At 44.9% G+C, this 144,179-nt stretch overlaps 1 protein-coding gene across 1 annotated transcript; it reads right to left on the reverse strand.

The window, feature by feature from the left end:
- Positions 1 to 21,155: 21,155 nt before the first annotated feature.
- OTOP1 (otopetrin 1) lies at positions 21,156 to 108,305 on the reverse strand. The gene is given in 6 exon segments (XM_040419946.1): positions 21,156 to 21,335; positions 23,012 to 23,853; positions 27,266 to 27,411; positions 63,108 to 63,166; positions 80,634 to 80,770; positions 107,918 to 108,305. Coding segments are annotated over 6 exon segments (1,752 nt in total).
- Positions 108,306 to 144,179: the final 35,874 nt, after the last annotated feature.

The raw sequence follows: 144,179 nt of genomic DNA on the forward strand, positions 1-144,179 counted from the left end.
GGGCGGTGGGATCAAAAGTCCGCACCACTGACACTAAAAGGAAAACACCAAGGAGAGGACAGACAATACAGACAAACATATAATCCCAGGTGGGCGACAACAGCAGACCACCAAGGCCCAACAGGGATCCGGAGGGTAACGTTCTGGAACAACAACCAGGGAACACAGCTACAGAGCTCCAGTGGGTCAGTATAGAAGTCCAGGCAGGAAGCTCTATATCTAGCAACCAGAGAAGTGAGACATGGGAATATAAGGAGGTTGGGATTGCTGGACAAGAAACAGCTGAGGAGGAGAAGCTACGGATCCCTGAGTGAGCCAAAAAGGATTGCAAGGTAAACCCAGAAAGCTACCTTTAATAAACAGCACTGTCTTCAGACATAGAGCGCGCAGCCACCCGCTGCGACTTCCTGACCCCGGGTATAACGGAGTCAGGCGTGGCTCTTGACACCCTCGTGACAGGTTATTGGCAGGTCTAGCTGTATAAACATATAAGCTATATTAGCAACCTAGGACAGGTCTTAACTGGCCAGCTACACAGCCCTATAAATAGCCTCAGTCATCTTGGATTCAGCCATTTTCCAGTGTACTTAGTGCAGGGAGAGACGTTAGCAGGCGCTAGGGAAAGTGCTAGGAAAGACTTTTTTGGCGTGTATTAGCGGAAAACAGAAAGTATTATTTGCCGTTCAACAGTGCTGCTATATGTTTTCAAGTCTTTTTTGGCCTTTATAAGTGGAAGCAAATGAGAGCTTATTTACCGTTCAATGGTGCAGTTATGTTCTAAAGCCTTTTTGGGGTGTATTAGTGGAAAAAAATAAGGGCTTATTTGCCGTTCAGCTGTGCAGTTATATATTCTAAAGCCTTTTTGGGGGTGTATTACTGGGAAAAAAAAGGGCTTATCAGCCGTTCTGTGGTGAAGTGAGAAAATTACAGCCTTTTTTTGGCGTGTATTAGTGGAAAACAAAAAGTATTAATTGCCGTTCAGCGGTGCAGTTATATGTTCTAAAGGTTTTTTTGGCATGTATTAGTGGAAAAAAATAAGGGCTTATTTGCCATTCAGCAGTGCAGTTATATGTTCTGAAGACTTTTTTGGGATATATTAGTGGAATAAAAATACGGGCTTATTTGTCGTTCAGCGGTGCAGTTATATGTTCTAAAGCCTTTTTTGGAGTGTATTAGTGGGGGGAAAAAAGGGGAAAATTAGCCATTGTGTGGTGTATTAATTTCCATTTATTTATTTGATCAAACAGTATGTCAGACAATACTGTTTTTTTTTTTGTAAATTCTTTATTTAAGATTTTTCAATTTTTAACAACCCAAAGCATGATGGACAATGGGACTGATAATGAATACAACTCAGTAATAAAGCATGAGTACAATAAATGACAAATGACAAGTCATAAAATTATAAAGCCCTACTCGGGATACCACAATAACATATGGATCAATAAAAAGCAAATTGAATCCAAAAACAATGTCGTGAAATAAAGTAGACAAGGAAAGGAGGGGACAGAGAAGGGAAGAAAAAAAGGGGGAGGGAAGGGAAAAGGGAAGAGGGACATCAGACACGAACCTGCACTCTCATTTAGATGCTAGGAGCGCTTTACCTTCAACGGAGTCAAAGAAGTTCAACCAGTGACTCCAGGTCTTGGTGAAACTTTTTTCAGTATGTCTCATTGATGAAGTGGGATCTTCTATTCTCATAATCTCCTGAACTCTATTGATCCACATTGATATGGAGGGAGCAGATGATTGCCTCCATAGGCATGGGATGCAAGCTCTTGCCGCATTTACCAAGTGCCTTACCACAGACTTGTTGTAGGATGACAGAGGAATCTCGCACTGATGGAGCAGGAAAAACGCAGGTGTCTTAGGGAGGGTATATGTAGTGAACTTAGACGTAATCCCCCATACAGAGTTCCAAAATGCCGATAGAAGGGGACAGGACCAGAATATATGTAGTAATGTACCCCTCTCAGAGCCGCATCGCCAGCATAGGGGTGAGGTAGATGGGAATATGGAGTTAAGTCTAGTTAGGACCCTATACCAGCGGGACATGAGTTTGAAACCCGATTCTTGAATATTGCTGGCCATAGATGTTTTGTGAATGCACGTGTATAGTCTTAACCGTTGGTCCGAGGAAAGTGTGATATCCAAGTCAGCTTCCCATTGAGAGACAAAGTTGGGAGGAGGTTGGTCTGGGGGAGATATTAGTAAGCCATATGTGCGGGAGAGGGTACGTTTAGTCACTCCAGACTGCTCACAGATGAACTCAAAGTCCGTCTTGTCACGAACATACGTAGTCGCAGGAGGGAGTGTAGACATGAAATGTGTGAGTTGTCTAGACTGCCATGGATTGAGAGTAGACGTTCCAGACGACTCTGAGATCTGTTGAGGGGTAAGCAATTGATTTGAGGTGGGCCCTAAATTTGTTACACCTTATTAATTCCCTAAAGGGACCGCGCTCTAGTCCTGGAGGGAATTGAGGATTGCCCAGAATAGGAAACATAGGAGAGGGGATGGAGAGATACCCGGGTGATTTTGAATGCTGGCAAAGGCTTTCACGGAGGGGCCTTTAGTCGGGTGTAGGCGTGCTTCCAATGGGATCTGGGTGGACAACCAAGGAATGGCTGACAATGGAGCAATCAGGAAGGATTGCTCAATTGAAACCCATTGTTTATAGGCTTGGTGGCGACACCAATCTACTATCCTAAGAAGATATGAAGCCCTATGGTATGAGAGGAAGTCCGGGAGCCCAAGACCGCCCTCAAGTTTGGGACGGAAGAGTATTGACCTAGCTATCCTGGATGGTTTACCTGCCCATATGAAATGGGTCAACATTTTCAGAAGAGTATGGAAAAAGAGTCTAGGGATGTGGATCGGTAGGGCTTGGAAGAAAAATAGAATTTTTGGCAAAACATTCATTTTAAAAATAGATATCCTTCCAAACCAAGAGAACGTACCAATATTCCACCTGTCTAGATCTGTTTTTATAGTCCGGAGAAGAGGCGGGTAGTTGACCTGATAGAGTTCCGAGAGTGTGGGGGTCAGTAAAATCCATAGATATTTTAGAGATGAACGAGCCCATTTAAATGGAAAGTTCTCTGAAATAGATTGGACCGTGGAAGGGGGAAGAGTTATGTTTAAAGCTTCGGATTTTTGATAATTAATCTTAAAGTTCGAGAGGTAAGCATATATTTTTAGTTCCTGAAAGAGGTTTGGGAGGGTAACCCTGGGGTTGGTGAGGAAGAACAGAAGATCATCAGCGTAAGCTGCAACCTTGTGCGATGTCTCATGAATCCGTAGCCCTGAAATATCGGGGTTCCCCCTTATATGACACAGAAGCGGCTCTAGACAAATCACGAATATTAAAGGGGAAAGGGGACAGCCCTGCCTCGTTCCATTGCGGATGGACAGAGGCATGGAAAACTGGCCATTCACCTTAACCACTGCCGTGGGGTTGGAGTAAAGATTAGTAATCCGGGCCATCATTTTGTCCCCCATTCCCACGCATCGTAGGGTTTCAAACATAAATTCCCAATTAACCCTATCGAACGACTTTTCGGCATCAGTAGATAGGAATAAAGTTGGGGTCTTAGAAGTGATGGCTTGGTAGATCATGTTAATTGCTCTTGTAGTACTATCACGGGCTTCTCTAAGGGGTAAAAAACCTGTTTGGTCTAGATGGATTAGTTTTTGGAAATGTGGTAGAAGGCGAGTGGAAAGAATTTTAGAAAATAACTTTAGATCTACGTTGATCAGGGAAATGGGACGGTAGTTTTGGCAATGAGAGGGATCTTTCCCTTCCTTTGGGACTACTGTGATGTGAGCTCTAAGAGTGTCATTTGGAAGAGTACGGGCCCTATCTAATGAGTTAAAGGCAGCAATAAAATGAGCAGGCAAAATGTCCTTAAACTGCTTATAGTAGGAGAGCGTGAGTCCGTCCGGACCAGGAGCCTTCCCAGTTAGGGAGTTTTTAATAGCTGCCTGTAACTCAGATAATGATGTGGGTGACTCCAAATCAGAAACCGCTTCTGAGGAGAGAGATGGTAAGCCCGCAGATTCAAGATAAGCTTTCACTGAGGGCTTGGATTCAGGGCTAACGGATTGATGAGAGTCGTCTAGATTGTACAGGGTGTGATAATATGATCTGAATGCTTCTGTTATTTCCTTCGGGAGAGAGGTCTTTCTACCAGAGGTGAGTGACACATGGGGGACAAAGGAGCGTAATTTGGTCTTTTGCAAAGCCCGTGCAAGGGTTCTACCTGGTTTGTTACCATGCTCGTAGTAATGTCTACGGAACTTAGTTAACCCCTTAAGGACACAGCCTTTTTACACCTTAGGACCAGGCCATTTTTTGAAAATCTGACCAGAGTCCCTTTAAGTGCTGATAACTTTAAAACGGTTTGACTTATCCAGGCCGTTCTGAGATTGTTTTTTCGTCACATATTGTACTTCATGACACTGGTAAAATGGAGTAAAAAAAAAAATTTTTTTTGCACCAAAAAATACCTAATTTAACAAAAATTTGAAAAAAATTAGCAAATTTCAAAGTTTCAGTTTCTCTACTTCTGTAATACATAGTAATACCCCCAAAAATTGTGATGACTTTACATTCCCCATATGTCTACTTCATGTTTGAATTGTTTTGGGAATGATATTTTATTTTTTGGGGATGTTATAAGGCTTAGAAGTTTAGAAGCAAATCTTGAAATTTTTCCGAAATTTACAAAAACTCAATTTCTAGGGACCAGTTCAGGTCTCAAGTCACTTTGCGAGGCTTACATTATAGAAACCACCCAAAAATGACCCCATCTAAGAAACTACACCCCTCAAGGTATTCAAAACTGATTTTGCATACGTTGTTAACCCTTTAGGTGTTGCACAAGAGTTATTGGCAAATAGGGAGGAAATTTGAGAATTTCATTTTTTTGTCTAATTTTTCATTTTAACCCATTTTTTCCACTAACAAACCAAGGGTTAACAGCCAAACAAGACTGTATCTTTATTGCCCTGACTCTGCCATTTACAGAAACACCCAATATGTGGCCGTAAACTACTGTACGGCCACACAGCGGGGCGTAGAGTGAAAGGTGCGCCGTTTGGTTTTTGGAAGGCTGATTTTTATGGACTGGTTTATTTACACCATGTCCCATTTGAAGCCCCCTGATGCACCCCTAGAGGAGAAACTCCCTAAAAGTGACCCCATCTAAGAAACTACACCCCTCAAGGTATTCAAAACTGATTTTACATACGTCGCTAACCCTTTAGGTGTTGCACAAGAGTTATTGGCAAATGGCGATGAAATTTGAGAATTTCATTTTTTTGCCTAATTTTCCATTTTAACCCATTTTTTCCACTAACAAAGCAAGGGTTAACAGCCAAACAAGACTGTATCTTTATTGCCCTGACTCTGCTGTTTACAGAAACACCCCATATGTGGCCGTAAACTACTGTACGGGCACACAGCGGGGCGTAGAGTGAAAGGTGCGCCGTTTGGTTTTTGGAGGGCTGATTTTGCTGGACTGTTTTTTTGGCACCATGTCCCATTTGAAGCCCCCCTGATGCACCCCTAGATTATAAACTCCATAAAAGTGACCCCATCTAAGAAACTACACCCCTCAAGGTATTCAAAACTGATTTTACAAACTTTGTTAACCCTTTAGGTGTTGCACAAGATTTAATGGAAAATAGAGATACAATTTCAAAATTTCACTTTTTTGGCAGATTTTCCATTTTAATATTTTTTTTCCAGTTACAAAGCAAGAGTTAACAGCCAAACAAAACTCATTATTTATGGCCCTAATTCTGTAGTTTACAGAAACACCCCATATGTGGTCGTAAACAGCTGTACGGGCACATGGCAGGGCGCAGAAGGAAAGGAACACCATATGGTTTCTGGAAGGCATATTTTGCTGGACTGGTTTTTTTGACACCATGTCCCATTTGAAGCCCCCCTGATGCACCCCTAGAGTAGAAACTCCAAAAAAGTGACCCCATTTTAGAAACTACGGGATAGGGTGGCAGTTTTGTTGGTACTAGTTTAGGGTACATATGATTTTTGGTTGCTCTATATTACACTTTTTGTGCGGCAAGGTAACAAGAAATAGCTTTTTTGGCACCGTTTTTTTTTTGTTATTTACAACATTCATCTGACAGGTTAGATCATGTGGTAATTTTATAGAGCAGGTTGTCACGGACGCGGAGATACCTAATATGTATACAATTTTTTTTATTTATGTACGTTTTACACAATGATTTCATTTTTAAAACCAAAAAAATGTTTTAGTGTCTCCATAGTCTAAGAGCCATAGTTTTTTCAGTTTTTGGGCGATTATCTTAAGTAGGGTCTCATTTTTTGCGGGATGAGATGACGGTTTGATTGGCATCTATTTTGGGGTGCATATGACTTTTTGATTGCTTGCTATTACACTTTTTGTGACGTAAGATGACAAAAAATGGCTTTTTTTACACCGTTTTTATTTTTATTTTTTTACGGTGGTCATCTGAGGGGTTAGATCATGTGATATTTTTATAGAGCCGGGCGATACGGACGCGGCGATACCTAATATGTATACTTTTTTTTTATTTATGTAAGTTTTACACAATGATTTCATTTTTGAAACAAAAAAAATCATGTTTTAGTGTTTCCATAGTCTAAGAGCCATAGTTTTTTCAGTTTTTGGGCGATTATCTTGGGTAGGGTATGATTTTTGCGGGATGAGATGACGGTTTGATTGTTACAATTTTGGCGTACATGCGACTTTTTTGATCACTTTTATTACCTTTTTTGGGAAGTAAGGTGGGCAAAATTTCAATTTCATCATAGTTTTTTATTTTTTATTTTTATGGTGTTCACCGTTCGGGTAAAGTAACATGACCGTTTTATAGATCAGGTCGTTACGGACGCGGCGATACCAAACATGTGTAGGGAATTTTATTTTTTTCATTTTTTATCAGTGATAAATGTGTTTTTTGATTTTTACTTTTTTTTCACTTTTATTCACTTTTTTTTGACCCAGACCCACTTGGTTCTTGAAGATCCAGTGGGTCTGATGTCTGAATAATACAGTACAGTACAATATATATTGTTCTGTACTGTATTTTACTTACACTGAACAGATCTATGCCATTCAGCACAGATCTGTTCAGCACCATGGACAGCAGGACGCCTGAGAGGCGTCCTGTTGCCATGGGAACCTTCCCCGTCTGCTCAGTACTGCTCAGAACTTCGCAGACGGGGAAGGGTAAGGAGGGGATCTCTCGGGGGGCTCTCTGGGGGCTCTCTCCCTCCCCATCGGGGGGCTGCAAAGGCACAGCAGCCCCCCGATGGGAGAGGGAGGGAGCTCCCTGCGCTGTTAACCTTTTCCATACAGCGGTCCGTACGGACCGCTGTATGGAAAGGGTTAAACGGCTGACATCGCATCGCAGATGTCAGCCGTTTATACCAGGGTGCCAGCAATGTGCTGGCACCCTGGTATCCCCACTAGACACCAACGATTATACAAGGGGAGGCGGGCGGGGGATCGCGATCCCGCCTGCCACACCGCCCGCCTCCCGCACCGCCCACACCGCCCGCAACCCTCCCCCTGCACCTCCCGCCACCATAAAAATCATTCGGGGGTGCAGGGGGGGGTAAATAAAACTTTTTTTATGGCATATAAAGTTTCTGATCCCTGCGGTCAGGGACTGCGGGGACCAGAAACTTCAGAAATCGCAGCAAACCGCAGGTCTGAATTGACCTGCGGTTTGCCGCGATCGCCGACATGGGGGGGTCACGGGACCCCCCGCGCATTTAGCCTAGGTGCCTGCTCGATGATTTGAGCAGGCACCGGGTTCCGATCACTGCCAGCCGCACGGCAGTGATCGAAAATACACAGGGCGTACATGTACGCCCTGTGTCCTTAAGTACCAGGGCACAAGGGCGTACCTGTACGCCCTATGTCCTTAAGAGGTTAAGGTCGCTTTGGCTTTTGAAAGGCATAAAGAGCGAACCTGATCTCTCAGCTGGGTGAGTTCCGCTCCCAGCTGCAAGTCCAGTGTCCGTTTATGCTGCTGTTCTATCTCGTGAATGCTCGATAGAAGATTAGATATCTTTGCTGCTCTTTCCTTTTTCAAACGGGACCCTAGTTTAATAAAAGAGCCTCTGATAAAACATTTATGGGCTTCCCAAATGGTAAGGGGGTCGCTATCGGGAGTCACATCATTCACAAAATACTCGGCCAGGTCTCTCCGGACTTCAGAGGTGACCTGGAGGTCTTGGAGAAGTGAGTCATTTAACTGCCAGTGCCAGGCTCTGGGTTGGTGGGTCGGGAAGGAGAGGGATATGGAGACTAGGGCGTGGTCAGAGAAGGTAATAGGGTCAATCTCTGCTTTGGAGAGAAGGTCTAGTCTAACATGGTTCAGGAGGAAGTAATCTAATCTGGAGTAGGAGTTGTGGGGGTGGGAAAAGAATGTGTAGTCTCGGGATGTTGGATAGAGGATACGCCAGGCATCAGCAAGTTGGTGGGAAAACAAGAGCTCCTTGAGTTTGGTAATGGCGGAGAGAGGGAAGGAAACTTGGCCCTTGGAGGAGTCCACGCGAGGATTCAGGACAATATTAAAATCTCCTCCCAGAATCAAAAGACCCTCCGTGAACTCCTCCAAGGCCCTGAGGGTCTTAGATAAAAAACCCACTTGACCATTGTTGGGGGCATAGACTGATGCCAATGTAACCTTAGAACCGGCTAAGTTACCCTTTAAGAATAGATACCTGCCTGCCCCATCAGTGCGAGAGTCGATCAGGTTCCACGAGATAGCGTTGGAAACGAGAATAGAGACACCTTTCGTCTTTGTATCAGGATCAGTGCTATGGTAGGCATGTGGAAAACGCCTGTCCGAGAGCTTCGGAGTAGAAGAGGAACGGAAATGCGTTTCCTGGATGAACGCTACATGTGCACGTTTCTTCCAGAGGAGACGCAGAAGGGACAATCTCTTTTCCGGTAAGTTCAACCCCTGTACATTAAGGGAGACCAATAAAACATCAGACATGTTTCAATAATCAGAGAACCAATATGAACAAAATATCTCAGTGAGAGTGAGGGGTGCTGACAGCCCGGATAGGGGGAGGCGAGGGTAGGGGAAAAGGAAAGTGGGAGGGAGGGAAGGTGGAAATCTAGCCCTCAGTCGAGGGACAAACACCTATCAAGGTATAAGTAACTGCGAGTATCCTGTCTAGTAGGGTTTACAAAGACAGGAACTCACAGTGCCCTAGTGGGGGAGGAGGAACAGATGGCGTCTTCTAAAGAAAAATGAAAATATATCACACGGAAAGCAATCCGTGACCAGAAACAAAAAAGTATGAACAAGATTGCATCTCAAAGACCCCTTCCCCTGAGATTGTGGCATTTTGACTGGGGAGGATAGAGGAGGGTAGTGATAGGAGTAGGAACTCCCAAAAGAGAGGGAAAGGAGTTAGCACAGGGGAAAGACAAAAAGCACTTGAGAGGAGATATTAAGACTATCTTAAGACCATAGGAGTCCATGACAAATGAAGAGACATGGAGAACGACTCAGCCGAGCCACCTTCAATAATACAAACAAAGAGTCTCAGCAGTAGAGGCCAAAAACGGAGGATCAGCGAGGAGGTGGAGGAAGGCGTCGTGGAGGTTGGTATTGTGATCTGGAAAGGTGGTCGCGGTGAGAGCTGGAACGGCCTGGAGATGCCCGCCTCGGGGAGGTGGATGACGTTCTTTGCGGAGAATCCGGATCTTGTGGCAGACCTTGTAGAAAAGGAGGCAATGTCCAGTCAGGAACTGTGAAGGGACGGACGTCAAGGAATCTGAACAGTTCCTGTAGGTCAGCCGGAGAACGGACCTGCATTGATTGGCCGTTAGGGTACCGGACAATAATATGAAATGGATGACCCCAGCGGTAGGATGCTCCTGCGTCTTTAATTGCTTCTAACAGGGGCCTGACCATTCTTCGCATCGATAAGGTTAGGCGGGAAACATCAGGCAGGATAGTAATCGGTGTGTCTTCAAAGTAGAGCTCCTTCTTTTCCCAAGCTTTGCGTAGGATACGTTCTTTGACTGTGTAAAAATGAACCCGACATATGACATCTCGTGGTCTCTCCACATCACGGTTTCTGGGTCCTGCGGTTCTGTGAACTCTGTCAAGCTCAATCTTGGTTTGAGGAGGATTGTCCAAGACAGAATTAAAAATGCCGACCACGGTGGAGTATAGCTGGTCGTTGGGAATAGATTCTGGGATGTTACGGAGCTTAATATTACTCCGGCGGCCTCTATTTTCCACGTCTTCGAGGTGTAGAGAGAAGTCCTGCATTTGAGAAGTATGTGCAGATAGTATCTCTGAGTGGGAATGAACCATAGAGGCAGTAGTTGCATTGCGATTTTCTAGCGAGGATAAGCGGTCATCTAGTTGATGGACGTCATCTCGGACAGCTTGTATGGCCTGAGCCTGTTTGTTCTCAATACGGGCCACCTGTGCCTCCAGGTCAGATTTCATGCCCTTATCATTTCCCAAAGTTCTGCCAGCGTGCGGTCGATGGAGGGTGGGGGTAAGGGGGACCCCTGTGGCTCTTCTGAGTGCTGCGTCAGCATAGAGAAGATGACCGGTATACTCTGACTGGGGGATTGGGAAGCTGGAACGGGCCCCATGTGACCCTGAGTGTGGGTAGCGGATACCAAGGGTGGCACCTTATCCCCCATAAAACCCCTTGGGGAGCTGGTAGCAGGGGAGTTCATAAAAACAGAGTCCCTTTCCAGAGGCTGCCTAGGCTCAGTAGTATTTCAGCCTGCCGCACAAGGAGAGGCGGCATCAGCCCGCAGGCCTTCATTTTCAGTAGGCCCCAAACTGGCCTGAGTGGCGGTACCTGTGAGATCCGGCTGGAGCGATGCAGCTTGGCGCCATGGAGGATTCGGACAGGCATCCGGATTCATCAAGGTAGGAGCCGTGTAGTAAGTGGTTGCATCGCCCGGGTGACGATCCTGTGTGCGGATAGGCTCCACTGCTGGCGCCATTGAGAACGGTTGCGCTGCTGGGCGCAGAGACGATGGAGCTGCGGCCATTGTGGGTGAGTCACCGCCACCTTGTTGGTTGGAGCGGAGGAAGCGGCAGATAGATTGTTCAGGAGGGACCGCGGGCTGACTCTTCGATCGTCTCCCTTTAGTCATGGCCAGGAAAGGCAGGTAGGGAAGCGGTCTTTGTAGGTTCTCCTGAGGCTGGTCACGGAGCTCTCCTAACTCACGTCTTCACGCCGCCATGCCGAAGCCACGCCCCCCCAGACATACTGTTTGATCAAATAAAGGGGAGGGGCAAAGGCCTAAATGTTTCTGGCGCAAGCACAGGTCACAGCAGAGTAAGGGGGCGTGGCAGCAGGGGTCACTTCGAGAGGCCTGATCTCCCGGTGTCATCTAGCGGTCGTGTCTTGACCAGCAACCCAGCTGTTCTTGAATGGTTGACTCCACTTCGTCCCAAGTGACATCAGACAACCCCAGCATAGAGTCGGTGGGTTCGTCAGACACAACCCTTAGTTGGCATGGCCCAGGAGCAGGCCCTGTGCCCTCACCTGTCCTCAACGTGCCTCTGTCCTTTTCTGTTCCCTTAGCCAGAGAAGTATTATATGCTGTGGGCTCAGCTCCACTATACAGCAAGGATGAGCTACTAGAGGTAAGTCAGCAGCTACTGCCCAGCCAAGATCTGGAGGAGACATCCGGTAGGTGGGCAAGCAGTGATGAGGAGAGTGGCGTGGGAGCTGGTGTTGCGAGCAGTCAGGCTCCTGGCTCAAAGACTGTTGAGGAGGACATCAGTGACGTGCAGACAGTACTCGATGATGATGTAGACGATCATAATTCGGAGCAGGGTGACAAAGGGGTTTCATCATCATCCAGAGAAGAGGGTGGCAGCTTGCGCATGAGGCAGCGGCGGAGCCAGCAAGTCGCTATTGTGGCCGAGAGTCAGCAGGGTGGCAGCAGTGGGAGGTCAGGAGCCAAACGTGCCCGAGGTAGACCACCTGCTTCGCAGGAGCCTACCTGCTCAGAAAGTAGTGGTGCAGGTGTTCACGGAGGCAGCAGCGGTAGCAGTCAGTCAGTAGTGATGGACGAACATCGGCCGGGACGATCAAATGTTCGCGAATCATGCATTCACAGTGGGCCCCATTCACTTTAATTGCAGGCTAACCAGAAAAACACTTACTAGAAGTACACAAATAGTCCCACAACATGGACAGTTATATACCAGAGGGGGATCATTGGCAAAAATTCCCACAAAAATTATGTATTTTAATCAGGGGCCATTTTTATGCGTCTTAAAAACTCTCAAAAATGTGCCCTGCTGGAGCCTAGAATTTTTTTTTTCCTATCAGTTTGATGTATACAAATGTGCAGCACTCCACATTTTTTGTATCCTGCAGAGTCCATTAAAAAAATGCATACATTAACGTACATTTTTTTTCTGCCATGAACCTTACCGCGACTTATGCGTTGACAGCACAGGCTGCAGATGGCAACACTATTATCACGTTAAAAAAAGCCCACACTGCGGAGCCATGTGCAGGCATCCTGGGAGCGCAAGATGTGACCGTGCATGGTGGATGGCTCGTTCCAGATACATTTGCAGTCTGCTTTTTGCCTCCTGTGCACTGTGAGTTCTGCCTGCTTCTCCTCCTTCTCCTCCCTCTCTGCTGCTCCGTTTCTCCCTCTGAACTTCCCTCCTCTTCCTCTCTTGTGGGCACCCACGTGACGTCCATCGACTTGTCATCATCGTCACCTTCACCACCACTGACATTAGAGATCTCAGAGTAGGCAGCAACAGCGGGGACCACCCTCCTTGGGCCAATCTGGGTACTGTCGTCAGACCGCTGGGTGGCGGCCGTTGCTACCTCCTCCTCCTCATCCGATGCCAAGAATGGCTGCGCATCGGTAAGGTCTGGGAATGGATGTGGAAAATAATTCCTCTGACTCGAGTGGAAGGGCTATGGTGGTTGTGGTGGTGCTGGTGTCTTTGGGGGTTCACACAGCAGAGAGTGAGGAGGGTGTAGATAGAGAGGATGAGGAGGGTGCAGAAGCAGAAGGCTGAATGAGTCACTCAACCAACTCTGGTGCGCTATTTGAAGTTATGGCACGCGCCTTCTCCAACTTTCCACTTAGGCTCCGGCCTGGTGCACCTGCCCGACCCCTACCATCCCTGAAGAACGGTCTGCCTCTTCCTCTGCCTGTCATTTTCTAAATGACCCTCTGCCTAAGTCCGTAGAGAAGAGCAGTATTTGTGGAAGAAGGTATATGGCACCCCTCAATCCGTATTTGGCGGATACAGGTATATGCACCTATCAATCAGTATTTTGTGGAAGCAGGTGTATCACAGCCCTCAATCAGTATTTGGTGGAAGAAGGTACATAGCAATAGCACCCCTCAATCAGTATTTAGTGGAAGAAGGTATATGGCACCCCTCAATCAGTATTTGGCGTAAACAGGTATATGGCACCCCTCAATCAGTATTTGGCGGAAACAGGTATATAGCACCCCTCAATCAGTATTTGGCGGAAACAGGTATATGGCACCCCTCAATCAGTGGAAGAAGGTATATGGCACCCCTCAATCAGTATTTGGCGGAAACAGGTATATAGCACCCCTCAATCAGTATTTGGCGGAAACAGGTATATGGCACCCCTCAATCAGTATTTTGTGGAAGCAGGTGTATCACAGCCCTCAATCAGTATTTGGTGGAAGAATGTATATAGCGATAGCACCCCTCAATCAGGATTTTGTGGAAGAAGATATATCGCAGCCCTCAAGCAGTTTTTTTCCGGGCTACAGGTATATCACACCCATTGCAATTAGTTACTCCAATAGCATTTGTCCCTCTATCTAGCTGCAGTATCGCAGCAGAACCGCACACAACTGCTGCACAATACAAATACACTATAATATAATTTATATGTTAGAAAGTATATTATAAGTATATCACACCCCTCTATATCACACCTATCGATAACACACCTATACCAGTCCTTAAAAGGACCCTTTGTGGCCCTATTAGCTAGCGTTTGGTGTCCCTAACTGTCCCTGCTCTAAAATGTAACCTCTCGCTGCACTGGCAAAACACATAATGTAAAATGGCTGCCAGATCGGGTTCTGTTATAGGGTTGGGGGTGTGTCCATGTGCTGAAACGTCTAAATCGGCTGTCCTGTTCCACCTGATGGATGTTTTCTGGGTCAAAGTTCGGCGCTATGCAAAAAAATATGGCGCATGCGAATATCGCCATATGTTTGCATGTTCGGTGAATCGCAAACGAGTAAAGTTCGCCGTGAACCGCAAGGCCATCTCTATCAGTCAGTGCGGAGTGTTGGGGATAAAATAACCTACCCGGCGGTGTGGCAGTTTTTCGTTAAGCCGCCGGAGGAGGTGAACATGGCCATTTGCCGAATCTGTGTGCAGAAGGTGAAGCGTGGCAAGGGTGCCAATGTTGGCACCACAGCTCTGCATCAACATATGCAGCGTCACCATAAAGTGGCCTGGGAGAACCATAGCTCCGATGTGGTAGTCCAGCCTACCGCAGCAACCGCTGCATCACCCAGTGGCACACACCTCAAGCAGTCAAGGCTCCACCACCTTAGCCAAAGGGAGCTGTCTGTCCTTCCTATCATCTACTGGTCTTGATGGTCCTGCTTCTCGCCCTCCTACTCCTCGTCAGTCATTCCGTCAGCAATCGATCACTGAAGCGATTTCCAAGAGACAACAGTATGCGTGCACTCATCCAACGGTGCAGAAGCTGAACGTGCTCCTGGCCAAGTTGCTAGTGTTGCAGTCCCTCTTTTTCCAAGTGGTGGACTCTGCACCTTTCAGAGAACTGATGGCTTGTGCCGAGCCGAGGTGGAGAGTCCCAAGCCCTCATTTCTTTGCCAAAAAGGCAGTACCAGCCCTGCACAAATATGTCGAACAGAAGATGGGCCAGTCCTTGAGCCTGTCGGTGTCTGCCAAAGTGCTCTGCAGCGCCGACGTGTGGAGCTGTAACTACGGTCAAGGACAATATATGTCCTTTACGGCCCACTGGGTAAATGTGGTTCCTGCCCAGCCACACCAGCAACTTGGCCAGGTGACGCCGCTTACGCCTCCACGTTCTCACGCCGTTAGTCCTGCGACAATGTCTGCCTCTGCCTCCTCATCCTCCACCATGTCCTCAATTTACACTGCAGGGACAATTCATAGTGCCCCACCAGCATACCATATGTGCAGGGCACAGCGGTGTCATGCTGTTCTGCACCTAGTTTGCCTGGGCGAACGGAGTCACACAGGGGAGGAACTGCTCCACGTCCTTCATCAAGAAATCAAATCCTGTATTTCTCCGTGACAACTCAAAATCGTAACCATGGTGACTGACAATGGGAAGAACATGGTGTCGGCGCTGCATCAAGGAGGGATGAGCCATGCGCCCTGCTGACAAACTTGTTCAATCTGGTTGTCAAGCGTTTCCTAAAGTCTTCCACCCATCTGCAAGACATCCTAAAAATGGCCAGGAAACTTTGCATGCACTTCAGTCACTTGAACACCACAAAGCACACCCTCCTTGAGCTGCAGCGGCAGAACGGCATCCCCCAACATAGGCTGATATGCAACATTTCCACCCGTTGGAATTCTACCCTACATATGTTGGACCGACTATACGAATAGAGAGGCCATAAACAATTTCTTGATCATCCAAGCGGACAGGAGTACTCCCCTGTCGGCCAGTGGCAGCTCATGCGTTACACCTGCCGTTTGCTCAGGCCCTTTGAGGATGCCACGTTATTTGTCAGTCGCCAGGACTACGGGATGAACAACATCATTCCACTGGAACAGATGCTGGTAAATCTGGCTAGTCTGCTGCCACCTCACCACTCAGGTCTCCTCATGCTACTGTTGCCACCTCCACACTATGACATTGTGCCACTCTATGGTCTCCTCATGCTGCTGCCAACAACTCACAACTCTGTCTCTGGGCCACTCTGTGGTCTCCTCATGCTGCTGCCAACTCACAACTCTGTCTCTGGGCCACTCTGTGGTCTCCTCATGCTGCTGCCAACTCACAACTCTGTCTCTGGGCCACTCTGTGGTCTCCTCATGCTGCTGCCAACTCACAACTCTGTCTCTGGGCCACTCTGTGGCCTCCTCGTGCTGCTGCCACCTCCACACTATGTCACCTTGCCAGTCTGTGGCCTCCTTATGTTGCTGCTGCCACCTCCACACTGTCATTATGTCACTCTGTTTTCCTCATGCTGCTGCCACTTCACCACTATGTGGTCTTCTCATGCTGCTGCCAAATCACCACTCTGTCTCTGGGCCACTCTGTGGTCTCCTCTTGCTGCTGCTACCTCAACACTATGTCACTGGGCCACTCTGTGGTCTCCTCATGCTGCTGCCAACTCACAACTCTGTCTCTGGGCCACCCTGTGGTCTCCTCAGGCTGCTGCTGCCACCTCCACACGATGTCACCTTGCCAGTCTGTGGCCTCCTCATGCTGCTGCTGCTGCCACCTCCACACTCTGTCATTGTGCCACTCTGTGGTCTCCTCATGCTGCTGCCACCTCCACACTATGTCACCTTGCCACTTTGTGGTCTCCTCATGCTGCTGCTAACTCAACACTATGTCACTGGGCCACTCTGTGGCCTCCTCATGCTGCTGCTGCTTCACCTCCACACTATGTCACCTTGCCAGTCTGTGGTCTAATATTTTGTAAATAAAGTCTTTCCTAATCACTGTCCCTAGCGCTTGTAACGTGTCTCCCTGCACTAAGTTCACAGTAAAATGGAAGAGACTGGGCAGGAAGGGCTGTGACATGGGGGCTCAGGGGCTGGCTATCTGCTGATTGGCTGCATGCATGGCATTGTGGGTGATCCCTCGTTCCCAGAGTTCTTACTTTCACTTTGTAAAATGTACAGCAGCCATGTTATAAAAAATTTGATTCGTTATCACAAAGCATTTTCCTGAAATTCAGATCGAATTCCACTTCGTCAATTCGCTAAACACTAGATATTAATATAAATAAAGTGGACAACTCCTTTGAAGATGTTCAAATAATAAACATTAGAATATATAAAGCAAATGTGACTCTTCCCAAAGTTCCCAGCACAGTCACACTGTGCAATTCTGGTGCAATAAAGTTCAACGGAAATAAAACTAGTTAAAAATGCTTATGAAAGTGGGAAAAGGGCTAAACAGAGACTCACAGTAAAATGCTAGAGCTTTCCTATTACCTTTATCTGCCCACAATAAGGTTAGTGAGGTTAGAACATTTCCTACAATAATATGAAATTCAAGCTCTCAGCTGTTCATAAACTCGCTCGACCCCATGTTCTTCAATAGTGAGTCCGCTAAAGTGACACCTGAGATGTAAAGAGTTGTCCGGTTTCAACAAAAAATGAGCAATTGTGTGGAATGCCATAAAACAAAATGAGTAGCTTTACTTACCTGTGAGATCCAGAGACACTGCTCCTGTTCTACCAGCCAGATCTCATTTACCATACTGCACCTGGTGCACCAGTAAGGCTAGTGACTGGCTGCAGTAGTCACGTGTGATGTTATCGCTGCAGCCCAGGTAAATAAAAGCCTTGCAGGGAGAGCTGGAGCAGCAACTCATAAGTAATGCTGTTTTTATTATTTTATGGCATTTCCCACCATTTCTATTTAAATTCGGTACACAACCCTCTTTAATATCTGTACCCATCGATTACAAATCATGCACACCAGTGTGAAATAATTTTAACAATAATCAAACGTATATCTTTATTCATAAACAGTCACCACATTCTACTGGAGGGTAGCTTTAAAAATACAAGAAAAATATTTTAAAAAAATGGATGAATAGAAATATAGATATGAGATAGATAGATAGATAGATAGATAGATAGATAGATAGAAACATAGAACATAGAAACATAGAATGTGTCGGCAGATAAGAACCATTTGGCCCATCTAGTCTGCCCAATATACTGAATACTATGGATAGCCCCCGGCCCTATCTTATATGAAGGATGGCCTTATGCCTATCCCATGCATGCTTAAACCCCTTTACTGTATTTGCAGCTACCACTTCTGCAGGAAGGCTATTCCATGCATCCACTACTCTCTCAGTAAAGTAATACTTCCTTATATTACTTTTAAACCTTTGCCCCTCTATTTTTATTTCCTGGATCACAAATTATAGGAGTTTTCTGAGCGTTTTATACTAATGACTAGAGATTACCGAAGTTCTCAAAAATTTGATTCGGCTGCTTTGTGATAAATTACTTTGTAATGAAGCGCATTTCTTTGTGAGTAGCGGGTGCAAAGATGGGGAACGGCAATAGTAGCCAGACCCAAGTGCAGCCCCCCGCCCCCAGGCATTGAATCCCTCAGATGCCGCGTTCATCTTTGATCGCGGCTTCTGAGATGACCATTGAGGGCTGTTAGGGGTTAATTTGTTTAAAAAAAATTAAAATACTCACCTTATCCATCCGCGGCCATCTTGATTAAAGATCGAGCATGAAATCTCGATGCCGTGCGTGATGACGTCATTAAGCTGGACGGCGTGGTGACATCATACATCACCGCGCACAAGATTTCGTACGGGATGTTGAATCAAGATGGCTGTGGTGGACTCTTCGTGAGGGGAGTATAATTTATTTATTTATTATCGCCATTTTAGGGAAAATTTATTTGTTACTACTAAGCAGGAGGAAAACCTGCTTCATGGCGAATCAAATTTTCCATGAAATTCTGAAAAAAGTCCACTTCGTGAACTTTGAGTCGCTCAACACTACTGATGACTTATCGTCTGATCATTGGGTATCCAACTCCCAGCACCTCCACCGATCATCTGCTTACCCTAGGTCAGTGACATCACGTTCATCGGTCACATAGCCTAGGCGCCGCTAATTCAAATGAATGGTGCTGAACGGCAATACCAAGCACAGTCACTATCCAATTAATTAGCTGTGCATGGTAAGCTGCGAGGAGGCCACCGTTCACTGGAGAGATGCTGCCTTCTCAAACATCCTGGGTGTCGGACACCCACCAATAAGATCCTGAGGACCTATATTCCTTGATATATTTCTTCCATTTGGTTTCAATTATTAGGGGAGTTAAGGCCATGAGTGTACAGGGAAGATAAAATGCCCCTTGGCACTTATGTTAAGAATATTCCTATTAAAGGGTATGCTGAGATGGCTCGTGTATCACCCAAAAACCGTGCATGTAGAGCGTGGCGCAGCTACAGATATCTGTAGAAATGCACAGCTCTCCAAATTTTTCCTGTAATTGCTTAAATGAAAACAAAATCCCATTTTCATATAGATCTTTCAAGGTAAGTATCCCATACCCCGCCCATATCTCCACACCCTCAAGTCCTTGTAAATGGGGAAACATTAGATCAATATTCCAATTATTCCAAGAAACCACTTTAATCAAATAAACCTTTCTCTACAATAAAAATATAATTATACCAGAGAAAGTGTAGACCACCAGCATCTGAGAATATTTCTAAGGTTATTTCTTTACAAATATAAGTGGGGGGGGGGGGTCATATCTAAAAAGAAGGTATTAGGATGCACGTATAGTTTTTAAAACATACATTCAAAAAATTTCAAGCACATTTTTTCAGTGTAAAACGGTTTCCCCATCTAATTTTTCATGACATATTCAGGGGAGTCTCACCTCTGAGCCCCATACCCTTTTGCTCACACACATAAAGTTAGTCAGCACTGAATTTTGGACATGGCACAGAATGGTGGGCATTCCAGGTGGTGGTGACTAGTTTAGAAAACCCAGGTAATAGAGCTGTGCCTCATTCATAACCTCAATCAATTATACAGAGCAGGGAACAGCTCCAGAACGTGTTTCCCACCACATCCATGGATTATATGGACAGCACAATGTTCTTAATGGGTGCCATGTAATGCTTCATATTTCCTGTGCTGGTGCTACACTGGCTTAGTGGAACACTAGGTGATCACTGGAGGTCTCAGCTTATTGGGAGATCCTTCTAAGGCTAAAAATTCACATCTGCACTCATTTTTCTGTTCATTCTAGGAATGATTGGTCATATGATGGAGATTAATGGCTCTGATGGATTCCCCTGATTATGATGGGGTTCATTGAGTTTTAATCATGTACTGTCCATTTTACTGGAGAAAACAGTGCTGTCCAGATATTTTTTTCTAAATAAGCTTCAACGGAGGTCCCTATGGAGCCTCCAACACAGATGTGAACACAGCCTTGCAGAAAAAGTACTGTATAAAAGTAAACAACCCTGTTATCCTCAGGATAGGTCATCAATATCTGATTGGTATGGTCTGACACCCGGCACCCCCCCGCCGATCAGCTCTTTTAAGAGGTTGCGGTTCTCCAGTGAGCTCCGCAGCCTCCTCACAGCTTACCAAGCAAATCACCATACATTGTATAGTGGCTGTGCTTGGCATTGAAGCCCAGGCCCATTCACTTGAATGGGACTGAGCTGCAAATAGGGCCATGTGACCGATAAACGTGGGCTAGGAAGAGGTGGGGCATTCACTGGAGCGCCACAACCTCTTCGAACAGCTGATCATTGGCGGTGGCGGGAGTCGGGCCCCCACCAATCAGATATTGATGACACATTCTGAGGATAAGCCATCAATATTGAACTCCCAGAGAACCCCTTTAATAAAGACATTCTATATTTAGCCAAATATGAGTTTATGTAGTGATGAGCGGCAGGGATAATATTCGAATTCGTGATATTTCGCGAATATTTGGGCGAATATTCGCCATATATACGCAAATTCGAGAATTCGTTATCTCCAGTTATTATTTTCTTGATTGCGGAAATCGGCAATTGAAAAATTCGCAATACGAAAATTGACATTTCGAAAATTCACAATCAACACTACTCCTAAAGTCAAAGATACTGCAGCCTTCTCATTGGCCCACAAGCTAGAAGCAGGGAGGTATCATGTGTACTGATTTAAAAAAAATCTTGAATATTCGAAATGACGAATATATATCACTATATTCTAAATATTCGCGAATTCTCGAAGTGCCGATATTCACGATAAAAATTCGCAATTCGAATATTCGTGATCAACACTATTTTTATGGTGCCCTATGATTTCTTTGTGTTCCCCTGATGACGATTTATAAAACAAAATCTCTAATACTTGATGACTTTTCAGGAAGACCCTATTTTACAGTACACATCAAATAAGGCATAAGTTGAGTGCATTCTGTAGAAGATAGAAAAGGGGACAGCTATATCAATAATAATGATCCAGGGCGTCAACCCGAACACTGTAGCTTCCAGTCCATTATCATATTGGGGGCGGCATCCAAAAGCTGGGGGTATCCAAAGCTGAAAAAAAGATTGCATGTATTAGTGATGTATACATAGTATAAGCTTGTAAGTACTACCCAATAGTATTAAATTACAAATGTAACAGTTCTCTTTCAGAGCTACTTTACATATTATTCCCATGGAGCATTGCAGGGATTTCCTATCAACTGCATCTCCACAAGAAGAATCAGTATTGTCCAAGAGGGACCAACATGCAAAATTTCAGAGACTGTTCTCATGTTAGGTGCAAATGCCAAATGGTCATAGAGGCAACATATGCAGCTGTAAGGGAGCTCCTGGAGACAGGGGCTGGCTCACAATTTTTATTTTTTATTTTTTAAAGGTCTGTGCTCATGTTAAGCACACAGAAAATATTCCAGGAAGTAGTGGCCTGGTGGTTCACCTACAGCGAAGTCCAGATCTCTGTGTAGGGGTTAAAGGGTGAACTCTTTTTCCTAATTTATCCTGTCCTGTTCACTGAGATGGAAGCACATGCTCAGTTCCATCCATCAACTCCCACCATCTGTAGCAGAAATGACAAACCCCAGAGAAGGCACCCCCACTAAACGACCTCCTTAAGTGTCTGAAAGCTTCGGCAATTTGTTCCTGTTCTCTGGAACCGCCATTGCTGGACACTGCCTGAATGCCTGCAGGCCCCTTTATGTACAATGGGAAATGACAGAGATCTTGCTGCAACCCGGCAAATATGCAGAGACTAAAACCGCTGTGCTTTAAGCTCTCAAATGGTATTGTGAAACTAGCCTAAACTGACCTTCTCACATGTATCTATGATGCTTCAGAAGATCCTTGTGATATCTTGGTTCCTCGCATCTCATTTGGCCTGAATAACGTGGTTGGCCACTTTATGTAAGCTCTGTTCTAAGAATGAGGGGGCAGGAAAATAATAAATTCTACAGTCTTTTTATTCATTCTAAGGCATGAAGGAAAATCACCAGGTGAGTTGGACAGGCATGTGATAAAACTCATCTATGAATGACAACTCTTGAACTGATGGTAAAGCTTATGCACATGCGCTAGCTCCTGCTCATGAAGGTCAGTGAAATATTCAGTATCTGCGCATGAGCACATGCTCTGACATAGGTTCACACGACATCATTAATAGATGAGTCTTGTCACATGCCCCACCAGCTCACGCGGTTTGCTGGATGAGAACAGCATGGTGTGGGAAAGATGTCCTCCTTCAACAGGACAATGCTTTTCAGAATGAAGAAAAGAGCACAAAATTTGTCCCCCAAAGTGGCCAACCCCTTTGAGCCATCCTAGACGCTTAGATATCTGTTGAAGGAGGTAGCATATCAATATTCAACAGTATTTTTCTGGAAAACAGTAGTGTTGAGCGTGAATTTTCGAATCGAGAATTTTAATCGCAAATATCGCCACTTCGAGAATTCGCGAATATTTAGAATATAGTGCCATATATTCGTGAATAGTGTTAAAAATTCTAATCGCAAATTTATTGCGAATATATTACATTGCTGATTTTCGCAATCAAGTAAACTATGACAAAATCACGAATTTGAAAATTTGCTAATTTATGGCCAATATTCGGCCAAAAATTCGCAAAATATCGCAAATTCGAATATTGCCTATGCCGCTCATCACTATAAAACAGTCCTACAAAAAAAAAGTAATAATCCAAATCCAGTCTGAATGTATTCCTTTGACATACTTACCGAAATATTGCACAGAAACAAGACAATAGTAATATTTTTGAGCACTGTTTTCTTCAACCTTGCATATGAATTTCGAGGTATATCATTAGGTGACATAGCGTGCAGTTGCAAGGCATTGTGGTGCTTGTGGTTATGAATCTTCATCTTGTCTCCTTTATCAGTCCTAAAATCTGTACTTTCAGTAGGAAAGCTGATATCGCCTGACGTCACAGATATTTCCATGGGTGGCATCTTGGTATGATGCTTGTCTTTTCGGTTTATGTGTGAAATGATGAAGAGGTTTTGAAAGTATTTCTCTAGTATCACTAGTATGCAGTAAGGTAGATTGTACCAGGTGAAGGTGGGGTGACTCTCAGCGAATATTGTTGCAATGATGGAACCCCATGACATGATCCAAGATCCAATGGCAGAACCGACCAGTAGGTCTTCATCCAGTTTTACAGCTGGGCTTTTCTCTTTCATTGTTAGGTTTTTATCCAGTTTATATAGCACTAGGCCAATCATTGATATTATGCACATGAAGCCCAGGACTATGATTGAGTAAAAGTAGAAAACACTCAGAGCAGATTCGCTTTTGTTCTTCGAGCGTCCGATATTTAATAGGTATATTGCCACTGTAGCAATTGTTGCAGCCAGCACGCTGAGTCCTAAAAGGGTGCCAGGGACCACCCCTCCAAAAGTAAGCTTTGATCTATGATGACTATGTCCAAGTTTGTTCCCTATATTCTTCCACAGTACATAGAGCATAGCTGAGGCTAAAATCTGATATTCAATGTAGAATGGGTATATGTAATAGATTCCTTTTTGAAAACTGTCACAAAGACTATTGGTGCAATTACAGTCTAGATGGCTTCCGTCTGTAAGATAAAACAAAAAACTGTTCATTCCTGATCATTGCCCACGATATTTGCTGATAACTGGCGAGATATTCTACCCAAGTAAATGGGACCCCAATGTGATGTAGGTCAGTTCTCCTTCAAAAGAAAGAAAATAAAATCTCTTACTTCTTCATCTATTTTTTTTTTTTAGGAGAGTTAATTTACATACCCCTTTTCCCATGGTGCATTGCCTCTAAGTAAGTCTCCATACACCAGCTGGAGCTCTTCAATGAGAACAAGTACCACCCCTGCCAGGGGCATAGCTATAGGGGAAGCAGCTGCTTTGGGGCCTGAACTCAGAAGGGGGCCCCAAAGCAACTGCTTCCCCCATTGTACAGGGGATCAGACCCCCAAAAGTGGAAGTCCCAGAGTGGGACAAAAAATAAAGTAAAAAAAAAGTTTAAAAAAAAAATTAAAAGTTTCAAGTGAAAAAAAAAAAGCATCCTTCTCCCCAAATAAAGTAAAATTGGGAAAAAAAGAATAAGTATACATATTAGGTATCACCGCGTCCGTATCGACCGGCTCTATGGAGATAATAAAACATGATATTTTTTTGTTTCAAAAATGCTGTTATTGTGTAAAACTTAAATACATTTGAAAAAATCATACATTTTGGGTATTTCCACATCCGTAAGAACCTGCTGTATAAAAATATCACATGACCTAACCACTCAGATGAACACCGTAAAAAATAAAATAAAAAGTGTGTCAAAAAGGCAATTTTTTGTCACCTTACATCACAAAAAGTGTAATACCAAGCGATCAAAAAGTCATATGCACACCCTAAAATAGTACCCAATCAAACCATCATCTCCTACCCAAAAAAATGAGCCCCTACAAAAGACAGTCACCCAAAAAGTAAAAAAAAACTATGGCTTTCAGAATATGAAGACACTAAAAAAATCATTTTTTTCAAAAATGCTTTATGATGTAAAACTGAAACAAACAACCCAAAAAAAAGTCCTATTTGGTATTGTCGCATCCATTTGTTATGGATGCGACAATACCTCTATAAAAATACCACATAATCTAATCTGTCAGATGAACATTGTAAATAACAGAAAATAAAAACGGTGCCAAAACAGCTATTTTTTATTACCTTGCCTCACAAAAAGTGTAATATAGAGCAACCAAAAATCATATGTACCCTAAAATAGTACCAACAAAACTGCCACCTTATCCCGTAGTTTCCAAAATGGGGTCACTTTTTTGGAGTTTCTACTCTAGGGGTGCATCAGGGGGGCTTCAAATGGGACATGGCAGCTTAAAATTATCCCAATGAAATCTGCTTTCCAAAAACCAAATGGCATTCCTATCCTTCAGCGCAATACCGTGTGCCTGTACAGCCGTTTACGACCACATATGGGGTGTTTCTGTAAGCTACAGAATCAGGGTAATAAATATTGCGTTTGTTTGGCTGTTAACCCTTGCTTTGTAACTGGAAAAAATGGATTCAAATGGAAAATCTGCCATAAAAGTGAAATTTTGAAATGTTATCTCTATTTTCCATTAATTCTTGTGGAACACCTAAAGGGTTAACAAAGTTTGTAAAATCTGTTTTGAATACCTTGAGGGTGTAGTTTCTAAAATGGGACCATTTATGGGTGGTTTCTATTATGTAAGCCTCACAAAGTGACTTCAGACCTGAACTGGTCCTTAAAAAGTGGGTTTTGGAAATTTTCTGAAAAATTTAAAGATTTCCTTCTAAAACCTATAAGCCTTCTAACGTCCCAAAAAAAGAAAATGTCATTTACAAAATGATCCACTATCACTATCTGTTTTAAAAGCAGAGAAATTGAAATTTAGAAAATTGTGAATGTTTCCAAATTTTGGGTAAATTAGGTATTTTTTATTATAAATAAAAATTTAATATTTTGACTCATTTAATACTGTCATTAAGTACAATATGTGACGAGAAAATAATCTCAGAATGGCTTGAATACGTAAAAGCGTTTTCAAGTTATTACAACATAAAATGACACGTCAGATTTGCAGAAAATGGCCTGGTCCGAAGATGAAAAATGGCAGGGTCCTGAAGGGGTTAAAAGTAGGATGGAGATTCCTGTTCACCACTGATTCACGTGCAACTTCCTTTTCATTTTCTTAAAAGAAAATCTGCAGCTCCTGGTGCACAATACAAAATAAAGCACACTGCTAGGGTACTAGCTAATAGGCACGTAAGGTTGAATACACTTCTTCAAAGTTTTTAAAGTAAAAAAATTAATTAATAAATTAAAGAAATAAACTTTGCTGACAAAAACATTTCATTAAAATTATTCAACTGTTTTGTGCATACAAAAACAGCACCTAAGTGTCTCTTTGGATACAGACTACAAGCAAACCCTTGTGTAGTCTGAAAATTCAGTCTTGTGCTTCCCCTTCCATCTGCTCCCCTTTATTGCCCACCTACACCCAGTAGAACAGGCTGAGGTGTGTTCCTGAACCCTAATGCAAAATTAATGGTAAACTCCTTTCCTACCATGTGACATTTTTTATCACCAGCATCTTTTTATGTGGTAGATGGAGCTTGGACCCCCTCGGACACCAGGGCCCAGATGGAACTGTTACCTTTACACTGTCTATAAATACACCTCTAAGTAGAGGGGCAGAGTAAAGGGTATCCATCACCTGATTTTGGATCATTACCTATAGTAATACATGCATAGTACTGCAGATATAGAGTCCTGGTCACTACTTTTTATTTTCCTACTGACCCTCATTCCCCTGCAGTCAGCTTTCAGAGCTGCATTGAAATGCCTTGTCAGGACTGCCATGCATATGCACAAGAGTCCTCTCCATTATGTTAAAACAGCGCAACAGTCCAGACTATGGGGGTTATTTACTTTTCTGAAATACGACTAAATTAGGCGCAATTCAGGTGCAGATGTAACCTTTGTGCCATTATCTGCGACTTCGCCCCGCTCATGCCGGGTCTAAAATTGTGGGTGGGGAAGGGGGACAGGCTGCCAGGCCCTGTTTTAGGCGTAGAAAATGGTGTAAATGTAAGACAGCTTCAGCACCCCTTCATAACTTCAGCGGATCCACCGCCAGTATTAAATTAAGAGGGGGTCTAAAATGCCGGTCTTAATAAATATACCCCTATGTATTTCAGTGCAGCTTTGAGTGCTGACAGCAGGGGAATCAGGGGCAGTAGGGAAATAATAATTGTGATCTGGGCTACATGTATTACTGTAGATAATGATCTAAAGTCGGGGTGAAAGATTCGCTTTAAAAGTATAGAGAGGAAAACTGATTTCTTTATTTCAGGGTGTGATAATCCTGCATAGGTGTCCATCACCAAACTAGGATACAACATGTAAGAACGATAGGAGATTCCTCTGGTTTAAAATCGAAGAGATAGTAATGTCAATCTGACAGAATTAGAACTTACGTAAGGTTATGTTTACAAAGCCAAGTGATGTCAGTCTACCCAAGTGCTCCTCCAGCTGGTGGTCAGATTCAGTCGCCACTGCACTGGCCCAGAGGAGCAAATTTGTATACACAGAATGGATTAAGCCAAACCTAAAATAGAACAAAAAGAGAACAATAACTATGGCTGCTCTACATCTGAAGACAAATATTCACACGCTATGTGGATTAACATTCCCTCTACTGTAAATAAGATTAGAGGTCACCAAGGAGTTCTATAGTCATATAAAAGCACAAGATGACATGTATACAGAGCTATGAAATCACTCAATATATGGTTATAATTTATAATAGTAGTATCATATTTTATAATGTACATATCTGTGTCCTGCTGTACTTCTTTTTGAAAAGAAATGGAGGGATTTCTGTCCGCAACTGAGTCATTCATATGACAATGAAAAAAAGATCTGCAGAAGCTGAGGCAGGGGCGTCCATAGATCTCACAGGGCTCCATAGCTAAACTTAGTTTACACACTCAATTTCCCAGTACACATGTGGCAATCACCCTCAGGCAATACATAATGCAGAGTGCAACACCCCAAATTTGTGATGAATTTATGTTGTTTTTTAATTTAAAAAAATTGTAATAAAAAAAAAGGCGCCCTTGGCTTCACCCGCTTTATCCAACTTTCACACCAGACAATTGGCATAAATACATAGATAAATCTCCCCCATAGAGCTCTTAATCATTTCTTTCCTTTAGATAATAATTACAATGCTTGGGGCCTGGCATGTACGGAGGCCTAAGAGGCCCAGCCCCCAGGCTGGGTCTCCTAGGCAACTGTTAGCGTCTTACAGTGTAAGACACTAACAGTTCAATACAGCACAATACAGATGTATCATGCTGCATTGAAACAGGGATCAGACTCTGTAATGTTGAAGTCCCAGAGTATGACAAATAATAAAGTGGGAAAAAAAAAAGTTAATAAAATTAAAGTTTTACAAAAAAAATGTAAAGTTTCAAGTAAAAAAAAAAAAAAGCGTCCTTTTCCAAAAATAAAGTAAAAAAAATTGTAAAAAATAGGGAAAAGACATATAGACATATTAGGTATCGTCGTGTCCGTATCGACCAGCTCTATAAACATATCACATGACCTAACCCCTCAGATGAACACCGTAAAAAATAAAAAATAAAAACTGTGCTAAATAAACCATTTTTTTGTCACCTTATATCACAAAAAGTACAACAGCAAGCGATCAAAAAGGCGTACTCCCACCAAAATAGTACCAATCTAACCGACACCTCATCCCGCAAAAAATGAGCCCCTACCTAAGAAAATCGCCCAAAAAATAAAAAAAAACTATGGCTCAAAATATGGAGACACTATAACATCATTATTTATTTTTTTTTTTTTTTAAAAAAGCTGTTATTGTGTAAAACTTACATAAATAAAAAAATTATACATATTAGGTATCACCGCGTCCGTATCGACCGGCTCTATAAAAATATCACATGACCTAACCCCTTAGGTGAACACCATAAAAAATAAAAATTGTGCTAAATAAACAATTTTTTGTCACCTTACATCACAAAAAGTGTAATAGCAAGCGATCGAAAAGTCATATGCACCCCAAAATAGTGCCAATCAAACCGTCATCTTATCCCACAAAAAATGAGCCCCTACCCAAGATAATCGCCCGAAAACTGAAAAAAATATGGCTCTCAGACTATGGAGACACTAAAACATGATTTTTTTGTTTCAAAAATGAAATCATTGTGTAAAACTTACATTAAAAAAAAAATTGTATACATATTAGGTATCGCCGCGTCCGTGACAACCTGCTCTATAAAAATACCATATGATCTAACCTGTCAGATGAATTTTGTAAAGAACAAAAAAAAGTGCAAAAAAGCTATTTCTTGTTACCTTGCCTCACAAAATGTGTAATATAGAGCAACCAAAAATCATATGTACCCTAAATTAGTTCCAACAAAACTTCCACCCTATCCCATAGTTTCTAAAATGGGGTCACTTTTTTGGAGTTTCTACTCTAGGGGTGCATCAGTTGGGCTTCAAATGGGACATGGTGTAAAAAAAAAACAGTCTAGTAAAATCTGCCTTCCAAAAACCGTATGGCATTCCTTTCCTTCTGTGCCCTGCCGTGTGCCCGTACAGCGGTTTACGACCACATATGGGGTGTTTCTGTAAACTACAGAATCAGGGCCATAAATATTGAGTTTTGTTTGGCTGTTAACCATTGCTTTGTAACTGGAAAAAAAATATTAAAATGGAAAATCTGCCAAATAAGTGACATTTTTAAATTGTATCTCTATTTTCCATTAATTCTTGTGGAACACCTAAAGGGTTAACGACGTTTGTAAAATCAGTTTTTTTAACACCTTGAGGGGTGTAGTTTCTTAGATGGGGGTCACTTTTAGGGAGTTTCTACTCTAGGGGTGCATCAGGGGGGCTTCAAATGGTACATGGTGTCAAAAAAACCAGTCCAGCAAAACCTGCCTTCCAAAAGCCGTATGGCATTCCTTTCCTTCTGCGCCCTGCCGTGTGCCCGTACAGCATTTTACGACCACATATGGGGTGTTTCTGTAAACTACAGAATCAGGGCCATAAATATTGAGTTTTGTTTGGCTGTTAACCTTTGCTTTGTAACTGGAAAGAAAATATTAAAATGGAAAATCTGCCAAAAAAGTGAAATTTTGAAATTGTATCTCTATTTTCCATTAATTCTTGTGGAACACTTAAAGGGTTAACGACGTTTGTAAAATCAGTATTGAATACCTTGAGGGGTGTAGTTTCTAGAATGGGGTCATTTTTGGGTGGTTTCTGTCATGGTTTGAATCTCTGTGACAATGGCCTCCCAGCCAAGCTCTTGAACTAAATCCCTGCGTACCTCATTTGCATAGCCAATCAGAGGGGGTTTTACAATTTACCAATTGAAAGAGGTGTTCCAACTGTCAATATAAATATATGTGATGCATTCAATAAAGAATTTTGTCAGTTTGAACTCACATACAGCCTGACTGGTGTTAGTTCTGTGAGAATTAAAATGACACGAGCGGTCGTTTGTGGCCGGATCATTAACGGCGGAACCAGCAGATATTGTGGTCACATCAGGGAGTGTCGTGAGAGCAGAATAGAGCGAGCAGGGGCTCGTCACTTTGGTGTCAGCGGTAGGATTGGCTCTCCAGTTACTGGGACACTCCAAATCACAACTAGGAAAGACCAGCTACGCAGCCTGCAAGAGAGACACGCTCAAAGATTTACTTGAGAGCCGAGGAGGGATTACTGGGACAAAGAACAAAGCCACCTTGATCAGTGAGTTAGCTGAGATGGATCAGAGGGATGGTGATGCTGGACCTCGGTCCGTGGAAGACTTGTTTCAGCAACGAGTTAGAGAGCGGTTGGCATTATATGGTGCCAACCCATCCAAGACCGCCATACAGAATGCCATCAGAGACATCCAGCTGCAGGATGAGCGGCAAGAGAGAGAATTGGAGCGACAACATGAGTGGAGAATGGCGGAAATACGGCAATCAGAGACAGCACCTAGAGATACAGCACCTGTCCGTAAGTTGCCCTTTTGCGCACTCATATTATTTAAGGAAGGAGAGGAGGAAATAGAAGAGTTCCTCCAGGACTTTGAGAGACTGTGCCAGATACATAAAGTGCCGTCCCAAGATCGGGTCACCTTACTGGCGAGTAACCTAACTGGCAAAGCCATGGAGGATAAGGACGCCATGGATTATAACCGGGTAAAAGAAGCCCTGCTAGCCCGATTTGCCCTAAAGCCAGGCGGATTAAGTTTTGAGAATCCCGGAAACAAGGCAACCTAACCTACGTGGAGTGGGCACATCGTCTGCAGCGGAACCTCAAGGGCTGGTTCCAGGGAAGCCATGCTCATACCATAGAGGACATCACCCAGCTAGTTCTCTTAGAGCAGTTCTTTGACCACACCCCTCCGATAGTACGGGATTGGTGCGAGATAAGCGGCCACAGACGGTACAGCAAGCAGCGACTTTGGCCGATGAATATCTGGACTCTCGGAGATCCATTGGAGACCAGCGCTATCCACTACCGCGGCCCAGTGTACCGACCTCGAGCCCAACTCCAGTATCTCAGTGGGCTGCCTCTAGACCCTTAGCCCGATCAAAACCTTCTACCGGGCCTAAGTGCTATAAATGTAATCAGACGGGTCATCTGCAGCGTTATTGCCCTAACCGATCCCCGAGGTACCAAGAGACTGCCCAGTTATCCAGGTCGGCGACTTATTGCCTCCAGAACGAGGCCAACCCTCTAGATGTTCAGGAAGAGTTTGGTGAGCTGTTCGAGGCTGATCCCGTCCAGGCCGCAGCTGAAGATAATCGGCAGCACCATCGTCAGGCGGTATGGGTTAATGGGCAGCCGGCCCAGGGACTTCGTGATTCCGGGGCTACGATTACCCTTATTCAGCCTCACATGGTTCCTCAGTGGCAGTCAGGGTAGCAGGGGGCAAGGTGCTGCGTTTATCCACCGCCAGAGTTCACCTGGATTGGGGCTCAGGGAAGCGACAAGTGCGAGTGCGAGTAGGGATACTCCGTGAGTTACCCGTGGAAGTACTTTTGGGGAACGACTTGGGGAATTTGACTTCATCATTTTCACCAGAGACCGCCATGGCTGTGACCACCCGACAACAAAGCCACCTACAAGGCAACTCCACTCCTATGGGGACCCAGGTAAGACCAAATCCTCCCACGTTACCCCGACTTGACAACCCCATGTCCTGGGATTCTCCTTCTGACGTTAGGCAAGAAACCTGGAGAGACCCTACTTTAGCGTGCTATCGGGACAGGGCGGGCAAGGATCCAGGGGGGTTAGGGGAAGACAGAATAAAGTGGGAGGGAGGGCTTCTTTATCGTTACACTGAAGGGGTGGGCAACGGGAAGCGCGAGGGCCCCCACAAACAGCTAGTCGTACCCCAGAAGTACACACAGGAGCTATTGAGGCTGGCTCACGTACAATCTGTGCACCACAGGGCAGTTGAAACCTACGGATCTACACTATTGTTTTTCTTTGTAAGTTGCAGGATAGCCATCAGTAGGAGATCTGCAGACCTTGGTTACTTTTTGAAGGGAGGAAGAAAAAAGAATCTGTTTTATACCGAATATTTATGATACGCGCGGTCCGAACCTTTATGTACATTCCTTAACAGTGTAATCTACCCCACAACACTTCTCGGACCTGCAGCAGTTTCTTGCGGACTGGTGATTTAGTATATCTATATATATTTTTTTTTTATTGAACTCACATACAGCCTGACTGGTGTTAGTTCTGTGAGAATTAAAATGACACGAGCGGTCGTTTAAGGCCGGATCATCAACGGCGGAACCAGCAGATATTGTGGTCACATCAGGGAGTGACGTGAGAGCAGAATAGTGAGCAGGGGCTCGTTACAGTTTCTATTATGTAAGCTTCGCAAAGTGACTTCAGACCTGAACTGGTCCTTAAAAAGTGGGTTTTTGAAAATTTCGGAGAAATTTCAAGATTTACTTCTAAACTTCTAAGCCTTGTAACGTCCCCCAAAAATAAAATGTAATTCCCAAAATGATCCAAACATGAAGTAGACATATGGGAAATGTAAAGTAACTATTTTTGTAGGTATTAATATGTATTATAGAAGTAGAGAAATTGAAACTTGGAAATTCGCTAATTTTTCCAAATTGTTGGCAAATTTGGTATTTTTTTTTATAAATAAAAAAGATTTTTTTTTACTCCATTTTACCAGTGTCATGAAGTACAATATGTGACGAAAAAACTATCTCAGAATGGCCTGGATAAGTCGAAGCATTTTAAAGTTATTACCACATAAAGTGACACTGGTCAGATTTGCAAAAAATGGCCTGGTCCTGAAGGTGAAAATGAGCCCGGGCCTTAAGGCCTCTTTCACGCGGGCGTTGCGGGAAAAGGTGCGGGTGCGTTGCGGGAACATGCACGATTTTTCCGCGCAAGTGCAAAACATTGTAATGCGTTTTACACTCGCGTGAGAAAAATCGCGCATGTTTGGTACCCAAACCCGAACTTCTTCACAGAAGTTCGGGCTTGGGATCGGTGTTCTGTAGATTGTATTATTTTCCCTTATAACATGGTTATAAGGGAAAATAATAGCATTCTGAATACAGAATGCATAGTAAAATAGGGCTGAAGGGAAAAAAAATAAAAAATTAACCCCTCCAGCCCTATTTTACTATGCATTCTGTATTCAGAATGCTATTATTTTCCCTTATAACCATGTTATAAGGGAAAATAATAATGATCGGGTCCCTATCCCGATCATCTCCTAGCAACCGTGTGTAAAAATCGCACCGCATCCGCACTTGCTTGCGGATGCTTGCGATTTTCACGCAACCCCATTCATTTCTATGGGGCCTGCGTTACGTGAAAAACGCACAAAGAGGAGCATGCTGCGATTTTCACGCAACTCACAAGTGATGTGTGAAAATCACCGCTCGTGTGCACACCCCCATAGAAATGAATAGGTCAGGATTCAGTGCGGGTGCAATGCGTTCAACTCACGCATCGCATCCGCGCGGAATACTCGCTCGTGTGTTAAATGTTACCATGTTTTTATTGAACACACCATATAAACATTCACAGTGCAGGTGGAAAAAGTATGTGAACCCCTAGACTAATGACATCTCCAAGAGCTAATTTTATAACTTAATAAATCAATTTCTACTGTAAAAAAAACATTTCCCAAACTCGTGTTTGGTTCCAAGGTAACTTTGTCTCATAGTAGCCCATGCATTCTAATATTGTATGAAGCGCTCGCTTCGTACAGTATTCAAACAAAGTATTATGCGAATCGACTTTGGATGTTTTATTGAAGTCGATTCGCTCATCCCTAATTAAAACTATAGCTTGTCCTGCAAAAAATAAGGCCTCATAAAGGTATATTGATGAAAAACAAAAAAGTTATAGCTGTTGGAATACCATTTTGAAAAAATGTGCGTGGTCACTAAGGGGTTAAGCTTTATCTCATTATTTCTGACATTTACAACAACTCTACCGCCCATGCACAGCATAGCTAAACCCCAAGGACTGCTATTCACTGAATTGCTTTATTTTTCATGTCCCTTCTCAATAAAGTATGTATAGCTTACAGCTCCTTATATCGAGTTACAATGACATTGTCTGGCTCTTTTCAGCAAACAGGTCCTGGATTATTATCTGAAAGACTCATGTTTCGTGTTTCTTTTCTATCCCTATTCTTGATTCATGGAACAAAGGATTACGCAAAGTATGCAACCATTCGAGGAACCTACAATTTAAGATTATACACACTGATTGCAATTAATTGGTAGCAACAGCATATGTAGACAATGGCTGCATTATGACATCCCGGAACATGAAAACAAGACAGACAGAGAATAGAAGTTCAAAGTAATGTAGAAAGGTTATGGACAAGGCGTGTCAAGATAGATATGGAATAGTTTATGGAATAGCTTGTGGTATACTGCAGTTGTAGCTTCCTCTTTCCCCTCTCTATGAGCATGAAAAAAAGGCCCCAATATTGGTATTTTTCACCTACTTTCCTGATATACATGACTATTTATTTTACTGCTGCAGGTGTGGCTCAGGCCCTTCTGGGATGTGTTGCAGCCAAACTGCACTGCTCAACCAGCCTGTCCGCCCATGCTGGTCTCCCTGACACTTTTTTAGTTACTAGTCCAAGACATTTCTGTTTCAGAAATCTTCCACGAATGGTAAAGCTTAAACCGATGGTTTGCAGTGCTCCTTCCACTGGGGTGCTTGTTGACAAGTATGACAAATCTCATACCTCCCAACTTTGCAAACGAACAAAGAGGGACACACCTCTAACTCCCCCCAAAACATAACTATACACCTAATCCCACCCAGTCGCCTTAATGCCCCCACATAGTAATTATTCCTCCTTTATGCCACCGCACAGTATTTATGCCCACATTGTGTCTTCACAGAATTATGCCCAGCTGTGCCCACAGTAATATACCCAGCTGTGCCCCCAGTAAATATGCCCACATTGTGCCCCCAGTAATATGCCCAGCTGTGCCCTAAGTAGTATGCCCAGCTGTACCCCCCAGTAATATGCCCTCATTGTGACCCCCAAGTAATATCCCCACATTGTGCCCCTCTTTCTAGCAGCAGCAGCAGGACATCAGCTGCTCTACAGGGAGTGCAGAATTATTAGGCAAGTTGTATTTTTGAGGATTAATTTTATTATTGAACAACAACCATGTTCTCAATGAACCCAAAAAACTCATTAATATCAAAGCTGAATATTTTTGGAAGTAGTTTTTAGTTTGTTTTTAGTTTTAGCTATTTTAGGGGGATATCTGTGTGTGCAGGTGACTATTACTGTGCATAATTATTAGGCAACTTAACAAAAAGCAAATATATACCCATTTCAATTATTTATTTTTACCAGTGAAACCAATATAACATCTCAACATTCACAAATATACATTTCTGACATTCAAAAACAAAACAAAAACAAATCAGTGACCAATATAGCCACCTTTCTTTGCAAGGACACTCAAAAGCCTGCCATCCATGGATTCTGTCAGTGTTTTGATCTGTTCACCATCAACATTGCGTGCAGCAGCAACCACAGCCTCCCAGACACTGTTCAGAGAGGTGTACTGTTTTCCCTCCTTGTAAATCTCACATTTGATGATGGACCACAGGTTCTCAATGGGGTTCAGATCAGGTGAACAAGGAGGCCATGTCATTAGATTTTCTTCTTTTATACCCTTTCTTGCCAGCCACGCTGTGGAGTACTTGGACGCGTGTGATGGAGCATTGTCCTGCATGAAAATCATGTTTTTCTTGAAGGATGCAGACTTCTTCCTGTACCACTGCTTGAAGAAGGTGTCTTCCAGAAACTGGCAGTAGGACTGGGAGTTGAGCTTGACTCCATCCTCAACCCGAAAAGGCCCCAAAAGCTCATCTTTGATGATACCAGCCCAAACCAGTACTCCACCTCCACCTTGCTGGCGTCTGAGTCGGACTGGAGCTCTCTGCCCTTTACCAATCCAGCCACGGGCCCATCCATCTGGCCCATCAAGACTCACTCTCATTTCATCAGTCCGTAAAACCTTAGAAAAATCAGTCTTGAGATATTTCTTGGCCCAGTCTTGACGTTTCAGCTTGTGTGTCTTGTTCAGTGGTGGTCGTCTTTCAGCCTTTTTTACCTTGGCCATGTCTCTGAGTATTGCACACCTTGTGCTTTTGGGCACTCCAGTGATGTTGCAGCTCTGAAATATGGCCAAACTGGTGGCAAGTGGCATCTTGGCAGCTGCACGCTTGACTTTTCTCAGTTCATGGGCAGTTATTTTGCGCCTTGATTTTTCCACACGCTTCTTGCGACCCTGTTGACTATTTTGAATGAAACGCTTGATTGTTCGATGATCACGCTTCAGAAGCTTTGCAATTTTAAGAGTGCTGCATCCCTCTGCAAGATATCTCACTATTTTTGACTTTTCTGAGCCTGTCAAGTCCTTCTTTTGACCCATTTTGCCAAAGGAAAGGAAGTTGCCTAATAATTATGCACACCTGATATAGGGTGTTGATGTCATTAGACCACACCCCTTCTCATTACAGAGATGCACATCACCTAATATGCTTAATTGGTAGTAGGCTTTCGAGCCTATACAGCTTGGAGTAAGACAACATGCATAAAGAGGATGATGTGGTCAAAATACTCATTTGCCTAATAATTCTGCACTCCCTGTAGTCTCTGAAGGAGTCAGAGCCAAGACTGACTGCCGGCCAGACCCGTCCCTCCGCACAGACCAGAGGTGTGAAGAGTCGGCAGGGGGGAGGGATGATGAAGCAGGGAGCCGATGCCGGCTCTCTACTTCCTCATAATACAGGCAACTGTCTCTGCTTCCTATAAAAGCAGAGACAGCTGCCAGAATGCGGGACATACCTCCCCCGCCCAGGACCGCGGGACAGCCACTGCAATGCGGGACTGTCCCGCCGGATTCGGGGCGGTTGCGAGGTATGAAATCTGTACTCTTTGGAAACCAGGTAGAAAGCTATGTGGAACAGTAAATGGCTAGAGGAGGACACTAGGGTTAAATGAACCCGAACTTTAAGATTTTTTGACCCCGGACCCGAAGCCGAACATTTCAGTAAAAGTTTGGGTTCGGTGTTCGGCGATTTAATGGCGCTTTTTGAAAGGCTGCAGGGCAGCCAATCAACAAGCGTTTAACTCGTGTGCCCTTAGAAGCCATCACAGCCATGCCTACTAAAGGCATGGCTGTGATTTGCCAGTGCAGCATGTGACCCAGCCTCTATATAAGCTGGACTCACGTAGCGCCGCACGTCACTCAGCTCTTACTAGTGTAGGGATAGGATGCTGCTGCTGTGAGGGAGAGAATAGGAAAGAAGAATCTATCTGTTATCAGAACTTGTTGTTAACTCTGCGATCTACAGCAATTTTTTTTTTTGTGGGTGTAATGCAACATTTTTGTACCCTGCCCTGAGCCCAGTAACACAGAAAATAAGTTTTATCCGTCTGTTAGTTATGTGGGCGTCGGCGGCCATTTTGTGCAAGTGCAGTGCACCAGCACTGCATATGTGCCAGGGGAAATCATTTAATCCTGTTCTTTTAGTTCAGTGGGCAACATATACACATTTTTTAAGTGCACCTGCACTGCATATGTGCCAGGGGAAGGGAAAATAATATAGGGAATCCGTCTGTGAGTTCAGGGACATATACACATTTTTTCTGTAAAGTACCCCTGTGCTGCATATGTGAGTGTAATCAATTCAGTAAATATATCTGTTAGATTCTGAGGGGACAAATTATTATTTTATGGGGTAAAAAGCATATTTGTGACCTGCACTGCATTTGTGATAGTGAAAGAAAATCTGTTAAATCCATCTGTTTCACTGTGGGTGAAAAAAATCATTATTATTTTTTTCCATAAAGTACCTTTGCAGCCTGCGCTGTAAACCTGATAGTGGAATTTAATCAGTAAAAACAATTGGGACATTGTGGGTAAAAAAAAAAACACTTTTTTTTTTTTAGCCATAAAGTACCTTTGCGGCCTGCACTGCATTTGTAATAGTGAAAGAAAGTCAGTTAAATCCATCTGTTTCACTGTGGGTAAAAAAATCATTTTTTTTTTTTGCCAGAAAGTACCTTTGCGGCCTGCACTGCGAATCTGATAGTGAAATATAATCAGTGAATACAACTGGGACATTGTGGTAGGGGTGGGTGATATAGGCGATATGCGATATGCACGATATGAATTTGTGCAACGATACAGATTTTGTCTATATCGCATATATCACCGAACCGTGATATGACCACAGAGCAGTAGTGAATTGAAGACGCTTCTCACTCCGCCTCCCGACTCCGCAGTCCGCACCGCGCCGTACTGGCCAGGGCCTGGCGTGCACACAGCGTCAGCCGACTGGCTGACGCTGTGTGTGATGTCAGGTCCCGCCCAATGCATGCTGGGAAGAAGACGCGACACCTGCGGACTCCATCAGCCAGCTGCTGCCGAGCACCCTGCAGAAAAGGTAAGTATAATAGCAGCGATTCTTCTGGGGGGGCTGGAGGATCGGGGGGGATCTATTTGCAAAGGATGGCCATGGGGCTGATCTGAAGGCACTGGCTCTGGGGGACATGTCTGATGATGGCAAATGTCATGGTGCTGATGGCACTGGCTCTGGGGGACATGAATGATGATGGCAATTGGCAAATGCCATGGGGCTGATGGCACTGGCTCTGAGGGAGATGTATGATGATGATGCAAATGCCATGGGGCTGATGGCACTGGCTCTGGGCACCTGGGGGACATGTATGATGATGATAGCAAATGCCATGGGGCTGATGGCACTGGCTCTGGGGGACATGTATGAAATTTGTGTTTTACTAACAGTTAGTCTTCATCTTTACATTGTTTGGAAAAAGATCTGTTACACAATACACATATTAAAAATTTCTTGAAAAGTTTTTTAATTTGTATTTTTTGTATACATACAGAAGAAATGTATATATCGCAATATATATCGCATATCATACATGCTTCAAATTATATCGCTATATAGATTTTAGGCCATATTGCCCACCCCTACATTGTGGGTCAAAAAAACACTTTTATTTTGGCCATAAAGTACCTTTGCGGCCTGCACTGCAAATCTGATCTAAATAAAATCAGGAAATCCACTTTTTTCACTGTGGGTGAAAAAATCTTTTTTTTTTCCATAAAGTACCTTTGCGGCCTGCGCTGAATTTCTAACAGTCTAATAAAACCGTTAAATACTGCTGTTATACTGTCGGTTGAAAAAAACTCACTTTTTGTGCTAGATAGTACATTTGCGGCCTGCGCTGCATTTCTGACAGTCCAATAAAACCAGTCAATACTGCTGTTACATTGTTGGTTGACAAATTAAAAAATTTTGTGACCGTGAAGTAATTGTATTAAATTCGCCTGTCACACTGTTGTGTGACCTCAAGAATTTTTTTCTCTTTATGACACCTACACAGCCTTCTTGTCAGTGAACTTAATTGTTAACTATTGGCGGTTACATTGTCGCCTGACATAAACCATCTGTTAGTTTGGTGGGTGAACGCAAAGAATGAGGAGAGCATCAAATAAGGGACGTGGCCCAGGTCGTGGTGCTGCTAGTGGAGCTCCTGTTGCAGGGAGAGGACGTGGTCGATCTGTGCCAGCTACATGCACAAGTGAAACAACTTTCTCAGGTGCGAGTAGGCGACAGAACCTTCAGCGTTATTTAGCAGGCCGCTCTGCGAATGGTGAGGCCAGAACAAGTACAGGCGATAGTAGATTGGGTTGCTGACAGTGCCTCCAGTTCCTTCACATTGTCTCCCACCCAGTCTCCTGCTGAAAGATCAGAGTTGGCACCTGCAGCCGATGTCCATCAGTCTTTCACCTCACCCCCTTGCAAATCAGCCAAGCAGTCTGAGCCCCAAGTCATGGAGCAGTCTCTTCTGCTTTTTGATGACTCTGCTAGCAGGGTTTCCCAGTGCCATCTACATAGCCCTGCCCCAGAAGTGGAAGAGATTTAGTGCACTGATGCCCAACCAGTTATGTTCCATTGGTGGGAGACATGAACCCAGTTTTGCCGTGAATAAACCCCTGCTCTGCATAGGTGACAGGGACCTAAATTCCTAAAAATCGTCTGTTACATTCTTGGGTGACATTTTACCATTTTTGTCGTATACAAACCCCTGCTCTGCATTGCTGACAGGGAACTAAATTTAGTAAAAACGTCTGTTACTGATCGGAAGATGGGCGAGTACAAGCGCACGCTGGTCAACGTGCTGCTGATGGCATTCCCACCTGACAGCGGGGGCTCAGTGGAAGCACAAGGCGAAGGCTGAGGAGGAGGAAGAGGTCACCAACACAGCTGGGGCACCGCCAGCACCTCAGAAGGCAGGGTTAGCATGGTCGAAATGTGGAAAAGTTTTGTCAGCATGCCACAACAACCAGCACCACCAGCTGATATGGAGCGTCTTAGCAGGAGGCAGCATTTCACCAACATGGTGGAGCAGTATGTGTGCACACACCTACACGTACTAAATGACGGGTCTGCCCCCTTCAACTTCTGGGTCTCCAAATTGGGCACATGGCCTGAGCTTGCCCTTTATGCCTTGGAGGTGCTGGCCTGCCCTGCATCCAGTGTATTATCTGAACGTGTGTTTAGCACTGCAGGGGGCGTCATCACAGACAAGCGCAGCGGCCTGTCCACAGCCAATGTGGACAAGCTCACGTTCATTAAAATGAACCAGGCAGGGATCCCACAGGACTTGTCCGTACCTTGTGCAGAATATACATGTATTCCGGCCTCACCCAGCCATTCTTGTACTCCAGCGCACTTTCTCTTTGTTTTATTTTTTATATTTCCCAATGTTTTTGGGTCTACTAAAATTTAACTCCTTAAGGAGCGGGCTCATTTTCACCTTAAGGACCAGGATATTTTTTGCAAATCTGACCAGTGTCACTTTATGTGGTGATAACTTTAAAACGCATTGACTTATCCAGGCCATTCTGAGATAGTTTTTTCGTCACATATTGTACTTCATGACACTAATAAAATGGAGTAAAAAAAAATAATTTTTATTTATAATTTTTTTTTAGGTCATGTGATATTTTTATAGAGCAGGTTATTACGGACGCGGCGATACCTAATATGTATACTTTTTTTAATTTATTTAAGTTTTTCACAATAACAGCTTTTTTAAAAGCAAAAAATGATGTCTTAGTGTCTCCATATTCTGAGCCATAGTTTTTTTATTTGTTGGGAGATTTTTTTAGGTAGGGGCTCATTTTTTGCGGGATGAGGTGAAGGTTAGATTGGTACTATTTTGGTAGGCATACGCCTTTTTGACCGCTTGCTGTTGTACTTGTTGTGATGTAAGGTGACAAAAAAATGGTTTATTTAGCACAGTTTTTATTTTTTATTTTTTACGGTGTTCATCTGAGGGGTTAGGTCATGTGATATGTTTATAGAGCCGGTCGATACGGATGCGGAGATACCTAATATGTCTATTTTGTTTTACTTTATTTGGGGAAAATGACATTTTTGCTTATTTTTACTTTAAACTTTAAAAAAAATTTGGGGAGGGGAAACAAAATTTTTGAAACTTTTTTTTTCACTTCATTTTTTGTCCCACTTTGGGATTTCAACTTTTGGGGGTCTAATCCCCTTTACAATGCATTCCAATACTGTATTGGACTGCATTGGCTGTATGAGCAATACAGTGTGTATTACTCATACAGCTTCCGGCCTGTGAGATCCAGGGGGCTGGATCTCACAGGCTTGTCACCGGAAGTCAGCGCCGATGCCTAAGGAAGGCATCGCGCGTCCTTCCATGCCATCGGGTCCACCCTACAGCCGCATGGGGACCCGATGGCACCGCCGCCTGCCGCCGCTGCAACATGTTAAAGCCGCAAACCGCAGGTCTGAATTGACCTGCGGTTTGTAGTGATCGCCGTCACGGGGGATCATGGGACCCTCTCTGCGCATTGACCCAAGGTGCCTGCTCAATGATTTGAGCAGGCACCTTGTTCCGATCACCGCCCGCTGGGCGGCGGTGATCGGAACTACCCAGGACGTACAGGTACGCCCTGTGTCCTTAAGTACCAGGACATCAGGGTGTACCTGTACGCCCTGTGTCCTTATGAGGTTAAACAAAAAATACAATAAAATAAATAAAAAACAAAAACCAGTGTTGGCTACCTCCTCCTCCTCAACCGCTGCTTCCACCTACACTGCCACATCCACTGCCTCCTCAGCTTCCTACTCCATATGGACCTCCTCCTCCTAGATCAAGATTATTATTTTTTATTTTTACGTATTTTATTGGAAGTTATTTCCCTATCCACATTTGCTTGTAAAGCACTTGCCATGCTCTTAACCACATTTTGCTGCCTTTTGCAGACCTCTAGCTCTTTCCATGACTTTTTTAGTGCGATTTTAGTGCTCCAAAGTTCAGGTCCCCATTGACTTCAATGGGGTTCGGGGTCAAGTTGGCGTCAAGTTCAAACTTTTTTGCGAAGTTCGGCCAAACCCGGCAAACCGAACATCCAGGTGTCCGCTTAAATGTAGAGGACACCACTGTAGCTAGCGCCCAACATTTAGACACCAGGGTTTCTACAGTGAAGCCCACAAGAATATGACAAGCAGAATCAAGAAGCCTCTCATAAACCTCACCTTACACACTTATACAGATTGATGAAAACCTAATTACCACTCTGAAGAATACAGTATTTTAAGTACTGCTCTTGGGAGGTCTATTTCAGATGAAATACAGTCTGGTCCATAAATATTGGGACATTGACACAATTCTAACATTTTTGGCTCTATACACCACCACAATGGATTGGAAATGAAACTAACAAGACGTGCTTTTACTGTCAGCTTTAATTTGAGGGTATTTACATCCAAATCAGGTGAACGGTGTAGGAATTACAACAGTTTGCATATGTGCCTCCCACTTGTTAAGGGACCAAAAGTAATAGGACAGAATAATAATCATAAATCAAACTTTCACTTTTTAATACTTGGTTGCAAATCCTTTGGAGTCAATTATAGCCTGAAGTCTGGAACGCATAGACATCACCAGACACTGGGTTTTATCCCTGGTGATGCTCTGCCAGGCCTCTACTGCAACTGTCTTCAGTTCCTGCTTGTTCTTGGGGCATTTTCCCTTCAGTTTTGTCTTCAGCAAGTGAAATGCATACTTAATCGGATTCAGGTCAGGTGATTGACTTGGCCATTGCATAACATTCCACTTCTTTCCCATAAAAAAACTCTTTGGTTGCTTTTGCCGTAAGCTTTGGGTCATTGTCCATCTGCACTGTGAAGCGCCGTCCATTGAGTCCTGAAGCATTTGGCTGAATATGAGCAGATAATATTGCCTGAAACACTTCAGAATTCATACTTCACTGATGAGGTGGTATGCTTAGGATCATGAGCAGTTCCTTTCCTTCTCCATACTCTTCTCTTCCCATCACTCTGGTACAAGTTGATCTTGGTCTAATCTGTCCATAGGCTGTTGTTCCAGAACTGAAGGCTGTTTTAGATGTTGTTTGGCAAACTCTAATCTAGGCCTTCTTGTTTTTGAGGCTCACCAATGGTTTACATCTTGTAGTGAACCCTCTATATTCACACTGGTGAAGACTTCTCTTGATTGTTGACTGACACACATACACCTACCTCCTGGAGAGTGTTCCTGATTTGGCTATATGTTGTGAAGGGTGTTTTCTTCACCAGGGAAAGAATTCTTCAGTCATCCACCACAGTTGTTTTCCGTGGTCTTCCGGGTCTTTTGGTGTTGCTGAGCTCACAGATGCATTCCTTCTTTTTAAGAATGTTCCAAACTGTTGTTTTGGCCACGCCAAATGTTTTTGCTATCTCTCTGATGTTTTTTTTTTTGTTTTTTTTCAGCCTAATGATGGCTTGCTTCACTGATAGTGACAGCTCTTTGGATCTCATCTTGAGAGTTGACAGCAACAGATTCCAAATGCAAATTGCACACTTGAAATGAACTCTGGACCTTTCATCTGCTCATTGTAATTGGGATAATGAGGGAATAACACTTACCTGGCCATGGAACAGCTGAGAAGCCAATTGTCCCATTACTTTTGGTCATTTAAGAAGTGGGAGGCAAATATGCAAACTGTTGTAATTCCTACACCGTTCACCTGATTTGGATGTAAATACCCTCAAATTAAAGCTGACAGTCTGCAGTTAAAGCGCATCTTGTTCATTTTATTTCAAATCCATTGTGGTGGTGTATAGAGCCAAAAAAGTTAGAATTGTGTCGATGTCCCAATATTTATGGACCTGACTGTAGCTGACACAGAACCCTGGCCCATGAAGAGCACTGATCCAAAGTTTTCGCTATATAATGTGTTAACTCCAAAACTACCACACCAAAGAGCAGATACTGGTGGAATATCAGAGGGACTGACCACCCACTTCCAGACCTTTTGAGATCCACTCTTTCCTAATTTATTAATTATTTATTAATGATCTCGTAGAAGGCTTGCATAGTAAAATATAAATTTTCGAAGATGACACTCAACTGTGTAAAGTAATTAACTCTGAAGAGGACAGTATACTACTACAGAGGCTTGGGCAGATAATTGGCAGATAAGGTTTAACACTGACAAATGTAAAGTTATGCACATGGGAAGGAATAATGCAAGTCACTCGTACATACTAAATGGTAAAACACTCGGTAACACTATATAGATATATAGGGGCACACTCAAATGGGAGTACTAAATCCACCAAGTGGATGTAATTTATTAAAACCCACACAAATAAATAAAATACTATAAAATGGCAACAATATACACTGCTCAAAAAAAATAAAGGGAACACAAAAATAACACATCCTAGATCTGAATTAATAAAATATTTTTCTGAAATACTTTGTTCTTTCAATAGTTGAATGTGCTGACAACAAAATCACACACAAATAAAAAAATGGAAATCTAATTTTTTAACCCATGGAGGTCTGGATTTGGAGTCACACTCAAAATTAAAGTGGAAAAACACACTACAGGCTGATCCAACTTTTATGTAATGTCCTTAAAACAAGTCAAAATGAGGCTCAGTAGTGTGTGTGGCCTCCACGTGCCTGTATGACCTCCCTACAACGCCTGTGCATGCTCCTGATGAGGTGGCGGACGGTCTCCTGAGGGATCTCCTCCCAGACCTGGACTAAAGCATCTGCCAACTCCTGGACAGTCTGTGGTGCAACGTGACGTTGGTGGATAGAGCGAGACATGATGTCCCAGATGTGCTCAATTGGATTCAGGTCTGGGGAACGGGCGGGCCAGTCCATAGCATCAATGCCTTTGTCTTGCAGGAACTGCTGACACACTCCAGCCACATGAGGTCTAGCATTGTCTTGCATTAGGAGGAACCCAGGGCCAACCGCACCAGCATATGCTCTCACAAGGGGTCTGAGGATCTCATTTCGGTACCTAATGGCAGTCAGGCTACCTTTGGAGAGCACATGGAGGGCTGTGCGGCCCTCCAAAGAAATGCCACCCCACACCATTACTGACCCAATGCCAAACCGGTCATGCTGGAGGATGTTGCAGGCAGCAGAACGTTCTCCACGGCATCTCCAGACTCTGTCACATCTGTCACATGTGCTCAGTGTGAACCTGCTTTCATCTGTGAAGAGCACAGGGCGCCAGTGGCAAATTTGCCAATCTTGGTGTTCTCTAGCAAATGCCAAACGTCCTGCACGGTGTTGGGCTGTAAGCACAACCCCCACCTGTGGACGTCGGGCCCTCATATCACCCTCATGGAGTCTGTTTCTGACCGTTTGAGCAGACACATGCACATTTGTTCCCTGCTGGAGGTCATTTTGCAGGGCTCTGGCAGTGCTCCTCCTGTTCCTCCTTGCACAAAGGCGGAGGTAGCGGTCCTACTGCTGGGTTGTTGCCCTCCTACGGCCTCCTCCACGTCTCCTGATGTACTGGCCTGTCTCCTGGTAGCGCCTCCATGCTCTGGACACTACGCTGACAGACACAGCAAACCTTCTTGCCACAGCTCGCATTGATGTGCCATCCTGGATAAGCTGCACTACCTGAGCCACTTGTGTGGGTTGTAGACTCCGTCTCATGCTACCACTAGAGTGAAAGCACCGCCAGCATTCAAAAGTGACCAAAACATCAGCCAGGAAGCATAGGAACTGAGAAGTGGTCTGTGGTTACCACCTGCAGAACCACTCCTTTATTGGGGGTGTCTTGCTAATTGCTTAGAATTTCCACCTGTTGTCTATCCCATTTGCACAACAGCATGTGAAATTGATTGTCACTCAGTGTTGCTTCCTAAGTGGACAGTTTGATTTCACAGAAGTGTGATTGACTTGGAGTTACATTGTGTGGTTTAAGTGTTCCCTTTATTTTTTTTGAGCAGTGTATATATATCATATGCACCCAACAGACAAAACCACTATATAACAAATACTGGCTATATTCTCCCTCTCTTTGGCCAGTATGAAACTGCTCCTAAAATCGTCCGCACTGAATCCGGACCCATTCATTTCTATGGGGCTGTGCACATGAGCGGTGATTTTACGCATCACTTGTGCGTTGCGTGAAAATCGCAGCATGCTCTACTTTGTGCATTTTTCACGCAACGCATGCCCTATAGAAGTGATTGGGGCTGCGTGAAAATCGCAAGCAAGTTCGGATGCGGTGCGATTTTCAGCCCAGCTTCTCTTCTGTCTTCATCTTTGCTGTGCAGTAGTAAAAGGACCTGTGGTGACGTCACTGCGCTCATCACATGGTCCGTCACATGATCCATCACCATGGTGATAGATCATGTGATGGACCATGTGATGAGCGCAGTGATGTCATCAGAGGTCCTTTACCCAGGTCCTGAAGAAAGAAGAGAAGCCGGGCTGCGCAAACAAGTGGATTAAGGTGAGTTTTATTATTATTATTTTTTTAACCCCTCCAGCCCTATTTTACTAAGCATTCTGTATTAAGAATGCTATTATTTCCCCTTATAACCATGTTATAAGGAAAAATAATACAATCTACACAACGCCTAACCCAAACTCGAACTTCTGTGAAGAAGTTCGGGTTTGGGTACCAAACATGCCGATTTTTCTCACACGCGTGAAAAACGCATTAAAATGTTTTGCACTCACGCGGAAAAATCGCACATTTTCCCGCGACGCACCCGCATCTTATCCGGCCCAAAACCATGACGCCCGTGTGAAAGAGGCCTTACAGGAACACAATAACCCTTACAACTGTTGTGCCCATTCTAGATTCATTTACAATATAGAGACATGATCATCAATTTGTACCATGTGTCTATGGTGTTCCATCAGATTTTTCTTAGGCTTTGGACTGTTCTCCCCAATATATGTAAGCCTCCTTGGTAATATAGCACCCATAACCTGCAAAATTTTTACATACAAGGTATTCAGATCCTTTTTGAATTTGATCAATGAATCAATTTGTTGTCCGTAACATTTGCCTAATATTGGCTTCCTGTATTGCGGCTGCTTTATTTTGCCTTGGATCACTGTCTTTTAGGGTATATTTAGCATATTGCTTAAAGAGATTGTCCGGGTTCAGAGCTGAAACTGGAAATATCCCCGTTTTCACCCAGGCAGCCCCTCTGCTATGAGCGTCAGAGCATTTCCTGTGCCGATGCTCTCCCTTGCCCTGGCTGTGTCGCCTGGGCAAGGGCTGTTTGTTTATATTTTTTAGGGTAGGGCAGCGCTAGTGCTGGTGATGTCATCAGGCTCACTGCTAGATGGAAACCTCCGCCTAGCTTACTCATGGAGAGCCGATACTTTGCCGGATCTCCAGAAAATGCCTTTGCCCTGCCAGATTCAGCACAAGGCAAGGAAGAACATTGGAGCATGGAATGCTCCAATGCTCATATCTGAGGGTCTGCCTGGGTGAAAATGGGTGAAAAAGCTCTGACTCATATATTGGGAACTTGGTTCCCCAACCACTCCCTAATTAGGGTCCATAAGTACTGTTCCATAAGGAGCATGAATAGCCCTTCCCAAGCTATGTCTTGTCTAGGGCATTGCATACAAAATGCGCCTCCTCTTACCTCCTTTATTTTTGTGCTTTCCAGTCATCTCCAATGATCAAATCAAAACTCTTTTTTTCAAGTAAAAAAACAATACTGAAATCTTGTACTTTTTACAAATGAGCTGACAAGGAGAGAGTGTGGGGGAGCGGGCCCACACTGGATACGGTTAAGAGGGATGGGGGGAAGAAGGAGGAGGAGGAAAAACGTCAGTATCGGCTGATACCGCGCACGTTTGGGAATTGGCTACAGGCGTTTGCTATTTTAGTGAGCATGATCGGGAAAAAAAATCGCCGGACTGCGTTAGAGCACCCAGAGGTGGTGAAGGATAAGTGGGCAAAAGAGGTGTTGTTGGGGAGGATGGATGGGCCTTTTTCGGAGCTACCACTAGCGAATTTACGGGTTTCCCCCATTGGGGGTGGTTCCCCAGAAGGAGGTGAATAAATTTTGGCTTATTCACCATTTATCGTTTCCTAAAGGTGCATCGGTCAATGAGGGTATAGATCCTGAGCTTTGTTCAGTGGTCTATACCTCCTTTGATGCGGCTGTTGAGTGGGTGCGAAAATTGGGTCCAGGAACCCAGTTGGCAAAGACTTCCATTGAGTCGGCATTTCGGCTTTTACCTGTTCATCCGGAGAGTTTGCATTTGTTGGGTTGTTTTTGGGATGGCGGGTATTTTGTTGATAGGTGTTTGCCGATGGGGTGCTCTGTATCATGCGCATATTTTGAAATGTTTAGTTCTTTCTTGGAATGGGTGGTGGAGGACATGTCTGGTTGTTCCTCTATTATTCATTACCTTGATAATTTTCTTTGTTTAGGTCCGGCGGATTCGCGTGTTTGTGCGTTGTTGTTGTCTACGTTGCAGTCGGTTTTTAAGTGATTCAGGGTGCCTTTGATGGAGGGTAAGACGGTGGGGCCTACGACAGAGTTGAGTTTTTTAGATATAGTTATAGACACAGTTAAGATGGAGTGTCGTTTGCCGGAAGACAAGGTACAGGATTTGAGGGCGGTGGTAGCAGAAGCGTTGCGGGCGAAGAAAATACGGTTGAGAGACTTACAGTCCCTTCTGGGGAAATTAGAATTTTGCTTGTCGCATTATTCCTATGGGCTGTATTTTTTGTACATCATTTTATCAGGCTGGGTCAGGAGTTGAAGGGGAATTTTGCAGTGTGGGACGGGCAATTTAACGGCAGGGTGTTGGTGATGGGAGCTGCGGTCAACAGTTTTGATTTTGAGTTGTTTACGGATGCAGCGAGGGGCTGATTTTGGGGCGTATTGTCAGGGGCAGTTGTGCGCGGGGAGATGGCCGGAGTCTTAGATTGTGAGGGGTTGGGTGCGGAATGTGGCACTGCTGGAACTATTTCCGATAGTGTTGGCGACGATGCTTTGGAGTAGTGAGTTCAGAAATAAAAGTTTGTTTTCATTGTGACAATCTGGGGGTGGTGCAGGCGATTAGTAGGTTAAGGCTGACATGTCAGCCTGCATTTGTGGGAGGGGCGTAGGCGCCCTTAAAAGGAGGCATGCCCTCTCCCCATTTGCGTGCGTTTCTGGTGCCTTTTCCCGCCTGACGTCACGCCCCGTCCTGCTGCTCTGCTGAGTAGGTAAGTTTTTGCTGAGGGTTCCCTCCATCGCTTCCCGGGCGGCTGTTGGGGTAAGTTTCAGGCTCCACCGCACCCCCCTCCGGCGTGTCCATCTTTCCCCCCCTCCCCCCGGTCCGGTCCGCTCCGCTCCGCTCCACTCACCACTCACCCAGCATCCCGGTTCGCACGCCAGGCCCGGCCTCGCTCGGGCGCCGCCTGGAAACCAGATCTCGCGGGACGCCGGCAACACTTCCGTTGCCATGGCTACGGATCTGGCGTCCCGGCCGGTCTCTGCTGTCGGGTTCCCGTCCTGGCTCCGGCCGCCACAGCAGCTCAAACCCCCTCGTCTGGCTGGTCCTGGCGCTCTCCCCACGGGCAGGTCCGTCGAGACCCAGGGGCACCGCTTCTCTCACACGCAGCCACCGGCCGGCGCCGGCTGCTGTTCGCCAAGCAATAAAGTTAAAAAAAAAAAAAAAAAAAAAAAAAAGGTTGTTATACACACTGGTTCGACTCCATAAACCCCATCATAGGCCCTCGCCGGCTCACACACAGCACAGCTGCTTGCCAGGGGCTGGCCCTCCGCTGGCTCCCACGGGCCCCCCCTCTGTCTGGCCAAAACTACAGGCCAGTCAACCCTCCACACCCCACGGCAGCGGTCCCGCTACCTCGCACCTCAGCTCCCACAAACAGTCTCATCAGTCGCAGGGTCACGCTTTTCCCTGGTCCAGGGTCGTACCATGGCATCAGGGGCCCCCCCCCCCCCCCCCGCCCCCCTTACGCTACTGATTATTGTTGCAGACTCTGGTTACTCTGCCGTGCTTGTCATCCATCGTCTGCCAAAAAGTTCTCTACGAATTCCACCCGCTGCGAACACCGCCTTTCCGCTCTGCTGCATCTACGAACATTGCTCGGTAATTACTTCTTGATTCCATGGCACAACATGCTCCGCCATGTTTGGGACCTATTTTATGTAAAGGTTACGTATTTCTTGTCATCTCATTGCCTTGGCGCTACGGGCTTACGTTTTTCTCTCACACCATACTGTTTCCCGGTCGCGGTTCAGGCTGACGTTCAGTTCGTCAGAGCCGGGGTCAGGAAAAAAAAAAAAAAAAAAAGGGGCTTATTCTCATGTTTGCTGTCTGTTTTCCGTTTGCAGGCTCACTTGTTGGGTTCTTTCTGTCGCCAGTTACGTTTCTGGCTCACGTTTCTGTCATAACATGTCTGCTGCCTGTTACGTTCCAGGCTTACGTTTTTCTCTGTCTAGCGTCAGTCACTTTCCTGGCTCACATTTCCCGTTATTTCATGTCTGTTGCCCGCCACGTCGGCGGGCTTACGTTTTTCCTTTTTTCTCTTGCCGGTTCCTCTCCGGTTCACGTTTCTTTACATGTCCTGCTGCCTGTCACGATTCAGGCTTACGTTTTTCCAATTGTTGCCTGTTACGCTTCAGGCTTACGTATCTACTGTACCCCGTCTGTTGCCTATCACGTCGTCAGGCGTACGTTTCCCCCATGTTTTTATTCCCCGTCACGCTGACGGTTTTACGTTGTCCATTACCGGTTACAGGTCAGGTTCATGCGGTTAATCACTATTTTTTGTCGCTATCATTGTTTTTCAGGTTCGATCGATATTATTTTCTACGGTACGACCCCAGGTTTGGTGTTTTTCCATGTGTTTACTCCTCTGTCAATGGCCACGTCCTCGTAGCGCTTACGTCTTGTTTTCACTTTCAGGTTGGTAAGGTCTTCCACAGTAGTTCCCCCCTTCATAGCTCTAGGCACTCGCCCGCCCCAAGTTCGCTCTTCATCACCATTCACGGCTCGGGTGTCGTCGTTCTGTCACTTGGGGTCTCCGGCTCAGATGTTAATTTTTGTTTATCACCTCACAGCCACGAAATGTCGCAGATTTCCAATTTCGAGGAAGCTCTGTCCGTCCCGGAGACACCCGCATCCGAACGGCCCTGCTCCTCATCCCTGAGGAGTTGGACGATCGCCAAGTTAATTGCGGAGCTTAATAGAAGAGGGATCCAACACCCCGCTTCCGCCCGGAAAGCCGAACTTTTCAGGCTACTCACAGCGGAGCCAGCAGCCCAGGACTTGGAGCAAGTCTCCATGTCCACTATGCAAGTGTCTCTGACACAACTGCACGCTATGATGAACACTATCGCCTCCTCAGTCTCGGACGTGCAGTCCAGACTCCAGGCAGTGGAGTCTCACCAGGGACTGTCATCCGAGCGGGTCGCCTCTCCACTGCCGGTGGCCCCCGTGGCAGGGTTGGTTCCCCCAGGTAGAGTTCTTTGCGCACCCGAGGTAGCTCCGGCCCATTTCATCCCCAGCAACATCAAGAAGGACATTTTAGAGGGCAAGGACGTCAACCTGGCGTCTATTTTGATAGCAACCCATGACACAGTGGAGAGCAAGACCATTGCTTGCGGCGATATGTCCATCGTCCTCAAAGCAAGGGACCCCCGCCTCAACAGGAAGCTAACCCCCATGGAGTTGTCCTGGCGTTTAGCTTATACAGAGATGTCATCTGCTCCGTCCACCCTGAGAGGCGGGAAGAGTTGGACACTTACTTATACAGGGTCACGGAGTTGGGCCACAAGTACGGTGGGCAGGCTTTCTACGATTACCATCGTTCGTTCTCAGCTAAAGCCGCCGCCTCGCTGGTCCAATTCCAGCACCTTACGAACTGGGCGGTAATGGACATGGAACTCTTTTGCCGACATTTCGCGTGCCTCAGGGCACCGGCATGTACGTCATGCCAGTCCATTACTCACTCGTCGGACTGGTGCCCCAACTCAGGTCCCTCCACATCCCAGGGCAGATTCCTCCGTAGTAGCTCCGGGCCCCTCCCACGTCCTGGCGCCACCACGGATAAATTAGGTCGGCCAATAGTTTTTCTGGGCAACAGCCAGGTTTGTAATAATTTTAATCAGGAGGCTTGTTATTACAACAAGTGCAGGGCTCTCCACGTCTGCACAGGCTGTTTCAGGGCTCACCCGCAGACGGCGTGTCCTCAAAGAACAAGGCCATCCTGACTAAGCGGGGTCAACGTGGTCTTGTTAGAGTCCCTTTTGCGCGAGCACCATAGGCCGCATTGGGTGCAGTTCCTGGTCTCCGGGTTCACCACAGGGTTCCACACGGGGCTAGTAGCTCTCCCACAAACTTCCTGGGAAGGGCCCAATCTACTGTCAGCGAGCAGGGACCCTGAGCCGGTGGGGACTCTGATCAATTCAGAGTTGGAGAAGGGGTTTCTCATCGGCCCCTTCCCCTTCATTCCATTCGACCTCTGGAGGATCAACCCTATCGGTATTGTGACCAAGCAGTTCACAAATAAAGCACGGTTAATCTATGACTTGTCGGCGCCTCATGGCTCCGGTGTACCCAGTCTCAACTCCTTAGTGCCTTCTGAGGAGTTCTCCATGAGCTACGCCACCATAGACGAAGCCATACAGCTGATCCTCCAGGTAGGTCGGGGGGCGTGGTTGGCAAAGGCAGATATCGCCGACGCCTTCAAGCTGCTGCCCATTCATCCACGGCTCTGGGGGTTCTACGGTATCAAGTGGCAAGATCAGTACTTCTTTGCCAATCGCCTGACGTTCGGGTCCAAGAGCAGTCCCTGGCTGTTCGACCAGTTCGCGCAGGCATTGCATTGGATCCTGGTCAACCACTGTGGTTGCCCTATGACCATCCACTACTTGGATGATTTTCTCATCATTGAGAGCCCAGACCGCCAGCCTTGCAAACTCCAGGCTCTGCTGCACATGTTCGGCCGACTTAATGTTCCGGTGGCAGCTGCAAAAACCGAAGGACCCGCCACGGTAATCACCTTCCTAGGTATAACGCTAGATACAGGGAAGATGGAGGCCAGGCTTCCAGCCGAGAAATTGGCAAAGATCAAGACAGCCATTTCAACCGCGGCGGGCTGCAGGACCTGCACCAAGGTCGAGTTGCAGTCCCTTTTAGGCAGGCTCAACTTTGCCACCAAAGTCATGCCCCAGGGCAGGGCCTTCATGTCCAGGCTTCTCCAATTGCTCCCCTCAGCCCCAGAGCAGGACAGTCTTGTCACCTTAGACGCACAAGCCATGGCCGACTTGTCCATGTGGGAGAACTTCCTGGCCTCTTGGAACGGTGTCTCGTTGTTCGTTCCTCGGCTAGGGCCAGAGTCCACCTTGATTTTCTCAGACGCCGCCGCCTCCGGGGGGTTCGCGGCGATCTGTGGGAACCAATGGTTCGCGGGCCCTTGGCCACCCGAGGTATCAACAGCCAGAGACGCCTTGCAGTCATCCCCTTTGCTGGAGTTCTATCCAGTGGTGGCGGCTGCCCAGGTCTGGGGCGGCCAGTGGGCCAACTCTTCGGTGGCGTTCATCACTGATAACCAAACAGTGGTGGACATCATCACCAGGGGCAGGTCTCAGTCGCCCCAGATCATGTCATTTGTCCGCAGGCTGGTCTGGCTCTCGCTGGTGCACAATTTCCACGTAACATGCAAGCACATCCAGGGGGTTCACAATGTGGCCGCAGATGCCCTATCTCGTTTTAATTATGAAACTTTCTTCCAGGTCATGCCAGCGGCAGACCGTGTGGGGCTTCCTCCTCCGATGTACCAATTGCTAGTGTTGGATTAAACCTTTTTATTAATGCAGCAAAAACATTGATGCAGAAATCTTTGTCTCACAACACCGCCAGGAATTACAGGACCGCCTGGAACACCTTCAACAAGTTCAGGGGCCTACACCCAAGTCGAGACACCAACAAAACCACGTACATCACAGCTTTCATAGCCTTCTGTCATTTCGATCTCAAGCTGTCCTTCAGCACCATCAAAGTGTATTTGGCCGGAGTCCAACATTTTTTCATGTTGGAAGACCCCGAAAGCAGGTCGGTCTTTCTATCCCAAGCAGTCAGGGCAACCCTTAGGGGGGTTCAGAAAAATAATATCACAGCCACCCCAAGCAGGCAGCCCGTATCGGGGGAACTATTTAGGAAACTTTCAACCTCCCTAGATAGTCTTCCTTTTGGGCTCCTTCCCAGCATAGTCATCAAGGCCGCCATGTACCTTAGTTTCTACGGGTTCTTAAGACCCGGCGAAGTCACCCGCACTTCAGCTAGGTCCAAGGGTCTCACCAGGGGTCAACTAGTCTGGCACCACGACCATTTCTCCCTGCACCTCCTTACTTCCAAAACCTCGCAGGTAGGTCCACCAGTGGAGGTGGATTTCTTCCCTTCCGCCAACACATGGTGCCCGGTCCAGGTACTCAAGAGTCTGCTGTCGGCTCTGGGGGACTCCGCCCCTGACCAACCATTGCTCCCGTTTCAGGCCACAGCCCTCACCGCTTCGCAATTCATTTCACACGTCCGCACTCTGGCCATGGGTTGGGGTCTCGACCCCAAGACCATTTCAGGGCACTCATTCCGCATTGGTGCCGCATCCGCAGCATCAAAACACAACGTCCCCAGCCACATCATCCGGAAAATGGGTCGCTGGCGCTCCTCTTGCTTCACACGATACATACCTAACCCCCAGGTCGAGATATCCCAGGCTTTCCACAAGTTGGTTTTGTAAATCGGTTCACTGCCCAATAAAGGTTTTTCCTCCCTACCTGTTTGTCTTTTTGCCCCCTTTTAGGCTTACCCGCGGCATGGCTAAGGGCACATCTCCAGCCATATCAGGTAGGCATGGTGGTTTTCCTCTGTCAGGTTCGGCACGTTCAGGCACGAGCTCGGCCGTAGCCTTGACCACAAGTAGGTTAAGGCTGACATGTCAGCCTGCATTTGTGGGAGGGGCGTAGGCGCCCTTAAAAGGAGGCATGCCCTCTCCCCATTTGCGTGCGTTTCTGGTGCCCCACCCACCCTCCCCTTTTCTATTCATACTCATCAGGGTATGCCCCCTTTTAGGCTTACCCGCGGCATGGCTAAGGGCACATCTCCAGCCATATCAGGTAGGCATGGTGGTTTTCCTCTGTCAGGTTCGGCACGTTCAGGCACGAGCTCGGCCGTAGCCTTGACCACAAATGGTTTTACTGCATCTTCGCCACCGGTAGTTCGTTTATTGCAGCATTTGGTTTTACGTTGTTTGTCGCTTAACGCTTGGATTGTGGCTGTTCATGTGCCGGCTGATGCACTCTCGTTTGCAGTGGGAGCGTTTTCGTCAGCTGGCCCCAGAAGCGAATGCAGAAGGATTGGTGTGTCTGGAGTCCCTGTGGGAGCTCTTGGAGGTATGGTAGCGGGACTTTTGAGGAACTCTTTGAGCAAGGGGACATGCCAGGCTTACGGTAGGGCGTGACGTAGTTGGGAACAGTGGTGTGGGGAGTTGGAGGTGGGAGTAGATTCCAGTGAGATACCTTTGTTGTTATTCATTGGGAATGTTGAAGAAAAGGGTTGGTCTGTAGCGCAGATAAATAGTTGCATGACGGGTTTGGCGTTTGGTTTTAAATTGCGGGGTTTGCAGGATGTTACTAAGGCATTCTTGGTCAGGCAAGTGTCTTTTTCTTGTTACACTTAGGTGTTCGGGCGAGTTTGGTGTGTAGGTCACCCAGCAAGGGGCGGTTGTTTAGATTAGCATTTCGTTTAGGGCAATTAGTTTGAAAAAGTGTGCGGTGTGGGGGTGGATTATATGGGGATGATGTTGATCTGTACGGGGACAGGGTGGTGGTTCGTATTCAGTTTTCTAAAACGGACAGGGAGGGTAGAGGTTGCTGTGCTACATTGTTTGAAGTTCCAGGGTGTCTGTTATGAGCGGTCAAGTGCCTGAGGGAGTACAGGTCGGGTTCAAGTTTTATGGGAGGCCCCCTTCTCAGACACAAGGATGGGTCATTCTTGTCCCGATTCCAATTTATAGCGGTGTTTAAGAAGTGCTTAAGAGCTTTGGGAATGGACTTTTGGGATTTTACAGGTCATTCCTTTCGGATTGGGGCGGCCACGGAGGCGGCTAGATTAGGCATGAGTGACGAGGTGATCAAGAGGATTGGTAGGTGGGAATCGTCCCATTTTAGGTCGTATGTGAGGTTGGGAGTTATGTGAGGGTTCGGGGTTTTGTGATTAATATGTGCTGTTTGTATTTTGCGTTTCAGGGAACGCTGCAGTGCTAGTTTGGATTTTAGGTCAGTCATTTGTGTTTTGGGGGGCACTGAGAGCTGATGTGCGGCCGAACGGGCGCCAATTGGGGTTTGAGCGGGATGTCTCAGTAATCAGGTGGCTCGGGCATAGAGGTATGTTGTGGGGTTCTGTGTTGCAGGAAGTGCATCGTTATGCGCGTTTGGAGCGGGCTCCCAACATCCTAGTGTTACATGTTGGGGCAATGATTTGGGCCCTGTAGAGAACTGATCAGAGACATTAAATTTGATCTTCTGCGTGTGTGGTCCCTTTTCCCGGCCCTGATAACGGTGTGGTCAGATATTGTGCTGAGAAAGTCATGGCGGGAGGCGAAATCAGTGGAGAGGTTAAATAAGGCCAGGATTAAGTTGAATAGGGCGATAGGGCGGTTCTGTGCGAGAAACGGTGTGGTGGCAGTGAGGCATCCCGAGTTGGAGGCTGGCAGTGGTGGGTTTTGGAGAACGGATAGGGTACACCTTAATGCGGTCCGCATCGCTTTATGGTCACTGGGTTTGCAAGGGGGTATTGAGAGGGCATTGAGGTTGTGGAGGAACGCGCAAGCTTGAAGGTAGTAAGGTCAAGCTGCGCGTTGTTGGCGGTGGGAGGTCCTAGAAGCTGGTGGTACAGGATGGTATGGGTGAATGGGAGGGCCTCAATGGGGGCTGGACTCTCATAGTTGGAGCACCTGGTTGATTCGGAGAGGCGTCTATCAGTTGGTGTCTCCGAACTGTTACACGGCTGGAGGCAAGATGGAATTGCCATGGTGGTTGTTTATGGAGGTTAAATTTTGGGGCTTCTACGACCTCCCTCGTCAGGTTTAATGTTAATATTAATGTTATTTATGTTATATATTTTAATTTATTAATAAAACGGCTGCTGTGACCGATTTAATTCGAACAGTGGCCAGACATCCCAACCTGCAAAACCTCATTTCAGGGAGGTGCACTTCTCATTTCATGGAAATTTTTTTTTTTTTTTTTCCACAAACTTTTTATTACATTTTCCAGACATATGCAGTATCTGCACACTTTGCTCTATGGTGTGGAGGACGGGGCTCATTACCCTGCCACAAATTATCCTATTTATGTATATGATTAAAGGGATTCTGTCACCACCTATACAGGGAGTGCAGAATTATTAGGCAAGTTGTATTTTTGAGGATTAATTTTATTATTGAACAACAACCATGTTCTCAATGAACCCAAAAAACTCATTAATATCAAAGCTGAATATTTTGGGAAGTAGTTTTTAGTTTGTTTTTAGTTTTAGCTATTTTAGGGGGATATCTGTGTGTGCAGGTGACTATTACTGTGCAGAATTATTAGGCAACTTAACAAAAAACAAATATATACTCATTTCAATTATTTATTTTTACCAGTGAAACCAATATAACATCTCAACATTCACAAATATACATTTCTGACATTCAAAAACAAAACAAAAACAAATCAGTGACCAATATAGCCACCTTTCTTTGCAAGGACACTCAAAAGCCTGCCATCCATGGATTCTGTCAGTGTTTTGATCTGTTCACCATCAACATTGCGTGCAGCAGCAACCACAGCCTCCCAGACACTGTTCAGAGAGGTGTACTGTTTTCCCTCCTTGTAAATCTCACATTTGATGATGGACCACAGGTTCTCAATAGGGTTCAGATCAGGTGAACAAGGAGGCCATGTCATTAGATTTTCTTCTTTTATACCCTTTCTTGCCAGCCACGCTGTGGAGTACTTGGACGCGTGTGATGGAGCATTGTCTTGCATGAAAATCATGTTTTTCTTGAAGGATGCAGACTTCTTCCTGTACCACTGCTTGAAGAAGGTGTCTTCCAGAAACTGGCAGTAGGACTGGGAGTTGAGCTTGACTCCATCCTCAACCCGAAAAGGCCCCACAAGCTCATCTTTGATGATACCAGCCCAAACCAGTACTCCACCTCCACCTTGCTGGCGTCTGAGTCGGACTGGAGCTCTCTGCCCTTTACCAATCCAGCCACGGGCCCATCCATCTTGGCCATCAAGACTCACTCTCATTTCATCAGTCCATAAAACCATAGAAAAATCAGTCTTGAGATATTTCTTGGCCCAGTCTTGACGTTTCAGCTTGTGTGTCTTGTTCAGTGGTGGTCGTCTTTCAGCCTTTCTTACCTTGGCCATGTCTCTGAGTATTGCACAACTTGTGCTTTTGGGCACTCCAGTGATGTTGCAGCTCTGAAATATGGCCAAACTGGTGGCAAGTGGCATCTTGGCAGCTGCACGCTTGACTTTTCTCAGTTCATGGGCAGTTATTTTGCGCCTTGGTTTTTTCACACGCTTCTTGCGACCCTGTTGACTATTTTGAATGAAACGCTTGATTGTTCGATGATCACGCTTCAGAAGCTTTGCAATTTTAAGAGTGCTGCATCCCTCCGCAAGATATCTCACTATTTTTGACTTTTCTGAGCCTGTCAAGTCCTTCTTTTGACCCATTTTGCCAAAGGAAAGGAAGTTGCCTAATAATTATGCACACCTGATATAGGGTGTTGATGTCATTAGACCACACCCCTTCTCATTACAGAGATGCACATCACCTAATATGCTTAATTGGTAGTAGGCTTTCGAGCCTATACAGCTTGGAGTAAGACAACATGCATAAAGAGGATGATGTGGTCAAAATACTCATTTGCCTAATAATTCTGCACTCCCTGTAAGCCCTGTGGGCTAAACATCTGCTCATGTCCAGGGTAGCATTCTGATTTCTAAGGTGGCCTTATAAAAGCCATTTGTGGCTTTATTCTGCGGAAAAACAGGTTTTACTAACCTGTCAATCATTGAATTAAAGTGCCCAAGCAGGGGAGGTCTGTGGATGCATGGTGCCCGGCCGCACGCATCGCCGTTCGTGCCCAGCGCCGCCTTCTACTCCTCAGTGCCGCCTCTCCCTCCCTCCCCTCCCTCCCCTCCCTCCCTCTTTGAGATCCCGCTTTGAGAAGGGGACGCTGCTACAGGTTGCCGGAAAGGTTTACAGTGAGTAAACTAGAGATGGGAAGTTCGGATCATTCACATGAATCGGTTCATTCGCTGAGCCGACAAGAAGCAAGTGAACAGAAGCTTAGGTTGCGCAATGCGCATGCGCGGATGCTTGGATTCACTCGCTGAGTCGCTGAGTCGGCTCTTGGTCTGAGTCAGGAAGTTTATTCTTTAAAACCATGTGTGTAATTATCTACCCCACTGTAGGAAAATAGTTCTAGAGCTACTGAATGAGACAGAAGGAGGGATGCCTTTAACATATATATCTCCTTGAGAAGCCAATTTGACCCTAAAGGGTTAATTCAACCTGTAATCTAAGGCTACTTTCACACTAGCGTTCGGGGCTCCGCTTGTGAGTTCCGTTTGAAGGCTCTCACAAGCGGCCCCGAACGGATCCGTCCAGCCCTAATGCATTCTGAGTGGATGCGGATCCGCTCAGAATGCATCAGTTTGGCACCGTTTCTCCTCCGCTCCGCTCAGCAGGCGGACACTTGAACGCAGCTTGCAGCGTTCGGGTGCCCGCCTGGCCGTGCGGAGGCAAACGGATCCGTCCAGACTTATAATGTAAGTCAATGGGGACGGATCCGTTTGAAGATGACACAATATGGCTCAATTTTCAAACGGATCCGTCCCCCATTGACTTTCAATGTAAAGTCAAAACGGATCCGTTTGCATTATCATGAACAAAAAAAAAAATTTTACATTTTTATTTATTTATTTTTTTTTTTTTTTTTTGATCTAAGCGTTTGCATTATAGGTGCGGATCCGTCTGTGCAGATACCAGACGGATCCGCACCGAACGCAGGTGTGAAAGTAGCCTAAACTCTGTGTCCTGTCACTTCTCTTATCTCTCTGCTCTGCTATCAGTAAACCTTTCCGGGATATATATTCTCATGCGGGTGTCAGGGAGCCGCTATCTAATAGCGGGAGACTCCCTGAACCTCCGGGAGACTTGAGATCCCTGAGTGGCTGTGTGTGTTTCTTTGGGGGAAGGTGAAACTGTGGTGAAATTAGAGGGGGTTGGAGGGCCTGAAAAATAACCAATAACCTACTCATGCAATCCAACTACAATGATGTCTTATGGTAAGAAAAATCTGAAGTAACCTTGTGATGTTCTGATGTCTTTCTTCCAAGCCCTAGGCCAAAGCTGTAGACAGCACAGAATCGCACAATCGACTTTGGATGACACAACTCACCTCCTCACCCCTTCCTCTGCACAGTGACTCCTGCACAGATCACAGAGCATGTCCACGCAATCTCCCATAGAAGTCAATTAAGTGCTTTCTGAGTGAGGTTTCTCCTGTCCGTGTGGCTACTGTAAAGCAAATTTCTAAACTGCACAGATCAAAGTAACATCTCAGACAATATGGCTGACCCCATAATCATCTACTCAATATAGTCTAAAAAAGAAAATAATAACAGATACAGCTGAGTTCACACTTCAGTTATTTGAGCAGTTATTTGTATAATTTTTTTGTGAGCCAAAACCAGTAGTGAAGCCTACTCAGAGTTAAGGTATAATGGAAAGATCTGCACCTGTTCTGCGTTTTTGACCCGCACCTAGTTTTGGCTCACAATAAGGCCCCTTTCACACGAGCGAGTATTCCGCGCGGATGCGATGCGGGAGGTGAACGCATTGCACCCGCACTGAATACGGACCCATTCATTTCTATGGGGCTGTGCACACGAGCGGTGATTTTCACGCATCACTTTTGCGTTGCGTGAAAATCGCAGCATGCTCCTCTTTGTGCGTTTTTCACGTAACGCAGGCCCCATAGAAATGAATGGGGTTGCGTGAAAATCGCAAGCATCCGCAAGCAAGTGCGGATGCGGAGCGATTTTCACGCACGGTTGCTAGGAGACGATCGGGATGGAGACCCGAACCTTATTATTTTCCCTTATAACATGGTTATAAGGGAAAATAATAGCATTCTGAATACAGTAAAACAGGGCTGGAGGGGTTAAAAAAAAGAAAAAATCATTTAACTCACCTTAATCCACTTGCTCGCGATGCCCGGCATCTCCGTCTGACTCTTTTACTGTATAGGACCTGTGGTGAGCATTAACTATAGTTTAAGGACCTGGGATGACGTCACTCCGGTCATCACATAGTACGTCACATGATCTTTTACCATGGTGATTCACCATGGTAAAAGATCATGTGACGTACCATGCTATGACCAGAGTGACGTCATCCCAGGTCCTTAAACTATAGTTAATGCTCACCACAGGTCCTATACAGTAAAAGAGACAGACGGAGATGCCGGGCATCGCGAGCAAGTGGATTAAGGTGAGTTAAATGATTTTTTTTTTTTTTTTAACCCCTCCAGCGCTGTTTTACTATGCATTCTGTATTCAGAATGCTATTATTTTCCCTTATAACCATGTTATAAGGGAAAATAATACTATTTACAGAACACCGATCCCAAGCCCGAACTTCTGTGAAGAAGTTCGGGTTTGGGTACCAAACACGCGCGATTTTTCTCACGCGAGTGCAAAACGCATTACAATGTTTTGCACTCGCGCGGAAAAATCGCGGGTGTTCCCGCAACGCACCCGCACATTTTTCCGCAACGCCCGTGTGAAAGAGGCCTTAGGGCTGATGCACACGACCATGTGCCGGCCAGGCCCGTATTTCGGCCCGCAAACAGCGGGTCCACAATATACGAGCACGAGCCTATTAACTTGAATGGGTCCACAATCCGGAAGGTCCAGTGCGGAACGGAGGCATGGAACCCCCACAGAAGAACTACAGAGTGCTTCCATGTGGTTTCTCTCAAAGCCTTCGCACAACAAAAAAGTAGTGCATGCACTACTTTTTTGCGGTGCGGATGTATCACGGACCCATTCAAGTTGAATGGGTCTGGTTCCGTCTGCGGAATCAACACGGATGTTGCCCGTGCATTGGGGAGCACAAATTGCGGTCCCTAATGAGCGGAACGGCAAAGCAACAGCCGTGTGCATTAGCCCTAACTGATGGAAATAAATGATCAAATAACTGAAGTGTGAACACAGCCTAAGAGAAAATATTTCCAAGAGAAAGATTAATATGAAACTAAATATTCTTACCTTTCAAGTGTTTTAAAGGACTTGATAATGTCTTTTGAATGCCGCCAAAGAAAATATACCTGTAGGACGTAAATACATACAATTGTTTTAATCATAAAAAAAGAATTGTAAATCTTTATTTCTCTTTAATTTCCAATAACCTTTACTTGAAAAATAAACTTGCATTTAAACACATAATAAGACAGGAGCTCTGTAATGTCTCAGCTGTTCACAAGATTTCACTTGTATGGAATATACTGATACCTTATCTCACAATTATCAGGGTATATTCACACATGCACCTACACACCTGTAGTGTGCTGCAATGACAAAAGATGTATGTCAGAGATGGAAATGACTCCAGTTTTTCAATTACCTTTTTATCCTTATGGTAATTAAATGTTAAAAAAAGGTAGTTAAAAAACACGTGTCATCTTTACGTTAAAGAGCATCTGTCAGCATGATCAACCCTAGTAAACCAGACATAGTTGATTGTAGGGTTGATCATGCTGCGTGCCATCGTATGTGTAGTTTTTTGAGAAATTCTTTCTATTTTTATATTAACTAGACTGGATTCGTTATGTAGTGTCCTGGAGAAAAGGGTATTTTGGACTATAGACCTTTGCCCTTATTGCTACTATAAATTTGCCCTTGTTTGTACTATAGTGATGAGCGGCATAGGCAATATATATTCGAATTCTCGATATTTCACAAATTTTTTGCTGAATATTCACCGAAAATTCACGATTGCAAATATCGGCAACGTAATACTCACATATTGCGCGTGCAATTTTATTAACTATAACAAACAATCAATCACACAAAGGCTATATACCAAAAGCCAGGTATGTGCAAGCCAACAACCTATCTATGAGACAGGTAGAGTCAGCATACTTTATAAGGGCAGCCTTGTGTGCAATAAGACATTCAAGACCAACTCTCATCTTACTGACAGCCAGTAAGCCTCAAAGTTGCTTGATTTGAGTTGGATGGTTTGGGGGACCTGTGCCCCTAGATCATTATCATTAGGGTGACAAAATTTTTAATTTTTTTTGCCAGCTAAGTCTTCTCTTACTGCTTAGGAGAGCTGCATAAAAATGTTCAGTCTAATTGTCCTAACATTTATATTTAATAACCTTTCTATACTGTTTTGTCATGTAAACTCATTTGCATAAACATGGTCATATGGGAAAGACATACAAATTAGCAGAATCTGCCTTGTTTTTCAGCTGAAACACTATTTGCATTTCTTTCCCATATGACCATGTTTATGCAATTTTCAGTTTTATGGATAGATTGTTGGCTTGCACATACCCGGCTTTTGGCATACAGCCTTTGTGATTGTCTGTTATATGTTGCCTATTGTATGGTAATGATTTATTTTAAAATAATATAGCATCTATAATTTTTTTTTATTAATGATAGGTAGGAAAATACTTATAATAAAAGTTTATTAATGATAAGTAAAAAAAAAGTATAGATGATAAATAGCATAATAAGGATAAAGAGAAGTTATATACAATAAGTGAAAAAAGATCATAGGTTGATTTAATGATAAAAAAAATCTAGAATATTAAGATTACGAAGATACAGCACTATATTCTAGATCTTTGCGAATTCTCGAAGTGTCGATATTCGCGATAAAAATTTGCAATTTAAATATTCGCGCTCAACACTATTGTACTATCAACCCCCTACTTTATTGCAGTTTGAAAGTTTGTACTGTGATTTACTGTATGCTGTTCTGGGGACTTTTTTCCATATTTTGTTACATTACGTTACATTTTGTTGCCTTAAGTTCAATGTTTTGTTAATCTGAATTTTATGTGATGGATCAGAACACAATAGTCTAAGTTGGTGAAGTGAAATGAGAAAAATACATAAATAAAACTATTGTTTAGAAATAGAAAACAGAAAATTGGCATGTGCGTATTGTTAGGAAGCCCATAAAAATCTCTGGTGCAACCAATTACCTTCACAAGTCACATAATTAGTGAAATGATGTCTACCTGTGTGCAATCTAAGTGTCACATGATCTGTCATTACATATACACACCTTTTTTGAAAGGCCCCAGAGGCTGCAACACCTGAGCAAGAGGCATCACTAACCAAACACTGCCATGAAGACCAATGAACTCTCCAAACAAGTAAGGGACAATGTTGTTGGGAAGTATAAGTCAGAGTTAGGCTACTTTCACACCTGCGTTAGGTGCGGATCCGTCTGGTATCCGCACCTATAATGCAAACGCTTAGATCCGTTCAGAACGAATCCGTTTGCATTACCATGAACAAAAAAAATATATATATATTTTTTTTTTTTTGTTCATGATAATGCAAACGGATCCGTTTTGACTTTACATTGAAAGTCAATGGAGACGGATCCGTTTGAAAATTGAGCCATATTGTGTCAACTTCAAACGGATCCGTCCCCATTGTAAGTCTGGACGGATCCGTTTGCCTCCGCACGGCCAGGCGGACACCCGAACGCTGCAAGCTGCGTTCAGGGGTCCGCCTGCTGAGCGGAGCGGAGGACAAACGGTGCCAAACTGATGCATTCTGAGCGGATCCGCATCCACTCAGAATGCATTAGGGCTGGACGGATCCGTTCGGGGCCGCTTGTGAGAGCCTTCAAACGGAACTTACAAGCGGAGCCCCAAACGCAAGTGTGAAAGTAGCCTTAGGTTATAAAAGGGACAATGTTGTTGGGAAGTATAAGTCAGAGTTAGGTTATAAAAAAATATCCAAATCTTTGATGATCCCCAGGAGCACCATCAAATCTATCATAACCAAATGGAAAGAACCTGGCACAACAGCAAACCTGCCAAGAGAAGGCCACCCACCAAAACTCATGGACCGGGCAAGGAGGGCATTAATCCGAGAGGCAGCACAGAGACCTAAGGTAACCCTGGAGGAGCTGCAGAGTTCCACAACAGAGACAGAAGTATCTGTACATAGGACGACAATAAGCCGTACGCTCTATAGAGTTGAGCTTTATGGCAGAGTGGCCAAAAGAAAGCCATTACTTTCAGCAAAAAACAAAAAGGCACGTTGTGAGTTTGCAAAATGGCATGTGGGAGACTCCCGAAATGTATGGAGGAAGGTGCTCTGGTCTGATGAGACTAAAATTTAAAACTCTATGTCTGGCGCAAACCCAACACATCACATCACCCAGAGAACACCATCCCCACAGTGAAACATGGTGGTGGCAGCATCATGCTGTGGGCATGTGACTGGGAAACTTGTCAGAGTTGAGGGAAAGATGGATGGTGCTAAATACAGGGATATTCTAGAGCAAAACCTGTACCACTCTGTGCGTGATTTGAGGCTAGGACGGAGGTTCACCTTCTAGCAGGACAATGACCCCAAACACACTGCTAAAGCAACACTTGAGTGGTTTAAGGGAGAACATGTAAATGTGTTGGAATGCCCTAGTCAAAGCCCAGATCTCAAAAATCCCAGTGATAAGATGTGGCAAGCTCAAAGAGACTTATCCAAAGCGACTTGGAGCTGTGATTGCCGCAAAAGTTGTCTCTACAAAGTATTAACTTTAGGGGGGTGAATAGTTATGCACATTGACTTTTTCTGTTATTTTGTCCTATTTGTTTGCTTCACAATAGATTTAAAAAAACATCTTCGAAGTTGTGGGCATGTTCTGTAAATTAAATGATACAAATCCTCAAACAATCCATGTTAATTCCAGGTTGTGAGGCACCAAAACACGAAAAAAGGTCAATGGGGTGAATACTTTTGCAAGACACTGTATATTTTTATTGTGATATATCCTGTTCTTTTACACTGTTATTACACTATAGCTGCACTGCACTGTGGAAAGGGTTAATTCACAGATGGCTAGTACTGAGAAACTGTGTGACTTTCTAACTATGCAAATATTTGGAGGGAAAAACATACACACTGACCTTTTGACTGTCTGGTTTCGCTCTGTTGTTTATGTCTAAAGACTTCCATTGAAACTTTCTACAAGTCTATGATAGAAGTTGTTTATGTTTAGGATGTGCTTCTCTACCTCAATCCCTCTCATTAGAAGGTTCTAGTTCAGATAGAAACTGTATATAAGCGGAGCAGTCAGAGCCCCTACTGGTCTGCAGATAGGGACCAGTGCTTAGTAGGAGAGACTCTGACAAACTGAATGAGTGACCAGATGAAGACGCTGAGATGGGGATGCTAAGCCCCAGACCCCAGGTTACCAGCCCATTGCCCAGGGCTTCAACTGGACTTTAGAGCAATAGACCCTGGGCCACCAGGATTTAGCCAGGGTACCATCCTTCTGAGAAAGGTGGCAGCTAGCTCAGGCCTTTCCTCAGCATGAAACCTTCTGCCAGGGAGGAGACTATAGAAGCTAGTTCAGTGCCTTGTCTTTATTGATTTGTACTGGAGTTCCTCCAGTAAATAAGCATATTGGCTAACTGCAGACCCTGACTCTCTGGACTTATTTCCCATTGGGGTTCACCATGCCTTACCAGCCCTTAGATGAGCAGCAGCAGTTGGTGACACCTAACCCAGCCACTGCACTTACTCATCATCTCAGTTACAGCAAGATGATGTGGCTGATGCCTCGGAGTCAGACCCCGTTGAGTAAATCTTCAGCACATTCCTCTTATTCCTCCTCCATAACAGTTAATCTGAGGTCCCATAGAAACATTTATTTTCCACCATTTCTGTCTTCACTCACCCCTTCCTAGTGGGGTGCCTTCTTTTCCTTTAAAAGACAACACCCTGAGTGCTAATGAAGATATTCCAGATAATGTTCCTGTTGTTGGATTGTATGAAAACCGTCAGCACTTGGACTGCCATGAGGAGAAGGTGGAAGAGGAGGAGGACATGGTGACTAAAATGTATCACTGTTCTGGTGGTGGTAGTAGTGGCACTTGTAACCATGGTGCAAGTGACACAAGGCACATACAGAGGTTGGAATTAAGAGTGAGGGAAAGCATCTCAGGACCTGTGGTGGGAATGATAATTGTATGTTGGACAGGACCTGAAAACCGGATCAGGGTGATGAGGGAGTGATCACATCAGAGGAGGATAAAGAGCCAACGTGTGACCAAAACATAAAAAAAATCTGCCACAGGCAGACCTGCTCCTACTGTGTTCAGTTTAGGAGCAGGTGACGACACTGCTGTTTTTGGGGTGACACTGCTGTCAGACCTACGGCAAGCTCAGGTGATGGCAAGTCTGTCCAGGCATTTTCAGTGTAGGAAATTTTCACAAAATTACCATCTGAATAAACCATCACGGTGTGCAAGCTATGTAGGCAGAGAATAAGATGCGGCCATTTAGGCACAAATGTAGGAATTACAGCTCTCCTTCAACCCATGAATTTGCATCACAGGTGCATGTGGGAAAATAGGATTGGTTATCTATGTGAGTGAGACCGTCCTCCTCCCTGTCATCAATCTAATAGCTGGGCCATATTATCATCATCCACACAGTCAATATCATAAGCTACTGGTTCTCCTGCTCAGACTCCTCTTCCGCCCCATAATCAGTCATCCATAGTGAAATGTACGTCCAGTAAACAACAATATACACCTAGTAATCCGCTTCTGTGCTAACTAAACTCCCACCTGGCCAAGTCTCTGGAGTACCACTTAGTGGATTCCGCAGTCTTTAGGCAACTGATGGCATGTGCTCACCCTCAATGGAAGATACCTAATCACCATTATTTTTCAAAAAAACAATCCCTGCCAATCCCTGTAATTTCATGTGAAGCAGAATGTGGGCCACTTATTGGAACTGTCATTGTTGTGTAAGATGTATGTGCAATGCCCAAACGTGCGACTAGAGTCCTTTTAAGATGTGGTAATTATGTTTTGTTCTTCCTTCTAACGTCAAAGATGGATCAGTCAGGTAAGGGTACCTGGATTCGAGTGAATAGAGTTTGGTTGAGTGGTATTTGTCCGGTGAGTATGATATCTCAGTATTGGCTTCGCAGACCAGGGGGTGGTAATGCTTTCTTTGTGCATGCAAATGCTTCTCCTTTAACGCAATATCAATTTAGGTCCGTGCTAAGAAAATGTTTGAAGGAGTTGGGTTTGGATGGTGTCCGGATTACGTCGCATTCTTTCCAGATTGGAGCCGCCACTGCGGCGGCTCGGTCGGGTTTGAGTGCGTCGGTGATTAAACGGATTGGAAGATGGTCGTCTAATCGTTTTAAACTGTATGTTCATCCTGATATTTCTGTGATATGATTGTTTATGTTATAGTTTTCACAGGTCTCACCGTATGGATTATCGTCCATTCTTTCATATATTGGGCCCATCGCAGAGCTTTAGAAAGATCGTACGGTGACAACCTGTCACCGCCAGCTCTGTGAGAAGATTTGGCAGACTACCTGTTGTATGATGTTCTTTGTTTTGGTTTCACTTTCTCATCTCCTTTCCTTCTCCCAGCTGTCATCTATTTGCACTGATTGTCTCCCTTTATATTCCCTCCCATACTGCCTCACTTTGCGGTTTATACTTCTTCCTGGTTTGTGTTCACTGCTGGAGGCTGCTTCTTCTGATTCCTCAGATAAGTCTGTTTCCTTTATTTGTGTTTCTTGCTGGCTTGATTGTAGGTGACCCTGACTCCGTCCGTATTAAGTGCAGGGAGCCGGTGGTCGTGTCCCCTCACTATTATAGGGTTTTCAGGTGTCACATAGTATAAGGTACGAGGGCATGCAATCGTCACCATAAAGATTTTTGCATGGGCATAGCAGTCAGGGAGAGCTCTAGGGGTTTTATAGCGGTCACCCACATGCTCCTTAGTTTGGGATCAAGCCAGTCGGATGTTTATTTGTAAGTTCCAGCTTTCTGCAACACCATCCGTGACATTATAAACCGCCATAACCGTCTTAAGCATGGATCCGGTTTCAGCCTTGATTGACCGTATGCAAGGTCTTTCACTGGAGGTAGCAGATCTCCGTAAAACTGTGTCTCAGTTTCAGGTGACCGGTTCTGCTTGCGTTTATGGAGTTTGTTCTGAGCCAAAGATCTCGCTTCCGGATACGTTCTCCGGGGGTAGTGAGAATTTTGTTCGCTTTAGAGAGGCTTGCAAACTCCATTTCCGCCTACTTCCCCATTCCTCTGGTGATGAGGAGCAGAGGGTGGGGATCATCATCTCGCTGCTCAGAGATAACGCTCAGTCTTGGGCCTTTTCGCTGCCGGTCGGGGCACGGCCCCTCCGATCGGTGGATGAATTTTTTGTAGCCCTGGGACAGATATATGATGACTCGGATCGTATTGCTCTGGCTGAATCTAAGCTGCGTCTTTTATGCCAGGGTAAAAAGTCTACAGAGATATATTGTTCAGAATTTCGGAGATGGGCAGCTGATACTGGTTGGAATGATGCTGCACTCCGAAGTCAATTTTGCCATGGTCTTTCGGAAAGATTAAAAAATGCATTTGCTTTTCATGAGAGACCAGCATCGTTAGAGTCAGCCATGTCTCTAGCTGTTCGCATTGACAGGCGTCTTAGAGAGAGAGAGGAGACTACTCCTTCCTGTCATATTCAGTCCAAGGACAGTGGGGCTGTCTCATTCAGTGCGCAGGGGTCTCAGTCTCTCTCAATCCCCTCTGAGGAGGAGGTCATGCAGCTGGGTTTGCTTGCCTCTGATAGTAGAGGATTCAGCTCTCAGAGGAGGGTTTGTTTCTGTTGTGGGGGTATAAATCATTTGGCTAATGTTTGCCTCTCTAGGAGATTCATGGAGTTTTCTGAGGGTAATAAAAGAAAAACAAAAAGAAAAAAAACCATCTAAAAACTTTCCATTTGCTACTATTGGCAAGGTTGATGCGGAAATTGAAGGTTTGCCATTTACTTGTAGTTCCCGTTTTCTCCTACCTGCCAGGGTGGTGCTAGACAGCAAGAACATTGTTTGTGAGATTTCTGTATATAGTGGAGCAGCTGTCAATCTCATTGATAATCAATTTGCAATAACGCATGGTTTCCAGGTATGCACTTTGGAAAAGGATATACCTGTTTTTGCTATCGATTCCGCTCCACTTTCTCAAAGATCGTTAAAGGGCATAGTTCACAATATCCGTTTGACTGTGGGTGACGCTCATGTTGAGGATATGTCATGTTTCGTCTTAAGCGGATTATCTACTCCTCTAGTGTTGGGGCTACCCTGGCTCACTAAACATAACCCCACCATTGATTGGCAAGCAAGGCAAATAAATGGTTGGAGTGAGTTTTGCAGAGAGAATTGCCTCACGGCGTCTCTTTCAGAGATTTCTACCAAGACTGTGCCATCTTTTCTCTCTGAATTTTCAGATGTGTTTTCCGAGAGTGGTATCCAGGAGTTGCCCCCTCACCGGGAGTACGATTGCCCTATTAATCTCATCCCAGGCGCCAAACTGCCAAAATCACGTTTATACAATCTCTCCCAACCTGAAAGAGTCGCTATGCGTACTTATATCTCTGAGAGCCTGAGAAAGGGACACATCCGACCCTCAAAGTCACCTGTTGCCGCTGTTTTTTTTTTTGTCAAGAAAAAAGATGGTTCTTTAAGACCTTGTCTGGATTTCAGGGAGCTGAACCGTATCACGGTTCGTGACCCATATCCGCTTCCTCTGATCCCGGACCTGTTTAACCAGATTGTTGGGGCTAAGGTTTTTTCTAAGTTGGATTTAAGAGGGGCATACAACCTAGTCAGGGAAGGGGACGAATGGAAGACGGCCTTCAATACCCCTGAGGGTCATTTCGAGAATTTGGTTATGCCCTTTGGTTTGATGAATGCTCCGGCCATCTTCCAACATTTTGTGAACAGCATTTTTCATCATTTAATGGGAAAATTTGTACTGGTGTATCTGGATGACATTTAGATTTTTTCTCCGGATTTCAAGACTCATCGAGACCACCTACGTCAGGTCTTGCTGATTCTGCGGGATAATAAATTGTACGTTAAACTGGAAAAATGTGTGTTTGCTGCTCCGGAGATTCAATTTCTTGGTTTTCTTCTCTCCGCTTCTGGTTTTCGCATGGACCCTGAGAAGGTCCGCGCTGTGCTTGATTGGGAGCTTCCTGAGAATCAGAAGGCGCTGATGTGGTTTTTGGGTTTTGCCAATTATTACAGAAAGTTAATTTTGAATTATTCCTCTGTTGTTAAGCCACTCACTGATATGACTAAAAAGGGGGTCGATTTTTCTTCGTGGTCGGTAGATGCGCTTAAAGCCTTTTCTAGTATTAAAGAGAGTTTTGCTTCCGCTCCCAATTTGGTACAACCTGATGTCTCTCTAGCTTTTATTGTTGAGGTGGACGCTTCTGAGGTGGGTGTGGGTGCGGTCTTATCTCAGGGTCCCTCTCCTGCCAAATGGCGACCGTGTGCCTTTTTCTCAAGGAAACTCTCCTCTGCAGAGAGAAATTACGATGTGGGAGATAGGGAGTTGTTGGACATCAAATTAGCTTTTGAGGAATGGCGCCATTGGTTAGAGGGAGCCAGACACCCTATTACCGTGTTTACAGACCATAAGAATCTGGCCTACTTGGAATCGGCCAAGCGTCTGAACCCGAGACAGGCCAGATGGTCTTTGTTCTTTTCTAGGTTTAATTTTGTTGTTACGTTCCGCCCTGGGGTTAAAAATGTAAAGGCAGATGCCCTGTCACGTTGTTTTCCGGGAGGGGGGAACTTTGAAGACCCGGGTCCCATTTTGGCTTAAGGGGTGGTCGTCTCTGCTCTTTATCCTGATTTGGAGGCAGAGGTTCAGGCAGCCCAGGCAGAGGCTCCTGATCTTTGTCCCCCTGGGAGGTTGTTTGTGCCTCTCGCTTTACGACACAAGGTTTTTAAGGAGCACCACGCTACTGTCCTTGCTGGGCACCCGGGGAGCAAAGCCACAGTGGATCTCATTGCTCGGAGATTCTGGTGGCCGGCTCTTCGTAAGACGGTGGAGGGTTTTCTGGCAGCCTGCGAGACCTGTGCTCGTGCCAAGGTCCCTCATTCACGGCCATCGGGTTCTCTCCTCCCGTTACCCATTCCTTACCGTCCTTGGACGCATCTGTCCATGGACTTCATTACGGACCTGCCTCGTTCCTCGGGGAAGACTGTGATTCTGGTAGTAGTGGACCGTTTTAGCAAAATGGCGCATTTCATTCCCTTTCCTGGGTTACCCAATGCTAAGACGCTGGCGCTAGCGTTTGTTGATCACATTGTTAAATTGCATGGCATTCCTTCAGACATCGTTTCTGATAGGGGCACACAATTTGTTTCCAGATTCTGGAAGGCCTTCTGTTCTCGCTTGGGGGTTCGGTTGTCGTTCTCTTCTGCTTTTCACCCGCAGTCGAATGGTCAGTCCGAACGCGTCAATCAGAATCTGGAGACATATCTGCGCTGTTTTGTGGCGGAGAATCAGGAGGATTGGTGTTCTTTTTTGTCCCTTGCTGAGTTTGCTTTAAATAACCGTCGCCAGGAGTCCTCTGATAAGTCACCATTTTTTGGTGCATATGGGTTTCATCCGCAGTTTGGGACATTCTCTGGAGAGGGGTCTTCTGGTTTACCTGATGAGGAGAGATTTTCTTCGTCTTTGTCATTTATTTGGCAAAAGATTCAGGGTAATCTGAAGAGGATGAGTGAGAGATATAAGCGTGTGGCGGATAAGAGACGTGTGCCTGGTCCGGACCTGAATGTGGGGGATCTGGTGTGGTTGTCTACAAAGAATATCAAACTGAAGGTTCCCTCCTGGAAGTTGGGTCCTAGGTTTATTGGGCCTTACAAGATCTTGTCCGTCATCAATCCCGTTGCCTTCCGTCTTGATCTTCGTCAGACTTGGAAGATCCATAATGTTTTTCACAGGTCCCTATTAAAACCTTATGTCCAACCCACTGTACCCTCCTCTTTGCCTCCTCCTCCGATTGTTGTTGATGGTAATCTTGAATTTCAGGTCTCTAGGATTGTGGATTCTCGCATTATCCGCGGTTCTCTCCAGTACCTCGTTCATTGGGAGGGTTATGGTCCTGAGGAGAGGATGTGGGTCCCAGTGGCGGACATTAAGGCCACTCATCTCATCAAGGCTTTCCATAGGTCTCATCCTGAGAAGGTGGGCTCTGAGTGTCCAGAGTCCACCCGTAGAGGGAGGGGTACTGTCACCACCAGCTCTGTGAGAAGATCTGGCAGACGTTCTTCTCTACCTGTTGTATGATGTTCTTTGTTTTGGTTTCACTTTTTCATCTCCTTCCCTTCTCCCAGCTGTCATCTATTTGCACTGATTGTCTCCCTTTATATTCCCTCCCATACTGCCTCACTTTGCGGTTTATACTTCTTCCTGGATTGTGTTCACTGCTGGAGGCTGCTTCTCCTGATTCCTCAGATAAGTCTGTTTCCTTTTATTTGTGTTTCTTGCTGGCTTGATTGTAGGTGACCCTGACTCCGTCCGTATTAAGTGCAGGGAGCCGGTGGTCGTGTCCCCTCACTATTATAGGGTTTTCAGGTGTCACATAGTATAAGGTATGAGGGTATGCAATCGTATACCATAAAGATTTTTGCATGGGCATAGAAGTCAGGGAGAGCTCTAGGGGTTTTATAGGGCTCACCCACATGCTCCTTAGTTTGGGATCAAGCCAGTCGGATGTTTATTTGTAAGTTCCAGCTTTCTGCAACACCATCCGTGACACAACCTCTCTTGGTCTACAGATGCTGTTCGAATATACTGGAATGGAGTCAGGGGTATTCGTTGGGAAGGTTTGATGGATGTACTATTAGAAATGTGTGATCTGTACCCTGATCCTGATATAATAATTATTCATGCGGGGGCCAATGATGTGGGCAAATTCGGTACCATTGAGTTGGCTTTTTGTATGAAGCGTACTATGGTAAGGGCAAGGCGATTGTTCCCTGACGCCCGTTTAGTTTTTTCTGAGATGATTCTGCGTTTGCTTTGGTTATCCTGTTCTAATTTTAAATATTTGGATAAGATTAGGATACGCTTGAATAGAATTATGGCTCGTTTTATGCCATTAATATGGGGGTTTTCCTTTAGGCACGTGGACCTTGAAGGTGGTTTGCCCGGCCTTTATTTTTCAGACAAGATTCATTTGTCAGAGATTGGCTTAGACATTTTCAATTTGGACATGCAAGCTATAATTGAGATAGTTATGGGTGGGGTGGGGCCCACGCCACCTGTTTAGCCGGCATGGTCCGGTGGGTGTAAAGTCGCTCACTGAAATGGTGAGCGGACGAGTTAAGTCTGAAGTTTAGGCCGAGCTCATGGCTGGTCTAATTATTGTTTATGAAGTTATTGGTATATACAGGGAGTGCAGAATTATTAGGCAAATGAGTATTTTGACCACATCATCCTCTTTATGCATGTTGTCTTACTCCAAGCTGTATAGGCTCGAAAGCCTACTACCAATTAAGCATATTAGGTGATGTGCATCTCTGTAATGAGAAGGGGTGTGGTCTAATGACATCAACACCCTATATCAGGTGTGCATAATTATTAGGCAACTTCCTTTCCTTTGGCAAAATGGGTCAAAAGAAGGACTTGACAGGCTCAGAAAAGTCAAAAATAGTGAGATATCTTGCAGAGGGATGCAGCACTCTTAAAATTGCAAAGCTTCTGAAGCGTGATCATCGAACAATCAAGCGTTTCATTCAAAATAGTCAACAGGGTCGCAAGAAGCGTGTGGAAAAATCAAGGCGCAAAATAACTGCCCATGAACTGAGAAAAGTCAAGCGTGCAGCTGCCAAGATGCCACTTGCCACCAGTTTGGCCATATTTCAGAGCTGCAACATCACTGGAGTGCCCAAAAGCACAAGGTGTGCAATACTCAGAGACATGGCCAAGGTAAGAAAGGCTGAAAGACGACCACCACTGAACAAGACACACAAGCTGAAACGTCAAGACTGGGCCAAGAAATATCTCAAGACTGATTTTTCTAAGGTTTTATGGACTGATGAAATGAGAGTGAGTCTTGATGGGCCAGATGGATGGGCCCGTGGCTGGATTGGTAAAGGGCAGAGAGCTCCAGTCCGACTCAGACGCCAGCAAGGTGGAGGTGGAGTACTGGTTTGGGCTGGTATCATCAAAGATGAGCTTGTGGGGCCTTTTCGGGTTGAGGATGGAGTCAAGCTCAACTCCCAGTCCTACTGCCAGTTTCTGGAAGACACCTTCTTCAAGCAGTGGTACAGGAAGAAGTCTGCATCCTTCAAGAAAAACATGATTTTCATGCAGGACAATGCTCCATCACACGCGTCCAAGTACTCCACAGCGTGGCTGGCAAGAAAGGGTATAAAAGAAGAAAATCTAATGACATGGCCTCCTTGTTCACCTGATCTGAACCCCATTGAGAACCTGTGGTCAATCATCAAATGTGAGATTTACAAGGAGGGAAAACAGTACACCTCTCTGAACAGTGTCTGGGAGGCTGTGGTTGCTGCTGCACGCAATGTTGATGGTGAACAGATCAAAACACTGACAGAATCCATGGATGGCAGGCTTTTGAGTGTCCTTGCAAAGAAAGGTGGCTATATTGGTCACTGATTTGTTTTTGTTTTGTTTTTGAATGTCAGAAATGTATATTTGTGAATGTTGAGATGTTATATTGGTTTCACTGGTAAAAATAAATAATTGAAATGGGTATATATTTGCTTTTTGTTAAGTTGCCTAATAATTCTGCACAGTAATAGTCACCTGCACACACAGATATCCCCCTAAAATAGCTAAAACTAAAAACAAACTAAAAACTACTTCCAAAAATATTCAGCTTTGATATTAATGAGTTTTTTGGGTTCATTGAGAACATGGTTGTTGTTCAATAATAAAATTAATCCTCAAAAATACAACTTGCCTAATAATTCTGCACTCCCTGTATTGATACAGTTTAATTTTGGATTAAGTTAATCTTTAATAAAGCTGGCCGTAGCCTAATTTATTCCACCAAAATACTTGTGTCTACGTGTTTTATTATTTATTTATACAGTTAAATATGTGTAGGTAATCTTATGGTACATTCATATGATTTATAATCCCATGTTATGCCCAGCCCAATTTTTTCGATGTAATTACTGTATACTGTATATGCTATACAGAAAAACGGAACGGAAAAACGGAACGGAAACACAACGGAAACAAAAAAAACAGAACAATGGACCTGTGAAAAACAGACCGCAAAACACTGAAATAGCCATACGGTAGTGGTGATGGATCATGTGATGGACCATGTGATGAATGCAGTGACGTCATCAAAGGTCCTATTGCTCACAGATGAAGACAGAAGAGATGTCGGCTGCGCGACATAACCATGTTATAAGGTAAAATTATACAATCTACACTACAACTAACCCAAACCTGAACTTCTGTAAAGAAGTTCGGTTCTGGGTACCACAGTCGGTTTTTTATCACGCACGTGCAAAATACATTGCACCCGCGCAATAAAAACTGAACATCGAAACGCAATTGCAGTCAAAACTGACTGCAATTGTGTTCCTACTTGGGCAGGTTTTCCGCAATGCACCGGGACGCATCCGGACACGTCCGTGTGAAAGAGGCCTAACAGTGATAGCTGTATATTAGTATATGCCAAATTTAACACAAAAATATTTGCAATTTCTTATTTCTCAATGTTTAATTTTTATATTTAATTTTTATTTAATAAATTTTTTCTATTAAGTCTTGCTCCCAACCATCACTGAACAGTGAATGTGGCTCACAATGCACAAAAATTTGGGGACCTCTGGTCTAGAGTAGCAACAACTCTTCCTTTCTTTCTGTGATGTATTTGTTCACTCCATTTAAGTGGATGTATCATTTATTAGATTTTAGTTTCATTCATTAAATGTTAGTGAATGGCCCACATTTACTAATGCTGAATAAATGTAGACAGCTGATGCTCAATATATCTAGTATGTCTTTATTTATTTATTTTACTTACATAGCGCTGACATATTCCGCAGCGCTGTACATATACTATCATCACTTGATGTCCCCAATGGGGCTCACAATCTAAGTTCCCTATCAGTATGTCTTTGAAGGAAACAGGAGGACCCGGAGGAAACCCACACAAACACAGGGAGAACATACAAACTCCATGCAGATGTTGTCCTTGGTCGATTTCAAACCTAGAACCCCAGGACACCACTGCAAGACACCAGTGCTAACCACTGAGCCACCATGCTGCTCATTGTTTATACCACCTATTTGTTGGTTTGGTTTACACTGTAAATGTGTCCACATACCCTAAAAATCTGTCCTAATGGGCCAAAATCCTGTCTCTGAGCCATAAACAGGGGCGTAGCTATAGGGGGTGCAGAGTTAGCAGTCGCTACCTGGACCAGGAGCCTGAGGGGACCCGGAGGCCCTTGTGCCACATAAGAAGTGTTATATAGTGCATGCTGGGAGGGCTCTGTTATACATTTAGTACTGGGGCCCAGAATGTTTAAGTTACACCCCTGGCTGGAGGGAAGGGGTCAGGTCAAGAATTTGGCATGGGGGGGGGTGCTATTTCAATTTTTGTCTTGGGTAAAAGGAAGGCAATGTGCTTCCCTGCCCCTGGCCACAATGCACTGAGGGAAAAGGGGGCCCAAGGTGAACTTTTGCCCCAGGGGCCATGAGCCTTTAGCTGTGCCCCTCGCCATAAATGTGCCTTGATGTACCAAAATCTCTGTGACAAAATTGTGCCCCAACTCCCAATGCACCAAAATTTGTCTGTGAGCAAAATAAGTGTCCAAATGGATCAAAATAGTGTATCTAAGTCAAAAATGTGTCCCAATGTACTGAAATTCTATCCACCAAAAACATTAGAATAAGGGTCGCATTGTGATTGTCCATGTTGCCTCCTTTGCTGGCTGGATTCATTTTTCCATCATTATACACTGCTCGTATCCAGGAGATACAGCCACTCCTATTGTCCCAGCCACCAGAGAGACCAGCCCGTTTTCCTATAGTGTGCAAGCACGACCACCACTGCAGGATTGCAGGGTGGTCATAACCCCTGGAAACGAATGAAAATGAATCCAGCCAGCGAAGGAGGCAATATGGACACTCACAATACATTCATAAGTGCCTTGTATTAACTTCCTCTACATGATAAATGCTATTTGCTGAAGTGAGACAACCCCTTTTAAAATGATAAAATCTGGGCATTCACTTTTAGATAGTGAATGACGTTAGCAATGTTCCCTGTAATGCGTTTTATAGTCTCTTTCCTGCGATATGTCCAAGTCTTTTCTATTCAAAAGTTTCGAATTACCAGAATCTTTTTTCTATTATCCCAATCGTCTCCCCCTTCCCAGAAAGTAAGCGCAGAATCTAAAGATAGAGCAGGCATTGAAGCTCACAAAGGTCCATACCATCATTGTCTCGCCAACGTCATTGTTTTTCAAGTGAATATAATCACATATAAAGATCTGAATTACCAAGGAGCACCATTCACAGGCCTAGCCCACCTTAAACAACCCAAAGTCTGATATTTCATCTGTGTCCGTGTGGATATTTTCTATTTATATACTAAGGTCATGGTCAACAAAAAATATGATTGTTATGGGATATGGGAAGATTAGTGACTACATGTAGCATCTTTGTGTGGGGGTCTGGAAATCTGCCCTCCTGAGTACAATGGCCCAGGGCTGAGGAAGAGAAGAAGAATTTTTGGAAGGAGGGATCATATGATGCATACCTCCCAACCAGGGGTGGGATTCAAATTTTTAACAGGTTCCCTACTCAACGGCGGACACGCGGCGTCACAGCATATGTTTACATATACATACACCATATATACTGTATGCAACACACATACACATAAATACTCCCTATACATGGTACACCAACATAAATACACTACACACACATACCACCCAACTAAGGAGCTAAACTATCAGCAGTGCACGAAGCAATGGAAGAGAACATCTCCCAGCTGCCCTGATCAGGACTATAAATCCCATGCCTGCTCCCAACCCTCCCACATTTGGAAGGACAGTCCCGGATTTCAGTGGCTTTCCCCCATCCCGGAATGGCTGAGGTATGACCCGCTCTCAGCTGTCTCTGCATCCATAAGATGCAGAGTCAGCTGATTATAATGGTGAAGCAGGGAGCCATCTGCTCCCCACTTCACCATGAAGCTTGGGCTGTGTAGAAGGTGCGGGTGCCGGCCCGGGAATCAGCCTCCGCTCCCCCTACACAGTGCGATGTGTGACAGCATCCGGCCTTCTGCTGCTGGCAAGCACAGATAGGAACTAGGCAGGGGCAGACTGGGAACTTAAAAAAGGCCCAGGAAAAAATACTAAAAGTGGCCCCGTTTTGTAGTTGGTTCCAAACTGATGGAAGGCAGGGCCAGCAATACCATATTGTGGCACATTATACCACCCCAACAAAGCCAAATACCACCGTCCATGACAAAATACTGCCCCAGCAGCACAAAATACATCCCCAAAAACATCCACTGGCCGGCCATGAGGAGGGTCCAGGCGGCCCCCTGGGCATCGGCCCACCAGGAAACTTCCCTGTAAGGTCTATGGTCAATCTGCCCATAAACTAGGTAAGTACTTACCTTTTTTTTTATTTTTTTTACTTCCTGTAATACAGTGAGCAAAACACATTCAATGCTTTCTTATAGCCTTACCTGGAAAAGCGTGTGAATGATGTGGATGACTGGGTACACTCCTTCGATTATTGACTTGCATTCTGCGTATCCAACAAAGTACCCTATCTTCATTGCATGCATGACTATTGTCGTTCCGGCAAACAGGCCTATGCCACCTAGGCACGGAATTCAGAGACGGACAGATTTAATATATGGATACGAAATGTGAGAAAAGAAACATTCCACGGATAAAACAGATTTATCATACTATATAAAAGAAAACTTGTATTTGCTGCCCATTGTAACCAATCACAGCACAGCTTTCATTTCATATTCTGGAAAATACAAGCTGTGCTGTGATTGGTTGCTATGGGCATCAAAGAGTTTTTCTTTTAGACACTCAGTGGGAGATTTATCTATACTGGTGTAAAGGAAAACTGGCTTAGTTGAACATAACAACCAATCAGATTCCACCAGCTCTGAAAAATGAAAGGTGGAAGCTGATTGGTTGCTATGGGCAACTTAGCCAGTTCTACTTTACACCAGTTTGGATAAATCTCCCCATTACTGACTTACTGACAGCTATATAATATGTATGCAGTGAGCTCCCCCTTGTGGTTGCTGCAGGACTCCAGACCTTTGATGCTATTATAGTACTGTGAAGGAAAGCACCCTGTAACAAGTTTTCTGCTAGCAGTGTTGTTAATTGGGGCCCTATTTACAAGGTTTATGGTTGGCATTCTGCTAAGGGTGGGTTCCCATCACATTTTTCACATCCACTATAGGGTGGGTTCACATCTCGTTTTAGGCCTCCGTTTGATTAAAATAAAAAAAGGATACAAAACGCAGCACACCACGTTCTTGTATCCGCAGCACTCTCCAGCCTTGAATTTCCAAAGGTTTATTCACCAGCAAAAGTGCGACGTTTCGAGTCGAACGTCGCACTTTTGCTGGTGAATAAACCTTTGGAAATTCAAGGCTGGAGAGTGCTGCTGTTTTTTTGTACAAATGCATCTATAACTGGGGGAGTTCAGGACTGACTCCCAACACGGCTGGCACCACCACATCAAGGGACGGTATTTATCGCTTTTTCGCTGTGCTGCTACACTTAGTTATTTTCACATTCTTGTATTCTGCACAGTCCGGTAAAAAAAAACAGGAAAAAATGTATAGTTTTTTTTTACAATGGAACTCTATGGTGAATGGATGCCACTGTATGGCATGAGTCTGAGGCATATGTTTAATGTATACTTTTTTTTATACTTTAAGCGGATGGAAAAAGCGTGATCTGAACCCAGCCTAACACATACAAAATATTTATACGTTAAATGGATGCCTCAGGCTGATGCCATTCACCATAGAGTTCAATTATAAAAAAAAAAAGTATATGTTTTTTTACCATTTGTAAGGGATCGCTCACTCACAGGGGGTCGGCAATGACAGTCTTCTCATCAAACAGGGGGTTTTCAAGCTCAAAGAGTGCTTTATTTGTCACACATCACATCACACTTCCAAGTTTGGCATCACTCGGCACCATGAAGTCGCAGCTTCACATCACAACGTGTTACATCAACACAAAGCAATAAATCCTTGCCCGGCTAGGCACTCACTATTCCGACTCACCTCTAGGTCCCTGTAGTATTCAGCCTCACTCAGCCATGCTTTGAGAGAGCCTCCTAGTTGTGACCAGTGCAACTCACCAGTCCTCCTGACGGTGACCACACAATACCTTGGGGGGACATGGTCCAGCAGTCCTGCTGACTCTGACCGTGCGACACCTCTATTGTTCAAGCGTTGCTGGGCTCCAACATGACTCCAACATGCAGATTGTGCCGCAACATGGGGTGTGAAAGAATCTGCGCCAGATATATGCCACAAAAGTGGAGTATATCTGTTTGTAAATGCCCCCTTTAGTGAACTCCCCATACCTTGCAATGATAATTTATTGCCGTGTAAGGCAGAAGCGATATAAAGATCACAAGTTTCTCAAAAATATTAAAAATATATACAGTACAGACCAAATGTTTGGACACACCTTCTCATTCAAAGAGTTTTCTTTATTTTTATGACTATGAAGGCATCAAAACTATGAATTAACAGATGTGGAATTATATATATAAGGTTTCCGGTGTATGAATATTCCCACCTTCAGGTCCTATTCATAATGACAGGAGTCAGGGCTAGGTTTTGGTTTTCCTAGGTGGTGACCTTTTCCCTTTCCCTAGCCGTGAGGCCTAGTTTCTGGTCATTTTCCTTCTGTTGTCATTCTGGTGTTCCTTCCCTCCCCCCACATTGTGACAATAATAGATAGATAGATATGAGATAGATAGAAAGATAGATAGATAGATAGATAAAAATAAGGATAGCGCCTTGGGTGAATAAAGCACATGTCACTTTATGGAAGTGCGGCTGTATCTTTATTTTTATTCATGTACAGGTGGGACCACCGCCTCAATCGCTGGCCCTCCGGTCATACTTTGGTATTTTGTTAGATAGATAGATAGATAGATAGATAGATAGATAGATAGATAGATAGATGGATGGATGGATTGATAGAGAGATGGATAGAGAGATAGATAGATAGACAGATATGAGATGGATAGATAGAGAAATAGATAGATAGATATGATATATACAGTACAGACCAAAAGTTTGGACACACCTTCTCATTCAAAGAGTTTTCTTTATTTTCATGACTATGAAGGCATCAAAACTATGAATTAACACATGTGGAATTATATACATAACAAACAAGTGTGAAACAACTGAAAATATGTCATATTCTAGGTTCTTCAAAGTAGCCACCTTTTGCTTTGATTACTGCTTTGCACACTCTTGGCATTCTCTTGATGAGCTTCAAGAGGTAGTCCCCTGAAATGGTTTTCACTTCACAGGTGTGCCCTGTCAGGTTTAATAACTGGGATTTCTTGCCTTATAAATGGGGTTGGGACCATCAGTTGCGTTGAGGAGAAGTCAGGTGGATACACAGCTGATAGTCCTACTGAATAGACTGTTAGAATTGGTATTATGGCAAAAAAAAAAGCAGCTAGGTAAAGAAAAACGAGTGGCCATCATTACTTTAAGAAATGAAGGTCAGTCAGTCAGCCTAAAAATTGGGAAAACTTTGAAAGTAAGGGCTATTTGACCATGAAGGAGAGTGATGGGGTGCTGCGCCAGATGACCTGGCCTCCACAGTCACCGGACCTGAACCCAATCGAGATGGTTTGGGGTGAGCTGGACCGCAGAGTGAAGGCAAAAGGGCCAACAAGTGCTAAGCATCTCTGGGAACTCCTTCAAGACTGTTGGATGACCATTTCAGGGGACTACCTCTTGAAGCTCATCAAGAGAATGCCAAGAGTGTGCAAAGCAGTAATCAAAGCAAAAGGTGGCTACTTTGAAGAACCTAGAATATGACATATTTTCAGTTGTTTCACACTTGTTTGTTATGTATATAATTCCACATGTGTTAATTCATAGTTTTGATGTCTTCATAGTCATGAAAATAAAGAAAACTCTTTGAATTAGAAGGTGTGTCCAAACTTTTGGTCTGTACTGTATATATATATATATGACCTGACTTGAGAAAGGTTCTGTGAGAGAACCGAAACGTTGTCAATGTTTGATATGTGTGAATAAAGAGCACATTTTATTTTTCAAGGAGTGCTGCGGATCTTCTTTCTTATCTTCCGTCCTGAATCGAGGGACCACTGCCTGCACCCTGTGACAATGCTGAAGGGAGTGCTGCCAGATTTTCCTTATGGATATATATATATATATATATATATATATATATATATATATATATATATATATATATAAAAATCAAATCACCCCCCTTTCCCCATAATAAAAAAAAAATTATAAAAAAAAATGCCCATACTATTAAAATATAAATGTATTCATCCTGTAAGGTGAACGCCATAATGGAAAAAAAAAATATCAAAATAGCTGATTCAACATTTTTTTATCACTTCAACTCCCCAAAAAATTTAATAAAAAGTGATCAAAAAGTCATACACACCCCAAAATAATATCACTGAAAACTACAGATCACCCTGCAAAAAAAGTTATATTCATCATTTACTACAGGGAGTGCAGAATTATTAGGCAAGTTGTATTTTTGAGGATTAATTTTATTATTGAACAACAACCATGTTCTCAATGAACCCAAAAAACTCATTAATATCAAAGCTGAATATTTTTGGAAGTAGTTTTTAGTTTGTTTTTAGTTTTAGCTATTTTAGGGGGATATCTGTGTGTGCAGGTGACTATTACTGTGCATAATTATTAGGCAACTTAACAAAAAACAAATATATACCCATTTCAATTATTTATTTTTACCAGTGAAACCAATATAACATCTCAACATTCACAAATATACATTTCTGACATTCAAAAACAAAACAAAAACAAATCAGTGACCAATATAGCCACCTTTCTTTGCAAGGACACTCAAAAGCCTGCCATCCATGGATTCTGTCAGTGTTTTGATCTGTTCACCATCAACATTGCGTGCAGCAGCAACCACAGCCTCCCAGACACTGTTCAGAGAGGTGTACTGTTTTCCCTCCTTGTAAATCTCACATTTGATGATGGACCACAGGTTCTCAATGGGGTTCAGATCAGGTGAACAAGGAGGCCATGTCATTAGATTTTCTTCTTTTATACCCTTTCTTGCCAGCCACGCTGTGGAGTACTTGGACGCGTGTGATGGAGCATTGTCCTGCATGAAAATCATGTTTTTCTTGAAGGATGCAGACTTCTTCCTGTACCACTGCTTGAAGAAGGTGTCTTCCAGAAACTGGCAGTAGGACTGGGAGTTGAGCTTGACTCCATCCTCAACCCGAAAAGGCCCCACAAGCTCATCTTTGATGATACCAGCCCAAACCAGTACTCCACCTCCACCTTGCTGGCGTCTGAGTCGGACTGGAGCTCTCTGCCCTTTACCAATCCAGCCACGGGCCCATCCATCTGGCCCATCAAGACTCACTCTCATTTCATCAGTCCATAAAATCTTAGAAAAATCAGTCTTGAGATATTTCTTGGCCCAGTCTTGACGTTTCAGCTTGTGTGTCTTGTTCAGTGGTGGTCGTCTTTCAGCCTTTGTTACCTTGGCCATGTCTCTGAGTATTGCAGACCTTGTGCTTTTGGGCACTCCAGTGATGTTGCAGCTCTGAAATATGGCCAAACTGGTGGCAAGTGGCATCCTGGCAGCTGCACGCTTGACTTTTCTCAGTTCAATGGCAGTTATTTTGCGCCTTGGTTTTTCCACACGCTTCTTGCGACCCTGATGACTATTTTGAATGAAACGCTTGATTGTTCGATGATCACGCTTCAGAAGCTTTGCAATTTTAAGAGTGCTGCATCCCTCTGCAAGATATCTCACTATTTTTGACTTTTCTGAGCCCGTCAAGTCCTTCTTTTGACCCATTTTGCCAAAGGAAAGGAAGTTGCCTGATAAATATGCACACCTGATATAGGGTGTTGATGTCATTAGACCACACCCCTTCTCATTACAGAGATGCACATCACCTAATATGCTTAATTGGTAGTAGGCTTTCGAGCCTATACAGCTTGGAGTAAGACAACATGCATAAAGAGGATGATGTGGTCAAAATACTCATTTGCCTAATAATTCTGTACAGGGTGTAGGCCTGGTTTAGGCCTAGAAGATGGTCTAAATGTAAGACAATTTTGCACTGGTGCCATGAGGTGCTAGGGTCCTAGGCTCGAACATCTATATGGAGTTTCTATGTTCTCCCCATGTTTACCGTAAGTGGATTTCCCCGAATTTCCTCCCACAATCCAAAAACATACTGATAGGGAATTAGATTGTAAGCTCCAATGAGGACAGCAAGTGATATTAATGTCTGTAAAGTGCTACAGAATAGATCACCGCTATATAAGTGAGTAAAATAAATTCATCGGAATATCGGTATCTACACTAATGTTATTACATTTCCAGTTAAAGGGGTTGTCTCACTTCAGTAAGTTGCATTTATCATTTAGAGAAGGTTAATACAAGGCACTTACTAATGTATTGTTATTATTCATATTGCTTCCATTGCTGGCTGGATTCATTTTTCTGTCACATTATACACTGCTCGTTTCCATGGTTACAGACCACCCTGCAATCCATCAGCGGTGGTCGTGCTTGCACACTATAGTAAAAAGCATCAGCCTCTCTGGTGGCCGGGACCATGGGGGCACACATAGGCTAGTACTTTTTCCTATATTGTGCATGCCGACCACCACTGATGGATTGCAGGGTGGTCTGTAACCATGGAAACGTGCAGTGTATAATGTGATGGAAAAATTAAGCCAGCCAGCAAAGGAAGCAATATGGACAATAACCATACATTAGTAAGTGCCTTGTATTAACTTTCTCTACATGATAAATGCAACTTACTGAAGTGTGACAACCCCTTTAACTATTTAAACCAGGGGTGCGGTACACAACGTTTGTGGGTCTGTGGAAGACAAACTATACTTCTCCCAAGGGCTGTAATAGGAGTAGATATAGGAGAGAAGTAATGGACTTCGAGATCAGAGTTTCGGAGGAAACAAACCTCCTTTGACAGGTCAATAATATACAAACTTAGAAGATCATCAACAGTCAGGTCCATAAATATTGGGACATCGACACAATTCTAACATTTTTGTCAGGAGCTCATGAATATTCATGACTCATCATTATCAGCTGGAGCTTTTCAATACAAGATGTTGGCAGATTGACTGGGTCAAAAGAAAGTGACCCAGCATTGTGCTAAGAGAATCAGTCACTTATTTATGTTGCCCTTAGTTAGGACACCATAAAACTGGTGTCAATTGGTCATGTAACGCAAAAGGGGAGGGGGGGGGAGGGGCAGATAAATATGCTTCTGTTTGAGGGTTTTTCCAGGAGGGAAGAGAGGTTGCTAAAATCCTCCCAAAAAGTGGCCAACCCCTTTTAAAGAGCTGGGAGCCCTATGGCCTTATCAACAGTATCCATAATATCTGACATGAATGGTTGTACTGTAGGACTCCCACCAATTGGGAAACAGGTGCAATACCCCAGATAGGGTATCTGCAATTGTTTATTATACATTATAATATGTTATGTTACGTTATGTATCTGCCATATGCCTCAGGAATGATAAGGTATGGTTGGCATTAGGAATGGGACTTTCCATTCCTTTCCTCCCTTATTGGTGGGAGTGGGCTTGTCCTACTTTCTGCCAGGAAGGGATGTTCTACAGAGATCTAGGAAGAGTTAGCTGAGCAAGCCTGGAGTGAGGGAGCACGCCCATCTGCTCCTGCTCCAAGAGCCCTGCAACTACAAAGACAGCTAGTCTGGGAGGACCACCACTCCAGGGGGACTGCAGGGCCACCAGAAGAACTACAAGCTACAGTGGTTACAGTCATCAGAGTGATCAGCACTACAGCTATACAGATTCCACTGCAGGTGAGGGGATAGCAAGTTAAGACACCCATCACCACAGTTCAGGACAGGCACATCCAAAAGCCTGCATATCACAAGTAGACACCTATGGACACAAGTGGCAGCTTATTGCTGTTAGTGAAGGGAAATCAGGTAAGAGAAGGACTATTCTAGAGTGCTATTGTCTGTCCACCCCTGACTGGAGTAGTTTTTACTTCTCTTTCCCACCTGTTTACAGGTGTAAAAGATAATAATTGTGGCGAGGCCAAAATCCCAGCCCTGATCTGTCCCTCACCACCCTCCTGTCTCTCCCAAGTGGCGAGAGATTGCGCAAAAATACCCATGCAGCAATATTTAAAAAAAAGGGTCTTGTAACTATTTTTACTCCAAAAGCTGGTATAAAATATTCATAAATAGCCTCCATAATGTTTTGTATTATGCCTCCTGCAGGTTTGAAGAGGTGGTGCATGATACATGGATTTCAAGCAAGACCACCAGTCATGCAATAAGTTACCCAGTGGCGTAACTACCGGGGAAGCAGCTGCTTCGGGGCCCGGCGTCCCGGCAGCGTGTGTGACAGTTTATTTTCAAGTTAGTTAAATATCGATGTCTTAATGTTCAGGGCCCCTTCACAGCAGCTGACCAGGCCCCCCTCGCTAATGAGATCTAATCTTACTGTCTTCCTAAAGTCTTCTGATGTGTCTGGGAGATTCGAACCCACAACCTCCAATGTATCAGTGGCAAAGCATTTACCCTCACAACCATAAAGGCTGCAATACAACTGATTGAAAAAATATGAGACTTCTACTGTTATAGCTGGCTAAGTCTACATCTATACACATGACAGCTGCCCCAACACACCCAGCACTGCTATATCTCTATATGACAGCTGTCCCAGCACACTCAGCTCTGCTATATCTCTATATATGAGCAGCTGTCATGTGTATAGATGTACACTTAGCCAGCTATAACAGTAGAAGTCTCATATTTTTTCAGTCAGCAGCAAGGCAGCTGTTATGGTCTTGTGGTTAAATGCTTTGCCTCTGATACAGAAGGTCGTGGGTTCAAATCCCAGCAGAAACTTTTCTGAAATACAAGCACTGACTCCATATATGGACATACAGGGCGGGACACAGGAAGAGGCTGCATCGCATCGCTGACATGGAGGTAAGTAGAAGTGTTTATTTTATTTTTTTAATACCCGACTGTTACTGCCATGGGGGGAGCGGGGGGCACTTGATACTGGCACATGGGGGGAGGCACCTGATACTGGCACCTGGGGGGGGAGGGGGGTTGGCACTTGATACTGGCACATGGGGGGGGGAGAGGCACCTGATACTGGCACATGGGGGTTGGCACCTGATACTGGAACATGGGGGGGGGGGGAGGCACCTGATACTGGCACATGGGGGGGGAAGAGGGGTTGGCACCTGATACTGGCACCTGGGGGGGGAGGGGGGGGGTTGGCACCTGATACTGGCACTTTTTTTGTGGGGGGGGGAGATGGCACTATGATACTGGGACATGTGGGGGGGAGGAGAGAGGCACTTGATACTGGCACATGATGGGGGGCATCTATGGGGACACTTACTGGCACATTATTGGGGGGCATTATGGGGGACACTAGGCCGGCAGCCTATCAGAGACCGGACACTGAGGGGCATCTACTGGGGCACTATATATGGGGCATTTTATACTGGTACATTATGGGGGGCACTAGGAGGGAAGGGGGAGAGGAGCACTATGGGGGCATTTACTGGGGGCACTATATAGGGGTATTTTATACTGGGACATTATGGGGGCACTATGGGGGCACTATGGGGACATTAGATCAACTGGGGGCATTACAAGGGGGTATTTTTGCACTGTCACATTATAAGGAGAATTATTACTACGGGGGGGGGGCATTATGGTGGACTTTATTTCTCCCCCATGGTATGAGCCCCCTAGTAGCAGCACCAGCCTCTCCCTGCTCTGCTATCCCTCTGCCCCTTCTCCAAATCCTTATTATGAAATCTTTCTCATTAGGATAAAGCACAACATCAGCTTCGCCGAGCCCCCGGCCAAAGTGTTGAAGTGGTGTCCGAGATCCCCAAGGGCCAAGTAACTGTAAGTTTTCATGTGAAATATGTTTATGTTATACACATATAGCATCCACTGTGCCACACAATATACAGTATACCGCTACACTGTGCCACACAATATACAGTATACTGCTACACTGTGCCAAAGGAGTGGGGTTTACACAGGAGGAGGGAGGTGCGAAGCGTGCTGGAGGGGCCCTTACAAATATATGCTGTGGGGCCCAGTCACTTCTAGTTACACCTCTGAACAGATCTGCTGTCACTCCACTTTCTGCATAAGAAAAATGTAGCTGACTATTGACAGCCATGTCTTTTTACAGTGTCCTAATGATTGGGGGCCGCTGACCCGCGGTTGTGCAAACCTAATTTATAGCACTAAAACAATTTGTACACTGCTCAAAAAAATAAAGGGAACACTTAAACAACACAATGTAACTCCAAGTCAATCACACTTCTGTGAAATCAAACTGTCCACTTAGGAAGCAACACTGAGTGACAATCAATTTCACATGCTGTTGTGCAAATGGGATAGACAACAGGTGGAAATTATAGGCAATTAGCAAGACACCCCCAATAAAGGAGTGGTTCTGCAGGTGGTGACCACAGACCACTTCTCAGTTCCTATGCTTTCTGGCTGATGTTTTGGTCTCTTTTGAATGCTGGCGGTGCTTTCACTCTAGTGGTAGCATGAGACGGAGTCTACAACCCACACAAGTGGCTCAGGTAGTGCAGCTTATCCAGGATGGCACATCAATGCAAGCTGTGGCAAGAAGGTTTGCTGTGTCTGTCAGCGTAGTGTCCAGAGCATGGAGGCACTACCAGGAGACAGGTCAGTACATCAGGAGACGTGGAGGAGGCCGTAGGAGGGCAACAACCCAGCAGCAGGACCGCTACCTCCGCCTTTGTGCAAGGAGGAACAGGAGGAGCACTGCCAGAGCCCTGCAAAATGACCTCCAGCAGTCCACAAATGTGCATGTGTCTGCTCAAACGGTCAGAAACAGACTCCATGAGGGTGATATGAGGGCCCGACATCCACAGGTGGGGGTTGTGCTTACAGCCCAACACCGTGCAGGACGTTTGGCATTTGCCAGAGAACACCAAGATTGGCAAATTCGCCACTGGCGCCCTTTGCTCTTCACAGATGAAAGCAAGTTCACACTGAGCACAGATGTGACAGAGTCTGGAGACACCGTGGAGAACGTTCTGCTGCCTGCAACATCCTCCAGCATGACCGGTTTGGCATTGGGTCAGTAATGGTGTGGGGTGGCATTTCTTTGGAGGGCTGCACAGCCCTCCATGTGCTCGCCAGAGGTAGCCTGACTGACATTAGGTACCGAGTTGAGATCCCCAGACCCCTTGTGAGACCATATGCTGGTGCGGTTGGCCCTGGGTTCCTCCTAATGCAAGACAATGCTAGACCTCATGTGGCTGGAGTGTGTCAGCAGTTCCTGCAAGACGAAGGCATTGATGCTATGGACTGGCCCGCCCGTTCCCCAGACTTGAATCCAATTGAGCACATCTGGGACATCACGTCTTGCTCTATCCACCAACGTCACGTTGCACCACAGACTGTCCAGGAGTTGGCAGATGCTTTAGTCCAGGTCTGGGAGGAGATCCCTCAGGAGACCGTCTGCCACCTCATCAGGAGCATGCACAGGCGTTGTAGGGAGGTCATACAGGCACGTGGAGGCCACACACACTACTGAGCCTCATTTTGACTTGTTTTAAGGACATTACATCAAAGTTGGATCAGCCTGTAGTGTGTTTTTCCACTTTAATTTTGAGTGTGACTCCAAATCCAGACCTCCATGGGTTAAAAAATTTGATTTCCATTTTTAATTTTTGTGTGATTTTGTTGTCAGCACATTCAACTATGTAAAGAACAAAGTATTTCAGAAGAATATTTAATTAATTCAGATCTAGGATGTGTTATTTTTGTGTTCCCTTTATTTTTTTGAGCAGTGTATATTGCACCCATACAAATCCAATGTAAGCTATTGATGTTAAATAAGTTGTTGCAGAGCCAAGTTTGTCATTTGGCACAGCTCACTGTAAAATCGCCGTGTTTTTTCTGTGGTTTTGGAAAGCATTGCAGGTCAGCCTACTGTGCTAGCGCAGAAACAATGCATTCCCTGAGATTTAACTATCAAATTCAACTCTGCTACATCTGCACATAGATAATACCTAATGTCACCGCCGATCAGTTTTCACTTGGCTCTGATATACTGCACCTCAGAAAAAAATAAGACAGAAAACACCCACAATTGTTGAAAATGTTATTTTAGTCACAAATCTAAATTGGTGGAAGTGGAAACAGATATGAGTACTTGGGACATTTAATACTGGCCATATTTGCCCAGAGGCCAGGCCACCACCTAAGCTTCCTTTCTTGAGTTCAGTGCTCTGTAAATGTTTCCGTCGGGCAGTATCAGGTTTGAGCTGTCAGGACAGGTGTGTTGTCACTCAAGTCCTTTGTGAGGCTGAATTCACACCACGTCCGCGGTGGACTGTCTGCATAATAATGCATATATGCCAGGAAAATCTTCCAACATATGTGCCAACATGCAGCCAACTTTTATAGAGAAAAATACTGTCATGTTTCTCAGTGTATTTACAGTTTTTTCGTTTTTGTTTTTTATTTGCTGCAATTTGGCACAAATCCTAACCAGAAAAGCCACAAGTAATAAAATTGGTATATTTTTGGAGGCTCACTTCACACTGACTGTGATCTGCCACTTAGATCTGGAAGCCTTGGGGTATAAACCCAAGTTGCGGTTGACCACATGGGGCGAAGACACATCTGTCCACAGGAACCAATGGTAACTGAGTGTCATGGGTGGGCATGGCTTGACCACATGTGGCTGGACAGTATAACCTAATTACCATTGGTTCCTGTGGACAGACATGTCTTGGCCACATGTGGCCAGCTCCGCCTTGGGGTTATACCCTCAGACAGGATACCTACAACCAGCGGCGTAGCTAAAGGCTCATGGGCCCTGGTGCAAGAGTTCAGCTTGGGCCCCCTTCCCTCAATGCTTTGTGGCCAGGGGCAGGGAAGTATATAGCCTTTATACTGCCTGAGACAAAAATTGAAACTGAAATTCGGTGTCAAATTCTTGACCTAACCCCTTCCCTCCAGCCAGAGTTGTAAATTGACCTGCATGCACTTTCTTTAACACCGTTTTTTTCTTATGCGGCACAAGGGTCTTTGGGGTCCCTCAGGCTCCTGGGCTCGGTAGCGACAGCTACCTCTGCACCCCCTATAGCTACGCCCCTGCCTGCAGCTCAGTCAGGCTCATCCTTCTCTGACCTCTGCTCCAAACTCTTGGGGCTCCTTAGGCAGGCAATGTGTGCATGTCTGACAGCTGAATGTGTGGCTGTATTTACAAGTTGCTGCCGCCATGTGGTCAAGATGCAGGCAGAATTTTGCAGCCTGATTGATAATGGCTGTGGCAGTATACTAATAGCAAACAGGAAAGGTTTTAGCGGCATAACCTCAGACGAAACATGCAAACTCATTTGCCTTGTCTACTGCAATCGCCATCGATAATCCTGTACTGGACCTAGTGCTGATGCTGATCATTTTCCTAGGACAGCGCTGGAATGGCATAGGAGGAGTAACTAATTCAAAAAGGATAGGTCATCAATATAAGATTTTTGGAGGACTGACACCCTGCACCGCCACCGATCAGCTGTTTTGGGATGCTGCGTTTAGTGCCATGCCGAGGTACTGCAGCTCTGCTCCCATTCCCAGATACTACCCAGTGTACGGAGACTTCTGCTTCAGGACATACTCTGGTAAATCTGGGAGTGGGGTGTCAGCACCCCCATAAATCTAATATTCAATACCTATTCTGATGAAGGATAGCCCAGAAAATCCCATTAACACCAACTGGGTTGATGGCATGCTGGTCTGGTGCCAACCAAAGTGCCCATAGACGTTAAATGTAAAAAGACTGCCATGTGTGAAAACCAAATGCCATGTTTTTAACCTTAGCTATCTTTAAGGTATGAAGAGACGCCAACATTTATTCTGTTATATGATCTGATGTATGGAAATAATACTGGAAAGCATTGAAATTAATACAACGGGTTAGGAATGATCTCATAGTGTTCTGGCACAGCAGGAGGTTTTATTGTTGCTTAGTGATGATTCTCGCAAATGGCAATCAGTATGAATAGATACCGAAATGCATTAGACTCTGCAAGCAACATACAGATCGTGTCAGAGACAACAACTCTGTACAGATCAATGAGACCCTCGCTGTAAATACAAATTTCCCCATTTTATAACATGACTGACGCTATGATGGAAACCCGATAGACCCAATTATAGTCAGCGAGGTCTGGCACGTGACGGATCCAACTTGCATTCCATTAGTCTGTTCCTGTGGCAGAACAGAATAACAGAATGCCCAACGCAGATGTGAATTAAGCCATAGATCATACACCACATAACAATTTTTAACTGGAAAAAAATGCTCCTGTGTCTAGCTATTGGTGTTACACACTTGTTATAGCCCCCCCTGCTGTTCTTGTGTTTCCCTCTCAGAATGTCCACCTGAGATGGTGTGAACAAGCACTGATTGTTATTGGCTGGCAAGGACAATAGCAGGAATCATTCTACCACCCACATGCAAGTGGACCCAGATTGTGCGAGTGAGCTATCGGGCATGTGTGCCCACCAGAACTGGACACTTTAGGTGGACATTTTGAAAGAAGAATAAAAGAATAACAGGGGACTTCTTAAAAGGGTTGTCTCACAAAAAGTATTTTACATTTTAAAACCAGCACCTGGATCTGAATATATTTGTAATCACATGTAATTAAAATGGAATGTAGCCACTAAGGTCTTCACTAAAATCTATTTGTATAGCGCAACCTGTTGTTTGCTCTTTTGCTTATTTCTCTGTTCGCCTAGATGAGGTGGTCATACAGTACATGCTCAGTTCCATCATTCTACTGCCTTCAGCCATATCTACTGTAAGAAGCTATGACAGGGAGAGAGCTGCAGAAGAAAGGGCACATGCCCAGAGAAAGGACACACCTCCTGAGCTGTGAAATGGAGAGAGCTACAGCAGAAAGGTCCTCCCCCCTGAGAAAAGACAAGCCCCTTGAGTAGCCAGCTTGAAATTAATCTAGGACAGCAACTAGAGTAATAAATGGGGAGGGCTGGTTCTAGCTTTGTTAGAAAGAGATTGTCATGTACTATATTATTTCTGATTTTCATTGTTTAAATTAATTTTGGGAGGACCCCTTTAAAGGGGTTGTCCTGTCATTCAAATTGTTTTTACCAAAAGCTAACAATGATGCCACTTCCAGGGTACCCACTGGTTTATATATTCTAGCTTCAAGCAGTGAAACATTGACATGTGACCACTGCAACTAGAGATGAGCGAATTAAAAAAAAATTAGATTTGGTCGGTTCGCCAAATTTTCCAAAAAGATTCGATTTGATCCAAATTTATTTGTGGCGAATCGCGTTAAAAACAGCTATTTCCTGGCTGCAGAGAGCCTGTATTGTGGTGTAGAACATTGTGCCTTGCAGTAACACGCATAGGGAGTCTGCTTTGGTAGTGAAACAATAGTGTGAGTCAGTATGACACACAGATGACAGGCGTCGCTCTTAGAATCACTGCACACTTCACTTATTTGGGCAGTTATAGGGCCAAAACTGAACAAATAACTCAAGTGTGAACTAAGCCTTACAGGTCAATCTTTGCGCCAGGTATAAAGAACCGTGCAGAGGCCCAAGATCCTACTATGGCATGAAAGAGCACACTCCTTTTACACCGTCATCAGCTGATTCCACATAGATGTCTACAGAACCTGTTCTATTAAACGCTTATACAAGTAAAGCCCTCCGACAGAGTGGAGAGGGTGTCAGCAGTACGTCACTGATTATTTTGCCTTTACTCTGATCCGTCAGAACAATAACCCCCAAAAAATGGATCCTGTCTGTTGAGCATCCACCTTCACTCGGTCAGCATTTGGTCAGTAATTCATCAGTATTGCTAAACCCCCCAAAAAAACAGGAGTGGATCCAAAACAGAGATGTTTTGGATTCACTCTCCTCATGCTGCTGCCACCTCACCACTCTGTCACTGGGCCACTCTGTAGTCTCCTCATGCTGCTGCCACATCACCACTCTGTGGTCTGGTCATGCTGCTGACAGCTCACCACTATGTCACTGGGCCACTCTGTGGTCTCCTCATGCTGCTGCCACATCACCACTTTGTCACTGGGCCACTCTGTGGTCTCCTCATGCTGCTGCCACCTCACCACTCTGTGGTGTCCTCATGCTGCTGCCAGCTCACCACTCTGTGGAGTCCTCATGCTGCTGCCACCTCACCACTCTGTGGTCTCCTCATGCTGCTGCCACCTCACCACTCTGTGGTGTCCTCATGCTGCTGCCAGCTCACCACTCTGTGGTCTCCTCATGCTGCTTCAGTAGGCGGATGAAGAAAACTGATCATCAGCAACTCTAGACTTAAGTTGCTGCTGATGGAGCTGCTACTGCTCCTGCTCCCCCCCCACCCCACCAGCCATGGCAGTGGAATGTGAGTGTAGAGGGCCACCCCGGTCAGACCTGCGTGAGGATGGGCAATGGCGCACATAGTAGAGATGGGAAGTTCGGATCTTTTTCATGAATCGGTTCATTCGAATCAGTTCATTCAAAAGAACCGATTCATGAATCGGATCTTCGGTTCACTTCCTGAGCCGGCAGAAGCAAGTGAACTGAAGATCAGTGCGCATGCTCAGCTCATCGAATCTTCAGTTCACTTGCTGAGTCGGCTCTCAAGTGAACCGAAGGTCAGGAGGGACTCGCTCCTGGCAAACACAGCTCTGCTGCATTGAATGCAGTGGAGCAGACTGTGATGTAATTACAATGTATAGTTATTGCAGGGACTCAGAGAATCGTCTGAGAGTTTATTAGTTAAAAGAATCGAATGAGTCAGAGACTGTGTCACCGAGTCCCTGCCAGGCTTCCTGCTCTGCTACACTGCTGCATGCACCCTGTACACACACAGCTCCGCTACATGCTATACTAATGCCCCCCCCCCCCCCCGACAAGTCGGGAGACAGGGAGCCGCAGAGCAGGAAGTCTTGCAGGGACTCGGTGACACAGTCTCTGACTCATTCGATTCTTTTAACTAATAGACTCAGACGATTCTCTGTGTCCCTGCACGACTCCCCCTGTGCTGTGAGTCAGTGCTGGCTGCCTCTGATTGGTTGGAGGGCGGGGAGGGGCGGGGCCAGCTTCCACTGTCGGCTCCTATTACACTGCCTGCTGCTGCCTCTATGCTAATCTGACTGAGCGGCTTCACACGGATCGGCTCAGTCAGAGGAACCGACTCTTCTGGTTCAGTGAACTGAATCAATTCAAATGAACGATTCGTTAATGATCCGGACATCACTAGCACATAGGCAGCGGCCAATTAACTACATAAGATGCCTCGATAGTAGTTTAGTTTGTCATCCCTCTCAGCAGGTGTAAAAAAGGCCCCCATTTTGGACCAGTAGCAAGGGTCTAACATGGTGGAGAGACAGTAGTCATCCCTCTGCCGAATGGTGACAATCTGGCTGTCACTATGCAAGCAAGTGAGCATGCATTGGGCCATTTGCGCAAGTGACTCAGAGGGACTCCTTGCCTCCATCTCCACTGCATACTGCCACGGTGTGTCTGGGTGATCTGCCTCATCTTCCTCATTGCCCTGTAGCTCCTCCAGCTGCTTCTGCTCCTCTTGCTCCTCCTCTCCTGTCACCTGTGTAGAAAAAACAGCTATTTCTCTACGCATTGCTTGTGCTCGAATGTCCTCCTCCTCTAGTTCAGCCCCCACAGGGCTCATGTGGCCGTGAGATGTAGTCGCCACGTCTCCTGTCCCCTGGCCAGACAGATTTAGCAGCATCTGTTCCAGGACATGAATCTGTGGAATGACGTTGTTCATCCCATAGTCCTGGCGATTGACAAATAAAGTGGCCTTTTCAAAGGGCCTGAGCAAACGGTAGGTGTCACGGATGAGCTGCCACTGGCTAACATTGAAGCTACACAGGAGAGTACCTCTGTCCGCCTGTATTATCAAGAAATCATTTATGGCCTTTCTCTGTTCATATAATAGGTCCAACATATAGAGGGTGGAATTCCAACGGGTGGAAACACCACATATAAGCCTATGTTGGGGGACGCTCTTCTGCCGCTGCAGCTCAAGGAGGGTGTTCTTTGCGGTGTACGAGTGGCTGAAGTGCATGCAAAGTTTCCTGGTGATTTTAAGGATGTCTTGCAAATGAGGTGAAAACTTCAGGAGCCGCTTTGTAACCAGATTGAACACGTGCACCATGCAGGCCAGATGCATGCTCAGTTGTTTGCGTAGTGACAGCTGAATTGTTACCATTCTGCAGAGGGATGACTACTGGCTCTCCACCATATTAGACCCTTGCTACTGGTCCAAAATGGGGGCCTTTTTTCTTCTGCTACTACTTCTGCCTGCGACAGAAACATTTTGGCCACTTTCTGTTCCATTTGAAGGGCCTGTCACCTGTCTGCCTGACATACGGTATAATAAAAGAATGAAATTAAAATAATACACCCCCAAAAAAGCTGTAGTACAATGCAACTTCACTGCAGAACGGCAATTAAGACGTATTCTTTTTCCTATTAATACACCCCAAAAAAAGAAATATAACAATCACAGCAGAACGGCTAATAGGACTACATATATTTTCTTTTAATACACCACGTAAATGGCTGTAGTACAAAGTAACTCCACTGCAGAACAGCAATTAAGACATATATTTTTTCCGATGAATAAACCCCCCCCCCAAAAAATATATATATATATAACAATCACAATTCACTGCAGAACGGCTAATATATAGGACGTATGTTTATTTCCTTTCCATACACCCCGTAAATGGCTGTAGTACAATGTAACTGTCACGGATGTATCAAGACATACGGACGTTCCCCCGACAGGTGGCAGGAGATCTGTGAGACTGGCAACACCTAGTTTGATCTGACATGTTTTCCTTTTGGATCAAATGACATCTGTGTTGTTTCTGGTGCTTGCCACACCTTGTTTGCCCAGGTGTGGCTATTGTGGTCATTTAACCTTCTCTATTTATTGTTACTCCCACTATGCTATGCGGTTTATAACTTCTGTTGGACTTGTGGTTAGCTTGTGTTTGGTTCCCGGCTGAGTTCCTGGTGCTACCAAATCTTCATTGAAGATAAGTGTTTCCTTTCCCTTTTGTATTTTGTTTATATATATATGTGTGTGTTGCCTTTCCGTGTTTGTCATTTGGCCTGAGGGAGACTCCGGTTCGTCCTTCCCTATGGAGGAACAGGTAGACTCAGTATTGACATTAGTTCCAGGGTCCTATAGGGTGAGATAGGATTCTAAGTATACAATTAATGAACTTGCCTACCTTTGGGGCCTGTTCATACTGGTAGTCCTGTTGAGAAAGGCAGATTGCCGAAACGCGTCCTTGTTTATTGGATGTGAAATAAAGCAGATATTCTTCAATACAAGACACGGCTGCTGGGATCTCTTACTGCATACTGGTAGTCCATCAGGACTGGAGTTAGGGTTTTCTCTAGGAGGTGTCCATCTTCCTTACCTAGTTTCCAGGCCTTATTCCGATATCCCCTTTCCCTCCTATGCTCAGTGTGGTGTTTTCCTCCGTACCGGGCTCTCCGTGGGGCTGCCAGGAAGCCCGATGACGTCACTGGCACTGATGGGTGGGCTTTAGAGCTGCCCTAGCCAGTAAAATGGCTAGGGCAGCGCTAAAGCACGCCAATCAAAGCTGGTGACTTCACCGAACACACTGCCGGGTGGAAGCTTCTGCCCGGCAGTGTGTTATTGTAAACAAAAGAGCCCGTACCCTGCGCAATCTAGCGCAGGGCAAGGGAGCACATTGGAGCAGGAGATGCTCTGATGCCAACATCAGGGGGGCTGGGTGAAAATAAGGGTATGTCCGGGTTCAGCTCTGAACCTGGACAACCCCTTTAAGGGGGACGCTCAGTCATGGGCTTTTTCTCTGCCGACCGAATCGCAGTCTCTCCGGTAGGCGGATGAATTTTTCAAAGCTCTAGGTCTCATCTATGATGACCCTGATCAGAGCTCCCTGGCCGAGATAAAGCTATGTGGCCTTCATCAGGGAGAGCATTCTGCTGAGATCTATTGCTCTGAGTTCAGGAGGTGGGCTACGGATACTGAGTGGAATGATCCGGCTCTCCATAGTCAGTTTTGTCAGGGATTATCAGAGAGGCTGAAGGATGCTTTGGCCTTTCATGAGTTTATAGAAGCCGCTATGTCTCTTGCAGTACACATTGATAGACACCTGAGAGAGAGAGATCTAGGGGCTCCCACTGTCAGGACGTACTATCACATAACGTATCGTCTTCCTCTGAGACTTTGGGTGAAGATACTCCTGGGGTTATGTCTGGGGACGTACAGTTAGGGGGAGCTACTTCCGGATCTACTTTTAAGTATTCTGGTCATATGAAGGGAGTGTGCTTTTTCTGCAGACAGAAAGGACATTTTATCAATGTATGTCCATGCATTCAGCCTCAAAAAGAAAAAAAAAAGGTGACGTTTAATTCCTATCTGACTCTTGGAGGAGTGGGAGGAGAGTCAGAAAATGTGCATTTGTCTTTGCCTGGTAGTACCCGACTTCTCCTGACTGCTGAGGTGGCGCTTGAGTCCAAGACTTTGGGGATTGAGGTGTTTATCGATAGTGGGGCAGGGGTGAACCTGGTTGATGCTCAATTCGTCTGTATGCACGGGTTGTCTCCAAGTGCATTAGAGAAAAACATTTCCATTTTTGCTATTGATTCTGCACCTGTAACTCAGAAGTGTTTATCTCACATGGTGCATGACATCCGATTTAGAGTCCATTCACACGTCCGTTTTTTCTTTCCTGATCTGTTCCGTTTTATGCGGAACAGATCTGGACCAGTTCTGTACCGATTAATTTTCAATGGATCCTGGAAAAAATTGGACAGCACAATGTGTGCTGTCCGTTTCCGTTGTTCCGTTCCGCATGTCCGAAAAAATATAAAACTTGTCCTATTCTTTTCCGCAAAAATCGGATCCTGGTACAATGCAAAGTCAATGGATCCGCAAAAACGGAAGACATTCGTATGTCATTACGTATGTCATCCGTTTTATGCGGATTCCGTTCCTGGAAATTAAATTTTTATTTTATAAACTTTTATTCACTTTTTTTTTTTCAATTTATTTTCAAAGAAATCCAAACAACTTTATTTGCTTATTGAAATTTATACATGTTTCCGTTTTTTGCGGATCCGCAAAAAACGGATGACATACGGAAACATTTTTAGGAACAACGGATCCGCAAAAAACGGACCGAAAATCGGGATATAGAAAAATACTGATGTGTGAATGTAGCCTAAGGCTCCATTCACACGTCCGTGGTGTGTTGCAGACCCGCAAATTGCGGATCAGCAACACACCCGCCCGGCACCCCTATAGAAATGCCTATTATTGTCCGCAAGCTGCGGACAAGAATAGGACATGTTCTATCTTTTGCGGAGCTGCGGACCTGAAGATCGGGGCCGCGCTCCGCAAATGCGGATGCTGACAGCACACTGTGCGCTGTCCACATCCATTCCGTCCCCATAGAAAATGAATGGGTCCACACCTGTTCCGCAAAAATTGCGGACGTGTGAATGGAGCCTAAGAGTGGGTGACTTTCAGGAATTCATGTTTTATGTTGGAGGGTCTCCCTGCTCCGTAGGTTCTGGGTTTACTGTGGTTAAGCAGGCACAATCCAACCATCGATTGGCAAGCTAGACAGATTCTGGATTGAGGTGATTATTGCATTGACAATTGTCTGAATACATCTTTTTCTGCTTTAGGCTACATGCACACAAACGTGTCCGTTCCGTTATTTTTTTGCAGAAAGGATGCAGACCCATTAATTTCAATGGGTCCGCAAAAAATGCGAACAGCACACCGTGTGCTGTCCGCATCCGTATGTCTGTTCCGTAGCCCCGCAAAAAAATATAAAACATGTCCTATTTTTGTCAGTTTTAGGCATTGTTACAATGGATCCGCAAAAAAAAAACGGATGGCATACGGATGTCATCCGTTTTTTTAGGGCGGATCCGCAATATGCGGACCGCAAAACACATACGGTCGTGTGCGTGTAGCCTTAACCACTAAAACATTACCCTCTTTTATATCTGATTTTGCCGACGTATTTTCTGAGAGTGGATGCCAGGATTTACCTCCACATCGGGAATATGATTGTCCTATGAACCTTATTCCTGGAGCTTAGTTGCCCAAATCTAGGTTGCATAACCTTTCTGGACCCGAAAGAACTGCTACGAGAGAGTATATTACTGAGTGTTTGGCTAAAGGACACATAAGACCTTCCAAATCTCCAGTGGCAGCAGGGTTTTTTTTTGTTAAAAAAAAGGAAGGAACTCTTAAGCCATGTCTGGATTTCCGTGAGCCTCAATCGGATTACTGTCCGTAATCCTTACCCCCTTCCTTTGTTTCCTGATTTGTTTAACCAGATTGTTGATGCCAAGGTGTCTCTAAGTTGGACTTAAAGGGGGCATATAATCTGGTCAGGATCAAGGAAGGGGATGAATGGAAGACTGCTTTTAATACCCCAGAGTGTCACTTTGAGAGCCTGACCAATGCTCCTGTGGTTTTTCAGAATTTTGTGAATTACATTTTTCATCACCTGGTGGGAAGGTTTGTCGTCGTGTATTTGGATGACATACTAATTTATTCTCCAGACATAGAGACTCATCAGGATCACGTTAGACAGGTGTTACAGATCCTAAGAGATAATAAATTGTACGCAAAATTAGAGAAGTGTGTTTTTGCTGTACATGAGGTGTAATTCTTGGGCTAACTGCTGTCATCTTCAGGTTTCCGAATGGATCCAGAGAAAGTCCGTGCTGTATTCGACCAGAAAATCTGAAGGTTCTTATGCGATTTTTGGGGTTCACCAACTATTACCGAAAATGTATTCAGAACTATTCGACAGTGATGAAACCCTTAACTGACATGACTAAGGGACTAATGTCTCAGTATGGTCTGATTCGGCGTTGCAAGCCTTTTCTGCGGTTAAGGAGTGCTTCTCTTCTGCCCCTATATTGGTGCAGCCGGATGTATCACAGCTTTTTCTCTAAAAAAACTCTCTGCCGCAGAGAGAAATTACGCTGTGGGTAACAGAGAGTTGATGGCCATTAAGTTGACTTTTGAGTCTAATACTGTCATAAAGGGTGGTGATATCCGCTCTATACCCTTACCTAGAGGTGAAGGTGTTAGAGGCTCAGGGAGATGCACCAGAGTCTTGCCCCTCTGGCAAATTGTTAGTTCCATCAGAATTGCGTCATAAGGTGTTTGAGGAACATCACTGTACGGTTCTTACGGGACACCCTGGGAGTAGATCCACTGCCGACCTCATCTCTTGTAGATTCTACAAGGTGGGTGGCCGGGGTTGCATAAGTGTGTTGAGGACTATGTGTCGGCCTGTAGTATCTATGTACGCGCTAAGGTGACACATACTCGACCTTCTGGATCTCTACTTCCATTACACATCCTGTCCAGACCATGGACTCACTTGTCTATGGATTTTATTACTGATCTGCCTAATTTGTCTGGAAAGACAGTTATTCTGGTGGTAGTTAATCATTTCAGTAAAATGGTGCACTTTATAGCATTGCCTAGCCTACCTAATGCTAAAACACTGGCACAAGTGTTTGTTGACAACATTTTGAAACTTCATGGCATTCCCTCTGACGGGGTCTTGGATCGTGGGACTCAGTTTGTGTCCAGATTCTGGAAGGCGTTCTGTACTCGGATGGGGGTACAGCTGTCTTTTCATCCTCAGACGAATAGACAGATGGAGCGCAATAATCAGAGTCTGCAGACTTACTTAAGATGTTTTGTCTTTGAGAACCAGGAGGAATGGGCCTCGTTTTTGTCTTTGGCAGAGTTTACCATAAACAATCATAGACAGGAGTCCACTGGTAAGTCGCTGTTTTTTGGGGCATGCAATTTGGCACATTCTCTGGTTCGGATACTTCCGGTATCCCTGAGGAGGAACGTTTTTCGTCATCATTGTCTTCTATATGGCGGAAAATTCAAAATAACTTGATGAATATGGGCAACAAGTATAAATGTGTGGCTGACAGGAAACGTATGAATGGTCCGGACCTAAGTGTGGGTGGTTTTGTGTGGCTGTCCACAAGAAATATTAAGTTGAAGGTCCCTTGGAAGTTGGGTCCAAGGTTTATTGGTCCATATAAGATCACTGCCATTATTAATCCTGTAGCTTTTCATCTTGAACTTCCTCAGGCTCTGAAAATTCATAATGTGTTTCACAAATCTTTGTTGAAGAGATATGTTTAACCTTTAGAGTCATCCCCCTTGCCACCCGCTCCTGTCATGGTGGACGGCAGTTTGGAATTCCAGATCGCCAAGATTATTGACTCTCAAGTTCTCCATAGATCTCTTCAGTATCTTGTTCACTAGAAGGGTTATGGACCAGAGGAGAGGATGTGGGTACCGGCATCTGACGTGAATGCCAGTCATTTGGTGAAAGCCTTTCACAGGTCTCATCCGGATAAGGTTGGTCCCAGGTGCCCGGAGGTCACCCGTAGAACGGGGGGTACTGTCACGGACGTACCGAGACATAAGGACGTTCCCGCGACAGGTGATCTGTGAGACTGACAACACGTGGTTTGATCTGACATGTTTTCCTTTTGGATCAAATGATGTCTGTGTTGTTTTCTGGTGCTTGCCACACCTTCTTTCCCCAGGTGTGGCTATTGTGATCATTTAACCTTCTCTATTTATTGTTGTTACTCCCACTATGCTATGCGGTTTATAGCTTCTGTTGGACTTGTGGTTAGCTTGTGTTTGGTTGTCGGCTGAGTTCCTGGTGCTACCAAAGCTTCATTGAAGATAAGTGTTTCCTTTCCTTTCCTTTCCTTTTTGTATTTTGTTTATATATATGTGTGTGTTGCCTTTCCGTGTTGTTTGTCACTAGGCCTGAGAGAGACTCCTGTTTGTCCCTCCCTTTGGATGAAAAGGTAGACTCTGTCCTGACATGAGTTCCAGTGTCCTATAGGGTGAGATAGGATTCTAGGTATCCAGTGCCTACCTTTGGGGCCTGTTCATACTGGTAGTCTGTCAGGACTGGAGTTAGGGTTTTCTCTTGGAGGTGTCCATCTTCCTTCCTTAGTTTCCAGGCCTTATTCCGGTATCCCCTTTCCCTCCTATGCTCGGTGTGGTGTTTTCCTCCCACACACGGGTGTGACAGTAACTTCACTGCAGAACGGCAATTAATACGTATACTTTTTCCTATTAATACACCCCAAAAAAAGAAATATAACAGCCACAGTTCACCAAAGAATGGCTAATAGGACGTACGTATATTTCATTTTAATACACCCCATGAATGGTTGTAGTACAATGGAACTTCACTGCAGAACGGCAATTAAGACGTATTCTTTTTCCTATTAATACACCCCAAAAAAAAAATATAACAATCACAATTCACTGCACAACGGCGAATAGGACGTACGCAGATTTCCTTTTAATACACTACGTAAATCGCTGTAGTACAATGTAACTTCACCGCAGAACTGCAATTAAGACATATATTTTTTCCCATTAATAACCCCCCCAAAAAAAATTTAACAGACACAATTCACAGCAGAACGGCTAATAGGACATATGTTTATATCCTTCCAATACACCCCGTAAATCGCTGTAGTACAATGTAACTTCACCGCTGAACAGCAATTAAGACATATATTCTTTTTTCTCTTAATACAACCCAAAAAAAAGAAATATAACAATTACAATTCACCGCAGAATGACTAATAGGACGTACGTACAGTATCTTTCCTATTAATACACCCCTTAAATGGCTGTATTACAATGTAACTTCACCACTGAATAGCAATTATGACATATATTTTTTCCTTTTTTTCCCTATTAATACACCCCCCCAAAAAAAATACTATCAAAATTCACTGCAGAACAGCTACTAGGATGGAGGTATATTTCCCATTTATTTCACAGCATAAATAACTGTAGTACAATGTAACTTCACCGCAGAACGGCAATTAAGACGTATTCTTTTTACTATTAATAAACACCCCCAAAAAAGTAAAACAATGTAAAATCAACGCAGAATGGCAAATAGGACGTACGTATCTTTCCTATTAATACACTCCGTAAATGGCTGTAGTACAATGTAACTTCACCGCTGAACGGCAATTATGACATATATTTTTTACTTTTTTTTCCCTATTAATACAACCCCAAAAAATGTAAAACAATGTAAAATCAACGCAGAATGGCTAATAGGACATACGTAAATTTCCTATTAATATACCCTGTAAATGGCTGTATCACACAGAACTTGCTCCCCAATAACAAGCAAGGTTTGCTGGAATTAGTGATGTATCATATAGTGCAAACAACCTAAAAGCAGCAGTATAACTGCAATTTTGATCCCCAATTAGTGCAGCAAGGTGTAATAGAATCGCTCCTATTACCCAGGCTGTACGCTCTCCTATTGCACCCTGTTCTCCTTTTATAGTGTAGATGATGCCTCCCTATCCTTTCCCTACACCTTCAATAATCTTTCCCTGAACTGGTAAATTGTTTTTTTAAGCACAATGAAGTCTTTCCTAGCACTGTCCCTATCGCCTGCTGACGCCTCCCTGCACTAAATACACTGTAAAATGGCAGAATCCAAGATGGCTGAGGCTATTTATAGGGCTGTGACATCATAGGGGCTGGCTGGCTGCTGATTGGCTGTATGTATGGCATTATGGGTGATCCCGCCTTCCCAGAGTTCTTTGCTCCATGTCCTAACACGTGCAGCAGCCATTTTAGGAAAAAAATTCAATTCATTACCACGAAGTACAAGGAAATTCAGCTTCTGTGCGAAACAAATTTTTCCTGAAATTTAGATAGAATTCCACTTCGTCAACTTCGATTGGCTCATCTCTAACTGCAAGCAATTAGTTTTATCACACTGCCTACAGAGACCAGCACAGAAGTGGAGGAAGGGGGAGGACTGATCGGCAATGTAAGTACTGCTTCATTTGTTATTTTATAGTCTTCTAAGGCTACATTCACATATGTGGTAGGGGACTCTGCTAATGTGTTCCGGCAGAGAAACAGACTACCTTAGCTACCGTATCTGGCATGCAGCAGTATTTTGCCGATAATTGGCATTTATGCCAGAAACCCACTAGATCATTGTCGATTCCTATTATAGTGGATGAGAATCTGGTGGTGGCCGGCTTCAGATACGGTCACTCCCATAGTCTTTTCTTTTGATCAGACTACCAGAGTTTCCTGCTCCATATGTAAATTTAACCTAAGCTGTTAGTAAAAAAGTATAAAACAGCCTCTGGGTACAGGAATTGAGAAATCAAGGCCTTAGATGGTTGAAGCCTTCTGGGTAATTGCCACTCCCTATAATTAAACCCTGTATGTGCTTTGGGGTCAGGGAATAGCTATAGGGGGTGCAGATACAGAGATACAGGGAATACTGTTTCTAATTGAAGCGTTCCAGTTGGTGTATTGAGACATATTTGCAGGCATTACACCATGGGAAAGGCATGCAAAATGGGTACTTTTCTTCCTTCTGGTGAAAGTCAATTTGCCTACCATTTCTCATGAAGCTTTGGCTGTAAGAAAGCCTTCCTATACCAACTGGATCTCTTCAATGAGTGCCAATTCCCACCATAATGTATTAGCCTGTACATAAAAAAAAACACTAAAATAATAACATTCTACATGACTTACATTTCAGCCACCTAGCACCAGCGTGTCCATCTTTCTCATCAGTAGCCCATTTCTTTCTATTACCTACAGCCATATAAAAAATCATCCACAGGACCTGTATCAGCATTAAAACGATCAAGAAGATCAGCCGCTGGTTCTCAGTCAGGCCGGTAATATTTAAGTAGGTAGCAAACATTAGAAGAAGTCCAACGATGAATAGATTAATGCCATACTGACTGCTGGCAATTTCACTGTTCTTGTGCCTCTTACTGAAAAGTATTTTATTGGCTCCTATATGAGGATCAGCCATTGGAGGAGGAGGAGGAGGAGGAAATATTATTTCATCTACGACATCCATAATTTCCACAGGGATCCCATTCACTGTAGCATGCCCGCTGTTGTCAGTCATGTCTGTACCCATTCAGAAAAAGGAAACACCTGTAATAAATCATAGTAATTAAATATGTACGCTCCGGACTGTGTTATATATGTGTAGTACGCCTACGATTGTCAGTACAAATGTGTATTCTGCACTTCTGAATACATAAACTACATTGTGCCAAAATTAAGAGGTAACAATTCTGGCACATCTTCAGGAGTTTCATGCACCAGAAAATAAAATCTACACCAGCAAGCGAGCTGGCGGAGATATCTAACGCGATGTGCACCAGTTTTCTAGCATATGTGCTATTCAAATGAGTCAGGCTGTGTAGGGCCTGCCATCAGCCCACCCACTTTTTATAGTAGGGTGGTAGAGAAAACAAAAAAGTCTAAAAAATTTGGTGCAAAAACGGGATTCAGGCCTGAATTGCAACTTTTGTATTCCTCGGCACACCTTGGCTTCTTCACTGTAATGCATTCGCCCTTGATTGACAGCAACATCCAGCCCTGTATTCACATGCCTATGCATTAGGACATGAGTAGTACATCAGCTTCTGCTTGCCCCACGGCACTGATGGCTACTGCTCATGTCTCCATGCTGGACTGTACGGCAAAGGCACAGAAATCCAAGGCCAGACTAGAGGATGCTGCTGATGCCTGGCCCTGTCAATTAAGAGGAGAGGGAGTGAACAGCATGGTGAAGCAGAGGAGCTAAGTGCACCAAAGGGCTAAGGCCCAACCCTTGGTGCACTTAAGCCCTCACTTGTATAAGAGCATAAATTCAATTTTCTCCATAATGGGGCAAACAGTCATCTAAAGAAGTTAGAGTGGGGAGATTCTGGATAATTAGAAAGGGATCCTAATCACCTGAGATGGAAATGTTCTTCTTCTTAGATTTTGGAGGGAAATTTCCTGTCTTAGCTTTGAAGGATAAGGGTTAAAATACAGTTGATTGGGTTAACTTTTGACTCATGTAACCCGATTGCAAAGATTCTTAGTATATTAGATTATCCAACCAGTAATAAGTAGGTCACTAAATTTATAAAATCCATTTGATCGACCTGTTTTCTTATTATATAGTTCTTAAAGGCGTTTTCCGGTTTCCCATATTGATGGCCAATCTTTAGGATAGGTCCTTAATATCAGATCTGCAGGGGTCCGACTCCCGGCACCCGCGACGATCAGCTGTTTAAAGAGAACATATCGCTCCTGGCAGCACTGCGTTTGTGGATTTTATTGATTGGATGCCAAGGATCTTTTTCATTCTCTTCAAACAGCTGACTGGCCGGGGTGCCGGGAGTCGACCCCTGCCGATTTGATATTAATCCTTAGGATAGGTAATCAATATAGGATATCCTCCTGGACCCATGCTCAGCCATAATCCATTTAATGCTATGAGACTTTCAAAAATAGCCAAATGCGCAGGCTCAGCTATTTTTGGAAGTCCAACAGTAAAGGAAGAGTACACCATGGATACTCTTTGCGCTCTCCTTTCACTTTATGGACTGTTCTTGATATACTGTATAAGTGGGTTCCAGAGGTGGAACCCACACCTATCTCACATTTATGTTTAACTCTTTGATATGCCTTAAGTGAGATGGGACAACCTCTTTAATAAAGGTGTCAGTGGTTTATAGCTTGTCAGCCTTCTATGTGACATTACTTTTTGCAGTACATTTTTCTTTTGACATGGATGTGGCTGCTATCATCCCGATGTATTGTGATTTGCATGCCACAATGACTCTACTGGAACTTATGTTATATGGGGGACACCATCTGATTAAAAGAGTTGTCGAGTATTTACTACTGATGGCCTGTCCTCTGGATAGGTCATTAATATCTGATCAGCGGGGGTCCAACACCGAACACTCCCACGATCGGCTGTTCTGCAGTAGCTCTGGTGCCACAAAACAGTGCTGTAACTACACGGTTCCAACCATTGGGCAGTGGACAGAGCTGGTTACTGCAGGACTGCTCTCAACGACGTGACACAATTGATGGAGCTGTGTAGTTCCCAGCACTGGAGCTACTGCAGAACAGCAGATCAGCAGGGGTGCAATGAGTCAGACCCAGGGGCGTAGCTATATGGGCCCAGGAGCCTGAGGGGGCCCAAAGACCCTTGTGCCACATAAGAAGACACCGGTATTATAGAAAGTGCATGCTGGTCAAGTTACACCTCTGGCTGGAGGGAAGGGGATGGGTCAAGAGTTTGGCATGGGGGGTGCTGTTTACATTTTTGTCTCAGGCAACGCTAAGGCAATGTGCTTCACAAAGCAAAGCTCTGAAGGCAGGGGGGCCCAAGCTGAACTCTTGCACCAGGGCCCATAAGCTTTTAACTACGCCCCTGGTCAGACCCCCGCCGATCAGATATTGATAGCTTGTCCTGAGGCTATGCCATCAATTGTAAAACCCTGGACTACCCCTTTAACACTAAATGACAATGGTGGGACAAACTTTCTCAGTCTTAGAATGTGCAACCATAACACCCATTTTAGGAAAAGTGCAAATAAATTTGGGTGCATTAACTGGAGTCATGATCATTTTTAAAAATGCTCCAGGTGTGCAGTGTTTTCATGTGTTTTCTATAGCTATCCCTACAGGACTTGAAAATCGCCTGATAAAAATGCATGTTAAAAATGTATGAATAAAATAAAACATTTGACATTCATGGCATTGATCACAAGCTGAAAAATGCTGCAAATAACTGTGAAGGAAGCATTAAGAAACAATTCCAGAACCAAAAAGGGTTTATAAATAAAAGTCTCCTTGACTACATTACGTCTACCGATGTACCATATATTCTATAGCTACATATTTTTTTTACTAAGGATAGCACAATGGTGGAGCAGCATCAGTATTTGTAACCAGGTAAGAAATAAGATGAGTAAATCAAATCCCAGCCTCAAGGGGAAGCATCTTCCTTACCTGACTAATGTGATTTCGCCTCTGTGGTAGAGCTGGTTTTTGTGTTCTGAGCAATTTCTGTGTTTGATCCCTTTTAAATAGGTTTGTTGGGTGACGTGAGCAGAAAGGCGTCACTTACAATAGGATAGGATTGCATAAAGGAGTAAGAAACAAATGTTTCCAAAGCAAATGAATATTAGAAAGAAACTTTACTGGCTGATTGTAAATGAGACATATTGTATATGTAGAATAAACAGGGATCCTCCAGGACAAATGGACCACTATTTGTCAGCTGCTGATCCTGTATCTACAATGAAATTCTTCCGACTTTTTAATTTTTTTCACATTTTGTTGAAACAGAATTTTAGAAATGTTTGCAATTTTTTTAACTATTTGCATTGACATAAGTATTTAGACCTGATGATCTGGAGCACCTTCTCCACCTGAATGACCTGTAGTATCTGCTGAAATGGCACCCAACAGAAGACTTGCACTGCTCAAGGGCAACGGCCCATGAAGTGGTCTCAGATTGGGAATAAAACCAGTTCTGCGCTCTAAAATCACTCTGTAATAAAATACTGAAGAGGCCAGTAGGGGAAGACACTGGCATGATAGGGATCCCAGGAACAGGCCCAGGATCAGGGGCATTTAAAAAGGGGGTGTCAGAATACCTCTCATTAGTGTTGAGAGAAGTGAAGCATTTGAAGCGGAATTCGGTCCAAAGTTTAGGAAAACTTCAATTCGCTTACTCACTCTTCGTGGCAATGAATCAGTTTTTCCTAAAATAATGGTTGCACCTGTTACAAAGTGAAAGTAAGAAGCCTGGGAATGCAAGATCACTCTTAGGCCTCTTTCACACGGGCATCACGGATTTGGGCTGGATAAGATGCGGGTGCGTCGCGGGAAAATGCGCGATTTTTCCACACGAGTGCAAAACATTTTTATGCGTTTTGCACACGCATGAGAAAAATCGGCATGTTTGGTACCCAAACCTGAACCCGGACTTCGTCACAGAAGTTTGAGTTTGGTTTAGGTGTTGTGTAGATTTTATAATCTAAAATAATAGCATTCTTAATACAGAATGCTTAGTAAAATTGTGATGGAGGGGTTAAAAAAAAATAATAATAATTTAACTCGCCTTAATCCACTTGTTCACGCAGCCCGGCTTCTGTTCTTTCTTCTTCTTTGAGGAAAAGGACCTGTGGTGACGTCACTGCGCTCATCACGGACTGCGCTCGTGACGGACATGTGATGACTGCAGTGACGTCACCACAGGTCCTTTTCCTCAAAGAAGAAGAAAGAAGAGAAGCCTGGCTGAGCGAATAAGTGGATTAAGGTGAGTTAAATTTTTATTATTTTTTTTAACCCCTCCATCACTATTTTACTAAGCATTCTGTATTAAGAATGCTATTATTTTCCCATATAACCATGTTACAAGGGAAAATAATAATGATCGGGTCCCCATCCCGATCGTCTCCTAGCAACCATGCATGAAAATCGCACCGCATCCGCACTTGCTTGCGGATGCTTGTGATTTTCACGCAGCCCCATTCACTTCTATGGGGCCTGCGTTGCTTAAAAACGCACAAAATAGAGCATGCTGCGATTTTCACACAACGCACAAGTGATGCGTGAAAATCACCACTCATGTGCACAGCCCCATAGAAATGAATGGGTCCGGATTCAGTGCGGGTGCAATGCGTTCACCTCACGCATTGCACCCGCGCGGAAATCTCGCCCGTGTGAAAGAGGCCTTAATGCCGTGTATCCAGCCAATCTGCATATAGCCATACCCTGTGATGTCACAGCCATTTAAAACCCTCACCCCGTGTGGTCTTTGCCATTGTCCTGTGAGCTGAGCATAGGGAGAGATGTGGCAAGCGCTCATGCGCTAGGGACAGTGTTGCTGAAAATGGTTAATAGAAGAATATATGCAGGGAGAGAGTAGGGAGAGGGCAGGGAGAGGGCAGGGAGAGGGCAGGGGGAGTGGAAGGGGGTGCAGGGAGAGTGCTGAGAGTCTTATGCTGCGTCAATTTTATTTAATTATTCCTACATTTACTAATTCCTACATCAGCTGTAAACTAAGATATATAATTCAATACCAATAAGATGGAAGCCTTTATTTTTCCAGTGTCAGTGTACCAACCAATACCATCCAGTCTGCACCCCCTAGGAGGACAAGGGCTTCAAGATGACCATCTTCATCCTTTGCTGGCTTTACTTCCCCCAAATCATCCTTCAAGGTCTCCATGTCCTAGAAAAGTCAGCAAGATACAGAGAGATATAAATATTCTTATCGATATTACATGATGTGGAAAAGGAGGAAAAGCAGATGGCAGAAGAAGGGCTCCCACCTGTAGGGCAGGAGAGCGCTGGGGTAGGAGAAGTGGCTTTGCCAGAGCTGATTAATATTCAGTATTTACTTTCAAATAACCTGCAGGAGATTGCAGGCAAGAACAGCAATAATATGCATATTGTGCCCCCACCTAACCAGCCAAACCCCATACCAGCAACAGCTCCTGTTTTAAGGTGCATTAAAGGTGTCACGCGGCCATGAAATGAAAGGCAGCTGCGGGCTAATTGGCCACGCTGTTCTTCACCGCAGCATGGCCGCAACCTGCCCGCAGCATGGCTGATCCGCGTGGCCGTACCCTAAGTCGAAGTAGCCTGGGGATACCCGGTTCATAGCGATTTGTGAAGAATTAATTCGGAATGCACCAAATTTCTTAGCTAACATCGGCAAAGTTGCCAAATCAAAATTTTCTAAACGTCACTCTATCTGTCATCCATGGGCTGATAAGCTACATTAGGAAGGGGAAGCTGAGTGATGGAAGGGGTTAAAACAGCTTTTCTAAGGCCCCTTTCACACGAGCGAGTTTTCCGCGCGGATGCGTTGCGGGAGGTGAACGCATTGCATCCGCACGGAATCCTGACCCATTCATTTCTATGGGGCTGTTCACATGAGCGGTGATTTTCACGCATCACTTGTGCGTTGCGTGAAAATCGCAGCATGCTCCTCTTTCTGCGTTTTTCACGTAACGCAAGCCCCATAGAAATGAATGGGGTTGCGTGAAAATCGCAAGCATCCGCAAGCAAGTGCGGATGCGGTGCGATTTTCACGCATGGTTGCTAGGAGACGATCGGGATGGAGACCCGATCATTATTATTTTCCCTTATAACATGGTTATAAGGGAAAATAATAGCATTCTGAATACAGAATGCAAAGTAAAACAGCGCTGGAGGGGTTAAAAAAAATAAAAAATCATTTAACTCACCTTAATCCACTTGATCGCGATGTCGGCATCTCCTTCTGTCCCCTTTACTGAATAGGACCTGTGGTGAGCATTAATTATAGGTCAAGGACCTTTGATGATGTCACTCCGGTCATCACATGGTACGTCACATGATCTTTTACCATGGTGAATCACCATGGTAAAAGATCATGTGACGTACCATGTGATGACCGGAATGACGTCACCACAGGTCCTGTTGCTGCACAGAGATCAGATGAAGCCAGAAGGAGATGCCGGGCCGCGAACAAGTGAACTAAGGTGAGTTAAATTTTTATTTATTTATTTTTTAACCCCTCCAGCGATGTTTTACTATGCATTCTGTATTCAGAATGCTATTATTTTCCCTTATAACCATGTTATAAGGGAAAATAATACTATTTACAGAACACCGATCCCAAGCCCGAACTTCTGTGAAGAAGTTCGGGTTTGGGTACCAAACACGCGCGATTTTTCTCACGCGAGTGCAAAACGCATTACAATGTTTTGCACTCGCACGGAAAAATCGCGGGTGTTCCCGTAACGCACCCGCACCTTTTCCCGCAACGCCCGTGTGAAAGAGGCCTAAAAGTGCAACCATACATCATCAAATGAACAGCCATTTAACAATGCAGGGCTGATGGCAAACAGAAGAAAAGATATGCTGCATGTGACTCTGCCACAGGACAAGACAGGGTTCAGTCTGCACCAAGATACTGGCCAGATCTACAGGCACCATAACAGAGGGAAGGGGAAGAAACAGAAGCCATGCAGTGTGATGGTGAGAGAAGCGAACTAGGGCTGAGCTTCTAAGTTGGCCACAAGCACTAAGCAGTCCACCAGTCTCCAGAAGGAGAGGAAGGCTGCTAAGAAGCTGCAGAGGAAGGAGAGTTCAGCTGCAGAATCAGCCTTCCCCCTTCAGACTGTAAATAAAAATGATGGGCAGAAAGTAACAGTAACTCCATATAGGCCATGTCTGGAATAGATCTTATCTGGGGACTCAAACTTATTTTAAAGGGGTTCTCCAGGAATTAAAAAAAAATGAAAATGCTTAAATATTATTTGATAATAAATATATTCACAAATACCTTTCATTACTTAGAATGCCTTGTTTTGTCTAGGGAGCAATCATTAGCAGAAATAAAATGGCCGCCGGCCTATAAGTACACATAAAACCTATCCTAATCACACAACAGGACAAGTTACTTCACCACAATGAGCCATATAGCTGCCTCATCCTCCTCTCTGCTCTGCCTGTCAGGAATCATGATCCTGAATACAGGTGAATCTCTGTGGGAATGGAGATGATGAGGAGACATGATAGGAGAGTGAGGTGTGGATAATGAGCAGCAGCACTTGTTTACAGTATCCATTACCACAGCAACATATTACCGCAGCCTGTCCTGTCCATCCTCTCTGTACTTCATGTCTCCTCATGAACTAAATTCCCCAGAGATTCAGCTAAAGTTCTCATCATCTGTATTCAGGAACATAATCCCAGGCAAGTAGAGAGGAGGAGGAGGAGGTGTCACGGTCTCTCCCGTGACAGGGGTCAGAAGATCTTAGAGACTGGCTGCACGTGATGTCATCTGACAGCCTTTTTGGTTTCACTTGTTTTGTGTTGTTGCTGGTTATGACCACACCTCTTGTCTCAGGTGTAGGTTAAGTGGTCATTCCCACTCTTCTATTTAGTCTGGTCTCACCCATCATGCTATGAGGTTGATAGCTCTTTCTGGTTTTGGAAGTGCTGGTGTTTAGTTTTCCTCTGAGTTCCTGCTCGTCTGCTTTCTTCAGAGTTAAGTGTCCTTTTCCCTATTTCTTGTTTGTTGTTTTCCTCTGTCTTTTGGTATTCGGCCTGAGGGAGTCTCCTGTTCCTTCAGATGGGAAGGAACAGGTCGTATTTTCTCCTGACACTATTTCCAGGGCCCTCCAAGGTCAGATTAGGCTCTAGGTTCCTGCGTATGAGCATTCCTACCCTCAAGGTCTGTTTATACTGAGAGTAGTCAGGACTGAGTGTAGGGATTCACTAGGAGGTGACCTTTTTCCCTTTACCTAGTTTCCAGACCTCATACCTTTTCCCTTCCCTCCTGTGTTCGGTGTGGAGTTTACTACCCACACTGTGCCGTGACAGGAGGAGGCAGCTCTTTACCTCAGTGTTGTAAAGTTACTTGTCCTCATGTGTGATCAGGATAGGTTTTGTGTGGGACAGCAGTCATTTTGTTTCCCCCGATGATTGCTCCCTAGGCAAAACGAGCCATTATAACTAATGTAAGGTATTTGAGAATAAATTTATAATAAAGTAATATTTTAGTATTTTCATTTTCTTAAATCCCAGAGAACCCCTTTAAGGTGCCCACAAAAATGGAGGAGCAACTTAAAGAAAATACATATATATCCCCTGTAGCTTCTATACAAGACCTAGGAAATGGGGGAGGTGGAATGAAAAACATGTACAATCAATTGCTTTCATTCCAAAATGCTTTCATTCCAGTAAGTTGCTGTTCTCCCAACCACCGGGACACACAATTATGAATAGTGTTGACATCTTGAACTACGTAGGTATGTAGTGATCTACTGGAGTGATAAACCAAGGTCTCTATGTGCAAGGATTCTGTCCTAATCAGTTTGCAACAAGTGGCAATAGATGGCACCTCAACGAGCAGGAGGATTTTTAAAGTTTCACGTGGCTAGAAAACTTTTCTTTCAATGTGGCTCTTATGCCCCTACTACATGCCATAGATTGGAGCTAGATGCAGACATTAGCAACACCAACTACTTCATCGATTTGCATAACCTTATGGCTTGTCCCTTAATCATTGGAAGCAGCTATGTTTCTTGCGGTACGTATAGATAGACGCCTAAGAGAGAGATCTAAGATCCTTCACTCCCAGGACGAACTATCATAGCATGGCGGCTTCCTCTGACACCTTGGGTGGAGAGACTCTTGAGTTTATGCCTGGTGATGAACCTATGCAGTTAGGGAGAGCTACCCCTGGGCCTGCTTGCAAGAGTTTTAGTCATCAGAAGGGAGTATGTTTTTTCTGTGGAAAAAGAGGACATTTTGTAAATGTTTGTCCTTACGTTCAGCGTCAAGGTGATAAAAAAAATGTTTAATTCCCATCTCACTCTTTGTGGTGTGGGTAGGGAGTCAGAGAACTCACTTTTGTCTTTTACTGGTAGTACCCGATTTCTCCTGTCTGCCGAGGTGGTGCTAGAGTCCAAAACTGCGAGAATTTAGGTGTTTCTTGACAGTGGGGCAGGGGTTAACCTGGTTGAAGGTCAGTTCGTCCGTTTGCATTGACTACAAGTGCATTAGAGAAAAATATTTCGGTGTTCGCAATTGACTCCGCACCACTCACTCAGAAATGTTTGTCACAGATGGTGCAGGACATCCATTTAAGAGTGAGCAATTTTCATCAGGAATCCATTTTGTGTTTTGTGCTGGAGGGTCTGCCTGCTCCGTTGGTTCTTGGTTTACCATGGTTGAGCAAACATAATCCTACTATTGACTAGCAAGCGAGACTAGATTCTTGATTGGAGTGATTTTGCATGGACAACTGTCTTAATACATCTCTTTCTGTCTTGACCACTAAATCGGTTCCCTCTTTCATTTCGGATTTTTCTGATGTACTTTCTGAGAGAGGTTGCAGGGTTTAGCCCCACACCAGGAATATTATTGTCCTATCAATCTTATTCCCGGAGCAAAGTTGCCCAAATCTAGGTTATATAACCTTTCTGAACCCAAAAGAGCGGCCATACGAGAGTATATTGCCGAGAGCTTGGTTAAGGGACATATTAGACCTTCCAAGTCCCCAGTGGAAGCAGGGTTTTTCTTTGTAAAGAAGAAAGACGGAACTCTTAGGCCATGTCTGGACTTCCGGGAGCTCAAGCGGATTACGGTCCGTGATCCATATCCCTTTCCTTTTGATTCCTGACTTGTTTAACCAGATTGTTAGTGCCAAGGTGTTTTCCAAGTTGGACCTCAGGTAGGCATATAATTTGGTCAGGATCAAGGAAGGGGATGAATGGAAGACAGTGTTTAATACCCCAAAGGGTCATGCCGTTTGGATTAACTAATGCTCCTACGATTTTCCAGCATTTTGTTAATGATATCTTTCATCATATGGTGGGGAGGATTGTTGTGTATCTAGATGACATACTAATTTATTTTCCAGATACAGAGACTTCTGGTATACCTGAAGAGGAACGATTTTTCTCTTCTTCGTCATCTATTTGGCAGAGAATTCAAAATAATCTAAAAAAAAATGGGCAACAAGTATAAATGTATGGCTGAGAAGAGACGTATGAATGGTCCGGACCTGAGAGTGGGTGATTCCATGTGGCTGTCCACAAGAAACTTCTTGGAAGATGGGTCTAAGGTGTATTGGTCCATATAAGATCACTGTCATTATTAACCCATTCATAATGTGTTCCATAAGTCATTGTTGAAAAGATATGTCGAAGCAGTTGAACCGTCCTCCTTGCTTTCCGTTCCTGTCATGGTTGACGGTAATCTGGAATTTCAGATCGCCAGGATAGTTGACTCCCGAATTCTCTGTAGATCCCTCCAGTCTCTCGTTCACTGGAGGGCTTACTGACCAGAAGAGAGGATGTGGGTTCCAGTGGCCGACGTTAATGGTAATCGTCTGGTGAAAGCCTTTCACAGAGCTCATCCGGATAAAGTCGGTCCTGGTGTCCGGAGGCCACCTGTAGAAGAGGGGGTATTGTTACGGTCTCTCCCGTGACAGGGGTCAGAAGATCTAAGAGACTGGATGCACGTGATGTGATCTGACAGCCTCTTTGTCAGTGGCAGGGGTCCGGCAGTCACTGATAGCCGACTTTTTAGTCCGCCGGCCTCTCACCGCGCACTGCCGTGCTGCGCCGGAGCTCCGCCCCTGTCCCCATTATAGTCAATGGGGACGGAATGGCAGTCCGGAGGCACGGCGAAATAGCGGCAGGACGGATCCGACAGATGCCCCTATAGTGCCCACCAATAATGTGCCAGTAAGAAGTGCCCCCATTGTGCCACCCAATAATGTGCCAGTAATAAGTGCCCCCATAGATGTCCCCCAATAATGTGCCAGTAAAATGTGCCCCCATAGATGCCCCCCAATCTGTGCCAGTAATAAGAGCCCCCACCATCATTTGCCAGTAACAAGAGCCCCCCCATATCATGTGCCAGTAGCCAGAGGCCCCCCCATATCATGTGCCAGTAGCCAGAGCCCCCACTATCATGTGCCAGTAGCCAGAGCCCCATCATGTGCCAGTAGCCAGAGCCCCATCATGTGCCAGTAGCCAGAGCCCCCCATCATGTGCCAGTAGCCAGAACCCCCCCATGTCATGTGCCAGTAGCCAGAGCCCCATGTGCCAGTAGCCAGAGGCCCCCCCATCATGTGCCAGTAGCCAGAGCCTCCCCATATCATGTGCCAGTAGCCAGAGCCCCCCCATATCTTGTGCCAGTAGCCAGAGCCCCCTCATCATGTGCCAGTAGCCATAGCCCCCATATCATGTGCCAGTAGCCAGAGCCCCCTCCAAATCATGTGCCAGTAGCCAGAGCCCCCACCCATATCATGTGCCAGTAGCCAGAGCCCCCCATATCATGTGCCAGTAGCCAGAGCCCCCCTCATATCATGTGCCAGTAGCCAGAGCCCCCCTATCATGTGCCAGTAGCCAGAGCCCCCCCTATCATGTGCCAGTAGCCAGAGCCCCACCCTATCATGTGCCAGTAGCCAGAGCCCCATGTGCAAGTAGCCAGAGGCCCCCCCATCATGTGCCAGTAGCCAGAGCCCCCCTCATATCATGTTCCAGTAGCCAGAGCCCTCTCCCCCCATCATGTGCCAGTAGCCGCCAGTATTGTACACATATAAAAAATAAAAAAACACGTTTACTTACCTCCGCTGCGATGCAGGCCTCTTCCGGCCTGTGTCCCGCGCTGTACGGCTCAGGCAGCGCGATGACGTCTGCACTGGCCTCTGATATGGCCTATCAGAGGAACAGGGAAGGGACACACCTCTCCCTCCCCTGCCCCACAGCACAGCCATTTGTATCGCTGTCCTGAGGACAGCGATACAGATGACTATGGAGATGAGCACTTCCACAATGGAAGCGCTCATCTCCCTGTGTGACTGTCCTGCCACCGCTGCCCCCACTTGCGCCATGGGGCCCACGAAAATATAGTTATTTGCGGCCGGCGGGGGCCCCTAAGGACATGGGGGCCTGGGGCAATTGCCCCCCTTGCCTATATGGAAGCGCCGGCCCTGTCCAGCATAGGATACCAGGAATCGACCAGACACAAACTGCTGGTGTTTGTCCGGCCAATTCTTGGCATATTTGCTCGGCATACACTGACAAGCATAAGGGTAACAATGTTTTGAAATTTTGACTTTTAGGTTCCATATCTCACCATCCACTACAGCTTCGAACGTGAGACTACCATCATTTTATAGACAATCATCTTGGTTATGTCATACATAAATTGGACTTGCAACTATTTAGCATATGATTAGTTATGAAGATTCTTGTCATTTAACTGCATTGTTACTGTTTTGCTCCTAAAATTCTAAATTAAAATTTTTATTATTTTGTATATTGCAAATCCACCTTTGGCTTTCAACACTGCCTGAATCCATCTGGGCATGCTCTCGATCAGATTCAAGCATACAAGCCAGCTCCACTGCTGCGTTTTTGACGCGCCAGAACTGATGGACCTTGTGATGAGCCAACTTGTAGACTCCGATATTTTACCTGGATGTCCACCTCTTAGCTTTGGAATGAATGGATGGACTTCATTTCGTATTCCTCCAACTGGCATGGCACTCACATGATGCAGTTTGGCAATTTTCTTGGCCGAGATATCGCTGTTGATGAGCTGGATGATGCTGTTTCTCTTTTCTTGGGAAATCTTCATGGTTGCTCCTCGATTCAAACCAGTGATGTTTCGTTTGGGAATTAACCTAATAACACACTGAGCTTTTAGGGAATGTGAGAACAGGTTGTAATTTGTAGTATACAAGAAGAAAAAGATTGTTCCACCACAAGGAGCAAAACAGTAACTATGCAGTTACATGACAAGAATCTGCATAACTAATCATATGCTAAATAGTTACAAGACCTATTTATGTATGAGATGTTTATAAAATGGTGGTAGTCTAAGGCCTCTTTCACACTTGCGTTGTTGGGATCCGGCATGCACTTCCGTGTACTGAAAGCATTTGAAGACGGAACCGTCTTCCAAATGCTTTCAGTGTTACTATGGCACCCAGGACGCTATTAAAGTCCTGGTTGCCATAGTAGGAGCGGGGAGCAGGGGAGCAGTATACTTACAGTCCGTGCGGCTCCCGGGGCGCTCCAGAATGACGTCAGAGCGCCCCATGCGCGAGGATGACGTGATCCATGCGCTTGGGGTGCCCTGACGTCACTCTGGAGCGCCCGGGGAGCCGCGCGGACGGTAAGTATGCTGCTCCCCCGCTCCCCGCTACACTTTACCATGGCTGTCAGGACTTTAGCGTCCCGGCAGCCATGGTAACCACTCTGAAAAAACTAAATGTCGGCTCCGGCAATGCCCCGAAACGACGTTTAGCTTAAGTCCGGATCAATGCCTTCCAATGGGCATTAATTCCGGATCCGGCCTTGCGGCAAGTGTTCCGGATTTTTGGCCGGAGCAAAAAGCGCAGCATGCTGCGGTATTTTCTCCGGCCAACAAACGTTCCGTTCCGGAACTGAAGACATCCTGATGCATCCTGAACGGATTTCTCTCCATTCAGAATGCATTAGGATAATCCTGATCAGGATTCTTCCGGCATAGAGCCCTGACGACGGAACTCTATGCCGGAAGACAATAACGCAAGTGTGAAAGAGCCCTTACATTCAAAGCTATAGTGGATGGTGAGATATGGAGCCTGCATGTTCAAAATTTCAAAACATTGTTATCCTTTTGCTCACCAGTGTATTTGCAGTGACAGATCAGCCTGCCAGATCTGTAAACGCTAGTGTGAAACTAGCAGTAGTCGTTGCGATTGGCTTGTATTGAGGCACAATACAAGTATATGGCAACAGTGAAATGCAACATTGTTTCGGTTAGGCTGTGATTCGCCAGCAGCACCCCTTCCACTAAAGGTTCTGGATCAGTTAGAAACTGTATAAAAGTAGAGCAATCAGAGCCCCTAGATGTCTGCAGATAAGGGCCAGTGTTTATTAGGAGAGACTGTGCCAAAGTGCATAAGTGACCAGAAGAAGACGCTGAGATGGGGATAATCTGCCCTATGACTGAGCCTCAGACCCTTGGCCACCAGCCATTTGGCCAAGGTACCAGGCTTACTATCCCTTTCGGAGAGCAGCAACACGCGGTGACATCTCGGCAGTGTCAGGGAGATCCAGTGTAGTGTTGAGGCCACCTCAAGCCCAGTCACTGCAGTAGTAGTAGTAGTGGCAAGGAAGTAGATGTGCACCTGTGTAGGGGTAATAGTTGTGGCAGTAGATGGAAGTGGCTGTAGCAGCCATACAGTATGGAAGAGGCAGACAGTGGTAGTGGCATAATTGGGTCAGCGATGCAGGTGTGTGAAAATCCTCATGGATCCCTCCCTTTTGACAAATATGACGTCTTGTAAAGGACAAATTTGTCCATTTGAGTGTGACGACGCCACGTGCTGCACTGAAAACCCTGGGTTGACAGTGGAGACTGGACAAGATAGTACAGCAAACTGTGCTACTGTTCCAATCTGCCTACCTGTAAGTCTATGGCGTCAGGGAACAAGGTATGTGCTGGAGGATGGGCATAGTCATTTAGGAAACGAGACCAAATTTTAAAAAAAATGGACAACTGGTCAGAGCAGAACCTAAGGGGCTTTCCGAGACTTTACTACTGATGACCTATCCTCCGGATAGGTCATAATTATCTGATCTGTGGGGCTTTGACAACCGGGACCCCCGCGGATCAGCTGTTCAAGAAGGCATCGGCGCTTGCAGTATTGCCACGGCTTTCTCACAGCTTTCCCTAGGCCATGTGACGTCCCGTTCATCGGGCACAGTTCATCCCCATTGAAGAGAATGGGGCTGAGCTACAATACGGACGGCACTGTGTTTGGTGAGCAGAGAAAAGGCTGTGGCGCTCACTGTTCTCAAACAGCTGACTGCCAGGGGTCCCAGATGTCAGACCTCTACCGATCAGATACTGATGATCTATCAGGCCCTGTCAATCAAAGTGGAGGGGGCACAGCAGTTGCAGAGAAAGCAGAGCCCCTAAGTGTAATGGTAACGCCCCCGTTGCTCCCAGAGGCTCATTTATATATATTAAAACACATTTTTTCTCAGCAATACGGACACATATGAACATGGGACCAGCACAGATGCCTTCAGCTGCAAAGCGCCCATGTAACAGGTCAGCCAGTGTCATAGGTACAGATCTGCTGACAGATGTCCTTTAAAAGTATTACTCTACTGGCCAAGATAAAAGTTATGGAGCATGCTCCCAGGGGATTCGGTAATGGCTGAAAGTGTGGATATTGCCAATTGCCAACAGTGGTCAGGAAGGATTTTTCACACCTTATGTTCTATGCCATTTGAAGGATTTTGCTTGCCTACTAAAACAAATGTCATTCATCAAGATAGCTCTCTAAGAAACATGTTGATTGCAGTCTGTGTGTTTAAAACACATACATTTTCTTTTGAACTGTTCGGTGGTTAGTATTGTACTGCACACATTTAGTATAGGTTTCAGGTAACCTTTTTTGCATTCACCAATCAAAATACCTACATTGCCACCTAGTGGTGTACACTGGATACTGTATATTTATTGTTTTTAATATCTACTTGGCCGACTGCTATTCTTAGAGATTTCCCCAAAAAATGTGCATGTGTTTTCAATGGGGAGAGCGGAGTAAGCAACTGCTAGTCACCTCTTAGGCCGCTTCGACATTATAGAAAAAGACAGGGACCACAAAATCCTGTGCCATTGAGTTTTCTTAAAATTCATCATACCTGTGCAGTGTAGAACATTATCCAATTTTTTTCTGATTGTGCTGCATTCAAATTATGCCTTGTGTAAATATTCAGAGCAGCTCAGTTCAATCACAAGACTACTTGATTATACATAATTAGTATATAGTACATCTAAATACTATGATTAGCATATACTATATGTCCAAAAGTATGTGGATTCTAGACCATCACACCTAAAGTCAGGTCCATAAGTATTGGTACATCAACACAATTCTAACATTTTTGACTCTATACACCACCACAATGGATTTGAAATGAAACAAACAAGATGTGCTTTAACTGCAGACTGTCAGCTTTAATTTGAGTGGGAGGCACAGATGCAAACTGTTGTAATTCCTACACCGTTCACCTGATTAGGATGTAAATACCTTAAAATTAAAGCGGACAGTCTGCAGGTAAAGCACATCTTGTTTGTTTCATTTCAAATCCATTGTGGTGGTGCCAGAAATGTTACAATTGTTTCGATGCCCCAATATTTATGGACCTGACTGTATATGAGCTTTTTAGACATCCCATTCTAAAATCATTGGGAGTTGAAGGAACATTAAAGAGGACCTGTCTCTCCCCTGACATGTCTGTTTTAATAGCTTCATGCATTCCCCATGTAATAACAATTCTTGAGCATCTATTCTTATGACTATGTTGTGCCATTCCTGTATTATTTCTACTAGAAGTTATGAATAAATTGTTAGCAGTCTGCAGTAAGGGTACAGAGGGGAGGTAACCAGTTGGGGGGGTGTACCTGCACAGACTCACTCTATCCAATTAGTGCTGCGATTGTCAGACTGTGCAGAGACACGCCCCCAACTGGTTACCTCCCCTCTGTACCCTTACTGCAGACTGCTGGCAATTCATTCATAACTTCTAGTAGGAATGGTACAACATAGATCCATAAGAATAGATGTTCCAGAATTGGTATTACATGGGGAATGCATGAAGCTATTAAAACAGGCATGTCAGGAGAGGTGAAAGGTCCTCTTTAAACCAAGAAATGAGTGATAAAAGTGGACAGCAGTCTCCACTTATCTTTCCATGGCTGAGGGGGGCAGGCCTTAACCAATAGGAAAGAGCTTTACAATTTTTGTGAACTACTGCTGACAGGACACAGGATAGTGAGGAGGAGGAGGAGGAGGAGGAGGAGGAAGACATGCCTGACCTCCTGGGGCACAAAAAAATTCTTTATATATTTCTAAGTTTTAACTGTTAAAATGTGACAAAATAGAATCGAAGGAAAGGAGGAGATTAAGAGAAAAAGTACTGGGATTTTTTTGTGCAGTTTATATACAGTGTCTTGCAAAAGTATTCACCCCCCCTTGACTTTTTTCGTGTTTTGTGCCTCACAACCTGGAATTAACATGGATTGTTTGAGGATTTGCATCATTTAATTTACAGAACATGCCCACAACTTTGAAGATGTTTTTTTTTTTTTTATTGTGAAGCAAACAACAAATAGGACAAAATAACAGAAAAAGTCAATGTGGATAACTATTCACCCCCCTAAAGTCAATACTTTGTAGAGACACCTTTTGCGGCAATCACAGCTCCAAGTCGTTTTGGATAAGTCTCTAGGAGCTTGCCACATCTTACCACTGGGATTTTTGCCCATTCCTCCTTACAAAACTACTCCAGCTCCTTCAGGTTGGATGGTTTGCGCTTATAAACAGCAATCTTTACTTCTGAACACAGATTTTCTATTGGATTGAGATCTGGGCTGTGACTAGGCTATTCCAACACATTTACATGTTTCCCCTTAAACCAGTCAAGTGTTGCTTTAGCAGTGTGTTTGGGGTCATTGTCCTGCTGGAAGGTGAACCTCCGTCCTAGTCTCAAATCACGCACAGAATGGGACAAGTTTTGCTCAGGAATATCCCTGTATTTAGCACCATCCATCTTTCCCTCAATTCTGACTAGTTTCCCAGTCCCGGCTGCTGAAAAACATCAGCAGGTGTTCTTTGGGTGATGTGATGTGATGTGTTGGGTTTGCTCCAGACATAGCGTTTTCTTTGATGACCGAAAAGTTTAATTTTAGGCTCCTCAGACCAGAGCACCTTCTGTAGCTGGCCAGCTAGGACCTGTCCTAGGTTGCTAATATAGCTTATATGTGTATATAGCCAGACCTGCCAATAACCTAAATACAGTTCCTATGTTTATGTGCTAAAGACAAAAGCAGAGTTATTTACTGTGACATCGTGTTTTGGATGTCATATAACTGTTATATTTTGTGTTCACATAAGCAGGAAAAGATAATATGCCTTTAAGATTCATTTTGTAATGTAAGGTAAGCTCAGTGACACAGCAGAAACAGAAATCATAGTGTTTATCTGTTGTTGCTGGGCAGAAGTCTAGACCAATCACAGCCAGCTTCTCACACAGCAAGAGTTTTCACCAATCACAGCCAGCCTCACACACAGCCTGTCTGGGAATTCCCCCAGCTCCTGCTGCTAGAATCATTATTCAGAATAACAAAAATGAGGTTGGGTGTATTGGTATGTGTCCTCAATAGCACTAGATAAATATATGTATGAGAAGGATGCTAAAACAAAATAACAAATCTTTATTATAATGTTCGGATAAAATAAAGGGGGTATCTACCCACACTGCAACTAGCAGCTGAATGAAGCAATCAAAAGTGACTAAATTGTGGGACCTAACAAACTCATGACACCACTCATAGAGGGGTCTGCGTATGTCAGAAGTATGATAGGTGGGTCCCACAAACTAAACCCACCAACACTAGGGGGAATAACAACACATGTTCATGAGTCTGAACCTAAGTGGGGTACTAAACAACAGGATAACTGGCACCAAGAATGTAGCGCCAGATATCACCGTGTTTGCAGTGAATTGCAGCGCGCATAGCATCCACTGCACTGAAAAATATCAGGTGCTGGACTGAGACATAAATGAGAGCCGCTGTGTTTGACTAGTGTGCCAACAACACCGACTCGCCCGCCACCGTCCCGTATGGTATATGCTCAAATATCAGGTGCTGGACTAAAGCATAAATGGGAGCCGCTGTGTTTGACTAGTGTGCCAAAAACACCGACTCGCCCGCCACCGTCCCGTATGGTATATGCTCAACGTGTTTCCGTGCACCAAGTGCACTTCATCAGGTGCAGAATGCACCATAACTTAAGCCCAAAGCCTCTGGTGTAAGGTTTAACTTGAGGCTAAAACGAAGGACGGATGTAGGGTGACCTGCCTGTAACCGTGTTCCTCTAGTGTGAGGTACGGCGTAATCACTAGAACCTACAACCCTGCCTAAGCCGTCCACCTCTAGATTGAGGGGTAGCGTGCTGGTGTACAACAAATTTGGCGCTATAATGGCCGCGAAACGGCTTGCAAAAGGCCGAGATTAAAAGGGCAAAACCCCGCCCCGCCGGACATGCCCCCGCGCTGACAGCCAATCCGGCCAGGAGGCGCAGCTTGGAAACAACCATTGGCTAGAAGGCGGGCGGAGCAACGTAAGTCCCGGGGAGAGTGCAACAGTGCAAAGGGAACTTAAAGGCGGCTCTGCATAAACATAACATCGGAGTATCAGTCTGTAGAGTAATATCAGTGGAAGGAGATGGATGTTAATTAATGAATATTAATAGAGTACAAGACAATTAGGGGCAAAATGGAATCCTCCATAAGATAAGAAATGATAATTAACGCAAAAGATGTTAACATATATGGGGCCCAGTGCATACTTATATAAACGGCACAAAAGAGAAGGCATCATTGAGGCCAAAGGGTTTAATAGTATTTAAAGAAAAAATATCCACTGCGCCTCTTTCTGCAGGAGGATGCAGTCGCAATCACCACCCCTTGATGTCATTTTTACGAGATCAATCCCCTGGAATTTGACAGAGGACACTGGGTGTGTCTTTCAATTTTGTAATGTCTGCAACATGCTCACCTATGCGTCGTCTAAACTCCCTAATGGTTTTGCCAACATATTTGATGCCACAAATACATGTCAGCAAATAGATCAAAATAGGTTAAAAAATTACCTAATAAAATAGGTTTTGTCATATGTGCTGTCGTTAAAACTTTTAGTCTTATCTATAAAGCCACAGAACTTACAGGATCCGCAAGGGAACGTCCCTGTTAGAGAACTACGTAACCAGGACTGTTGTTTTGGACTTTGATATAGACTATGTGTCAACATGTCTCGTAAATTGTTGCTGCGTCGATAGGTGATGGATGGTCTGGACGGAATCATATTCCCAATGTCTGGATCAGATTTTTGTATTTCCCAGTGATCAATGAGGACTTGACGTACAGCCTGATGTGCACTGTCATAAGTTCCAATAATTCTGACAGTGTTGTCACCGACCTCCCTATTTTTAGGGGACAACAGCAAATCCCTATTGGCGCTAAGTGAATGTTGGTACGCCTGTGAGATTGTGGAAAATCTCTGCCTGCATAATGTTTATACCTAGATTGTATTGGAGCTGTCATTTGGCATTCCGGGCACTAGAGGCCACTGTTTCGCAGCTACAGTGAGCACACTCTGGGATCTGCATATGCAAAGCAGATGATGACTCATGCAAGCTGCTTCTGAAAACCAGGAAGTCTGAGCTACTCTGACATGATGGAAGGATTGTGCTGTGAGGGACTTAATCCGATTCCATACTGGCTTGCGGATGTCCGGCAGTGAATGGACACTCAAAGGAAGGAGAGTAGCTGTTGTCCCCTTACTGGATCCAGCCCTTTGAAAGAGAGGTTGTCCCAGGAAGACCAGTTCCAGTGTGTGGACAGAAAGCCTTATTATCAAGCAAGGCTGCACGGTTGCTGAGAGCTTGGTGGCCATCCCGGGTAAGCGGCATCCTAGGGCCCAGAACGGACGCAGGTCAGTACACCCGTTTACTTCTTGCTTTATACAAGTGGCGCCTGAAGAAACAGAGACTAAGCCTAGGCCTGAAACTAGATAGATAGTTAGGGTTGTGTGATTGCCAGGCTGTACAGAACTGTTCTGCGGCGCAGTATTGACTTTGCAGGCTCTGCTGTGTCCGCCATCGGCTAGGTTTGTCCTGTTCTGCGGCACAGTATTGACTTTGCAGGCTCTGCTGTGTCCGCCATCGGCTAGGCCTGTCCAGTGGGCAGGGACAGTGACTGTGGGTCCGGGGTATAGCAATGTTGCGATTATACTTGTGTTATTACTTTTGCCAAAGTAAAGTTTCTGTTCTTGCATATTAAGCTGGTGTCAGTGTCGCTTTCCTTGACTGTGACTTCGCTGTATCCTGGGGAGCCCACCCCGGTACACAGCTTACAACTTGGCATAGTCGGCAGGATACAGGGACCGTTATGGACGGGAACGTGGCGGGAGATCGTCCCCCAGCGCCAGTGGTGCCGGATCAGGACCCAGCCCAGGGTGCACAGGCGCAAGTCCAGCTTGCCCCCAACAATATGGCTACCCCAGTAGGATACATCCCTGTAGGGGCACTACTGCGTCATCTGCCAAAGTATGACGGTAGAAACATGACATTGCAGGATTGGACTGAAAGGGCGCGAAGTGCGGTTAAATTGTGTAACCTGACCCCCGAACTGTGGGCCGAGGTTGCGTTGGGAGCCCTAGAGGGTGACGTCAGGTGGACAGTGATGGTAAGACCTGACTCCGAGAGAGATATCCTAGAGAAGATATTCTCCCTGCTAGAGAGGCGGGCCAAAGTGGTACAGTTACGGAGTTACTTCTTTAACCGACCCCAGCGAGAGGGCGAGACCCTGATACAATATTTCAATGCTCTACAGGAGACGCTGAATAAGATACAACGACGAGACCCTGAGGCCATGGGCGCCTTCCGGGAGGTGGACCGGCTTCTACGAGATCAGTTCATAGTGGGGCTCTCCAATAAATTCTTACAAGATAAATTACAAGAGATGACCCGAACGATGGCCGATATAACATTCTACAGCGTCTACTTAGCCGCCGTAGAGAGAGAGGAAGAGCCCATACCTGCGGAAGCAAGAGTGGTGAATAGCACGCATGTTACAAGGGACCGGCCAGGGTCTGAAGAATTGGAGTCCTTAAAGGATGTGGTACAGGCCCTACGGGCGGAATTGAAAGAGCTTCGGCTGGAAGTGTCCCAGATGAAGGCAGAACCATCCCGGCGTCCGGAAACAGTCCCCGCACCTCGTGCCACTCCACTCAAAACAACCTTGGTGAGGGGGCCGGTCAGAAGAGGGCCTCTCTGTTGGGCTTGCCGAAAGTACGGCCATATGGCCAGAGAGTGCCCAGAACAGGTAGCGTCTGAGCCGACGTTAAACTTCCGACCGCTGCAGTAGCTGGGCGTCCTGCGGCGGTGCACCAGAAGTTAAGCCCTCTGCGTGAAGAATGTGATCTGTATGCCAACAGCCCCGTATTAGAAGCCGAGTTGGAAGGCCGAAAGGTCTGCTGCCTAGTTGATACAGGGTCAGAGTGTACCCTAATGCCTCTGGAGTTCTTTGAGAGGCACTTCGGGCATATGATGGAGCCCAAAGATGGGAGCATCATCAGGCTGACGGCTGACGATAATAGAGAGATGGATGTTCGAGAGATAGTCTGGATACGGGTACGACTGTTTGGGCAAGACATCGGCAAGAAAGGGGTCGTGCTGTTGGACCATTCGTTCCGGAAAGGAATGGACGTGACCCAGGGCATGAATATACGGAGACACCTAGACCATCAACTCTATGCCAAGGAAGGGCCAAAGTACTGGCAACAGGCCACAGCACACCGGCCTACCCAGAAGGTCTTACAACAGATGGTGAGGAGCTGTGGCCTGCAAAAGAGTAACCTGTCTGGTCGGGCCATTGGAGACGTGAGGGTGCTCCGGAGGACCCCGCTGAAGATCCCACCTCGACAAGATCGAATATTGATGCTGCCAGTGGGGGCTGGACAATGATTGAATGGACTGGAGGTCCTAATCAAACCCGCTTATCAAGAAGAAACGCAGATTCGCCCATTGGTAGCCCGGGCCCTCGCCATTGTGAAGGATGGATGTGTGCCTATACGCTGCTGTAATGTTGAGGACTGCGAGTTAACCGTCCCCGCAAACACCCTGCTCGCCAAAGTTTATGTGTCCAAAGGGGGTATTGCTCGACGAAGGGGCTTCACGCTGCAGCCGGATAGGAGATCAGCCTGGACCTATGTGTGGAGATCCATTCAAGGGAAACCCCGACAGCGGAGTGGAACGGTCGAGTGATCATGGCCCGTATGGGGGTGGACTGCAGAACCATGACCCCGGGGGAACAAAAGCTGCTGGAAGACACCCTCTGGGAATTTCAGGAGGCCTTCTCAAGACAAGGATAAGGACTTTGGGTGTGCTACTGCCATCGAACATGAAATCCCAACCGGCGATGCTGCGCCGATCAGGGAACATTACCGGCAGATCCCACCTAAGATGTATCAGGAGGTGAAAGACATGGTGGCCAGCATGTTGGAGAACCGGGTGATCCAGAAGAGTCAAAGTCCGTGGGCTGCTCCGGTAGTCTTGGTGCGGAAGAAAAATGGGAGTCTCCGGTTCTGCGTGGATTATCGGAAGCTGAATGCCCAGACCGTCCGGGATGCCTACCCCCTTCCACGGATTGAGGAGACATTATCAGCCCTAAGCCAAGCAAAGTTCTTCTCAACTCTTGACCTGGCTAGTAGGTACTGGCAGGTGCCGGTGGCCAAGAAGGACAAAGCCAAGACGGCCTTGATTCTACCTATGGGACTCTACGAGTTCAACCGGATGCCCTTCGGCATCTCCAATGCTCCGGGGACATTCCAGTGATTAATGGAACACTGTCTGGGGGACCTCAACTTCAAATCAGAATTGATATACTTGGATGACATAGTAGTGTTCGGGGCTTCCTTTGAAGATCACCTCCAGAAGCTGCGACAAGTTTTGGGACGGCTACGAGACCATAGGCTCAAGATCAAGCCAAAAAATGCCAGCTGTTCCGACAGCCAGTAATTTGGACATGTGGTCACCCAGGAGGGGGTAAAACCGGCCCCCAGCAAGGTGGAGGCCGTTCAGAAGTGGCCCCGGCCAAGTACGCAATGGGAGGTATGGGTGTTCGTGGGACTGGCCGGCTACTACACGAGGTTTATACCCAAATTTGCTCATCTGGTGGGCCCATTAAACGAGTTGCTAAGAGGCACGGCTGGGGGCCCGAAGAAACGTCCCGTCGACTGGGGGCCCCGGCAACAAGAGGCCTTTGAAGCGGTGAAAGAGGCGCTGACCAATGCGCCGATCCTGGCTTACACGCGGTTTGATACCCCATTTCTGCTGTATACTGATGGAAGCCTACATGGTCTGGGGGCCGTATTGTCCCAAGTCCAGGATGGACGGGAGAGAGTCATCGCCTATGGGAGCCGGTCTCTAAGAGAGTCAGAACGCAACCCTGATAACTATAGCTCCTTTAAACTGGAACTACTGGCACTGGTGTGGGCCATGACCGAAAGTTTGCAGAATACCTGACTGGTGATGAAGTGACCGTGATGACGGACAACAACCCGTTGGCACACCTGGAGAATGCCAAGCTCGGTGCACTCGAGCAAAGATGGCTGGCTCGCCTTTCTAAGTACCAATACAGCATCAAGGTCCGGTCCAGTAGGGAGAACGGCAACGCCGATGCACTCTCTCGAGTTCCTGTAGGACAGAGGATACTGAAACTCCTGACCTTGGTCGCTTACCTCTGTTCCCGGATGTGGCACATTCAAGTGGGGTGGCATCTGGAATGACGCTGGTGCTGGGGAAAACGTTGACTGATTGGGAGAGAGTCCAGAATAGCTGCCGGGATTTGTGGAAAGTGAAAGAATGGGTTCGGAGCAAGATCTGGCCTCGGCCAGAAGAACGAGCCCGCCTGACCCCAGAGGGTCAGAAGTTGTTGAGGCAGTGGGATAAACTGACAATTACCCAGGGCCTCCTATGCCGGATCATATACTTACAGTCAGAGCTGCAGTACCGGCAACAGATTGTCATTCCCATGTTGTTGGAACCGGAGGCCGCCAGGGAAGCTCCTGAAAAGGGAGCTTATTTTGGGAGCGACAAAACGTTCAAGTGGCTCCAACGGCTGGTATACTGTCCAGATCTGGCCGACATGGTGGCCGCGGCATGTCTTAAGTGTCGATCCTGTGGGTTGAGTAAGAGTACTGAACAGCGGGCTCCTGTGCAGACCATCCGCACCTCAGCGCCCCTAGAACTTCTGATGATCGATTATGTACAGATTGGATACTCTACCTCGGGACACTCGTACTGTCTAGTCATGACAGATCACTTTACCAAGTATACGGTGGCTGTGCCCACCAAGGACCAAACCGCAGAGTCGGCCGCCAAAGCTGTCTGTAAACACTTTATACAGGTGTTCGGGTGTCCACAGAGGATACATTCTGACCAGGGAGCATGCTTTCAGGGTACTCTAATGAATGAACTGTACCAACTGTATGGGATTGAACGCTCCCGCACCACTCCGTATCACCCACAAGGAAACGGGGAGTGCGAACGCTTCAATCGCATCTTGCTTCAGATGCTGCGGACTCTGGAAGACAGTCAAAAAGCCCAGTGGCCCGCGTACCTACCTGAGTTGATGTGGGCCTATAACAACAGATTATACAGTACCACCGGATACTCTCCACATATGCTCATGTTTGGACGAGCCGGACGGGGGATTGAAGATCTCCACATGCCCAACCCGATGGAGCCCCCACCAAGAAGTACCAAGGCATGGGTGCAGGAGCACCACCGCCGGCTGAGAGCGGTCCACAAGGTTGTGGGGGAGCGCCTGGGACAGGTGGTACACCCTAACCTAAGACCAGTGCAGAAAGATGGGTATGTCCCGGGTGATCGGGTGATAATCAAAGCCAAACGGCCGTCTAGGAAGTTAGATGGACGGTGAGAGGCAGTTCCGTACACGATGAAGAGAAGGGTAGACCCCGCTATTCCGGTCTATGAGGTAGAGCCAGTAGGGACAGGGGGACCCTCACGGAACTTACACCGTAATATGTTGAGACGTTGCAATTTTGATGAGCCGGTGTGCGTGGAGGGGGTGCATCCTCACGCTCCGAGTATGGAGGAAAGTCCCTTAAATGAGGAAGAGGAGGAATGGTGGGTTGTCTGCCCAGGTGTCCACAGAGGTTCCGGCTGTGAAAGGTTTGCCACCCAGGCGCAGTGCTGAACAGTCAACAGCTCCTCTCTTGTCAAATATGCCTGATGTCCCCAGTACTTCTGAAACCCTCAATCTGAGAAGGTCAGCGAGGCCCAATGCTGGTGTGCCTCCACAGCGCTATGTCCAGGATGAGTTTGTATGAGGAGAGTTGCCGAGCACGACAACTTCGAGTGGGGTGGCATGTAAGATTGTGGAAAAGCTCTGCCTGCATAATCTTTATGCCTAGATTGTATTGGAGCTGTCATTTGGCATTCCGGGCACTAGAGGCCACTGTTTTGCAGCTACAGTGAGCACACTCTGGGATCTGCATATGCAAAGCAGATGATGACTCATGCAAGCTGCTTCTGAAAACCAGGAAGTCTGAGCTAATCTGACATGGTGGAAGGATTGTGCTATGAGGGACTGAATCCGATTCCATCCTGGTTTGCGGATGTCCGGCAGTGAATGGACACTCAAAGGAAGGAGAGTAGCTGTTGTCCCCTTACTGGATCCAGCCCTTTGAAAGAGAGGTTGTCCCAGGAAGACCAGTTCCAGTGTGTGGACAGAAAGCCTTATCATCAAGCAAGGCCGCACGGTTGCTGAGGTGGCCATCCCAGGTAAGCGGCATCCTAGGGCCCAGAACGAATGCAGGTCAGTACACCCGTTTACTCTTTGCTTTATACTAGTGGCGCCTGAAGCAACAGAGACTAAGCCTAGGCCTGAAACTAGATAGATAGTTAGGGTTGTGTGATTGCCAGGTTGTACAGAACTGTTCTGAGGTGCAGTATTGACTTTGCAGGCTCTGCTGTGTCTGCCATCGGCTAGTTTTTCCTGTTCTTCGGCACAGTATTGACTTTGCAGGCTTTGCTGTGTCCGCCATCGGCTAGGCCTGTCCAGTGGGCAGGGACAGTGACTGTGGGTTCGGGGTATAGCATTTTCTGTGCATGTTTGTATTGTTGCGATTATACTTGTGTTATTACTTTTGCCAAAGTAAAGTTTCTGTTCTTGCATATTAAGCTGGTGTCAGTGTCGCTTTCCTTGACTGTGACTTCGCTGTATCCTGGGGAGCCCACCATGGTACACGGCTTACACGCCTGCCTCAGGAATCGCTGTGGATAGCCATGCCGTCAGAATCTCTGTTGTAGATCTTTTGCAGCCACCTCTGTTGTAGATCTTTCGCAGCCACACAGCGGCTCTCATTTATGCCTCAGTCCAACACCTGATATTTTTCAGTGCAGTGGATGCTATGCTTCACTGCAAACACGGTGGTATCTGGCGCTACATTCTTGGTTCCAGTTATCCTGTTGTTTAGTACCCCACTTACGTTCAGACTCATGACCATGTGGTGTTATGCCCCCTAGTGTTGGTGGGTTTAGTTTGTGGGACCCACCTATCATACTTCTGACATACGCAGACCCCTCTATGAGTGGTGTCATGAGTTTGTTAGGTCCCACAATTAGTCACTTTTGATTGCTTCATTCAGCTGCTAGTTGCAGTATGGGTAGATACCCCCTTTATTTTATCCAAACATTATAATAAATATTTGTTATTTTGTTTTAGCGTCCTTCTCATACATATATTTATCTAGAATCATTATTCACCAGAGAAAGGAGCTGAAGAGACATTCACACCACTGAGAGCTGAGTTTTATGGGAACAAGAGGCCAAAATAGGTAGTTAAAACTGTTATATAATGTTCATATGGTTAGTATTGTGTTTAGAACTGTATACTGAAATAGATATACAGTATATATGTGTTTACTTACAGTTCCACCAACCATACAATTGCAAACTAAAAATTGCAAGCTACAAATTGCAAGCATACAATTGCAAGCATTCAGATTCCATATTGTAATCCAAATTGCATACAACCATACCAGATCATACTCAACCAATCTGCAAATAGTCACTGCTAACTGCATACTGCAAGTAGAACCTCAAATATACCTCTCAGAGAGCTCATAAAGTGCTTAAATAACTTAAAGTGACAGTACAGATACTGACAAGAGAAATATATCCACCACTTTATGTTGAAGGACAAGATTGAACAGATGAACCACCATCTTATGCATACCGCCATTTTGTGATATCTTTTCAACACATGTTTTGTACATGGACTATCTGCTGCGGAGGAGGCAGTGTTATATATGAAGAAAAGTTTAAGTTAATAAAGAAGTTATTTGAAGCATTTCAAATAGAACGGCACTAGAGGAATTGCCTGCCACACCTTCCTCCATACATTTTGGGAGTCTCCCACATGCCTTTTCGCAAACTCACAATTCTGGTGCAATTCTGAGCTACTAATTTATATAATACATATGTATTATATAGAGTAGTAGCTCAGAATTGCACCAATATCCATTTACTATTACTGCCAGAACATGTTGGGTGTAGTAGTTTCAGCCCAACTGGGCAGTCAAAGGTTGCAGGCTACAGAAATATAGCAGAGTTAGTTATAAAGCCATTGATAGGCCAATGAAGTATTTTACCATATGAAGGCAAAAGAAATGCATGACAAAACCAGCTCTGCTACATAATGTAGCAGAGCTGTTTTACGTGGGAAATGCATTGCTGGTACCTGATGCTGACACCTGCAGTTCTGGGTAAAATTACATAGTTATGGTTGAGGCCATTTGTTAACTCTGCTCTGCTACATCTGCTTATAAAGGGATGAACAGACTGCGCACATTGGGGTATACCTTCTTGTTCTTGCACTAGTCTTCAGCCTGTGGCTCTCTAGACCTGGTGGAAATACAAATTTAGGCATGCTGCTGTCTGGTGATGCTGGGAGTTGTAGTTGGGGCATACATACAGGGGTCGCAGTTACGCGCGCGCTTACGTGACGTCACAATGTTATCAGCGCTGCAGGTCCGGCAGGAAGTTGGGAACAGAGGAGCACGGGAGCCACTGCTAGTCTGCCACTGCCCACTTGCCCAGTAGTCTGACTCTATACTACAGTCACTCACCCCACCTCGCCTCGTTCTCTCTCTCTCTACCAGCCTGAGCCAGGCCCAGGAGCAGCACTCATTCAGCCAGCCAGAGCCCACACTGAGCCCAGCCAGCCTCCAGCATTCAGCCTTGCCAGTTGCCACAGACTTTCAGCAGGTCGATTCAGCAGCTTTCAGCCAGAGCAAGCTCAGGTAAGAGTTACTATCTGACCTTGGTATGTTCTGTATGTTATTATATGTGAGCTGGCCTGGTATAAGTTATACATCTTCTGGTATATTAAGATGCATAACTTATACCAGCTGTACATATATAATTATATAATAGAGGAGATCCCCAGGTTATATCATCAGCGTGGTCCACTATCTCACTATATACAAGAAGGTGTTATACTGAATATCATCCTCTTGTATATAGTGTTATATATATATATATATATATAAAAATATACACATACATACACACGCGCGCGAGGGGGGGCGGCGGGTTGGGGGGCGTCGATGGAGAGGGGGCCCTATGGATTGTGTGTACGCCACTGGTTGTGCCATGTTCTTTCCATTTGGTTATGATAGATTTGATGGTGCTCCTGGGGATCATCAAAGATTTGGATTTTTTTTATAACCTAACCCCGACTTGTACTTCTCAACAACATTGTCCCTTACTTGTTTGGAGAGTTCCTTGGTCTTCATGGCAGTGTTTGGTTAGTGATGCCTCTTGCTTAGGTGTTGCAGCCTCTGGGGCCTTTCAAAAAAGGTGTGTATATGTAATGACAGATCATGTGACACTTCGATTGCACACAGGTGGACATCATTTCACTAATTATGTGACTTCTGAAGGTAATTGGTTGCACTACAGCTTTTTATGGGCTTCCTAACAAAGGGGGTGAATACATACGCAGATGCCAATTTTCTGTTTTCTATTTCTAAACAAGTTTTATTTATATATTTTTCTCATTTCACTTCACCAACTTAGACTATTGTGGCTTGAATAGTGGGGAATAAGTAGGGGAGGTGCTGGAAAATTGAGGAGACAAAGAAGTCTGTGTCAAATTCTGCACTGACAAGTTATGGTGGGGAAAAATCTTTATGGTGGTCTTGACCAGATGGGAAGAAAAGCAGAAAGCAAAGACTACAGAGAAACCTTACCTGAACATCACTTGATGCAACTGTACTGTAATCACTAATACAGTGTGCAGAGTGTACAAACTGGTATCTACCACTATATGGTCACTGTATGGGGGTAATATTACTATTGAGCCAATAAGATCCATAGGTCTTTTACTGCAAAACACCATTACTGTATGTTCTCAAAGTACTAAATAGAGGCACAAAGATCCAGCATCAGCAGCTTGTTGGCAGCTTCCATTTAGCAAAATTTTACTCTACACAGAGTATAAATAAAAAAACGGAGAAATAAAATAATGATAAAGTAATGTGGCATACGGTATATTACACAGATGGTAAATGTTATATTTGTTGATTATCAAACCAATGGTGTTCAGACTAAATGTGAATTATAGCATAATAATTAAGTTTAATATAGTGCTAATATGAGGTTTTACATGTTCAGCATATGTCACAGGGTATATGGGGAAGGCAACGTCACCAGCACTGGGAATGACATGAGTCTTCTCATAGGGTGCATTTCCCAACTCCTTTGCACACTCCATAAAGAGGGAGTTTTGTTTCTTTTCCTTTTTTTTTGCGTTTTTGTACATTTTTCTTTTGTATTTGCAAAATGATTTTTTTATTTATACTGTTAATCACTTAAAAAAAAAGGTTGTGGCCTATCCTGGTGTGTCACTTTTACTTAGGCTCTGTACAGTATATTATGCTTGCTGTATGTGACAGTAGTAGTACAGTATATCATTATTTAGAGAACTGTATGGAAGTGCTATTTGCATTGTTAATAGAGTACTTTACTGTACAGGGAGTGCAGAATTATTAGTCAAGTTGTATTTTTGAGGATTAATTTTATTATTGAACAACAACCATGTTCTCAATGAACCCAAAAAACTCATTAATATCAAAGCTGAATATTTTTGGAAGTAGTTTTTAGTTTGCTTTTAGTTTTAGCTATTTTAGGGGGATATCTGTGTGTGCAGGTGACTATTACTGTGCATAATTATTAGGCAACTTAACAAAAAAACAAATATATACCCATTTCAATTATTTATTTTTACCAGTGAAACCAATATAACATCTCAACATTCACAAATATACATTTCTGACATTCAAAAACAAAACAAAAACAAATCAGTGACCAATATAGCCACCTTTCTTTGCAAGGACACTCAAAAGCCTGCCATCCATGGATTCTGTCAGTGTTTTAATCTGTTCACCATCAACATTGCGTGCAGCAGCAACCACAGCCTCCCAGACACTGTTCAGAGAGGTGTACTGTTTTCCCTCCTTGTAAATCTCACATTTGATGATGGACCACAGCTTCTCAATGGGGTTCAGATCAGGTGAACAAGGAGGCCATGTCATTAGATTTTCTTCTTTTATTCCCTTTCTTGCCAGCCACGCTGTGGAGTACTTGGACGCATGTGATGGAGCATTGTCCTGCATGAAAATCATGTTTTTCTTGAAGGATGCAGACTTCTTCCTGTACCACTGCCTGAAGAAGTTGTCTTCCAGAAACTGGCAGTAGGACTGGGAGTTGAGCTTGACTCCATCCTCAACCCGAAAAGGCCCCACAAGCTCATCTTTGATGATACCAGCCCAAACCAGTACTCCATCTCCACCTTGCTGGCGTCTGAGTCGGACTGGAGCTCTCTGTCCTTTACCAATCCAGCCACGGGCCCATCCATCTGGCCCATCAAGACTCACTCTCATTTCATCAGTCCATAAAACCTTAGAAACATCAGTCTTGAGATATTTCTTGGCCCAGTCTTGACGTTTCAGCTTGTGTGTCTTGTTCAGTGGTGGTCGTCTTTCAGCCTTTCTTACCTTGGCCATGTCTCTGAGTATTGCACACCTTGTGCTTTTGGGCACTCCAGTGATGTTGCAGCTCTGAAATATGGCCAAACTGGTGGCAAGTGGCATCTTGGCAGCTGCACGCTTGACTTTTCTCAGTTCATGGGCAGTTATTTTGCGCCTTGGTTTTTCCACACGCTTCTTGCGACCCTGTTGACTATTTTGAATGAAACGCTTGATTGTTCGATGATCACGCTTCAGAAGCTTTGCAATTTTAAGAGTGCTGCATCCCTCTGCAAGATATCTCACTATTTTTGACTTTTCTGAGCCTGTCAAGTCCTTCTTTTGACCCATTTTGCCAAAGGAAAGGAAGTTGCCTAATAATTATGCACACCTAATATAGGGTGTTGATGTCATTAGACCACACCCCTTCTCATTACAGAGATGCACATCACCTAATATGCTTAATTGGTAGTAGGCTTTCGAGCCTATACAGCTTGGAGTAAGACAACATGCATAAAGAGGATGATGTGGTCAAAATACTCATTTGCCTAATAATTCTGCACGCAGTGTATGACATTGATATAGAGCAACTATATGGTAGTGGTTCTTTGTAAACTCTATGACAGTACACTATATGAAGGGGGTGCCAACTGATGGGCTGCGTAGGGCACATTGTAAATCTGGCAATAATTTGTGCAATTAGAATTTTTTAATTTTTGCCCAAATGTAAAATAACATCAGTTTTTAACAGGAATACAAGACTGGACGCAGCATACAATTTCATACATTTAATAAAATGGAAAAAAATAGTTACAGGACTGATATCGCTAGCAGAACACACGCAATATAGCATATATAAAATAAGTAATATATAGCATCAGTTCTTTTTACTTATTTTTTATTTCATTTGGTTACAGAAAAAAAACTTTAGAGGTAACCTCTAATAAGCCTCCCCTTAAAGAGGACCTGTCACCTTCCTGTAAATTATTGCATTCTCCTTATAATAATAATTCTGCAGCATCTATTTTTATGGCTCTATGATGTGACATTCCTTTATTATTTCTTCTAGAAGTTATGAATGAATTGCTAGCAGTTTTCATTGAAGGTCTAGATGGGTGTTACCAGTTGGGGGGGGGGGGGGCTGCACAGTCTGACACTATCCAATCAGTGCTGTCAGTGTAAGGGTGCATTCACACGTCAGTATTTTTACCTTTCCAGATAAGACTGTACAGGGACACACACCCAGCCGGTAACATATACTGCAGCTGAACAGGAAGACTCGAGAACACATCCAGTCGGGACCTGAACAGAAGAGCCCAAAGCCAATGTGAGCGCAGTGGAGATCAAGAAATCAACGGCCTGACAAAGGGGGCAAGTACTGACCAAACTCACCTCGAAGGAGGCAGGATTTTTTTAAAGCCCAGAGAACCCCTTTAAAATCATTTCCCTCACTCATTGATGTCATCATAATCACATGTCAGAACATACTGTAACTAAATGTGGAAAAGCTCCTTTGATATCTTTCATAAAAGTCATTGGGTTCCAGAGGTGAACTAGTGAATCCGGCAATGCCAGATCTGGTGAACTACAGCAGGCTGTTCCCTGCCATAACTGCCTGCCGGAAACCTTCACCGCCATACAGGCTTCGGTTTTGAAAGTCCATTTTCATATACTGTATTCTCTGTTTAGGATCCTAATTTCTTGGTCAAAGCGGAGAGCAGTCACAAAGAGTCTTTCTGGAGGATCTGTCCTGTCCTACACATATTTTTTTGAATGAGCCTGTGTCATGTATAATTTCTACTATGGTGGTTCTGTAGCGAAACTAGACACTCTGGATCACTGGAGGTCCTATCATGGGAACACTTTCTGATCAGCTTATTATGAGTTGATCCTTCCAATAAGTAGGGATTGTCCAAAGCATAAAATTATTTTGAGATGATGAATGGGTATTCCAGGTAAATTGTGGATTCCTGGAAAGACAAGTATGTTTCTACCACTGAACCCCAAAAACAAAATTCACAAAGTACTGTCAACTCTTTCACACCCCACTAAAGGGTACATCACAGCACAGACATTACTAATATTAAGGGGCTTGTCCAGGAACTTACTATTGATGATCTATTCTCAGGATAGGCCATCAGGGGCGGATTTGCCATAAACTTCACAGCGAAATTACCCGGTGGGCTGAAGCCCATGGGGCAGCCATCCTTTCTACTGCTGGCCAAGTACATCAGTGGTAATTAATGCTGTGAGAAACAGGTACTCATGTACCCGGCCAGGGACCACACATGCCCTCTTAAATTCAACTGGTCTGGAACACATCTCACCTCCTAGGCCCCCTGCTCCACAACATGGGCCCACTTTTAGGTTGTTTTTTTTTCCATGGCCACTTTAGGTTCCTAGTTCGTCCCTGTAGGCCATCAATATCTGATCAGTGGTTGTATGACACCCTGCATGCCCACCGATCAGCTGTTCTGCCGTAGCTCTGGAGGTGATTGCGAGCAGTGCTGCAGTCACCAGCTCCATCCACTAAACTTGAATTAGGCAGATCTGCATTACTGCACCCAGTATATAGACAAGGTTAGTAGTGTTAGGCCACATGCCAGGTGTATAGCTAAACTATCCTTTGCCTGGGTCAAAGACTTACCATAGGTTGCTGTCATCTTCCTGTATGTAAATACCCTGGCTGAAGCAGAGTGGAAGTTGATGTTCTCTTGACCCAGCACCCCGGTCTACACGCCCTGCCAGTCTCCGAAGCTATGCTCCAGAATGTATGCATTTCAGCCTGTAACACTTGTGCATTGCATGCCACATTAAAGCCTTCACAGTTCCTTGTTGGATGTCGTAGTCATTCCAAGGAAACACAAAGAATGTTTTTTTCCAATGCATAGACATAGCAGTTGTAAATTTACCCCACATTGATCCATTAGGAGTACGAGGCCTTAGTTGAGAAAGAGGAAACATGTTTTATACTAAAGCTCTCTGCAGCAGCACATTGTAGGAAATAAATCGATTGATGTTACTTTGTCAGACTTGATTTTATTAACCAGTAATAAAGTGTAGTAGTGAGAAAGGTGTGGGATAACTGGACATACTTGGAAGAGTAGGGGTCAAAAAATTGCAAATTCTGGCAGCAGTATATCCCTGGCCTGGGGCATAAAACCAATTCAAGTAATGAATACTTAGCAGAATAATAAAGAAGTAACATACAAAGTAAATACCAAATATATTCTGTGCTTGTATCTACAGGGGTACTCAATCTAAAACAAGACACGTATCATGTATACATTAATAGAGTAACATTAATACATTAAAAGAGTACCAATCGTAACGATGTGCCGTGACCTTTAAAGTGGTTTTTCAGAATTAAAGAAAAGGCTCTCCTGTTTTTTCCAGAAACAGCACCACTCTTGTTCATTTAAATGGGAGTGAGCTGCATGCCAGACAACACCCATAGAAAAGAGTGGGATTGTTTTGGTGGAAATCAGGAGACCCTTTTCTCAAAACATGGACAACCCCTTTAACGTGACAAAAGTTCAATCAAGACAATGGCTCCTCTATATATATGAGCATTATAGTTTCTACTTGTAAATATTTCTTACTACCTTCTACACAATTATATATAATAATAATAATAACTAACTACTTGAAAAAATATTGTGCAAAATATGAGACAGTCACTTGGCTTATGTTTCCAGGAAAGTCAGAGTTGACCTCACGTCCATTCCAAAAACATCAACGTGACCTGGATGCGTACGCCTCAATTCATTAA

The sequence above is a fragment of the Bufo bufo genome, chromosome 2, assembly GCF_905171765.1.
Source record: "Bufo bufo chromosome 2, aBufBuf1.1, whole genome shotgun sequence".
NCBI lineage: Eukaryota > Metazoa > Chordata > Amphibia > Anura > Bufonidae > Bufo > Bufo bufo.